Source organism: Coloeus monedula (assembly GCF_965178545.1).
Source record: "Coloeus monedula genome assembly, chromosome: 4".
In the NCBI taxonomy this organism is placed as follows: Eukaryota; Metazoa; Chordata; class Aves; order Passeriformes; family Corvidae; genus Coloeus; species Coloeus monedula.
The window spans coordinates 63,008,748-63,132,471 of NC_138784.1; the positions used below are offsets into that span (position 1 = coordinate 63,008,748).

A 123,724-nucleotide genomic window follows, 5' to 3' on the forward strand; every position below is an offset into this window, starting at 1 on the left:
TGTCCATCGTCTGTTCATAAATCTGTGTGGTACACCTCTCTTTAGACTTCCCATTTCATCTGATTAGTGCTGCTGTGGTGTTTCAAGCATTGCTTTGTATTGTGTGAAGCAATTTGCAACCCTTTTTTGAGAAACATGTTTTTGTTGGGATACAAGAGTATCTCACTTCAAATTTCTTTTTCAGTTCTCCATTTTTTCTGACTGTTTCTTTTTTAAGTGCTAGCTTCTTTGGCTAAGATAGAACCGAAAGCATAATTCAGATTTTTTTTCTTGTGTTATTTCAGAGGACATTTCTCTGCTATAAATGTCTATTTAATACAGTTTTCTAGCTCAAGTCATCTATTATGGTATTCACATAGTGTTTGAGACACCTTCTGAAATTACAAAGAGGTCAGAAATAGTACAGGGACTGCACTTTTTGCCAGAGAGGCTCTAGGGAGACTGGCTCATAGTGGCTTCTACATTTGGCTTGCTTGCTAACTGCTGAGTTGTTTTAATAGCCACCCTGTATACATCTTTTTGTAGAAACTTAGACACAGACTTTTTAAAAAGTATACAGTTTATTTACCGAATTCAGCTACTCTAATTATCACATAGCATAGTAGAATGTTACATTGTATTTAAAAAGTTTCAGAATCAGTTTGGATGGAGAAATGGAGAAAATACCATTTGGTGTATTTTGCACCGTCTCAAGACAAACTTTTCTGGTAACCTGAGGTGCTGCTGTAGTATTAAGTAGAAACTTCATTTATCCACTGTGGAAAGAGAGACTGCAGATAGATAATCTACAGGTTTAAAATTAGCAAGGGTGTAAAAATCCACTATAAAAATCGTTTGCACACAAATCAACATACAAGTTAGTTCTGCACTCCTCAGAATGCTGAAGGAGGATTGAAATTTCCGTACCCCTGTGACTGACAGCCAGCTACTTTGCTGGTGCTTTTCTTATGCAATCTCCATCACTGACTATCTGTAAGAAAATCTTGTGATTCATTTACTGCTCCATTCCCACCAAAGTAGATACCTGGGTTCATAAAACTGTCTGCTAAGTAGTAATTTCTGCTATATAAAACAAAACCACTACTGTGGTAAATCCATTGCAAAACAGGATCCTGGGAAGTACTAATGAATCTCCTGCCAAACTGCTTAAATCATGACTTTGTCACAAGCATCATATGTTTATAATCTTGTTATGATAGTGAAGCCTTATACAGCAGTTTCTCTATAATACTTTTGTAGCCAGTTTAAAGCCATCTGGTGAATATATTTCCAGGTATACATTATTATGTTGTTGTTGTGGCTACACATGCACCCTCAGCACTCTCATGGTATTTTCTCAGTGTACAACAGTATACTTGAAGTTAAATCATGTCATAATTTATTTGTACATGGTGACTACATATGATGCTCCTGATAGCCACATGTGAGAATTCCATTTTAGCTTGTTATGTCTTCACATTCAGATTCTGAGAATTATATAAAAATGGTGGATTGATCTCCAAATAAGCCAAAGATTGATATGCAGCTTTGGATCTCTGCTAATGTCATCATTTTTACTGTGCTTTTACAAAGCCCAAGTCTTTAACTATAATTCTAATAAGTAGGTATAGGAACACATGATTTTTATCTTCTGGTTACTTAGCAAAAAGCTTGCATTTGGAGATCATTTTATTAAAAGACCAATGATATATGTATTAAAAAGATTAGAGTTGAAGTTTTATCTGTGTTTTGCCATTTATTAATTAAAGGCCATAATTTGCTTATGGTTTACCTTTTTAATACCATGTTATGATTGGATCACTGTAGTATTTAGAAGCTGCAAACAAAATCAAGGTTGCATTACCTTGAATTCTGAAAAACCACATAGTAAAAGGAAGCTTCTGCGTGGCAATTGAAATAAAAAATCCTCAGGGACCAGGGAGGGAAAGAAGGACCTTTCCTGACTGACTTAATTATTTTTCTGTGGCAGAGTGACTTGTTCAAGGTCATAGAAGAATTACATTTCTGTGTTGGTGAGCAGGTGGGAAAAAAAACAGCGGATGTTTATTCTGCACTTTTATATGCAGGTTTTTTTACTTATTTCCTAAGGAAGTAAGTCTTCTGTGACCATGTTTGTGCCTTTCCCTCATTTTTTTTCCTCTCCACCCATAAGTTTTGTCCCAACTGATTAATAAAAACTAATTTGAAAGAGGAGTGAAAGTCTTAAATAGGATTGTCTTTCAATGAATTTTGTGGAAGCAGATGCCAGGAGGGAAGAAGAAATCATCTGAATGTTCTTGCTACAGTAAAGCTGCAGTTCAAGTTCACATTCACAAGACAGAACTACATATATTCCCAACAATGGGAAAACTTCTAGGATGTCAGATCAGTTCTCTTCCTACTTTGCTATAAGGATCTGGAGCACAATGCACAGCTGTCCATGTAACATACATTAGTTTATTTGGCACCAATCTGGAGTGAAATAACAGGTGTTCCTGGTGCAGAAGTGAGGATACTTTTCTACAGCTTCAGGACTTGCACCCTACAAGCCAATGGAGACAAACCAACGGCTGGTTTGCTCAGGGATAGGGTTATTTCTGGGTGCAGATCATAGAGGCAGCACAGACGTAATCAAAGCTGAACTCACACTCTTTAAACAAAAGATGCTGCTCACAGGAAAGTCAGGCATATGTGTAGATGTGTCACTTAGGGACATGATTTAGTGATGGAATTAGGGTTAATGGTTGGACTCAATCTTAAAGGTCTTTTCCAACCTAAATGATCCTGTGATTCTGATTGTGGAACCATTTGTTTAATGATAATGTTGTTCTTGAATACATATGGTAGGGAAGAGAAATTCCCTGGGGAGGGCTTTGGAAACCTTCCTCTTAAACTCTAAGTCACCGGATTGTTTCTTTTTAGGAAGGAACTGGTACATCTTGAATCTTTGATTTTATATTAATTTTTCTTCATATGGTCTGATTCTGTTAAGAACCTAGACAGTAGCTCTGCAGTGTGTCCTGGTAAACAGCATGTAGGTCGGTGCCATGTGTTAAAGCTGGAAAGTTTCTTCACCATTTTTTTGCTTGTTTAGAGGCAGCTTGTATTAAACACTTTCCCCCTCCCCTTTTTTCTCAGTTGTATGGTTAGGAATTGTTTTACTACTTGTATATCCTGTAGTAGTGTTTAATACTAGTTAGACCTTTGGCCATCCATACTTCCCTGAAATCTAATGTTGGTTTTCATTGCTGGGGATTTCCTGGGTGCTCACATGCCTTTCTTTCATATCTTGTCTCCAGATACACATCTTGGGCAATCACACCAGTGTTATGGTATAAGCTGTGCAGTTTAACTTCTCTAATTATGAGACTATTTGGCCACTGTCAAGACATTTGCTCAACTATCTTGCAGTGAATTTGAACACAAGTGCCAAACATGGTTAACTATTAACTTCATGTCATTATCGTTCCATCTAAGGAATTCCATCTTGCTATTCCTGACCAGAGTTTTTCAGTATAGTGGGCAGAGTTTTCAACCTCAACATAAGCAGTTTATGCCTATTCTTTATTTTTCTTCCTCGTTATGATGATGTCCTTATAATTAAAAACAACAAAACATATTCACTACCAGCTGAATTTTTTAAGACTAAGTAAAACTCTTCTCATATGATAGAATCTTAATTCTTCTATCTTTCTGGTAACCCTTTCCACACTTTCATTTTGCAGGAAGAATAATTTAAACTGGTGGATAGAACTGTACTTAATATTCCTGAATAGATCTTGCCAGGGCTTTGTATTACACCACAACTACACTTCCTGCTTCTGGAAATTCCACATGCAGTGTATCTAAGGTCGTGCATCTTACATCTGCTTCATGATGGTTGCTAACAACCCTGTTGTGGTTGCCTGGTTTTATTTGAGGGGTATTTTGGTGAGCTTTCTGCTTCTTTGATAATGTTACTGAAGTTTCTTGTAGCTAATGTTAACTTGACTGGAGGCACTCCGGCTAGGCCATACAGAATGAAAGCTATTAGGCTCACCTCTGGGTATTAAGGATGAGACCTGTATACTCCAGCTACTTTTTGGAAGAGGTGGAGCATGTTGACAGCACACATAAGGCAAAAAGTGTCCATCCTTTGCCCTACACCTTTATCCATTTTAGCACTGTAAAGAGCCTAGTCTCAATGAAGCTGTGGGAAATTTACTTAAAACCATTCTAGACTGCAGCATCATACACCTTTCAACAGGCAGCAGTGCTGCAGCAACTCCTGTCCTTCCCCTCTGTCCACAGCTCCAACTCCTGAGCAGGCCTGAAATGTTGGTTTTTGAGTCCATATTAATTCCATGCTCTACTTCAGTATTGCCTCACAATGGTTTGAACTCGCAAAAAGTGAATGAGTGTCTGGGAAAAGATGCAGGACAGGAATGGGACCATGCAAAACTGATATCACCACTCTGAGACGTGTCTGTTGAACCATAAACTTCAGTCATCACCACCCCTAACGAGACTGCAGAGCTGTATGAAAGATGCTACATGTGTGATCTGTGAAGCTGCTTACATGAAACCAAGTCCTTCACCAGGAGTGTTTATGTTTGGCTTAAGAGGTGTGAGCTGAAGCAACAGGCTTATGCTGAAACTCCTAACCTAGATCAGGTATACTGAGCATAAAAATTTTCACAGTTATTTTCTATTCTTACCTCAAAGGAGAAATAAGCAAAAATGACACTGTCCTAAACTAAAAGCTTGTACGTTCCCTAGGCTATGTAGAGCGAGATGAAAACCTCGGTATTGTTTAAGAGTAGCAGGACCTGCGAGTTCAGAGCTGCTGTATCGTAGCCTAGAACATCAAAACGAGAAAAATCCCATTTGCAAACAGACGAAGCCTACTACAGATTAGGCAGTATTTGGACAACAAAATGGCTGTGGTTGTGGCTATAGGTGATCCACAGGAGCGCGGCTGGAAGTCGGGGAGCGGGGGAGCCCCAACCCAGCACTCCGGGTCCGTTTCGCGGCCGCGCTGGGGCGCGGAGGGGCCGTGCCGCAGTTACCGAGAGCCCGTCCCAGGGACTTACTGCGGGGCGCTGCGAGACGCGGGGCGCGCAGCCCCGAGGCGCGCACGGCCGGCGGCTGCGCCTTCCCGGCGGGGCTCCTCAGCCGCCGGCCCCGCTCCGCCGGGCCGGGCCGGGCCGGTGCCGGAGGGGCAGCGCGGGATCCGCGCGGGTCCGGCGCCCCTCGGGGCGGGCGCGGGCCCGGTGCCGGCGGCGCGGGGCGCAGGCGCGGGGGGCGCGGGCATGCGCGTTGTGCGGCGGGGAGCCCGATCTGATAGGGAGCAGGGGCTGACACTACCCCCGTGTGGGCGGCGGAACGTCCCGAGGATGACGTGCGGCGTTCTCGAATCCCGTGTCTCGCTCGCTCGCTCGCCGCCGCCGCCGCCGAAGGAAACGGGAAAAGCAACAAGGAGGCAGGAGCAGGCGCGGCGCCATGGCGGCCCTGGAGCGGCCCGTGCCCAGTCCCGAGGCGTTCCTGGGCCAGCCCTGGGCCGCCTGGGTGCGGGAGGCCGCCCCCCCGCACACGCACGGCGCCGCCCCCCCGCACAGTAAGGGCAGGGACCGGCCGCGGTCCGGCTCCGCGCGCCGCTCCCCCCGGAGCGGGGCCGGGGTCCGGCCGGGCCGCCCCCCCTCCCCTCCCCTCCCTCCTCCCGCCGGGGCCGGGAGGTGCCGCCCCCCCGGGCGCTCAGCTGACGCTCGGCCGAGCCCCCGTGCCATGTGTGCGGGAGGCGCACGCCGCGCCGCGCCTGCCGTGCCGCTGCCCCGCGGCGCTGGGCCGGCGCCGCGGTGGGGGAAGGGGGCGAGGGGGAGGATGCGCGGAGGGGCCGGAGGATGCCGCGGGCGGGGAGGGGGGGGCGAGGGTGCTGCCGCGGGGGGCCCGGCGGTTCCGGTCCCTGGCAGATGCTCCGACCATTGTGCTTTTGCTGTTGCAAATAGAAACACTGCTCACCTCCTCACCTCTCCTCCTCCCCTCTCCAAACAATAAATGCACACCTCAGGGCCCTCGGCGCTTCCTGACTCTGCTTCTCTTCTGCAGGTGTAGATCTGGAAGAGACTGGAAAGGAGGGTGGAAAAAGCAGGGAGGTTATGAGGCTTAATAAAGAAGGTAAGTGGATAGTGCTGGCACACCTCTCTACCTGTCTGTCTCTTAGTGGTTGTGGATGACTGTGGTTTGGCCTTGACAGAGTGGTCTGAGAGCATATGGATCTCTTTGCTTTGAAGAACGTTTCAGGGCTGGATACACGCAAATGACTGCCACTGTGTCAACTTCTTTTGAAGTATGGGTATAGCAGGTGTATACATGCAACTGACAGACATGGTAGAAGATAAGACAGTTTTGAGTCAAAAGACAACTACACATCAGTGGCCATATTGGATTTTTTTGTGGACCCTGTCCCTTGGTGCAACGTTCCAGTTGCTCCAGTGTGAAGTAAGCATATCAACCTTAAACATTATATTATTATTAGCAACTTAGTGGAAACATTTTCACTTGCAGTGAGAAAGGGTTTGTTACAATCTTTGAGTTCATTCACTTTAGCTCAAATCGCATTTTATTCTTCGTTCTCACTGCTGAGTGTGACCTATAGTCAACTGAGCAGCTAGCGTCAAGTATTAGGTTACACTAACCCATGCATATTATGCAAAAACAAATAAAATGAGTCGTTTGGGTCATAAGTTCTTCTAGTACCATCAGTGTGAACAGGCAAATTCCAGGTTAGTGGCATTTGCTAATATGCCAGGCCTGACACAGTTTTGTCACCTGCAAGAGGAGAAACTTTAGTGGTGAGCGTAGGCAAATCAAATTTACACATTTTGTTTGTGATGTGTGTCATTAACATCATGCTGAGGTAACACCTAATGCAACTAGTGAAATGGTTCAGGACGTTTTTTCAAGTAGCTTTGTGTTTGTTTCTGTTTCGTTAGGAAAGCACTTTATGTACACAACCTCTCTGTCTTGAGAGATGCTTCTTGGGAAGTCAGTTCATGATGAACGATCCTATCGTAGTGAAACTTTGGTGTGACTTACTTGTGCTGAGAGAAATCCTGCTATTACCTGTAATGTCATAATGTATCTTCTGAAATGATGTTAAGTTTCTCATTATATTATAGTTGTCATTGCACGTGCGTTCGATTTTGAGCATCTTGGCAGCTCAAAGGAATCTTATGTTTTCTAAACAAGCTCTTGATGAAAGAATTAATTAATCAGTAATGTAGATTTGTATGATAAACTATAAAATTGCATGGAGTGCACATTAAAGTTATTTAAAATACCGTAAAACTTCCTTTTTGAAAGACCTTTACAGAGATGCCAAGCTCGATTGTGTTCCTATCTTGATTCTTATGTGCCTGAACCTCTCTATTTTGTCAGCCCAAAGATAAGTTAGCAGCAGAACTGGGATTTTCATGTAGTTTATTTATAGGTAAAAGGTTCAAGGCTCTGTACATCTGTCAGTAATGTTGATTCAAAAATAATTGAACAAAAATTTTGCTACTTCAGCTGTGCCTTCATAAAGAGCTTAATTTGTTGAGATAAAATGTTTTATGCACAGAAGTCCTTGAACACAAATTCTTATTATAAGCTTGAGACATAAAGATTGAAGTGTGTCTCTACTCCTTAGTCATACATAATATGCAAATTTTTTCCTAGAACGATTCAGTTTAAATTATCAGTTCTAGTCTCGTTTGGTTTTTTGGGGGGTCAGAGACTCCATCAAAGGAGCTCTATTTAAACTCACTATCCAGAAAAATTACTTCCAAACAAAGTGTAATGTCGTTGCTGACATTATGATCGTGACAGGTGTGAAGCACTTACTGGCTTTTATAGTACTTATGTCATAATACTGTGTAAAAAAAACCCAAAATTGACTGTTATATTTAGAAAATAAAAAGCCTTTAGGGATGTTATTGCTTCCAAGTAGTAACTTGTATTAGATCACTTAGAAAGAACTTCCATGAAGTTTGAATAAATTAGTATGTGTTGAAGTATTTCTACTATATTCACTTAGGCAGTCTGTTAAGACAGGTGTTTTCATCACACCCATCTGTGTGTCTAAACACCCACTGTAAATCTTCCTTGGATCTCACGATCTTTATTAATAAGGTGGGGAAAAATATGAAGAGTTAGATTGGTCTGCAGGAAACATTTTTCATGTATTTGCAGAAGTGCTTGTACTTTTACTCTGACCTTGCTCACATGTTGTGTGACATGTTGAATTTTTTTACCTGCTTTGTTCATAGGTAAGGGTTGTGGTTATGATAGGTCTGAATACAAAACACAACTCCTTTTTTTACAATCTTACCAACTTGAGCAGACCTTTTTTATGGCATCTGTGGTGCCAGGAGATTGCAAGTGGTGTCTTAGGAAAATCAAATGTTACTTGTAACTTATTTGTATCAAGTAACTGGGGGCAACAGACGGTCAGGATTTTAAGTATCAAAAATTACTTATCTGTTTGATAAAGATAGTGTAAAACCTGATCTCTCTGCACTTACTTCTTGACATATTTGTCTGCATTTCATCATCTTTAGTTGATATGACCAGGTTTATATGGCCATTCCTTTGTAAGCAGTTAAGCAAGAAGGCTTTTTAGAGGAGTGAAACTGTGTGCAGAGCATGGTGGGAGCTAAGAAATGTGAAGATGTTGGTCTCCAGACCATGACAAGGTGTTTCACTTTGGTTTTGTAGAAAAACAATGGTGTTAGGTGGCAAAAAGTGCATCAAGTTAGCTTGATCCCTGCTTTGCTGGCTCCTTTCTGGTTGTGTACCATGCGTGTTTAGAGCGGTGAGCTGCTCTTCCTCCTCACTTTGGCCTAGAAGGGGATGTGGGAGGCAGCATTTCCTGGAGATGAGGGGTAGGAACACTCCCTGCCTAATCCCTGCCTGCCCAAGGGGTTGATATTTGCATCCCTGGGCAGAGGGGTCACAGTCTGACTGCGCTGTTCATTTCTGTAACGCAAAAGATGCACCGAGGCCATGTGCCCCCTGTGCCCCATCTTAAGGGTAAAAATAAAGACACAGAAGTAGTGCTCACTGCTTTCCTTTATTCTGCAGTGTATATGTAGGCAGCATAGAGGGAGAGAAATTTCCTGAATGTTTGTTCAATTTTCTAGACAGAATTGCTTTTTGCATGCTGATACTTAGAGTAAGTTTTCCTATAGCAAGTGCAGTCTGTCCATGGTTGACTTTTACTGGTATGTGAGTTTGTAGAGAGGGCATTACAAGGTTCCAAGTGTTCACAGAAAATGAGAAATTTTATACATAAATGTTTGTGCCAGAAAAAAGAAACTTATCTGCTTATCTAATCAGGAAACAGAAACAGTATTGTGTAACTTATCTGACAAATCACTACCAAGCAACTGGCTTAGCTAAAAGAGGGGTTATCAGAATTAGAGCAGCATTTAGAATTTATGTTGAATTTTAAAAGGTTGAATGGCATATTTGAAGAATTGAAGATTTTCTTGCAGATAGCAGGCATAGTAAAAGAAGTCTTTGAGAAATTGTGTTCTGTAAAACATCACAGTAACTGTGTGCCTGAGGCAGGTACAGTGTTCAGTTATTATCAGCCATAACCTGTAAATGATTATAGATTAATTTTGGAGGCACGTGTTCTACTTTATACAATATTTGAGAAAATAATGGAAGAATGGGATTTTTTTGGTTTTGCATACAGAACTTGTATTAATAATTGTTTTAGTAATTTGCAAGCATTGAGTGCTGTGAGTGTTTGTAGGTAGACACAGTCTGTAAAGGACCAAAAGATATCCTGTGTATCTTCGTGAATTACAGCAGAGTTAAATATGACCTATGGGATTTAGGTCTGTGTCTGGGTACTTGGTGTCATAGTCAACTTCAGTTTCCCAGTTCAGTGGGTTTGTATTATTGAAGTTTCAATCTGATGATGTATGTGTTTTGTCATAGAGAATCTTTTCACTAACCATACTGATTCATTATTGTTTGATGTTAAGAATGTTATGTAAAAAATTCTAATTGTTTTTCTGATTTTGTGTTAAAAGCAGAGATTTTTTTATCTTTATTGTTCCGCCTCAAATTTGACCATTTCACTTTATGATTACACATGCAAACTGGAGTTTTAATTCTATTGGATAATTGTTTACAATGTATTTTTTTCCTATTTTGACTTCCCACACAAATATCTGATGGAAAGTTTTTTGATAAGTCCTTTGGCAACATAAGAACAAAATTAAAGGGAGACCAATTAGTTTGCTTTCAGTATATTTTTAATTCTTCAGAAAAATATCTTGATGATTTTATTATTCTTCTTGGAAAAATAAGAAGTTAAGGAGGTTAGGTGGTGGTAGGAAACACTTCTATGGGGGTAAAAAGGATGTGACATACAGCATTCTATTTTATGAAAAGCAAGAGGAAGAGAACTAAAATTATTTATGGGGAGATTGTGAAAGAAGAGAAGACAAAACCAGATGGTTAATGTAAGCATAGAGGTTGGAGTTGAGTTTTTTTCATTTTTTTTTGTTGTTGTTGTTTACTAGTGGTTTGCCCATGGTGCTATTTGTCTCCTTTAAAAACATACTAAACAAAAAAGAATAAAAACGTTCTTGTTTTTCTTGCCTCCTTCCTCTTCCACCTTTTTGTGGTAGTAGGGAATGTTAGAAAGGGCTGCGAGGGAAAGACAATTATAACAAGGTTTTAAACACATACTCCGAAAGAAAGAAGTGGGGTTATTGAATTTAGACCACCATAGTTGGGGATTTGGGGTTGGTTTTGGTCTTGGTTTTGCAGTGGGCAAAAGAGAGGGTTGAATGTTGTCTAATTTTCTGTCTCTTCTCTGTAAGCCAATACAGTCTTCCAGAGATACTGATTCTTAAAGAGATGTAATATTCTGTGGTGCTCGATGAGTGAAAGAACTGAGGATTGGCAGGGCAGAATGTGGCTGTTTTCAAGAGAACTTTTTCTTACCGTTCTTATCTTTATGCTGGGAATAAGAACAGTAAGCAGAGGTCCCCATGGGGTCTTTATTTAGGATAAGAAATGACAGTGGGATTGAATTCTGGTGTGCATTCTGGTGTGTAAGTGACTTCTCAGTTCTGTATATGATACCTGGCTCTGATTTTTTTTTTTCATATGGACAGCTTCTACAGGGGGGTGGCATGTCTCCTGGTTATGGCTGTCACTTCATTTAATGTGTTTCAAGGAATGATGACAAAGGAAGAATGAAACATTTTGTATGATAGCGCCCAGAAAACTTAGTCAGGATTGTAGTTTATCTTCATAGTTACATAGTTATTTTCTGAAACCTGTCCTTTAGTTCTTCATCCCACACACTGCATAAAAGGAGTGGAGTAAGGCGCTCTGATCAGACATTCTGTGTTTTAAGTCAAGATTTTGATGTTTTTGAACGTGTATCTAAAACTGTTCTGCTGTAAATGACTTCATTAAAAAATCTGGTTTTGTTAGGTGCCACATATCTTGATGAAGTTCAGTATTTGTGCAACAGTTGTTCTGAAGAGGTTAGATCTCCTGTAGTTTAAGGAACCTTTTTTGATTGTGTGTGGGGAAACCATGTGTGATTCCCTGTCAACTGCCAGCAGTGTCTCTAAGGATCTGTCTCTGACATTCCTTCTACTTGTTGTAATTTATAACCAGACTTGAGGAAGAGGGAAATTTATGTGTTTACTAGAGGGTACCCCAAGCCCTGCTGTAACTACAGAAAGTAAATGACTTTGTCTACCTAATTTTGATTGAGGTATAAAAACGTGTGTGTTTTCTTCTTGATCTGCCTCTGTATGTAGTTAATCGTTTATTGATGGAATATAGATTTCAGTGTATAAAAAAAAGACTACACAAGAGCTGAACCATTTCCACTGTGAAATGGAGTAATTTCTTTGAAATAGGCCTTTTTTTCTAGTTAATTAAAAATTAGGACATTATCAGGTTCTGCTTTACCTTTGGGGCAAAAAAATACTAGCCATTTAAGCAAGGCTGATGTGTATGAATGAGATTAAAGCACTGGAAAATCCTATAGAAAACGTTTCAAATTACATTTTATTTAAGCTGTGAATCACAGGAGTCCTGTAGGCAGAAAGCATAAGTTTCTGATAGTCAAAGTGAAAGTTTCTGGTAGTCACTGCATGCATTACTAAGATCACCTTCAGTAAAAATAGTATTGGTCCTATGAGTGTTTCTTAAAGAGTTAACTCCAATATAAGTTTACATGAATGCCATGATTATTTATTATTAAGAGTGATTTTGGAGTAACTAGCAAGAAAAATTTTTGTTTTATATGGGCATAGATTAAGTTACTGGATCCTTCTGTCTTCCAAGTTCAGCTCGATGCAGAAGTTCTTCAGCTTGTCTTTGAAAAAGCTGGTTAAGGAGTTAATGGTGCAGGATGCCAGGTGAAGCTGGTGTCTTTAGGTAATTAATATGCAAAAAAACCCCTTGGTAAGTGCTGTCAGTAACTGCAAACAGTAAGGGTGTTTGACAGAGGTCTATTAGCAAGTCTATAGCAAGAAATCTTTGATGGTTCTTTTGCTGGATGAGAAGGGTAGATGCTGTGAGAGTAAAAATGGCCCAGTTTTTTATCACAGTGCTATGCAGCTGACTAAGCTGACTCAAATTGAAGAACGAATGCAGCACAGTTACTTGCAACTGATACGGAACAGAGGAAAACCAACTATTGCATGCATAATTTCTCTTTTTCTTTTCTATGTCCCTTTCTATGGTTGATTTTAAAGGACTAGTTTTGTCATAACTTTTTGTATGGCTTATTAAAAGTTATGCCTGAAAGCCACTGATGTTGCTGGAGAAGTGAGCTTTCTGATTTCTCTTGGTCTTGTACTCATAGAAATGTCTTCCTTATTTCTGAAATGTTTTGCTTATTATTCAGCAATTTCCTTTCATATTTTACTAAGCTCTGCTAATAATACAATGCTTAATCCCAACACATATTCCTATCGGTCTGTTTTCTTGGCAGTAATTAGAATTTACAATTATTTGGTCTTCCAGCTTTTTGGTTTCTGCATTCATGTATTTACGAAGTGTGTGCTGTTTGGCAAAAGAGAAGGGGAGTTTTCCGAGATCAGAAAGAGCATCAGCCAGAAGTAGCAAGTAACTTGGCAACAGAAGTTCTAGGTTCTACACAATCCCGGTATCTGTCTAGTGCAGTTTCACTTAGTCCGTGGGCCCCTCCTGAATCATCTGTGAAACGGAAGCTGTTGTATTGTGACAGAGCTGTGCGTGGTACACAGGGGTAAGGCTGGCTTCCCTTTCCGTTCCCTGGGAGCAGGTGTTTAGCCGAAGAGACAGAAGGGTGACTGATGAAGTAGCATCAAGACATAAGAATGACTGGCAAAGGGCAAGAGTTCATGCGGTTTGATTCTGTGTGATCTTCTATCTTCTCTACGTTCTTTGTTTTGTTTATATTTTTTTCTCTTAATACAGTGTTTTATGTTTTCTGTCCAGTCATTCTTTCTCTTCCTTTTCTTCCTGCAGGGGGCTATACATACAGGGCAGGCAGAGTCTGGGAATTTGAAATTATATTTGGATTAAACACTGCTAATGTTATATAAATAGTAGTTGTTGAGAAGTTTGCTGGATCAAAATTCTCTTCTCTAGCAAGACAAAAGAGGATGGGACTGGACCTTTCCAGTGACAGAATAAGGTGTTGAGCTTGTCATCATTTTGAGCTGAAATGGTCAGAATGGAAGCTAAGATTTAAAGAAATGTAAATCATTATGTGTGTTCATTTTTTAATCTCTGATAGGTATCCTGTCCTCAGGTGGCCACTTGTGATTGTCTAGATGAGATAGATTATCAGGTGATAGCATATTCCGTTGTTTTTTAAGCTGCTCTTATTTATGTCATATTGAGACAGGATGATACGATGACTTAAACCTGAAAAATTTGTTGGACCCATGCCACCACAAGAAACACTGACAGAACCAAAACCTTGTTTGTTTGGGTCTGATAATGGAGATAGAGGATAATGATCTGGAAGAATATAAGTAATTGGTCTCTTACTGCAGTGACTAGGGAGGCAGTATTATTATTTGCATGATCCTAATGCCTAGCAGCCCCATCAGACACTAGATGCTACTGTGCAGGGTACCAGCACAGGGAGGAAGGGTGTGTGCTTGTGTGTGTTGTGAAATTGTGCTGCAGAGAACTAATTTTTTAGTGTATGACAAAGCAGGAGTTTTAATATTGACGAACAAAAGGACTTAATTGCTCAATGTGATAGATAGTTGACTTTAGGGTAAACTAAAGTGGCTTTCTTAGAACTGTAGCAAGGAAAGCTTTAAGGTGATATTTGGAGGGCAGTGAAGTTATTTTGCAAGAGCTTGGAAGGTGTCCTTACTCAGGTGTAGAAATTTGCCTGAGTGAAGATACAGACTGGTTGTTGAAAACTTCATAAATGGATACTGACATCATGAGCCAACTAGAAATGTGAGCAAATGGTGTGACAGCAAGTAGGATGTGGAGAGTATAGTGTACACATGACAGAGGAACCTGGAAAGCAAAGATGAGTTGTTCCCAATATTTAAATTTGGACTGGAGGATTGTGCATAGAAGGATGCAGAGAGTAAAGCAGTATTACAATACAGAATAAGGAACTTTTGGAACAGTGTGAACAAGCAGGATAATGTTTGTCAGCATGAAAAAGAGGAAAATATAACTAATGTGAGGTGAAGGCCCAGACAAATCCTTAGCTTTTGAAGATGTTTAGAGCAGACTTTGTCCTAGGGATGCAAGACAGGAAAAATCATTTAGATATAGATGTAACCTGAATGAATGGATCAAGAGAGAAGTTACTGGCAAAGATGACATAGTAGTTTATCATAGTATTTTATATCTGAATGATGGACAAGTTGATTATGCTGTCCAGGGTGATCAAGAGAGGAGGTGGAGAAGAGAGGGTAGGAGTGGTGAGATCTAAATTCTGTTCTATCTGTATCGAGCTGAAGCTAACAGCTACTCAGTGGCAAGAGGTGTCAGAAAGATAGAATGCAATTTTTGTTTAGACATAAATCCACTGTATTTGAGACCTATTCTCAGGAACAGAATGTAAAATTCTCAGACATGAGAGCAGGAGCAAAAGATACAGCTCAATGGAGACCTGCTAAAAGACAAAGGAGGAATAAGGAGCCTGCCAGTGCTCTGTGAAGGGATTGGTACAGGAAGGATGGGCAGTAGGAGAGGGTACAGCCATGGAAGTCAGAAACAGAGAGTGACTGTTTCAAAAGGAGAAAGACATTTAATTTTTATGAAGAATGCACAAGGGTTATGGGTGGTGGAAATAATTAATTTGTGATGTTGCAATAGTAAAAGGTTTTTAGACATTTTAGTGAGAATAGTTTCACTGTAGTGCAAGGGATAGATGAAGGAAACTCAGGCTGAAGTTAGAGACAAAAGTGTAATTTGTTATCAAGCAGAGCATAATAATGTTAAAGGTGAAAGAAAGAAAGAGTAGTGTAGTTAGAGAATGAAGAGGTCAGAAGTAGATTTCCAAACACAGAAAAGACTAGCTGTCCTGCTGTTCCGTCAGAGCAGAAGAAAGGAGATGGGAGATATGGGCTGATGTGAGTGAAGCAAGTGGAGAGTGGGACAGATGTGTTTTATATCTATTGTACAAGGAAGAAGGGAGAGCTATAAGGGAGAGAAAGAGAGTGGGAAGAGAGAATGTGAAATGGTTATTATGTTTTCCCTCTTTCTCTTGGAATAAATATTTGCATTCTATTGCAGAGAAAGAAATAGATACAAAAGAGAAGGTCTGAGGAGTGAGTCAAAAGTAGGAAGAAAAAAGGCTGAAATTGCAGGTGTGGGTTCAGCTTAACTGGAGGAATGGCACAGATTAGTAAGCAGCAGGAGAGAGAGAGAGAGAAAATGTATGATAACCTCATTTTCAGACCGGTTCTCTTTTCCAGTGCAAATTCTAGGACAGGCAGAATACAGTGAAGAAAATGGATGTTTAAAACAAGCATGACTTCAGGATTGGTGGAGTTGGACCTAGTACTGGCAAGCAGAAGCAAAAACCATCACAAAAAAAAAAGCCCTTCAAGGAGAGGGAAGAGTGTCTGGTCATATCTATAAGATCGCATGATTGACATGAAAGTAGTAGTTCTGTTCCTTGCAGTGCATCATAAGTAGATAATATGTCTACATGGTCTGTCACATACTGATACTGACTTGTACTTCCTGCTTCCAGAGCTGAGACAAGGCCATGGAATTGCATTGTCGTGGACTGGGCCCGGGTAATGTCGTATGCTCAGGGTGTATCGTGAGAGCTTGGGCGCGGTGCTGCAGTAACCATGGTTGTATGGCTTTTGCTTGTCTTGCAGGGCAAAGCAGCTTGTTCCTGTCTACACGCTACAGGCAGGCATGCTTTATGATACAGCATTTTTTTTTTTCTCTCTGAGAAAGCAGGACATAATAATTCAGAGGGGTTACATGGAATGGCTGTCATTCATGTCATTCAGTGTTTAAGAAGTTAATCTCACGTTTTCACATCTTTTTTAGTAGATCTAAACAACTGTTTAAAGAAGAGGAGAATATTGTGGGAGAGATTTGTTCCCTCATGCACAGAGCATTGAGCCGATCCTTTGACTTGGAAGGCTTTATTCATTACCTTGCCTGCCTTTCCCAAGCAACTTTCTGCATGTCCCTGTATGTTATCAATGTTCAGTCATCCCAGCAGCTTATACACGTCACCATGCAGAGGTGCTGAGAAAAAAGGGAAAGCAAAAAGTATTCAGATTTTCTCTTCAGGGTCTCTCAGGGGTTTTTTTGTGCACTATCATGAAGTTTTGTGGTTCTGATCTGTATTCATGCTTTTGCTGTATTTTTGGCTTTTTAGAAGACTTGGAGAACCTTGGGCAAATATACTAAGAAACTGAATGCATGGCAATGGAAAAACATGAGGAGAAATGGGAGGAAAAATGTTTCAGCTCTTGAAATTATGGTGAGCTGTGTGTATAGTGCTTTTAATAGAGTCTTCGAACATTCTGTGCTTGGTGTAAGTTTTCTTCAGTTTCTCTCATAACTCACAACACACTGGGTGTGAACATTACCAAGCCTTGTAGGTATTTAAATTTTGAAAGAGGTAATGCAGCTTTACATATTTTTGAGTTTCTTGCTCATCAGGAAAAATTATTCTTGACTGCATTGCTCAGGGAGAGAATGCTACGAGTTTTATTTTGTGGCATTTATTATTCTTTCCAGCTTTTCAAGGTACCTGTCACTATTCTGACTGTTTGTTTTTCAAGCTCCTTGGCAAATCAAAGGTATTGTAAACTTTTATCCCTTTCCTGGAAGGTAAGAGTTTATCCTCTGTGGGAGTTCTTGTAGGCTTTCCATTTGTTTTGAGTTTTTTTAACTTCCTTGTAATTAAGTATGTATTTGGAAAAGTTGTAAAGAGATGTGTCACATATGTGTTCAAATAATGTAATGTATGTAAGTGTTAGCTTTAAAACAGCAAGATATGGTCTATATTTCTGAGAGCTTCCAATACATTTCAGACAAAACCATAAGTAGTGTATGTTGTGAAGACAAAAATCAGTCTATGAATGTTGAAAAATTTCATGCAGTAAGCTATTTTAAGGAGGAATTTGAAGGAGGTAGAGAATAATTAGTTGATGTGGAGGAAGGAGGCATCAAAGCTGATAGTATAGCACACAGGAAAGTAGCATACAGAACAGATTTCTAGTGAAAGCAGTTAATTTGTAAAAATAAACTCTCCCTGTTCTGTTAATATTGTCTTACTGTCTTGGAGCTGGAAAGCAAAACCAATTGTAATTGCCAAACTGCAAAAATAACATAAATATTGAAAGATAAATCTTAGTATTTCTTAACTCCGTTCCCTAAACATGCCCTCTGTTCTCCAAATACTTAAACATTCCCTTTTTTATTAGGCATCATCTGTTCTCTTTAATAGTGCCCTAGTTTTGCTACTAGGTAAAAAGTGAAGACAAACTAACACATTGAGTATGCAACAACATTTGTCATTCTTTTACACTCTTTCTTCTGTATTAGTGCTTTTATTCCTATTTGTTTGTATATTACAGGATTGGAGGGTAAAGTGATATACAAAATTCTAAAGAGTTTTGACTCTTGTTCTAGAACATCAACCTTAGAATGAGCCTGTTGTGTCCAAATTCCTCTGAAGTTTAATTTTTTTTTTCAAGAGAACCCCTTGAATGTGGGCTTTCCATGGCAGATTTCAGACATGCCATGTGCAAGCATATTGTGCCATGAAAACAATACACAGAACAAGTGCTTTTAAAAGCCTGCTCATTTTAATACTCTGAGGTTGTGAGAGAGGCTTTCCCTGTGTTCAAAATCATGATATTGAAGCTGCCTTGAGTAATAATCAGGACAGTGTGTATATATCCAGAGGAAGGGTGTGACGTACAATTCAAGTCAGTGTGAGGAGAGGCAGAGGGAATGAGTGGATGGGGAGAAGTAGGAAGTTGACTACTGATGTTTTTAGATCACCTCTCTTCATAAAGAGGCCCAAGGTGTCCTACCAGCTGTAGTGTGTAGAAATTAATCCTTTGTCACTGAAAGAGGACAGGCAAACATGGCTGCTGCTGCTGAAAGACCAATCGTACCTGCACTGGAATTAACTGAAAGAACACCGAAAGCCTACTGTGTACTGATAGGGTGTAATCCAGTCCTCACTGAAGTATGTTACTGCATAACAATATTGCAAGGAAAGGAACAATGCCTTATTTCTAGATTACAAAGAGAATACAGTACATGGAATGTATATATTTACAGGGGGAAAGAGAAAAAGCAAAATACTAGAGCATATTACCTTTTCCTATGACAGGTTGTGGTAGGCTTTACTGACTAGCACTCTGTTTACTGTTTTTCAAAAGTTGATGCTGCCATTGACACCAAATTTTACTCATTAAAGTAAGGACTGACATATTTCAAAATACATTGCTGGGATTATCTTTCTTCCAAAGAACAGTTACCCAAACCACACTTATGACAATAGGTCAGTTCTTACTACGGCAAAAACCTGCAGTACTTCACTATATTTTAGCAAGTCACCACATATTCTAGTATGGTGCTTTTCGGTAATTTTTAAATTACTTAAAAGCAGAATTTGATGTTACTGGTCCAAAAGCTAGCTAGCTTGCTCCTTTTCTCTGCGAACATTACAGTCATCTTCTTTTGTGCACCTGCTCTAGCAGTGAGAACCGTGTACACTTTACCAGATATGATAGGATATGATTTTATAATCTCTAATTGGATTTTTTGGGCAGTTTTCTTTTTGTTGTGTTGTGAAAATGGTCATCCTAGATACTTCATGATTTTATTCAGGTTTCTTTTTCATCCAGAATAGGAAGGGGAACTAGCTGATGGTACAGTAATAATTGAAGATTGTAACTGGCAATTAATTTTCACTACATGGGTAGATTTATAACATTAGCAAATCCTCCATGACTAGCCTGCAGCTCTGCCTTTTGTCTGGAGGAACACTGGCTTTAGCCTGAAGCAATTTTTCGTTGTGCCCATCAGATTTTGCTGAGAATAAAACCTGCTGTGACCACCCAGCACCTCAAGAGGTGAATATGTAAGTAAGCATCAGAACACCATAGTGCAAAATAGGCTGGGAATGTTGCATTTATTGAATGAAATAGTGGTTTAAAGAGGGAGCTTTAAATTGGGTAACTCTTACATGATTGCAGTGTAATCTTTCTCTCTGCAGTTTTTCTCTTGTAAAATACAGACACCAAATTTATGTATTTCATCATACTTTGAGCTTATGCAATTGGGTTTAAAAATACATTATGTTTTTCTTTACAACAAACAGAAGTAAACTTGGTCATGGTCCATTCTGAATATTTTGTATTAGAAAGAACTTCTAGATACAATAAAAATAGAGATGAAGGAATTGCTTTTGAGGGTTGGTTAATTTAAGTGTTGCTCCTTTTGCAAAGCACTCTTGAAGGAGGCTGAAAGTGCATGACTGGGAGAGTAGGGGGAGGTGAATACTGCTGCATTTTATACAGCTTTACTGAAATGTTGTATCCCAGTTCTCATGTCCACATCTGGTGTTGGAAAAACTGGAAGGAGTTCAGAAAAAATCTACATTAATTTGAGGCCTGGATAATCAGCTTTGGAATGGAAGATTTAAGAAGCTCAATCTATTTAGTTTATCAACGGACAGTAGAGGCTACCTGATAAGTCTGTAAGTACTTAGACAGGGCAAAGGTATCTGACAGTTAGATGGTTCTTTCTCAGGTAGATTAAGGGGATTCTCATGGCTGAAAGCTGAAGCTAGATCAGTTCAGACTAGAAATAAGATGCAGTTTTCTAATGATACAATTAAATAGGAACAGCTTATCAAGGGATGTAGTAGACTTTCTGTTGCACAGAGTCCTTGCATAAGGCCCTGGTGCTTTCCCTGGAAGCACACAGTGCTTTAGCCATCCAGAAATCTTGGGTTCAAGGCTAAAATAACATGATGGAATTCTGTGGCCTCTTTTAGCATATAGAAAGTCAGTACAGATCACAAGGAAGATTTTTGTTCTAACTCCCTAAAATTTCATACATAGTTGCTGCTTCTTTTGTTAAAAAAATAAGCTCATGTGAAAGATGAGGTGACAAAAGCAAAAAGAAGCTTTGTAATGTGGTGAGTGAGAAGGGACCATCCTTTAGTAGAAGGTAAAAGAGAAAGTAGAACTTTCCAAACTCGCTTTGTATTTTTCTGGTAAGCACTGGTAAAACCACTAATATCCCTCCAGTCATTAATTCTAAGGATAACATAATCATTTACCAGCGTAACTGTTAGCCTTTTCAGAAGCATTCAGATCGTTTGTGCCTTCTCATTGTAAGGTCAGGTAATTGACAGCTGGACCCAAATGCCTTCTTCGACTTTGTTTGCAAAGCAAAGCAATCTTTGTCAGCATGTTTTCCCTGGTGCTGCCTTCTTGGCCATGGATTTATGAGGACATAGCAGGTCAATCTTTGTAAAGAGTAAAAGGCTCTGTAATTTCTAATGAATTGTGTGAGAACTGATTTTATCCTAGTTCTGCAAAAGAGACAGTAGGAGTTGTTTGAAGGATATTAGTACTTGCATCATTTAGTTTGCCTCTTTCTTGTAAAATCATCACCAGTATGACTGAAAGTGTCACATTTTTTCTTGGTTATGCCAACAGCAAGACCAATCAGTGCTGATTTAAGGTAGATTCAACTTAGATGGGAAATATTGTGTTTGTGGGGTTAGAAGAATCACGTAACCTGCTTTTAGAGGTTTTCTCAGCACCAATGGTCCTCTAACTCTTGTAAGCACTGTCTACAAAATAAGTGGAGAGCAAATGTGCTGCATCTCAAGTTAATAAATTCTTCACCCTCATCCCCTTACCAGTACTGCTGCCTCCAAAAACTTCTAAAAGAAGACAGCATGAATTGGTGTTATAAAAAAGAAAATAGTCAATATTGAACTTCTTTGTATTACATATTAGGGTTTGGGGCTTACAGATCCAACAAAAACTAAAGAATTTCAGTACTGCAGAATAGACTGTTGGTGGTGGTTTTGCTGCAGTTGGAAGGGCTAAAACAAACTGTGAATTGGACAATGAGGTTTGCTCCAAGTATGTGTTAGTGTGTGTTCTGTTGTAGAGCCATGTGAACTTTGAGCTTGGGCTTTTTCTGGTCGGGAGTATACAAGGTCACACGTATCCTGTGCTAGCTTGTAGTAGTACCATGAGGAGATTCTAAAGGCTCAGGAAATCTGAGTCTTCCTCAGTTCCTTGTTGTTGCCTGTGACAATGTTGCACAGCTTGGTAGGCATCTGATCCATCAGGTTTTGGCTGAGTAATTACAAAATATTTAGAAGTTTACATTTGGAGTCACCTTTAATGCTGCTTGTATAGTGAGCTGGACTGAATGTTTGGACTGTGTCCTTGTCATGGTCTCCTCAGTAGGTATATGCTGCTATCTAACAAATGTTGGATTAGGTCAGAATTTGCTGTAAGGCCTGTATTCTCTGCAGAATACTAACAGCCATGCTAAGATCAATCAGATGATTGGTCTACTTAGCCTTCCCAGCATCATTTAATCCATACCTGCATTCAGGTAAATTGTGTTTGAGACTGTGGGAAATATGACAACAAAAGATGGTATTTGCTTTGACATAAGGCGCTAAAAAGGGTTATTTCTAATATGACAGCAGGAGTTCAAGAAGGAGACAGAAACCCTGCAGGAGGGAAAGATTCATTAAAAATTGGAGGAAATAGTCAGATACTCTACTGGTGCAGCGTGCCTGGCCAAGGCAGTGGTTTGCTGGGGTGTGTATTAGGCAGATCTGTGTCACTATTGCTGTTGGACAAGGATCTCTAAAATGTATGGAAACTCTGTGGTACTGTAGAAAGCTCAAGGCTTCACCATCCTGTGAGGTACTGTTCCTCATGGCTGTCACTCAAGCTGGAGGTTAAGAGCACCAAAGTTCTTATATCTCATTTGCTTTCTACAGGAACAAAGTACATGTTGAAAAAATCATGTTCCACATTGTCATGCAACAGTCTCAAAGTTTAAATGGATTAGGATCATAATCTTACAAAAGTTGTGCTTGCTTCAGAAGAAATAAGATGCAGAGCTTCAGAATCTCATGTAGCACATGACTGCACAATTCAGGGTATTTTCTTGGCTTTTTGTCAGTGTCCTGCCTACCAAAAGGCAAGGCATCTTGAGCCATGTGTTTCCATCTTATGCCAATTGATTACAAAAAACCCGTTCCTCTCTTCCCCAATCCACTTGCCAAAATGTAACCGCGTGCTTCTGCAAGAGACAAATGACAGCAGTCATACCAGAAGAGTTCCTGTCCTGAAATGTGCAGAAGCCTGCTAACTTTCTAAACACTATATTCTTGATATGGCACATAGGTCAAATGCTGGCTCCAGAAGAGAAGTATGTCTATGTGTGTCTGATGGAGCTGAAACTGTGCTTTCTTACTGCCAGTCACCTACTGAGAGAGAGCCACACTGACCTGTCAGGAGGAAAAAATGTTATTTTTACCATAGTGATTCCTCAGGATGCAACAGACAGGATAGGTTCTGCAGTGTGGACCTGGAAGTGTGGGATTGAAGTACTTTGAGCTGATACAGGAGCTTAAGGACTCAGAGAGCTAGCACACAATCCTGACAGTTGCATCAGGCCATCTTTTAAATTGTGTGCTGGATACACTAGCAGCAAAGTGGAGCACAAATATACATTTGCAGTCTGAAACAGATATAAAGCACCTAACAAGGTTAGCTGGATTAAGATGAGGGATGGCACTGGAGCATTGCTATGTTTATATGCTGAAAATCTGCAGGCAGATTTCCTAAAAACATATGCATATATGTACACATATATTCATATATCTAGAAAATTGTCTGTAATCATGTTTGCTCTTGGGTTTCAAGATTTTTGTTAAGTATCTGTTGATTCAAAATGACCCTCTTTCAAGGTATCACTTATGTTCTTTCATCTAATGTTGCAGCCTTTATACAGTGTGCTGGGGCTCTTTTGCGTAAATGAAAACTGGTTTTAATCCATGATACATTTGAGATTGCTTGTCTTATTTGGCTATTCATATTTTAATAATTTAAAAAATTACAAGAAATCATACTGTTATTTGTTTCTCTTTTGAGTTTCTTATTTTGCTCCAGCTGCCCCTTTTAGCTGAGTTTAGCTATAAAAAACATGTATTATGTACTCTTAAGTGGAACTAATATTTGGGAGTTGGTCAATGTGTCTGTACCTTATATAGCTGGTATTTTAAGACAGTCCTTGTCCATTGTCAATATTTTAGGTGAACTGTTTTGCTTGCCAGAAATTGCTTCCTGAGAATTCTTTCAGTGATGTTGCAGTAAAAACAGCAACTGAAAAAGAGCAAAAGCCTATACCTTGAGTTTATATAGATACAAAACTTCCACAGGACATACTGGTTTGAAAGGCGTCTAGGGTTTAAATATGTTTACTATCAGTATTTAGTATATTGTCTTGCAGGTGTTTGGAACAGTTTGCCCTTGTCTTTATTAGCATCCAGACTGTTTCCTGCCCTGATCAGGTGACCTTTAGTTGACATCTGCTGTCAGTTAAACATTGTTGGTTCCTTAGTAGAGGAACTCACTGTGGCCTGGGGGCAGTGAGTCTGGCTGGGCACGTGTCACTTTGATTTGGCATTACTGGTTTGTTTCTCTCTGCTTATCACCTCCTTTGGGAGTGTAACAGTAAATGGATGGAAAGGGGGGGCAGAAGAAAATCAAATGTCCCGATCTCCGAATGTAATAAAATACCTAAAGTCTGAAGGCTTTTTTTCTACAAAGGCAAATACCGTAAACGTGATACTTCTGCATTTAAAAAGTGCAGCCACCTTTTAAGGATATTGTTGGTTTCATTTTGGTTTGGTTAATGATTTACCCTTTCGGAATCAACAAACAGTTTTAATGCTTTAGTAACACACTTCTCTAAAGCACTTGGCAGGCTGCTTAATAAATTAAGCCTCTCAAGCTTTCTGTGAAGCATCACAGATGGAGAAACAGAGAAACATGGAGAGGCCAAGTGACTAGCTCCAGACATAAAATAGATCTCTTGTTGTGTTGCTGGAGTGCTTTGGTTAAATGCACCTACCTTGGGAGATCGTGTGAGGCTGCGGTGAATAAAAATAAATAAATTGCTGCATATAATTGGAACACATGACATGTTTTAACGATATTCACCTTAGACATATATCTTGTTATCTACACAGCATAGCTTGTTGTATCTGCACAGAAGCTACATCCTCCTTACCACTGATATTTTTATGAAAGGTAATGGAGGACCAGGTATATGTGTGGGAACTGGGAGACTGACCAGCCACAGCTTTACAATGATGCTGTCAAGTTAAGTTTTAATTTTCCTTTATTTGAGGAGAGAAAAACTGCCTTTTGGTCTCTCCACAAAGTGCCTGTCTTAAGGGCTGTCTCATGGAAGAGATTTTGTCATCAGAATAAGTGTACTTTATTTCTTACTGTTCTTGTTTTCTTTAATTGTTTTCAAAATTTGCTGTACTTGCAATCAACCAGATGTAGGTACTTAGCAAAATCCAGGTCTGTGAGACAGCACTGACAAAGCTTGCCTTGGAGTATAGAATGTGTACAGGAATATCTGTGGACTGCACTTCAGTAACCTGTGTACTGAAACCTTGGACAACTTTGAAATGTGGGGTTCTTTTTCTTCAGAATTTGTGTTTAAATCAAAGGAGTTGGCAGAGTAGCAATTTGATGCTGCTGTGAATGTTCCGTAGCTTGAAGGAGGCTTTCCTTCTCTTTAGCAGGTATGAGTTAATTATTTTCAAGAGACCAAATTGGCTCAGAGTGTTCCAGTGGAGTTGGTTCATTCAGAGAGACGTGTTTCAGCAAGGAACTTATGTTGTATGTGTTAACTTCTTTTACATGGTTTTGAGTTGCTCCTGGCTTTTTTTTTTTTTTTTTGCCATAACTTTGTTTTTAATTAGAGAGGTTTGAGCAAGTAAAAGGATGGAGGGGGTTAGAGGTGAGAGGAAATTACCCTGGAGTAGGATAGGCAAGAGGAGCTGGGGAGAATTCATACCGTGGCAGGGACTGGGAATGTATCATCTGAAGTTTCAGGGGATGTGTCCTGCCTAGTAGTGTGACCTCTTGCCTAACTTGCTTTGTGCAAGTGCTTCAGATATGCCTAATGTGAAGACGATGGGAGCTTGCAAATCATCAGAATCTGTTTGAAGGAGTCAAGAAGTGTGGTAAATGATTAAGGTTTTGTTTGCTTAGAGTGTCCTGAGTTTTGATGTGTCTGGGCTACTGACTGCTTACAGTTCCTTTGGTATTGTGTGTTCAGCACTCTGCACAGGAAGATATAGGGCAAAGTTTTCATTAACAGCAGCACAACTCCCATTATGAATGATCTCACTCACCTTACATGTCCAAAATCTTTCTTAAAAGCTCAGAATATTGACTGTTTTGAAAATGAGAACATTTCTTCATGTAAGTCTGGAGGCTGTAAAATCTAGAAGTCTTCTGAATGTGACTGAGAGCCATGCAGTCAAATCCATGCATGTTGCCTAAGGAGATCTTTATATTCTCCTATGCAGATGTTGTGGTGGTATCAGTAATTCAGTCATTGAACTGTACTTTTGTTCTGTAACTTAATAAATGGAACGCAATTCCAGTGTGTGAAATAGCAGTTGACAATAGAACTGGAAAAAATAGTGCTGTATTATTTGGATAATTATTAGTTTGTGGGGTTTTTTTGCAAAGAAAAATACTCACCTGGGAGGAATGCTTCCGTTTTGGGGGGGTTTTTTGTATAGCACATCCTTTTAGTGGAATTTTAGTAGAGATGATTTTATTCACAATTTCATCAGCGGTTTTGCAACAAGTTTGACATTTTGTAATGCTCTGTTTCCACAGAGGAGTAAGTCCTTGTAAAGTTATTGAAACATGCAGTTGTAAAGCACTTGGAATGTAAACAGTGATTGTGAGATAGCTGTGAGTATGTTATTTTAATAAGATTTGGGGCATGTTTTGATAATTAACTGGGCATGAATGATTACTAGTGATTTTTATGGTAGTATAATTTCTTTTTCATTATTGCTCTCTTTTTATTTTTTTTCTCCCTTCTTTGACAAGGGGAGTTGTCATCTGTTAAATTTTGGTAGCTATCCTGTTGATACTAAACCAAAATAAATTAATTGTGAATGGCCAAGTGGTCAGCTTCTGAACTGTAAGTGGTAAATAGTTGCAGTATTCTCCTTGCTGTAAAATATAACTCTGAGATGAAACTCAATTTTCCCACTTGATGTATGTGGAGATACAGACAAAAATTTTGAATCCAGCATTAAATCTTAGTTATGCCTGTGTTTTCTCTTGAAAATGTTAGTGTATTGCTATTGAGTTTAATAGCCATTGACTTTGCTAGTGTTAGCTGTAAAATTCAGCTGGTGCATGAAACAGAAAATGCTTTCACTCAAATGATAAAAGAATAGCAAAGTAGTAATTACCAAGTTCTAATTTGTGTTTATGAAGAGTTTAGGATGATACAGTCAGGGAGAAAAAAACCCTCTCTTTTTCACTAACATGAAGCTATGTTGAAAAAATGTAATATTATAAGATTTTTAGTAGTTAAAATGCTGATCCAAGTATCCTTCAGGTATTGCAAATATAGGTAGAGTGATAAAGTTATAAAACAATTTTTCAGATAGTAAAGAAACTTATTAAATCGGTAAAGAAATTTATGGGTAAGGTGTCCAAACTGCCTTAACTGTATTGTATCATCATGTAACTATGCAGTAACTAAGTACCCTAGTAACTTGAGAGGGTGTGCTTCTCTGTAGGTAGTGCTTTCTTTTTCACAGTTCTTGCAGGCTTTTTGCATTGCAGAAACATGTTGTTAAAATCAAAATTTTTTAAAAGAGTCCAGTTTTGTGAACTGGACTCTTTACTCTTAAATGCTTGTGATTGAGAGACAAGTTTTAAACAGAGTCAAAGAACCACATTTTAGGTACTGAATAATGTACTGCACTTGAACATGGAGACTTAAAACAACAAATGTGGTATAAAACTAGTTTAGGAAGCTTTGAAGGTGCTTTGTACTTTAACACCTGGAAGAAAGTGTTTTTTGTACTTAAGAGTTTTCCTTAGGTGGAGGCTTTCTATGATGAATGCTTGAAAAAAAATGGACTGTTCAACCTTTCTGCTCTGTTGACTACAGAATATCCTTTCTGTTGGAAAGTTGTTGGAAAAAATAGTTGTTATCATCTTGGAAACAAGATGGTATTTAATTGCAGAGTAGTTGGACAGATCATTTACAGAAGCTTCATTAACAGGGAGTTTACATTAACAAGTTGTGTCTGCCACTCAGATGCACAGTTCAACAAAACTCGCATGTCTGTCAAAGAGGAGATTGGGAAGAAGTGCACATCACTAACTTTGGAGGTTTTGTGAATGATACTCCAAAAATGCACTTTACAGATGTGTATGGTCATTCTTTGTGCTGTGCTGAGTGGCGTGTTAGTGCTAGTTGGTGTTAGTATTATTTTTTTCTATACTCAGGTATTTAGACTCCTTAACAGAGTTTCACAGACTCTTTTGATTAGACTAACGATTCTGTCTGGTGTTATACTACCCTTCATTACCTTTCATTAAATCCATGCACCGCATTAATCTCTCACCAACCTGCTGGCAAGATTCCTGAGGCTGGTGCCTTCCGCAGCCCTGGTGCTGCAACAGCATACACAGTGCAGTGCTGCGCTGAGATGTGTTGCATCCCTCAAAATGTGCATGTACCTGTTCACACTGAAGCAGTTCCAGAATTTGCTTCTGATCTGTAAGTTGGAGAACATGCAAACAATTTTTAGTGGACAGATGTTCACTTGCATGGCTGCTGTACCATATTCAGGCTATTTTCTGTTGAGGTTTTTTTTCAGAAGCTGAATTTTGTTGAATTCAGTCTTTTGGAAAAGTAGTAATACCAGTGGGTTTTTTCCAGATGAAACGCTGTGATAGGAATTAGCTGTCACTTATGCCATTGCAATTATCACATAAAGTTGCAGATGAGTTGTTAGCATTTATTCAAATGTGCATAAGAATGGATATGCTTCTTTTCTTGTGTGATGCTTTTCGATAGTAAATTTGGAATTGTTTAGTTATAAGTTACAAATGTACTTAATGCCTCTTGATATACAGGGAAAGACACTAAGAATTCAAGAAATTTGTCTAAAAACTTTCCCCGTAGGGGATGAAGGAATGCAGGGTTTGACTACTTCTTTGTCCACTGTCCTGTCTGTTGGATTAAGCAGTAATTAGTAACAGCCCTCCAAGGATCTGTACTGTTAATGTAAATGGGGGTAAGGTTTGTTACTAGTGATAATGTGGAGGATATTTTTGTTAAATGGAATTGGTGAAAAAATCTCTTAAGTGGTCTCTGTCCATGAATCTTGATGAATTTTTGTTGCTTTATGGTGCTGGAGTGTACTGTAAATGCATGAGACAAGGCAGTGTATTTTTACTTCTCTATCTCGTTTTTCTTCTGTCAATTCAAGGCACTATCACTGCTGAAGCCAGATATGTGCCAGAGAGCTGTGTGTCTCTGAAAAGCTGTGTCGTGAACTTTATCTAGGAAACCTCTTGTTCCAATGAACCTACAATTAGATAAATCATGGAGTACTAGGGGGCACAGCAGACTTGAAGAAAAAAACGTGGACTCTAAACACATGAAGAATCAGTCTTTAAACAGAACTGATTTGTTGATTTTTTTTTTTTAGCTGTTGAAGAGCTAGCACAACACTCTTAATACTGGATGAAATAAATTAGCAACTGCTTCCCTACACCCCAATCCTCAGAAATAAATGAACAATTGCTTTGCACGCCCAAATCCTCAGAATAGTATAATGCTGGAAGGGAGATTGCTTCTAAGCAAAGTTGACAGGCATCAGACTGCAGCATAAGAAGTGTTAAGTGGTCTGTAGTCATGTACTTAAGATTAAAATTAGGAAAAACTGTTATCTTCCTATATTTTGAGTAGTTCATTTCACAAAAGCCGCCTTTTTCTCCTTTCCAGGAAGCAAAAAAACAGCTCCAGAGACATCTGAAGCTTTCCCAAGTCTCTGAGAACAAGAAAACAAAATCATTGCATTTTTTTTGTTTGTTAGGTAGTGAGTATTACATATGTGCAGGTGAGAATATGACTTGTGCAGTATTCAGTGTGGCAGAAATCGAAGCACAACAATAATGTGATTGAGCTGACAGACTGCTTCTTTCTTTTATTAAAAGCTTCCATTAATAGCATTTATTATGTTAGTGTGTATGCCTTTGAGTGACAGTATTAAACCAATGATTTGTCTCAGGAGTAGGTGCTGTGCAACATAACAAGTTGATGAGAGATACAAGTAATAAGTGTGTATTCCATTGCTTTTCATTTCTTTCTTTTGCTTCTTCCATACTACTAGATGGGCAGGTTACTTTAGGCTTGCCCTGTAAATTTTTTTAAAGTCTTCAGAACTGAAATATATTGATATTTCTGAGGGAAAATACTTAGAGTTTCTTCTGTTCATTCTTTAGTTGATAAAATCTCCTCAAGATTCTTAAGGCCTTTTTTTGCTTGACGTAGGAACAAAAAACTTTATTATTTTTACTCTCATTTAATGGCAGCAAATTTCATGAGCCTATCTTGCTAGTGGAGTTTGCTCCTTTATAAAGTGGTCACTTTAACTGCAAAGGTTTATTTTTTGATTGATCCTGTATGTTTGAGAAACTGTTAGTAGCACTTCTGGAGGAAGGAGGGAGGCGGAAGGAACGGAATACCTCTGAATGGAGTGTGTATATATTCTTTAATATGTTCATTTAGTTCACTTCAGTGGCATACAGACTTGTATTGACCTGAGCCCTTCATGACCATGTTCTTTAAGGGTTGTGTCTGTTAGAGGTAAGAACACTCCCTGAGGTGTGCAGCAGGCTCTCGTCATGGACTCGGTTAGTCTAGCAAAACTGTGCTCTTGCCTCCTGGAATAAGGAAGAGACTACTGTACCAGCACAGAGTGCTGCATTGCCTGACTTGTTTGTGTGTAGGCAACATGTTGAACCAGTAGGAGCATATTCCTATCCTGGGAAATGTTTGTGGTGTGAATGTAAGTGTACTATATAAATCTCAGTGTAAGAGCTGATGAGGTATATACGCTTTTTCAGACAGTAGAAGTATTTGACTGATTGCACTTGCAAAGATAATTATTCCCTTGAGAGCAGAATTCTTAAAATGAGAGCTTTTTTCTGGAGTTGTATGTTAGTGGAACTATAGGCTGCTCTTCAATTTGTAAAAATTTTAACTGTTTTGTCTAAGTGGCCTTGGGGTAGACATTTTGAATGTTGGACTTTGGTTAGAATTTCTCATTCATCTTTCTACATCTTGTTATCCATTAATATTTTTTCTCATCTATTTATTTTTGACATAAAGTCCTCTAACTGAAAAAACCTCACAGTTAAACACTTTGAGTAGTACCTTGATCTGTATGCCAACAAGAAAGAGAACTTAATCTATTTCATTTGGAACTGTGTGAAGGAAAAAGATGATGTTATTGAAAGTCTATCTGAAAGTAACTTTCCAGAGAGTTGAGTGACATGAGAGGCAATATTCCTGAAAAGAGGTGCTGTTACAGGTAGGAGGCAATACAGAAAAAGCTCAGAGAATTGGCATAGGAATTATTTGTGTCCTTTTAGACAGTACATTTAGACAATACATTTCCATTTAATATCCAGCTGTTGATTAAAAATGAGCAGACACTTTCCATCTTGGGTGAGAAGAGAGTTATATTAAAATACTTGGCCTTGGGTCTTGTTGTAGGGAGAAGGGAAGATCAAGGAAATACCTAGCATTTTGTAAAATTACATAGGTGAGATTAAAGATCTCATTTTTCTCAATGTGTATTTGCTTGTTTACTAATTGTTTTCCTTACTACAAAAATTAGTCATTGTCTGAGAAATATTATTTTGATAATGCTATTTTCATTGTTAATTTTTAATAATAATAATGATGTTATTAAAGAGCTGTGAACATTTCATTTTTATAAGACTTTCTTTAACCCTTAATAACTTCTGTTCTTAATCAAAAAACCCAGGATTTCTGTAAAGATTGTCACACACTGCTTCTAAAACATGCTGCAAGTTATCTTATTCGTTGCTTGTTCTATTGTCATAGTGAGGTTCCAGCCAAAATGAAGGGCCCCATTGTGGTCCCAGTGTATGGACAAATAGTAAGAGAATACTGAAAGGCTGCAATCTAAACAGGCAAGGCAGACAAAGAACATATTATCCTGATTTTAGAGATGGGATACTGAGGCACAGAAAAATCTAATCAGGGTCATGCAAGAATGTTGTTTGGGAGCCAGGAATTAAGCCAGCTCTCTCCTTCAGTCCAGTTGTACTGCCTTAAACCAGAGTCGCTCTTCTGCAGAAGATAATACAGCTTTGCAGGCGAATGTGTGAGTGCCAGTTGTGTCTTGCTGAGTGTTTATGAAGGAAACACCAGTTGGAGGATTAAAGTCTGTTTCATGGTGGTCTGCACAGAAGAAACAGGAATGAATGGGGTTTTTGCCCATGGGATTTTTCTCTGTAGGACCATTTTACTGCATAGATAACTTTTTCTTAGTGTGCATTGACAAGAAAATGAAAGAAGAGAACCTGCTATCCTTGTAGTATTTCATTACTAGCACTCCAAATGTTGGAATTACTAAAAGTATTGCAAACTAATTGTATTTAAAACACTTCTGTCTTTTTGCTGCAAATTCGGTAGTCCCTAATATGACTATTAGTAGTCCTTAATATGGCATATTCAACATTTCCTTAAAAAAAAAACCTAAAGGAAAATGTCAGTAAATATCAGAGAAGTTATTTTCCTTTCAGACTTTATTTTTCAGATCACTAATATTTGTTCACTCAGTATAAGATCATTGAAGCCATGAGGGAAATGGGGAAAAATAAAGAAAAACCACTTTAGTACTCACTCTGACTCGCTCTAAAGATGATGTGTAGTAGAGGTACTGTTGTGAAGTTTACAGATGGGTTATTAAATTATTTTGGTTCTTTTTCAACCAGCATTTGATATCTCCAAATCTTCATCATACTGCTTCTGCAGGACCAGTATGTTCATGATGTTTCCATACCTGTTTAGTTTATTTGGCTGTGTGTCAGAAAGCTTAATCATCTTCATGCAGAAAAATCAAAAGTTGAAGCATCATGTATTTCTAAGTTATTGTAGTTAACTTGCAGATGACATCTCTTCCTGTGTCAAGGTGTGTTTTCCCAGCATAGAAGCTGTCAGAGTCTACCTGCTGCAGAAAGTATGGATGTGGTGCAACCCTCTAACCGTTGCTAAAGGTCAAACGTCTGATTCTGGAGAGCTATACATCAATCTGAGCTGAAATTTAGTGCCATCATCCATGAAGGGTACTACTTGTGCTGACAAGTCTCATTTGCAGTGAGACTTCTCTTGATACATATTTGAGAAAAAAGGAATTGTTCTGTTGCTATATGGTGGTTTGTGGAGACTGCCTGGTCAAGGTGCATGACATTTGCTTTGAATAATGAGAGAAATGATTTCCAGCCATTCCTCTCATTATGTTCCTCTCCATGCCCATGGGATGTTAAGAAATCAGAATTCTAATGTAGAGACTGATGATTTTCCTGCACATTCCCTCTCCTTTGTATGCATACCTGTGTGCAGCCATGCTTACTCTCCCAGGTTTTTGATAGTGATATGCGGGGTATGCCCAGCCCCTGCCCTGGAGAGAGGCCTGCTGAGATAGGGCGATTGCATAACCTCCCAGCAAGATCCCCTTGGAAAAGGCAGCACTTCGTGGTGAGGGTGAGAGAAAACAAGAACCATGATCCTCTGGGAGACCCTATGTAGATTCTTTGTAACCCATTGGCTTCTACCCTCTCACACCCACCCTTGTATCCCTGTAAGATTTACCCTTCTGCCCGTTTGAGTTTGGAGAGCTTGTCCCTAGCCTCGCCTTCACCGGGTGCGGACTAATAAAGCTGCTTCACGCGGAATTGCTAAACGAGCCTCTCATCTCTCTCCTCCTGGTCCAGCCTGGGGTTTGCCTCACAGAACAAAAGCTGGAGTCACTAAAGAGCTGACAGCCTGCTGAGACAGGCACCTTTCTGCGAAGGCATCCCCAGCGGCCGAGGGATCGCCGCAGACCTCTGGAAGACTGTCCCTTGCAGGACACTCTCTCTGGATCAGTCACGGCTTCCTGGCTCTGAGCCACAGACCCCAACCCAGCTGCGATAGCGATATATGTGAGATCTAAGAGAAATCCACTGTATCTGCTGGGTTAGAAAGTCCCAATCAGGTCTTTGCCGTGCTTTCCATACTCAGGAGTCTGGGGTCAGTTATGCTGTATTTTCTACAGATGGAACATCACCTCTTCTTCAGAATATGGAGTACATAGTCTGGATCCTTATAAATAATGTGTCTTTTTTGCTTGCCCTCAGTTATTTAATTTTTGCTGTCATTTGATAATATTATTGCTGTCCTGAAGATTTCCAGATATAAGCAAGATGAAATTTGTAGCTGGAGGTGATATCTTTAATTAGACTGAGTATATCTGGTTGGGAAAATAGAGATATTTGGTGGCACACATCTTAAACCCAAAAGCCAGATCTAAATGCTAACCTGTTGGTCTGTTTGAAGATACTGTTTACATTTACGTGACTCTGGTAGCTTGCTTTTGAACACATTAAAAGCCTGTTTCTTCCTTGTATTTTGCTCACCTAGATTTTTGAGGCACGTTTGTGAAAAATTTTTTGTGATTTGTGGAAAATTTTTTTTTGTTTGAGGTTTTTTGTTTGGGTGTTGGGTTTGTTTTTTTTCATTTGTTTATGTCTTTGGATCTTAATATACTTAACTGGTATCTATTTTACAATGTAGCAGGATTTTCTTCTGGGTATTGACTTTGTACAGTTTTATAATACAAACTTCATAAGCAGTGGCTCTAGTTCCTGAAATATGTTGTTATATGTAAAATAGAAGGCAATTCAAAGTTCCTGAGGAAAGAGCTCCTTTAGATAATTTCCCTAAAGTGCAATCTAATAATTAAAGAAAAGTGTAAAAAGAGTTGACAATTTTGTAGATATTACTGGAGTTGTTACAGTTGTCTGTTTTTCATATGTTACAATTACACTTAACCTTACTGGAAACTAGATACTGTGTAATTGAGTGATGTCCATTTCAATTACAAACATGGGTTTTACTGACTTTCACCCTGCTAAATTGTATTTTGTCTTGCTTTGCAGCCTTGTTCCACTTTCCAAATTCTTCCACACAGACTTGCAAGGGAAGGGCCAGTGCAGAGCATTGCCAAGTTGGTGAATGGGCTGTCTTTACTCTAACTGACCCTTTCCAGTGCCATCCTCTGTCACTCTGGCCCTGGAACGCAGTGTCCAATGCAAATGTTCACTACTATTTATTAATATATTTTAGCAACTTTTAATGTTATATTTGCCCTTAGTTTAAACTCTGATGGTAAAAAAAGTAAAATGAAAGTGTTAACCAAATTTCTCATAGTCATCCAAACAGGCCTCAGTGGTTTATAACCTGCTCTCTTAAATGTACATTGGTCTCTGAATACCTGCACCCTTTGTGTCTGCAAAGGGGAGGTTCCTTAACTGAAGGGCAGGCAGGAAAGTCACTGTGTGCAGAAACTGATAAGGTGAAAGTTACCCTCTCCGATTACTTTGCACAAAATAACTGAAAAGTTAAATGGCAAAATGGGAATCTGGTTTTAAAGATTAGTTCAGTAGTAGGAAGTGTTAGAAACAGATGGAATTACGTGAAAGGAGACTATATGCTTGTGGTGGTTGGACCCTAGTTGGACGCAGGTACCCACCAAAGCCACTCTATCACTACCCTCCTCAGCTGGACAGGGGAGAGAAAATATAGCCAAAGGCTCATGGGCTGAGATAAGGGCACAGAGAGGTCACTCACCAATTACTGTCACAGTCCAAGCAGACTTGACTTAGGGAAATTAGTTGAATTTATTACCAGTCAAAATCAGAGCAAGATAGTGAGAAGTAAAACAAATCCTAAAAACACCTTCCCCTGACTCCTCCCTACTTCCCAGGCTTTATTCCCGATTCTCTACCTCCTGTCCACCCAGCAGCATAGGGAGACAAGGAGTGGGGGTTGTGATCAGTTCATTACATGTTGCTTCTGCCACTGCTGCTTCCTCAAGGAGAGGGGTCCTTCCCCTGCTCCAGTGTAGGGAGGGTCCCTCCCATTGGAGACAGTCCTCTACAACCTTCTCCAACTTGAGTCCTTCCATTCTTCATGAGCTGCTCCAATGTGGGTCCCTTTCCACGGGGTGCAGTTCTTCAAGAACAGGATGCTCCAGTGTGGGTCCCCCAGGGGGTCACAAGTCCAGCCAGCGAACCTGGTCTAGCGTAGGCTCCTCTTTCCGTAGGGCCACAGATCCTGCCAGGAGCCCGCTGCAGCACAGGCTTTCCATGGGGTCACAGCCTCCTTTTGGGCATCTACCTGCTCCAGTGTGGGGGTCCCCCATGAACCTCCGTGGTGAGACAGGCTGGTCTTCAACATGGGCTGCTGGGGAATCTCAACTCCAGTGCCTGGAGCACCTCCTCTCCCTCCTTCACTGACCCTGATGTCTGCAGGGCTATGTCTCTCACATATTCTCTACATCTCTATTCTCTGTCCACAATTATTTCTGCACAGAAACTTTTTTTCTTCTTGAATATGTTGTTACAGAGGTGTTAATATGCTGATGGTCTCAGCCTTGACCAGTGGCAGGTCTGTCTTGGAGCTGGCTGGCACTGGCTCTGTTGGGCATGGGGGAAGGTTTTGGCAGCTTCTCAGAGAAGTCACCTCTGTAGCTCCCCCCACTACCAAAACCTTGCCACACAAGCACAGTGAAATGTTTCTGAATCTGTTTATATGTTACAAATTAATAAATACATTTACTGCTGTTTTTAACCGATAGGCAAGTAGTTTTATAAAGCTTCTTTTGGAGCCAAGTGTCTTCCTTTAATATTGCACAGATAGCTGTGTGACGGATTTCAGAGTAATCTAGAGAGGCACCACTGCTCCACTGCAGTTTGAACTGATCTTGGTCCTGTTGGCCCTCCTGCTGTCCAGTTCTGGGCTCTGCATTTCATTCTCCTCATGCTGATGGTAGCATTCATGAGGTTCTGCAGCAAGGCAGCTTATGGAATGAAAATGTCAGAAAACCTTTTCCTGTTTTGTTCTGTCCTTCATATTGCTTTGCTGCTGATTCAGAGTTGGCTTGAATTTGACTCCTTGTGTAATCAGTTAATTGATGGTACAAGCACAAGGGAGGGGCAGGAATATGAAGCTTGGAGTCCAGAAGGACCATACCAGAGCCGGACTTTGATCAGTTTAAATTCTGAGTTGTACAGGGAGTGAAATAAAGGTTCCATAAGCAGACAAGCTATCTTCTGCCTACCCCAGGAGCTAAGGGGCCCTGTGCCTCCGTATAGGGAAGTTTTAAAAAGTATGTTTTTCAAGGAGGAAAAACTTACATTAGGTGCTGTCTTATTCTCTAGATGGCTTAAGACATGAAAAACTGAGATTTCTTGGTGTCATAGGTATGCTGTATAGGTTTTGACATGTGCGTTTTGGGTTTTCCAGTATTCTTGTGATGTGTTAATTAGGTAGTCCAGGCAATTCTGGTTCTATATTGCCAAATTACCTTAGACTGGAATGGCAAATAGCCTACGTAAATTACATAAAAGCCTTCAGAATTTTAGAACAACAACATTGTCACATTTTCCCATGCTTATTTCATTTTTCTCTTTATTGACATGTGGTGTCCCATGCAAAATAGTACTGTCAGTGTTGCATAGCTTACTTTATAATCCCTTCCAAACAAAGGTTGTTACAAAAGATATGCAGATATGGTTAATCCACAATATTTGTTTAGATCACTAGTTCCCAATTATGAACTTCTGTTTTTTCTTTTATTAAGGGTCTTTGGGAATGGAAAGCACAACTTCTATCTTCAGTACCAATGCCTAGATAAGGCAGCGGAGTACAAAGTCTTTCTGCGTCATTGGGGGTGGTATTTATTGTGTACACTATAATTAATGAACTATTCCCAGCATTCTTTAGGATTGCCACTGTCCTCGTGATTGCTCTAACCTGGGAGGCAGCATACCATCTGACCGTACTGGACTGGTTTAAAGGTGTCATGACCTTGACTCTACCACACTGACGCTTAAGTCTATTTGCTGCCTTTTCCCTGCATTTTCTTTTCTTCCTCACAGTCGTGTTTCATTTATTTTTGCTGTTGCTGAGAAGGCCAGTATTTTTGTTTTCTTCTCATTGATTTTCTTTCTCACTTGGCTTTTTAGCATGCAGAATCTTAAGTTTCTTGTATTAGCACCTGAAGGGCATCAGTCAGGACTTATGACAGTTGTGTTTGGTCCTATGTTAGTTCTGTCATGAATATTTTAATTTTATTTTTTCCTCAACTTTATGATTACTTTAACCATGACCTGCATTTTTCCATCAGAAAAGAAATTATCTTGAGGATTACTTCGTGGTGCTGACCCTGAAGTTAGCCACGATTTCAGCAGGATCTTGGAGTAAATGACATCCAGCAATCTCTTTCAGCTTAAATCATTCTGTGATTAATTTGCAACTGTGACTGACATTTTCAGCGGTAAAATGCAATTTATACTGGAGAACTAATTACTGAAGTGACTTACTGGTTTTTGTGTAAGAAAGGAAAACTGCACTCAGGGGAGAATAGACTCATGTTAAATGGAAAGGTGTGACATTTATTTCTGTGATAAGACCAGCCTGTCTATGCAAGCGTATTTAACTGCTTTCTGAATAATGCCCTGAAGATTGTCTTTTTATTGTTTCAGTTTCAAGTTTCAATTCACCATTCAAATGACTTACTTTTTTAAGTAATCTTAAATGTAGAAGTAATCTACTGCACTGAAAGATTTTGTATGTTACTCCAGTTCTTGAATGATGTACAGATTTGTCACTTCTGTGGAACAAGAGGGAAATATTGGGCACATTTCTAGACACAGAGTTTAAAAACGTGTAACTCCAGGAGCCAGAAGAACCACATGTATTTGGTTTTGTCCATTGCCATTTTTGCCATTGCTTTTTTTTTTAGCTTTTCTTTGTTAATTTTAAACCAGTGTGCAGTGTGTCTTGAATAGTCTTTCTCTTCCTCTCCTCCCACCCCTTCTCTCTCAGCACATAAACATCACTAATGTTTTTCAAAGCAGGCTTTGTGGGTATATTTAGTGGAGCAACAGATATATAAGTGAATGCTTAAAGTGTATATAATTTATAGCAAAAGATCATCATTAAAAACTTGATTTCCCACGCAATACTGTGAGGTCTTACTGTTTGACAGCCTTAATTCTGCAGTGAAAGAATGTTTTAGATTATTTCTAGCTTGTGTTTTATTATACAGTGGGATGTAAATGATTATGAATTATATAATAATAGAGAAGGAACTTCATATAAGTCATCTGTCTTTGGTTGTTACTAAAAATAATTCCTTTCTGTGTGTTACTGGAGAAGATAAAAAGTGGTATCTGACACCTGCATTTTTATGTTTGTGCCACAATTTGCAGAAGCAACATTTTCTGTTGTTTCTATGGTATTTGTGTTTTTAATGCACATTTCACCAAATTTTCTTACAAAACTAAGTCATATGGCTACAGCTCTTTTTATTTGCAAATGTTAGTAATATAGAACCTACAGGCAGAAGTTGTATTCACTTTTCAAGTACCATAGCAAAGTATAGACAAAGTAATATTTTGTTTAAGATTTTAATCTATGAAAGTAATTTCAAACAGTCAGCATTCGCTGTCTCAGATTTCCACCTATACAGAATATCTTTCCCATGATATGGGCCACTTTTGCATCCTGTAAGTTCAGTAGCTCATTTTCAAGAAGGCTTTTGTCATTGATAGTATCAACGGGCACGGCTGTGTCAGCTGTGTTTCATTTTGAGTGGATGACGATTCAGAAGTGTAAGGAGTATGTGTGGATGGACCTTCTGGAAAGTGTGTGGGTACTGAAAAATAAGTTACCACTTCTTTTTACCATCGACAGTCTACTTTGAATCTGCTGGAAGTATCTTCCAGTAAAATGAGGGGACTGTGATAGGGGCTGTGGAGTGCTTGTACCTTGCAGAAGGGCTGGGCAGCCCTTTGTGTCTCACATTTGTGTCTGTACTGACACACAGGGAACAAGCAGGTCACCATGCCAGTGTGCAGGGAGACATGCACACCGTGGTCACTTTGTTTCACTTTCAGGGGCTTGGCAGTTTTTGGTAGAAAATAAATACTCTTTGCAGTTGCTTTTCTGTCCCTCCTTGTTCTTTTTGTGCCTTAATAATTATTTCAGTACCATTTGATAGTCACTCACCTTATTCAATAATTGTTACCTGTCTTTTTCAGTGGTCTTTCCTCTTTCCATGAAGAAGTCTTTCCTGCACTAGCTTTAGAGACATATTTTCTTCCCCAAAAGTAATCTTTTCTGAAAAGCTTATCACCATTGCTTCTGACTAAGCAGGCAGGGAGATGGGATTATTGCCCTTAGAAGAGTTTTTTGTTTGGAGAAGCTACTGTCTTTTTTTGTTGCACACAGAAGGTCCAAACTGTCAAATGGCAACAATCTGATCTAAGAATGGTACCAGTGTCCAAAATAACCTTTCAGTCTTGGTTGCTTTGAGTAGGACATGGCAGCATTGAACTGTTCTTATTAAAAACAGAAAAACCTGTATGAAAATATATATAGCTGTTTATATTTTCTACTTTCTTTTAAATTTCAAATGTTCCTTCCTTTATTCATTGTAAATTCTCTGATCTGGATTGCATTTTGTAATATTATTACATCTAATAAAGTGTATCCCTAGTTGGAATTTGTAGCGAGCCAATATTAATATCTTGTGCAATTTCTGTTGAAAAGTAATTTATATATAATGTGTGTATGCTTACAAATCATGAGTTTAATCATGAAAAAAGATTTGTGCCAATTTTATTAACATGAATACACTAAGAGAGGTAGTTGAACCTGCTTGGACTTGATGAATTTTCCTCTTTTAAAAACTCTTGCATAGTGAGAGTTTTAAGGAATCTTAAAAGTCTGAAAGATAGTTTTTAATTTAAGTTTTTTATCTATTCTGATTCAATAATAACAGTATAGTTCTGTGCTGCGATTCTTATTTTCAACCTTCGGTCTTGTATCCTTGAGATTCTTGGATTATTTTAAGTGGACTTTTGAGACGGGGCTAATAACTTCAGTTCATACAGAAAACTCACCTTTACAATGGACATTGGCCCCTCCACTGGGCTGTTTCTAGGCATCTGCAAAATGAAAAAACTTCCAAAGTGCTGCTTCAGAATGTTCTCCTACGTGTCTGTGCAGTTTCTTTGTGTATCAACCCATATGGAGTATGAAAAAAACCCTCAGATGGTGGTATTTACCTGTTTGGTGCAGTGGTGTTTGCCGGGGTAGTGGAGCAAGCTCGCGGGTACCAGGACTTTGCCTTCACTGCTCTCTCTCCTTGACAGTGCCTGGTGAAAAGGTAGATGGTTTTGTGAACCTGTGAACTAACCTGATTCCTTTTCCCACCTATGTCCTTGAATGGTTTTCACCAGTATTAATACCTTATGTTTTTTATAATTTACTTCCTGTAGCCAGAAATCATAAAAATTCAGACTCAAACCCAGCCAAGCTTTAGATGCCTCAGAGCTGGATATGTTTTAAAGGTCAGGATACAGTCCTGTGAAGGTTAAATCAACTTAAAGAATTTCAACTGGAAAACAGTTGTAACTTTTGTGTTTGTGAAGGGCAAAGTCTATATGTTTTCATAAGAAGATTGTCACCGTACCTTCCAAACAACAGAAAAAGATATTTTGAGATGTTTTAACCATTTTAAAAATATTTAATAACTGTACTTAAATGCATGTTTTTGAGCTGAGACTGTGTCAAATCATACCTAGAAGAAATACTCCTTTCTGTGGAACTCACAGTGCTGCTATTGGAAATCCGTAGGTTGTGATCAAAACTATCCAGCTGAGAATTGCCAATGTAAAATAAATTTTAAGATTGCTGACTTACCATATTAAAACAATAAATAAAATAAAAAGACCTGTTTTAGTGGCTGCTTAGGGTTTTGTTTATTTGTTTTACCAGTAAGGAAGATTTGATTTAACCAAACTTTGCACTTTTGGCGTTGCCACTACTAACACTAATTACACCAAGGGAGTTTATACCTCACCACTGGAGTTCTTTTAAATTTAGGCTGAATGTGTTGGTTGCATTCATCTGACTGTACTGCATTTAAAGGCTTGGTTAGTGCAAGACCAGCACTGCAAAGGTGTCATGTCTGGTTAACCTTTCAACTGGATTTCATAGCCTTGTACAAGCAGTAAGAGAAAGGCGTTTGGTTTACAGTGGGTAAAGGAACAATTCACATCATATACTATGAAATACCTGCAGGTTGATGAGGCTGGTTTGTGCCCAAGAATTCTTGAGTGAGCCTCTTTGGATCTATTTGTGGTACTGCCTGTATTACCATGAGTGTGATGTCCCGTTCCTCTGGGCTTTTTGGGAACTGAAGACATTATACACTTCATTGTGCCAAGTATTGGCATCATAAGCAGTGATGTTACCTACAGTGCCAGAGACCAGGGCAGAATTACTTGTGAAAGTAGTACTAGGGCCAAAATAATTGCTTTGGTTAAGAACTAGTGAAATAAGGTACCTGCTTGAGTCAGTTTTTGAAAGAAATCGCTATTTTTTAGAAACGCGTGACTTACTGCAGAAGTAGGATTTAGTTTTTGATGTTTATCAATCACAGCTGCTGTTGTACATGTTTGTCCTCTCAGTTTTCCTCCTGTTTAAAAGGCACCAGGTTAATATTTCAGTCTGCATTTGCAAGTTCTGTAATAGATTTCAGATGTTCCTGAATACCACTGAAATTTACGACATCTTTATTTTTATAATCTGAGAGGTAGTGTGATCTGTGGGGCCAGTACTTGGCATGGGGTTACTAATGCAGCAGCACATTCATTAACAACACTGAGTATGGTGACATGATCCCACTGAAATGCATAAAAGTGACTGGAGTTTTGTCCTCTTAAGCTGAGCTGTGGTGGATGAGTATGTGTGCTTGTTCTTAAGTTATAGCAATGAAGAGTAGAACAGGTTACCTCACTTGTAATGTTGGAGTTCTGAGGGCTTCAGTTAGTAATTTAAGCCCATTTTACTCTGTTTGTAATGGCTTAAGAACGCATGTATTGCATTATGTGTTTCAGCTGAGAGGGACAAGTGCCTGTCATCATCTGACTGTACCTGTCTGTGGATTTCATTAAATTCCTCGTACCATCCCCAAGAAATACCTCATTAACCAACTTTGTCTTTTCCCACAGTATTTGTTGGGGACAAACAGCAGGGTGTTGGAACTAGGGAAGGGCATTTGCACAGAATCAGGAGTTTCATATGGCATGGCATCCTGGCTGTATTTTAAGCTGTAGGGTCTTCTTTGACCTTGGTTACTATAACTAGCTTTTAAGCAGGAGCCTTTCTCAAGCAACTTATAGTCAAGCTTGGAATGTTATAACTTGGAGCATAACCTATGCAACGTGTTTTCTGTAAGGATCTTTAGGCAGAGATTTTTAAAACAATATTCCTTTGTACAGTATTCTGTACAGACCAGTACAGAAATCCTTATTCCACTTCTTGACAGTGAGTGTTAAGAAAAGGTGTTGCAGTCTGTGTTCTGACTCAGACTGAGGGATAAGACTGCAGCATTAGTACAGGACCTTGAAATCCAAAAGAGGGAAAAAACATCTCTTTAACATAGTAAGAAGCTCTTATGGAGCAGGGCATACATTTGCTTTGTATAAATTAATATAACAGTAATGGCCCTACAGTATTTTCAATTTTTTTTCTTAATATATATTTAAAGCATAATTTCTAATTCTTGTATATATTTTTAACTTTCCCACAGATATGCACTTATTTGGCCATTATCCAGCTCATGATGATTTCTATCTTGTAGTGTGCAATATCTGCAATCAGGTAGTCAAGCCACAGGTTTTCCAGTCACACTGCGGTAAGTGAATGTTTTCTTTCCTGAATTACAGTGCCAAACTGGCGTATGGCTCTCTTAAGAATCATTGCATACAATCATAACAGAGGCGTTGCAAATAGACTTTTCTGGTTATCTTGTGTTCTTTCCACAGAAAATACCAGCAGTGCCTTCAAATAAGCGTATTTCCTGTAGAGGAAGTTAAAGTAGTTGTAGCTCAGTAGAAGCTGAGCTTTTCAAGTTGAACTTGTCATCATAAATTAACCTGTTACAATAAATAAATCCTGTTAGTTAGGGACTAGCTAGGCTAAAACTATTATGATCTAACACTGGATTGTCTTTTCTCAAAGCTGCAAAGTGAGGTCTATGATACTGATCTACATTAACTAGAAGTGGATGTTATGGTTTGTTTTCTGGTGGGATTCATGCATAACTATATATAGGGTATATTTTTATATTTATCATAATGTTTAATTTTTTACAAAATTGGCATTTTGAGACACATTTCTTAAATTAACATTTTTCAAGAGAATCTTGAGAAGCAGCAGATATATGCAGATATTAATTTCTCAATTTAGTATGACAACAACGAGATGACGATTTTAATGTTGACTCTTTGAAAGCAGAGTTACTCCAGTTAGAAATTTTTGGTATTGATTAACAAACTACTTTCAATTATTTCTGAAAAACTTAATCCCAAGGTCTGGTTTATTTATTACTTGTCTAGTTGTTTATTTGTTATTTGTTCAGTGATTTGTTTCTGTGGTGATTTTTTTTTGTTCTTTTATTTGTGTTTTTTTTAAGGTGTACAAAGAGTGACTGGCATAGCTAGCTTTGTTGGAGGTTTAATAAAATTTAGTTAAATCAAAATAATTTGAAGGCGATTGCATAATAATGAAAGGCGGCTACTACTGAGGATGGAATCAATTAAATACATTAAGAAAAAGAATAGCCCAGATTTTACTTGTCTAAATACAAGTAAACTTCACAAATCCTGTACCTCTTTTAGTCTTTTTGACAACAGAGCAACTCAGTAATGGAAAAATGTAAGTGGGATGGACAGAAAAGTAGTTTATTTTCTTGAAAGATATTATTACCAGATTACTGGCTTGTGTTTGTATGGACGGGCTGCTAACAACCAACCAGGAGCAACTGCATTCATGTTGGGAGGCAGTTTTAAGACTTGCCCCAGCTTTGACCTAGATTGAAATAATTGTGAAAAAATGGTAATAGTGAAATACAGCTTTTCTATCCAGTGAATAAGAAAAGATCTGAAAGTATTTTCTAGGGTGAAAAGGGCTTATTAATTTAATGGTGGGGGCAGGTGTTGATTTTAGTGTGTTAACAAACCATCCTGCTATTTCTTTTCAAAATTTGTTTCTTGCCCTTAGTCTTATATGATTCATTTCTGCCGAGCTTCAGGTATCTTAGGATTCTTTCAGTGAGTAACAGAAAAGCTTCTCTGCATATGGTTGTAGGTACAGTGGGTACATAAACATTGAACCCGTGCATCAATAGAATGTGCTTCAGGACAGAAGAACCTGTGGGAGGCCTTGCTGTAGCCTTCCATAGCTGTGCTCTTTCCTGGGCATGAACCTGCTTTGGTGAGCAGTGTGAATGTTGGTCCTGTTTTCATGTAGTAGGCATATAGAATGATGTTACTTCTAGGTGAGAGTAAATTACTCTGTGTTAGAAAGGATTTTTGAGCTCTTTGTAAGTAGTATGTTGCCATCAGTGTTAGTGTAGTGCATGTAAACTACAAAGATCCTGTCTGTTACTGTCTGGTTTTCTCTTTTCTCCATTACTCCATTATTTTTGCTATTCCATTTACTTCATCTTCATTATACCAATCCTTTTACACTGGTTGATTGAATGTTAAGTTCTGAATTGCTTGATTTAAGAGCCTAAGGCCAATGAAGACTTGGAAAAAAACTAGGTTGTGTTAAAAAACCCCCAGAGAATAGTTGACCAAAGGTCTTGAAGATTGTACTTAATCTAGTCAGACTTGTTTCAGGAAAGGTATACTGCAATATTGCTGAAAGGGGTGTGAAAGAGCTTTAAATATATAAATTATTTTGTTTTAAAGAAGAAACAGTAAAGGTATTATACTAAAACCATACAAAAGAAATTTTAGAAGATAGAAGGTTTCTTCAAGGTCTCAAGAATTGTTGTAAAATAACTAATAATTTTCAAAAAATTAATCTGTTAAAAGTACACCATCTTGAGTATATGAAATGAATCTACTAATTTATAGTTGTTTTCAGAAGAAATGAATAAGATTTAAAGAAGAGCTACACAGAGATGTTATTAATTGTTCTGAAGTTGCATTGTCTGGTTAGAAAATGATAAAAATCTCCCATTAGAAAACACATCAACTATTAATTGCTTGTGATTGAATAATTTTTTGCTGGATGTGTTATGGTTCCAGTAGTCCATTGAGAAGGTCTGGACAAGGCCTCATTTGCGACATAGATTCTGGCTGCACGGAACTTTTCTGTAAAGCAGGAATATTTGATTTTCTATTCTGTTTAGAGTTTTGTCACCTTCAGACACATTCATTTTGGTGGATCAGTGTTTCTTTAATTAGAGGATGCAGCAGAATGCTTGTAAATTCAGTGATGCTGGGCATGTCTGTCAGTATACTTTGAGGTATTTTAGACTATCATATTTACCACAAAATGCATTATTATACATGTCTTGAATTGCAGCTTCAAAGTTGTAACATGGACAATGGAATGAGAAAGCATTAGAAGGCACTACTGGTTTTTTGGCTCTTGTAGGTTGTATCATGGGGAGTCTTTATTGCTACTGACAAGGACTTGTAGAAATCTATTCCAGAATCTCCCACAAAGTGTGGTTTGTTGCTAATATCCCTGGTAAGATCCAATCCATATCCTCTCAGTAAGAAATTAGGTCCATGCCAGGCACATGCTTTATGTTTCTAGGTTCCCTGCATTGTAACTTGAAGGTCTTGGCTTCGGAGCAGCAATGGAATGTTTTAGTTTAGCAAAGGTTTTTGTAACACTTCTCCTGAGCCCTTGCTGGCATCTGCCTTTCTCCAGAGCATAAGAAGACCCACTGTTTCATTTGCCTCTTTTTTCAGACATGTGGCAGCTATCCTTGTTGATGGCTCTGGAAAGTTGTGAAAATTATAGAGGCAGATGTTGTTTAACTTTTAAGGGTTTGATTCCAGGAATATCAAGCAGAAAAAAAGAAAAATCTGGTTATGGTTCAAGCTATTTTTAATGGCAGGCAGTGCATCATAGAACCTTAGGCAGTAGAAATCAGGAAGGTAAAAGAAGAGATCTGGCTAATTAGAGGACTGACTTGCTGGGCTTGAGAGCATATATAGTGAACACAACATGAAGTTTGCTGTTTCAAGGTAACATATCTGTTCTAGCCCCTAAGTCAGAGAAATACTGAGCTGTTTTTAAGAGCAGTTTCACATCCTTGCATCTGCAGGATAAACATATCCATTTGTAAGGATTAAACCATTCATTTATATATGATTTAAGCCCACCTGAAAGAGACTTGCTGTTATAGGCTGCTGGATAAACCATGTAAATCAAATAATTTCTTGAGGTTGTTCAGTATTATTGTGCTCTTAAAAAATAGTATGTCGTCATGTCATCAACAATAGGGTTGAAATAGTGGTGTTTACTTCTGAAGTCATTTTTTTTGAGTAACATAGTGGTAGAGTATCTTTGATTTACTTTTTTTTTTTAATGTGCAAACATGTAGTTGTATTTATCCCTCCACAAAATAGTTTGAAATGAGAAGTCAGTCTCAATATGCAGCTTGTAGCATTCCTAAGTGTACTTGGCATGTGAGGAACTGTAGTTTTGATTTTCAGAAAATTTTAATTCTTTCTCAAATGCCAACCTCAATGAAAATCACTTATTGGAACATCAAAATATTGTACCATAGTACAATACTGAAGTAGGATAATGTTCTTGCTGTTTGTTTAGGAGACTTCTAGGCTGGCAATCTGTGCTTAACTCTGTCCCTGTGACTTCTGTTAACTCCAGTTCTGTGTCTTTGTGAAATACTGGTGAAGATGGCACCCTGTGCCATTTCCCAGGAGACATTTTCATTTTTCTTAGTCCCCAGAAAGATTAAAGCTTCATATGCTTATACTGCATTGTCCTTTACTAGACTGAAGAGCATCAGATACAGTTCTGGTTATTTTTTTTAATGTTTTGTACAGAAATAGTCTCATTAACTTTGGTCTTTCCCATTTAAAAGGAAAATCTCTCATAAATGGTAGCTGTGGCACAGTGAGGATCAAGCAGTGTACACTTTTAGAGACCTTGTCAAGACATCTTGACTTTTGTTGGAGGAAACAAATTAATGATGGGAAAGTGTTAAAAAAAAAAAAAGTTGGGAGGAGGGAGGGAAGAGGTGAATTAGCCAAGCTAAATAGTGCTGTTTGGTAAAACAATAGGAGCAATATAACCATCAAAGAACGCTTCCACACATGCTCTGGAACAGTTTCCAAAGCTGTGGCTGGTATCTTAATGAATTGAATAGTTAAGATCCCCATTTGATGAAGTTGTATCATACAACTCAGAGGAAACCAATTTTGCTTCATCAAGGAGAAATGACCACAAAGACCTCTATTTTGTGCTGATTTCTTTACTGGAGGCTCATTGATCCTGCCTGTCTATAACGTTCTTCTAACAGGCTTCAAATTAAGAAGTAGAAATTCTTATTCCTTAAAAAAGTAAAAAAAACTATACTTGGTTTTCATTACTTGTGAGTTAGAAATTCTTGGCTTAGTATCTTCATGTCGTCCTGTAAGTTGCAAAGGGATATTTCTGTTTTATCCTTTCATTTGGCTGTGTAAGTGTCATTTAAAAGAAAAACAAACTAGAAAGTAATGGAACACTGAAGAATATAAATAAATTATTTTCCCTTCTGTATCATAATTATTTTCCTGAGAGAGGTTATATATTTTGAATTACTCAGACTAGCTATTTTACATTGTGCTAGTTGTGTGTTACAATTTAATGAACCATGGTTAAAGACAAGAAGGGTGAACTTACAGTATGAATAAGAATTATTTGCTTTCTTAACACTAGCTTGAGCATTACTAGTTAGCACCTTTCTTGCATAGGGATTTTGGTAGAGGTGTCAGTGTCACATTTGACAGATTATTCTGGTTTTATATTCTCAATTATTCAAGACTTGTTTTTTTATTAAATACAAATGTTTGGGGGTTTGTAATTGTTAATATTTTATTCACGGCACTTGACCTTTTGTCAGAGGCACTTTTGTGCCCTTAAAGGGCAATGACATTTTGAGTGATTCTCCTTCTGTTACTGCAATTTTCTTTTTTCATAGCCTTGTCAAAACTTGTTCTATGATACCATTATTGATTAAATAACTTTATACTTGTCACATGTTTAGGTTTCACTGTGTAAAAGAATTAAAATAATAAAAATTTGTCTTGTCCCTACAGCTTTTTTTTCCAAAATGGAAACAGTAGCAGCTAAACAGACAAGATTCCAAGTTTTTCTTTTGGTAGGGGTGGGGACAGAGGGAAGATGGAATTGAATGTTTTATGTATCTTATATGTACATTTTTATTTATGTGATGGCCTAGGATACTCTGATTTTGTCTGACACACTAATTTCCATTGCTCTAAATTGGAAATCCCTTGTTTCTGAAAAAAGTTTCAGTAGCTTTACAGTCTTTCTATCAGAAATCTTGTTCTCAAGACAAAAGCCAGCAGCATAAACCTGTGTCTTCTGCCAGTGATGAAAATCTAAGCTGTAGTTCCTGCAATGGTGCCTGTGCGTCTGTCATGTTCACATCCTTGTAAGATTTCCAAGTCCAGCATAATGGCAGACACTGTGAAACTGGGGTCACCAGCTATCTTTTGCACCATTCTTGGAGTAGTCCAATAGTACATTCCTGTATGGACCATCCAGGCTGAGTGACTATTACCCTTTAAGAAGCAAAACTAAACCAGCACTCCTTTGAATTAATCTTTTTCCCTACATATTCTTGTAGTGACATATTTTTAGATGGTCAGCAATTCTTGAGACTCTGAATAGGTACAAAAACGCAAATTCTGCCTTTGTTTATTCTGTTACAAAATCTTGCTTTCTTTATATGCTAACTGCTAATAGAGTCTGGCCAGATGCAGAAAAGCACTTAGCTGCACAAAAGGCAATCAGCTGACATTTCAATACTTGATTCAAATGATACAATGAAGAAAAATCCCTCATAGTTGCTTGTATGTGTGAGAGTGTTGGTCACCTCTGTATTGGCTACTGTGCTCATTCAGGACTGGAAACGGTCCTGGGCTTTTTTATATTTTCACTGAAAGATAGATTGACAAGATGATGTTCATTCAAGAAAAATAATGACAACAAAATCCTGTCTTCTCTGTACTTACTTGTCCAGGAAGCAAGAGATTTTTATTTAGTAACCTTACTACCTAGGAGCTATTCTCTCACCTTCCACCTCCTAGGAGAGGAAAACAGGCCCTCCATAACCCAGGCTAAAGCAAGACAGCATATGCTTTTTTGCAGCAGAGACGTATCAGACAAAGCGAACCTGAATGTAGAAAGTAACACCAAGATCAAAGGGACGGACTGTGATGGGACTGAAAAATGTGCATCTGAAGTTCAGAACAACAGCAACGTAATATGTCTTCACCTTGCAGGTTGCTGAGACCTGCTCAAGGCTCGAAGGAGTTTGTTGTGCTTTCTTTACTTAGTCTAGCATGTGAATTAAAAGTGGAGCTGTGTTCAGACCTGCTGACCTGCTTAGAAGCAAGTAGCACAATATTGAATAGGGTTGGCTTTTTTTGGTATTTTCTGCTTTTTGGTATCATCCTGCTGCTTCAATTGCTTGCTTTCTTGTTACTAATTCATCATCAGTGACAGAACCCAGAACAGGGAGTTCAGATATGATACATGAAGAGTTACAAGGTCAAGAAGTGGTGTAAGTAGGAAGCTGACAACTTCCCACAGTTAACTTGGCCTTTGGTTGATGTGTCAATAATTGAAAATTTCTTAATTCAAAAGATTCTTTGAATGACAAAGCAGGAACTCTTCAGCACTTTGAATTTCAAAGGGTTTTGCATTGGAGAGCAGTAAGTATTTAACGAGAGAATACATTCAGCAGTTAACAGAATGCCACTCGTATGCAGTTGCTATTCCGCATAATAAGCTGCACACCCTCCCCCTGTTTCTGGTCCTGTGCATGAAATTGAAGTCTGGAAGTGAAACATCAATTAATTGTCTTTTCCCTTGATGTTTTCTATTAAGTTCTTTACAGTGCCTTGACTGTGCTGTAATTTTACAATGCTGATCTTAAATAAATCCACATAGGAAGGAGATTGAAAGAGTAATAATGACACTGGGCTTTTCAGTGCACTGGAAGTCTTATTATTCTAGTTTACACGTAATCTCTATCATTATAAATTAACTTATCTCTTTCACATCGTGTATTCATTGATAGTATTTGATTAGTGAACCTTTTTGTACTTTTTTACTTCAGATAAATTGTGGTAAAGGATGCAGTACAAACTTGAACTGGGTGTTGTCATGGCAGTGATGGGTGATAAGTATCACATGTAATTTCTTTCAGTCAAGATTTTAATAGAGTTGTAGTTTTAAATAGTAACCAATAAGGATTTCTTTTAAGGAGTGTCCATTAATAGAACTCAGCTGTTGAAGGTTGACTGTAGCATTAGGCTTAAGTTTAATCTCCTACATACTATAATTTACAGGGCTGTGTTTAGTGCATCAGTCTTTCCGCTGGTTCATTGGTGGAGGGATGGGGGTTGTGATAGTGGGAGAGAGGAGAGAAGTGTAGTGAAAATTTTCTGTCATAATCTGTAAAAATCTGACAAAATTAAAATTTGGAGTATTCAGCTTGAAGTCTTCCATAATGTGTCTTACTGAGTAAGGTGGATACTTTCTATCTTAGAGAAGGAGTGTTTTTAAAAATAATTTTTAAAAGACTTTATGGTCCTATTCCCAGACAAAGTCCAAAACAGAATTAAGAGCTTTTTGAAGTCACTGTTGGGAAGTGTTTTGGTGAGTAAAGGATAAGCAAGATGAAAATCCTTCTTATATCAAATTGTGGTGTACTCTAAAGAGAGAAAATTTGAAATGGAACCTAAATTTGCAAAAGACCCAAATAAGAAGTCACTGCTTCTTCACTGCATTCAAAAGTATAGGAGTGTTAAGAGCCCATCTTGTCTCTCTGTTATCTCTTTGTACTTCCTGCACGTGATTAGACAAAGAAGATGTGGTAGAGTTTTTTTGTGTGGGATGTAGGATTTTTTGGTAATAGTGTTTGACTTTGCATGTGCTACAGAAGGTAATTAACTTTGAATTAGCCACTACCAAATATTGTAAGTTCCATTTCAAGTCTGTAGAAGTCATATCTGCATATAGCCCTCCCCACTTACCATGACTTTTAGTAGTTGTCTAAGTATTTTGGGTTTAGTTAATTTTCTGAACGTAGCAATTTCTACTGTGTAATCATTTAGCATTTTCTTTTAAAGCATATCACACGTCTAGGAGTTTCTTACTGTCCTTGTATTAAAATTTTTCTGTAAGCTGGCTCATAAAGTTGATTCCTATCTATTAACTATTGGGCTTTTCCTTGCATAAGGAGTAGCACTTTTTTGGGGTAGTGTCTCCTCTGGCAGCTGAACATCTCCTGTGCCATGAGTTGTGGTTGCTGAGCCTGCAAGTGAGGTGGCAGGTGGGGCTGGAGTTGCAACTCCTCTTGGGCATACTTCAGAGCTGGAGAACTGGGCCTGGGAGGAGGTTGGATGACCCCAGAACACAGCTGTGGCACTCACAGCTGTCTTGTTATGCACACTGCTGAGTGGAAAGAAAACTGGAATGGCAGTTTATTAGGTTCTGGAAGTACTGCTTCTGAGAGGCTGAAGTGCTTCTTTCCAGCAATGTTTGTGTTGCCTTTCCTAACATCTATGGGCCACTTGGGGTGTAGTGGGTAATACAAAAGTCCATTGGCACGCAGGCAGATGGCAGGGTAGTCTTATGTCCTTGTTAATAGATGTGCAATGGACAGCAACTAAATTAAATATTGGGATGTATTTCAAGAACTTTTTTTTTTTTTTTTCAGGCTGGAATTAGTTACATTAAATACCTTTCATGAAGAAATTATTTTTTTATTCGGTGTTTAAAAAAATCTCTTATTTTTAGTACAGGGAAATCTCACCTGTGAGGAACTCACTAGTACAAGGTTTGCAAATTACTTTTCCCACAGTTTTCAGTAGTAATATTTATCCTAGACTTTGTATACCTGTTTAATTTTTAAAAATATTTATTCTTGCTTATTTTAATGGTTTTTTTTTTCATCTAGTATGCAAACCATGTTTGTCACAGCCCCATGTTTAAAATCTCTTGAGTTCTGTTTATTTCATTGTAATAATAGTACACAGCCTCTTGGTACCTGACTAGTGCCAGATCTATTCAAAACATTTTATTTGTGGGCATACAATACTGTACTTAAAGTTCTCATCATTTCAAATATATCTGAAGCTCCTTGTGTTTTCCATTTCATACTGCTGTAGTGATTCATATAATTATTTTAATGGCTTATTGCTATTATGTTTAACTGGTGATATTAATGTAATAATTGTCACATTAAAATGTAAAATACTGAATTAGGCCTTATTCTAAAATGTGTTTTATTATTACAGGTAGGTTAGACACACTGTAGGCTTCCGTTTTCAAAATAATTTTTTTCACATTCATTTAGATAGATTTAAAAATCATATTATTCATGATTCAGTGAGAGAACTGTTTAAAGTGTTATGCAAATAATGATGGACTACTGGTTCACCTTATTGAGTGTGTATTTTCATTATGATTAATTTTCAAATACTTGATTTAGCTTCCTGCACCAAAACCTACCTATTGTTAAGATGTCTGAATAAAATTTAGAAGAGTTGCCTCGCCAACGATTTGTGTTTGTGAGGTTAGTGATGCTGTTAACTAGGAACATTTTCTTTGACTAGTGTTCTGGGAAATAACATACTTTTCCACCCACTTTTTTTTTGGGCAGACTTCTTGTTTCTGTGAAATACTCTTTTATCATGCCTAGCATCTGCTCTGCAACCAGGGAAGTATAACGAATAGCATACTTACATAAAATATCAAGCATTACATGTGAGAAATGTGTTTAAGGCAAGCAATAATGTATCATTATTTCATATACTTGCTTTCAGTTCATTCCATCTGTCTTATAAGGTATTCTTTTCATGAGTATGTAATCAATGTTGTGCTTTATTAATTGGGTAACTAGAGAATTTTGATTTTTTTAAAATTTTTTAAAAATTAAATGTAGTTTCAGGTTTTAAGTTTGAGATTGGTGATTGAAAATCTATTTCACTTTTTAATTCAGTTGGTTAGGATTGACAGGGAAGAGTCTCTTTTCAGTGCCACTTCTACCTTAAAATATTGAAGCAGGAATACATCTGTGCAAGCTAAAATTTGGACCAGTAATTGGCTGACAATACTATAAAGGTCTACACTGATTATAGGTGACTCAGATGTATTTACTTTGTGTGTCATGTTGACAGGACTGCAGGAACTGTGGAGACCAGTGCATCCTTGTGTGTTCTTTAAGCTTTCTCAATCTTGTGGAAGTACTGTGCATGTCCTAATGAGTCTGAAGACAAGTGTTTCTCATTCTGTGATTCTACATAGATGAAAACTGTAAGATATGAGTGGAAGTAATACTTTTAAATCTGGCTAGGACAACAAAGGATTAGTTTGCAGTTTAAATAAATCTTTGTGTCACTGTCTAATACCGGATGTATGTAGCAAGAATGCTGAATGAGCAGTAAAAGTTTCAGCATTTCTGCATGGGCAGGAAAGGCATAGTCAGGACCAGACAGATAAAGCTGTGAAGAAGAGCACAGTGCAGAACTGCACATTTAGTTAGATGAGTATAAAAATGGTGCAGCAAAAAAGGAAACCTTGAAAAGAAAAATCTGGTATTTGTCACTGTGCTGCTAAACAATTCTGTTGACACAGTGTGGGCTTTTTGAACCTAATGGAAACTTGAGAGCTATGGAGTCCCTTGGAAAGGATTCTTAAAACTTTAAAACTTAGCTGTACACTGTGTGAAGAAATACCTCATTTTTTGGTTTGTTTTTGAACCAGCAACAATCAATCATTTCCTGTCCATGTTCATAATAAATGTACACCATAACCCTCCTCTGTCATCACTCATCCAGTTTGACAAGTCTAAATTGGTCTAATTGTCACTTGTGGAAACTCCCGATGTCTTTCCTATGTGTTTTTATATCTTGCCTAACTCATCTAAACCATTTTGAAGGGAGGGAAGCAGTGGCATGATGTGCTGTATTCCTTGCCTAACGTTTGGTTTGCCTTTGTGACCACCACAGATCATTAAGATGATAATGTCATAGAACTGTAACAAGACCAGTGTTTCATTACTGTGTAATAATAATTGAAAGACCATAATTTTATATATAAAGTGAAGATCATTTTTTTCTTCCGTGTCTGTCGCTTTACATTTCTCTACATTGATTTCATTTACTATTTTATTACACTGGTCAGTATTGGGTCTTTTTGCAATCTGTTGATTTTAATCTTTAGTACTCTGAATAATTATATACCAAAAATCTTGTTCTCTCACTAACCACCACCTTTTTTCAATCATTTCTGGATATGTTGAATAGTTCAGGCACTAATACAGGCTCTTGCTGCATGCCATTGCTAAATTCTTTCTTTGAGGACCATTTTTGCCTTCTTTTCCTTGGCCTGTCAGTAGTTCTATAGCCTTTGGGTGAGGGTTGCAACCTTCTGTTCTGTCTCAACATCAGGTATCTTTACTTTAAGAGATGTGTATACACGGCCTCGTTTCACTTGGATGTTTAAGTAGACTGTGTCAGTTGGATTTCCCTTGTCCAAGCCACTAGTTCAGTTGGAAATGGGTTTTCCAAGTCCTTTGGGGCATCTGGACCATAAAGATAATTTTTGTCATGACTATAAACAAAGCAAAGTTTTATTTGTGCACAAGTTTCTATGTTTGTGTATGCATTTCTGTAGGTATTCACATATATTGCCTGACCTGTCCATTGCACCCCAAATGCAGTTGTAGCCTTAATTCTGAAATAACTACTAGGGAGTGGTTTATTGCCACTTCCTGGGTAGATGCAATTGGTAAAAGAACAGGATTTTTTTTCCTATAGCTTGCTGAAGAAGAAAACACAGAGGTTTTTCACATTAAAAAATGGCTTGAGCATAACTGATTTTTCTCTCATTTTCTTACCAAAATAATTTCCATGCCCATAGAGGTGAACTGTTGCACTTGGCCTGAGGTAAAATCTCTTTTAAGAGAATGGAAAAAAAACCCCAGAGGAAATGAAATTCTAAGTCTGCAAAATTATTTCTGTTCCTTTAGCCACTAGTGTGGTGATTAGAACAGTAAATGTGCAGTGTGGGACATTCTCTTTACACTTTTCTTCCCAAATCTGAGGGGAGTTGAATCAGGGCACCTTAAGCAGGCTACCTGGTGTTGATAGGTGTTTTTTCTCCTTTCCGTAAAGAAATGCTAATGAAAATTGGGGTATCTCATCTGCCAGGGAGTGGTGGAACAATTCTGCTTTCGAGGCTTTGCCTGCTTCTCCAGTTGCATGTTTTATATGGAAAAGGAATGCAAAGGATTGAGAGGAACAGAATCACCTGCAGACTGAGGGCTTCTGCTACTGGAAAACACAAGTTCCGGTCCACACTGATTGCTTCTTTCCTTTTGGTGATTTATTTTGCATAAAATTACAGCTGTTGAACAGAATAAGAGGGCAAATTCGTCCCTAACTTTGACGAGTAAGATACTTGGCATCCCATGGCAGGGTAAGGTTAGAAATAAAGGCAGTTACAGAATTGTCAGAGAATCGTATATTGATATTTGACGGGGAAAAGCCGTATTATATCAGCTGCTTTGTTTGCTGGTCCAGTGATAACTACTGATGTGTTGTGCATATGAAGTAATTTTGAGGACAGTCCGAATGCTCAGGTAGCAGTTACCAACAGTGAGTTGGTTGGCAAAGCCTGAGCATTCCCTTATAATTCCATTACATCATTCATGTCTAGGTGGTCCAGTAGAGAGCTATGGGCCATACATACACTGAGTTAAATATTCCCTAACATATGGCATCATAACAGTACAGGGTAAAAAAGCATAGTAGTACAGGGTAAAAAAACAAACCACAATGAAAAATGAAGTACCCTTTATATTGTCTCCCAAAAGCAGCAGAAGGAGGTGCATACAGCTGTTACACATAATCCTAGTACCAGAGTTCACATGTTCTGGCTTGGAATCCTGGGAGTCATGAAAACTTCAACTAGTGTTTGTAAGACAGACTGGGAAGTACTGGAGTATTTTGGCCTTTCTTCTCTTCCATGTCTCAGATCCCTACAGCTCCATAAGCATTATCTGGCAGACTGGAAATAAATTAGCTCAAAATTAGCCTGTCTTTGCGTTTGAAAAGGGACAAGAATGAAAGGTCAATGGCAATCCTGCAGCAAGGAACGAACTTAGCAGGGTTTGGGCGTTTTTTGTGGGAGCTAGGAAGAGAGGCAGATCAGGATATTTGCATATCCAGTCCCATGTTACATTCACAGCTTTCACTCTAGTGTATTTTCATAAATTAGAGAAACAAAACCACATAGACTGGACTACCATGTCTCACAGACAATAGTAGTTTTCTATTCAGCCATCCTCCAATTTAGGATTTCTTAGAAACAGACAGTTGAAAAGATTTTATCTTATGGTTAGCATGGGTCAAGGGAAGATACTTGCCTATGCATGCTCTTAGGTTGTTCCTCTTCAACACTTCCTGCCAGTATTTATCCACATGCTTTCCTGCCTTCCCGTGGTGATTCTGTTAGCACTCAGAGCGAATAGCTGGAGGGAGGTGTAAGGGAACAAAGCTGAATTGTTGCTTCTGTCCTAATTTGAGGATCCCCAGTCATCTTGAACTTGTGAGTGGCCTGTTCTCGCTCTGTGTGATGAAAAGTCAAAGTACAAAGGCAGATTTTGGGAATGCAGGCAGGAAGGAGTGAATTGTCTTTCTTCTTTGCATGTTCAGATCTGTGTCAGTGAAACCTGGCAAAGCTGACTTCAGCCTCTTGTGCTTTGCTTTCATCTGCAGAGGGATCCAAGTTACTCAGTATCCCCTGTGCTAGCACAGTTTTATTTCCAGGTGCTTATCATGTGATGCAGTTATATGAAGGAATTACAAAGTTGTTGTCAGCATTTGTACCAGAAGCACTCCCTAAGAAGATAACTCATGTTTAATTTTGTATTTTAACTCACGGGTTTAAAAGTGACAATTCTATCAAGATAGTATCACTGAGATGAAACAAAGTTCAAATAAAGGATACATAGAGCTTCAAGTACCACATTTTAAAAAGAGAGCTATAGAAACAAATTCATTCCACTGAGCACTTAAATCCAGCTACTTTAATGGAAGACTTTAACTATTATTCATTGACATTTTGCTCCATAGTTGCATTTTATAAAACAGAAATATTTTCAGTTTTTAAACTTAGTTTAATGTCATTTTAGTAGAATTGCCTAATGTCTTGCTTTTGTTGTTTTAAACTTTGATGTTTAATGTAGGGTTAGACTGACCATTTTTTTCTTCCCAAAAACATACATATAACACAAAAAAGAAAATACAATGTTATTATTTTCTTTAACACTTAGAGAATTATCTCTCTGAAAATTCTGATTAATGGGAAGAGAATGTATGAATGCCAGCTGACTCTTGGCAGTCAGAGTTATATAATATCAACTGTTAAACAGGTAAAGCAGGTGGTGTTTTTACGTGTGTATGATCTAACAGAACTGCCTCCTCTGTTGAGGCAGCACATCGTACCTTCCCTTTGCAGCCTTTCCTTCTTTAGCTCTGGCAAATTGCAAACTATGCTCCACTCGGATCTATCCAGACAGGATTTTGAGGGGTCCACTCCTACTTTCATTTTTTGAAAAACTATTACAACCTTCATAGCTTCAATTAACATAATCATCTGAAACTTGTGTGTGTCTGTGTAAGAGTCAGCTAGCTGCAGATCTAACCTGGATATTTTACATCTATGAAGGAAATTAATGCATAAAGTGTAGCTTAACTCAGCATTATAAGGCGTACTTTGGAGTTGTATGAGATCCTAAGGTACCATTTGCTCCATGATCTTTTGTTTTTCTTGTAAATTTTATGGCAGTCATTTTGTTTTCTTAGGTTATTACAGGATCTGCGTAAAAAACTGAAGTTAATGTTTATATATGAATCTAAGTTATGAGCTATTTCATCACAAGTAATGTTATGGAGCAGTTCAAGCAACAAACATATGAAGATGTTCATTCAAATACATCTTTGTCTCTTCTAGAACTGGATGTCATACAATATGGTGTCTTTTTTGATACATATGTGTCTGTAAAGCTGATAGAATTGATGTTTGTTTTACTGCCAGTAGAAAACATATTAAGTAAGTGCGGGGAGTTGTGACACAGGAAGGGGTCAGACCCTTGCTTCATTCAAAGAAGAAGCTGCTTGCTCCTCAGTATTTGTGTTGCAAATTGTTCCAGGCTTTTAAAGGCTGTATTTCACCCTGCCTGACCCTTCTTTTTTTTTTTTTTTCCTTTCTTTCCCTTTCAAGTAGGATTCTTTTTTTAGTGCAATTCGCGTAAGACATTTGCACTGGATGAAACAGCATCATTGTTGACCTAAGCTGGTTTTACTTGTTATGCTTTGCCTTTCCCATTTTCTGATATGTTTCACTTTAAAGCTCAGCTTCAGCTGACCTACACAGATCCATCCCAATTGGTTTTTTAAATATTCCATATAACAGTTAGTTTTAGGAATGTCAGTTTGTTCTTAAATAATTGAACCCTCTAAGTGGAAGCAGAACCATGGTTATAGCACAAGCATGTTACGTTGTGCAGGTAGTAGCTGACTTCTTTGAGATCACCTTGGTTAGCAGGATTTATACTGATCTTATGTGGGAAAAATGGCTTGGGGATTCTAAGTCTGCCAAGTTTCTGCCAAGAACCTCCATGTAACTTTTCTAAAATTTGAGAGGATAAAGTGTGGTCAATGTAACATTAGCTAATTCTACTTTTTATGCAATTAGAAACTGCAGTTGGATATCTTAACTGTCTCATTCAGATCACCTGAAGATATTCCTGGGAATTTTGAAACATTGTCTGTTTTTATTGTTATTAAAAGAAAAAAGTATACATATTTAAAAGAATTTAAATTCTGCTTTTTAAACTAAGAACAAGAAGTTTCTTTAGATCATCTAGAAATATGCATGAGAACTCTTGCTGGGTAAAGCTGTAATAATTAATAACTTGTTTAAATTGAAGAATGACAGCCACAGTAACTATAGGAAGCTGTACTGTGGCTTAAAATGTTTGATTTTCATGTAAAAAGGAAGAACGATGAAAGTTTGAGAATCAGTATTATTACAAAATTTAAGATTTTATCTTGTGGGCTTTGCACATATTGTCATGTGGAATGGACATGGAGACCTGGGCTTAATATTCTTTAGATGAATACAGCATAGACATCTATGTGTAAGAAACTCATTCAGTATTAGCTTTACAAAAGGAAAGTAAAGGGAATTTTCATAAGATTACACTGACATTTAGCAGTTTATTTTAATTATATTAAAAAAATACTACAGGAGGAAAAGCTGAGCAACGTTATTTGTTTTACTGCCCTATTTCTTTCCCTGCAATACAAGAGTATCTGTTTCACGTTCCCTGCAAGTGTTCCCTGGTATGCAGTGCCTCCCCCACACTGTGGGACTGAGCTGGCCGAGCAGCGCCTCTCCCCATTAGTCATCACTGCCTTCCCTGGTGCTCTGTGCGGGAAAGTAATTCTTTAAAGCAGTTGCTCCTCGTTCATTTTTTTAAAGATTATTTCCTAATGCATCATTGCTGAAGTACCTTCTTGTATGGACCAAATCTCTGTCACTAAGCACAGGCATTTTTATATGGAATGAAAAGATACACTGCAAATAAATCACTACTTATTTCCTTTAATCTAGTTTCCAAATTGTTTGACTTTTGCCATTCAAACACAGCTTCCATTCATGTGTTTGGGAAGCTTTTGAAAGCATATGAATGGTAATTTTCCCAGTTTTTCTGGAACTTTATGTAGTTCCAGCAATGTCTGCAGCTGGCTGCCTAATAAAAATGACTTGCATTCCTAGAAACATTGGGTTGTGCTGATGGATAAAATGACTAAACAGTTTTAAAATGTAACCCATTGCTGTTACATTAAAATATATTTGGGGTTAGTTGATATAAATCTAAAGTAAATTGTTACCTGCAGTGATGTGTAATAGTTGTTTTATTAATGTGGATTAGCCATTTACAGAAAAGGTCTCATCTTGTAGCAGTTTGCTTTTTTAACATTGATTGTAATCCATCTATTCTTACATTATTGAAAGGCTTCCATATGTCTCTTGCTTTAGTGATTTTTCTTTTCCTGATGTGTGGAATATTCATATAGTGTTGTACAAAATGCAGTAATCACTTTGCTTGTGCTGCAAATGAACATTACTAACAGTTTCACACTGTCTTTCACACTTTTTTTTCTTCTGATGGGCAACCTATGTTTTATTTATTCCATGTTGACTATTTTGGTATAGTGAAACTTTGGTTTAATGTAGAACTTCATTTTAATGTAGTGAGATTATTTTTCTTAATTCCTTTATTTTTATAATTATTTTAATGAAAAAATGAGGTTTGAGTAACTAAGTTGGTTTAAAACAGGTTTGGAAAAAAAATGGAAGTTTAAAACTAAGTTTTACTAAGTAAATACTGCAACTGTTGTATTTCTAGTTCATATTTTATTTGAAAACTTTGGGGCAAATTAAATGTGCAAAATGCTTTTATTTTTAAGTTTAGGATATAGAGAATTTTCATTGTCAGGATTAGAATTTTTTTTAATGAACTGTATTAGTCTCTCAAGGAAGGTACTAATATTATAACTGTGTCAAGTCCCAAGTCATGGAGAACCATTATGACAAATTCCTCATACTCTGTATTACTTCTCTAATAGTCTTTTCTTAGATATGCAGAAGTAAGTGATGAAGTAAGTCTGCAGTGTCCAGTAGGCTCAGCAACTCTAAGTGTTTTTAGTGTTTTGTTCTTGAAAATGAAGTGTGCTTTTCCTTGGTGATGCACAAAGATAGTGAATGAAGTTTTCTCTCATTTTTTTATCTAGTTCTTTACAAACTCCTAATCACATTTCTCAAAATATTAGAGTTAGTTACTTATTCTTACTATATTTGTCACATCTTCTCTGCTGCCATAGCTGAAGGCAGATAGGTTAACTAAGACCAGTCAGTGTGGTACAAGTATCAGGTGATTGGTGCCAGATTATCACACTTGCCATTGTTTTCCAGAGTAACTCTGTTTGAAGTAGCACAGTGGTCAGTGATGTTTTGTGAGAATAAACTTTTGAGCCTTGATTGGTAAAGATTGGAAGAGGACAATATGGGTTGGAGAGTCAGCTGTGAGAGCAGCCACAGGTCATGAGGTACAGCGGTGCTGTTTTACAGCAAGGACTGATAACCAAGTGACAATCGTGGTCCTTGGAAAATAAGCAAGAACCTGTTTCAACAGCAGCAAAACCTTCAGTAGCTTTAACACATTATCATCTCTCTGGGATGTTGGTGACATCTCACTCTATTGGTGATATCAGGGCCCTTTCTACAGCTCTGTTGACTATCACTGTGGCAGGGTGTCCCAAACTGTGGCAGGGTGTCCCAAATGGATCTGAAGGCATGCTGCTGCAGAGGGCAGAGCATGCTCTTCACACCTCACCCTTTCTACCCAGTCCAGGGATCCTCTTCCCCGCTGCTATTCAGTTTATTATCAAATAATAGAGGAAAGCTATTCACTGTTTGTGATTTAGCAACTTTTCACCCTTTCTTTGGTTAGTTAGTTTCCTGCTGGTTTAGCAAGCTAAGCTCATCCGTCAGGGCAGCAGAGACAGTGCAAGGCAAAAGCAGGGAGAATACATGGTTCAGAGTAGCACTTGCACAGGGAACAGCAGCCACAATTAATTATTAATTCAGCTCTGCCTGTCTTCTCTAAACTACGCTCTTAAAAGCATCTTTTGAAAAGAACACCTGACCTTGAAGATGAAAGATTTACCATTTGAATTTATCTTAAAGTGGTCTTTTTCTGGGCTGTGCCTGTTCAGATTTGAGTTGTTTTTTTTTTTAAAGTTGGTACCTACAGACTGTTGACATCACTATATTGATATATTGGCAACCATATCCTCAGCTGCATCAATAGGAGTGTGGGCAGCAGGTTGAGGAAGGTGATTCTCCCCATCTACTCTGCTCTCAGAAGAACCCACCGAGAGTACTGTGTCTAGATCTGAGGCCCTCAATATAATGTGGACATAGACCTGTTGGGGCAAATCCAGAGGAGGGCCACAAAGAATGATCAGAAGGCTGAGGCACCTCTGCTGTGTAGACAGACTGAGAAAGCTGGTTTTGTTCAGCCTGGAGAAGAAAAGGTTCTGGCAACACCTTGGAGCATCTTCCAGTACAGAGGGGCTACAGGAAAGCTTTAGAGAGACTTTTTACAAGATCATGTAGTGACAGAACCGGGGGCAATGGCTTCAAACTGAAAGAGGGCAGGTTAAGATTAGCTATTAGAAGAAATTCTTTAATGTAAGACACTGGCACAGCTTGCCCAGAGAAGCTGTGGCTGCCCCATTCCTGGAAATGTTCAAGGCCAGGTTGGATGGGGCTTTGAGCAACCTTATCTAGTGAAAGGTGTCACTGCCCATGGCAAGGGGGCTGGAACTGGATGACTTTAAGGGCGTCTCCATGCCAACCCAAACCATTCTGTGATTCTATGATCTAAGAATTGGTGGCAACATGATATTTTTTTTTGCCCAAAAGGGCTCTTCTCTAACAGAAATTCACAGCCCTAAAGAGGGATGTGGTGAAGAGTAGGTTTTAATGTGTGAAGTAAGCCTGTTAAAATTACCAGAAGACATAGAAAGTCTAGAAGACAACTCTAAAACTTCACACATTCTGACTGATTAGGATTAAAGTAAAAATTGTAAATTACAGAAAATGAGATTTAAGTGGGGAAAAAGTGGTGAGAACTGCTGGACTGCATGTCCGGAATATTGCCTTCTGCAGCGCTGAATTCAGGAGAGGAGGAACAGATTGAATACAAGTTTCTGCAAAAACTTTGTGAACTTTACAGATTGCTTACGGATTGCTTTTCTTGTATGTTATCTGAGCAAATGTATTTAATGAGACTGCACAGATGTTACAGTTTTTCAAAGGCTGGGGATCAGAACAAAATAAGTAAGGAAATCTTTAATGTTTAAAACTTTTTACAAATATTTTTTAATTTTAGAAGTATTATTTTATAATATCCATTATACAGAGAAAAGAATTCTCTAAGTCTGAGGTGATACATGTGGTCATAGAGTAAATGATGGGCAAAAGCTGCAGTGTTTGATTCAGGAATTAAAAATGTAGCAATAAAACCTGTGTTTCTTCAATGCATGGAGATGACTAAAATGTGTTTTCTGCATGTACTTTTGTATGTTCAGATAAATCCACTCTGGACTATTTTTGAGGTACATGTCAGCAAGCAATTAAATACTGGTTTGACGGTTTCAATCAACTTCTGTGCAACTTGCAGCACATTCTTGCAGTACTGTCAAAACATGCATACCCACAGGACATGAAAATTATGTGAATTTAATTTAAATCTAAATCAGTGATTCTAATGTGAGACTAATTGAAATAAACCCTTTATTATCAGTTTAATTAAGTCAGTAAGATATACCAACTAGTACCTGTCATTGTGGAATTTCACAGCTAAGAAATATGATGTTGGGGTGCTTGTGAAGGTGTATGCAGCATTGCACACATCAAGCAACAGATTTGCTCTTGTTTGCTGTAAGTAGTTAAAAGATACATCTGAGGCCCTGTAACACCTTAAGGAAGCAGCATGTATATGAAGACAAAAGCAATAAACTTCAGAAACCACTTCAATGTACAGCAGCATTGCTCCTGTAAGAAATGCTATTTTTGCATCATTTACTTGTGAATTCATTAACTCCTTGTGTATCATTTAGCATTATTAAATTACTAAATATCACACTGAATTATATTAGTAAATATTATTTTTAAATACTCAAAAACTTCTAGAGCCATAGAGCAGTGGAAAACGTTGTATGACAGAAGTACTAAAAGATCTGTTGTCTCGATGAGCTCACTTGAAGAATTGCAGGTTTTAAGTGTTGGAGGATGTTGCTGGGTTAGTTTCATTGGTTATCTTGGAAGTGCCTAAGCACGATGTGTACCTAAGTGAAGTACCTGAGCCACCTGCAGTGGTACTGCTGAACTCATGGTACTGGTGAGGTGCCCAAGTGTTTGAAATCATCATTTATAAGCAATTGAGAACAAAGACTGGGTTTTACATGGTTGTACAATATTAACTCTAGCCATTTTGGAAGGACTGTGGGATCACTTCTTGGTACTTCAACTTGCCTAGATAGTTTAGGTTAGAAGGTTTGCAGCAGGAAAGCTGTGTCCAACTCAAAATGGAAACAGAACTTTTTTCTTAATTTTGTTGTTATGATAGTCCAACTTTAATAAGACAAACTGGTCTTACCCCTAGGGAGCCTGACCAAGAAACAAGAAATCCTGTGCTAGACATTAAATAAACACTTTCTGAAAAGATGATGTTTTCCTAAGAAAGCAGAGGGTAGGTTGTCTTTTCTTACGCTGCTAGAAGCTGGTTTTAAAATGTGATTCGCTTACATTTTGACACCTAAATGGACAACACCTTCTTGGCCTGGATAGAGAATGCAAAGGGAGAGAACCCTGTTTGTGATAAATCTCTGTATGAGTAGGATGGAGCAAACTTCATGCAAGGACTGACTGAAATCAAGTGAAACAGATTGGAATAGCTGTTCATTGCCTCACATATGGACAAATTCTGATACATGGAGAGGATAGGCAGGGAAAAAAGGGACTATCTCAGGGTATGGCTATACCTCAGTTCTTCTAGGATTTCCCAAAAATAATAGTCTAATTTATGGATTTAAGAGTGGATTGTGCAGTACTAAGGCACTCCTCAAGTAAACCAGCATTCCTAATTTTTCCAAGAGATTAAATATGAATCCAGAATCCCATGGGGTTTCTGGAGGAGCTGCTGTGAAAAGTTGGGATTGCTGAGGCATTAGTCTCATCTGTAGAGTAATGTAAGCATAACTGAGTGTCAGTCAAGCACCACTTGTTAGTCAGAGCTTCCTCAGTACAACAGTTTGATTTGTTTATGAAGGTCTGTAATGCTTCAGGAGTAAAAAGATTGTCTTATAGGCCACAAACACAGCTTTGTAGAGTGTGTTTTGATCAGATGCTTGATCTGTTGGAGGAGTTGAGTCAGGATATTCGGAATTCATAGAAATCTGGGTCCCCTCTCTTCTTTTCTGCTGAAGGTAAGATGTCTGCAGAAATGATCAGTTAGAGCTTCAGAGATTCTTCTGAAATAATCTCTACAGGCAAAATCAGTACAATTTTGGCTGTCCCAAGCACTCTGACTTGCATTTCTCTAACACCCCTCTTCTGTCCTTTGCTGCTGAAATATCCATGGTACTGAAACAAAAGAAACCTGATTTGGGGTTCAGAGTGAGATCAATGTACAGATACAGAAAAAGCCAAAACACTTCATACAGCTGCCACTCAAATATACATGCTGGTATTTTACTGGGTTAAAGTTTTTTGCCTGAAGTCTCTTCTGGTTTTGCTGGTGCTGAATTGCCGAAGCTGTAGCCTTGTTTCTAGGTGGGGAAAAAACCCTGCATGTTGACCTACCTAGCAGTACAAGGAAACAAAATTAATTTTAGCACTATTTTAGGCCCGCACAGCTTTAGCAAGAAACATGTATACTCCCAACAGATTGGACTCTCGTTTCTGCATTTTAAAGTTTTAGTCCCAAAACACATTCCAGACTAGGTGGTTTCTGCGTGCCGGGTACTAAGAAATGTTGCTGGCTCAGGTAGCTTAAATGTGCAAGCTGCCTGATAATGCCAGTGTCCATCACGAAAGCACTTAATATTTAAATTTGGGGCCTCCTGTTGAAAATTCTATGGAAGTATTCTGATGCACAGCATAAGAGTCTCCATAAAGTGCTGCTTGCATATCACTTTTTTTTCTTCAATAGAGACAAACCCAATTTTGTCAGTCCAAAACTTACTTACAGAGATCAGATGTTTTCTTTTCAAGATAGGCTTAAAAACACCCTGATATCCTAACTTCTTGATGACATCAGGCAAGTTAATGTCTGTATCTAGGCTTTGCTAAGTAGGCAGTCTCATTAATGTTTTTTTATGTATTATTACTATAACTAGAAACACATTGATAGCCTGAAAACATCAGGTTACAAAAGAATCATTCTTAGCTACTCCTTATTTCATAGCCACTTAATTAAAGTTTGCAAGATGAGCAAAGAAAATGATCCTTTACCAAAAAAAATCCTTTCCCCCATATCACCTGCAATGAATAGTTCTTTTAACTATTGACTAGTTTTGTTCTTAGCCTTTTTGCAGATTGTAGGTTCTGTGCAAAAATTTCTGTATTAAGATTCTAGAGTTAGAAAATAATTATTTACTGTGCAGTTTTCTCAATATGATTGAATGTAGAACTTGTCTGTGAATTAGCACAAACTGGTAGTATCACACTGTATAAAGAAAACTGTTTACAGAAGTTAGTCTATAAAGTAACTGTGGTCTTCAGCTCAACTGTAGAAGGCCTTTCCTATTTAAATAAATGTCTTGATATTGTTGATAATTTCCCTTTTTAGATTGAAAACTGAAGTACTGGTTATCACTTCCTGAAATATTTGGTTTAGGTGATTTATTGATGGATCACTTGAGATGCCCAATATTAAGGTACAGAAAACTGTCAACGTCCTGATTGTGCCTTAAACAAAAGCTAACATCATCCTTGGTTTTCAGATGAATTTTTATTTTCAGATAGTGAAAGCATCACTTTCAATTTACTTCTGCTAGATTGTTTGCATGGTTACTATGCATATTTCCCACCCCCCCCCAAATACTGATGTGTTGTTTTGTTTCTTTGTAGAAGTTAACCTTTCATTAACGTAACCGTGGTATATTCTAAATATTCATGACCACTCAATGCTTTATGGCCATTCAAGACCTGTGATATGACCTTTATCACATGCTGACGTGAGGCAGCAATCAGCATTCACTTTGCAGCAGCCTTGCAGCCTTGTGGATCCCCAGGATTATGTGTTACAACATGCTTTGACAGCTGCTCCACAGGCATGAATCTGAGATGTACAAATAGGTATTAGTAGTGTGTAATGTCCTCGCCATAAAGTGATGGAGTTATACAACACAACCAGTAGTTTCTTTCAGCCTTCTGTTTCTCAGCTTAGCTGGAGCTTTTTACATACGTACATTTTTGCTGGGGTTTTTTTTCCAGTCAGTTTTAAACTTTTTACCTATTTGTCTTATTTATTTGCATGTTGATATTACTTGCCTATTATTTTTATACCTACTATTGTTTCTCTTCTGCTTATTTATACTTCCGTATTTTATTGTGTCTCATTATTCCTTGGCTTCAGTGGTTGCCTCTTCTGTGAGGCATTTATACCTGCAGTGAATGATTTCCTACACAGGAATCCCAGAAGCATTCAGGCTATTTTATTTAGGTAGACTTACGTCTCAAGCATACAGTGTTTTATTTTTTACTTCACCTCCCATGTTCAAGTTAAATTTAAAACAAAGCAAACAAACAAACAAAGCCACAAACCAACTGGTTATGCACCTTAAAAGATCTGTTGACTAAATTTTTGGGCTCCATTTTTGAGTCCAGTGGGTCAGGATGTCTTGATTCGAGTTCTCTCTTCTGTCCAATTGAAATCACTGCCAGAAGGACCCATACTGCCCTCTGAAGAGCTTACTTACTGTAACTAATCTTTGAGAATTTGGTTCTGTTTTCACATTCCCTGTTTTCTTCCAAGGCCTCAGGCAGAAGATTCTGTGATTAAGATAGAAACTTTAATAAATTGGGGCCATCCCTACTGCTGCCCCACTGGGATCCCTGCATAGTCAGGAGGGTGTGCAGCCAGGGAATGCAGCACTCCAGAGGACATCTTCCAGCTTAATTTCCTGAGGAACACCACTCCATGTATGTGTTCAAATATATGGAATTTAATCCTAAAACATTGTAAAGTATCTTGCAGTGTGAGCTTGCATTTGTTGGTGTGTTTTGTGTTGGACACAGCTGTGAGAATAAATTTGCATTTAAACTGAGGTCCCATGCTGGTCTGCTGCAAATTGCTGGGTTTGGCTGGGTTCAGTGGACAATCCAACAACTACTTGGCTGCAAGAGGAGTTGCATGTATGTGACAAGAGCTGAGTGGCTGCCCTTTTAAATATAATTGAAACAAATTACTTGTAATGGTATCAGGTAAACATTAAACATACTGTCATTGCAAATCTTGAGAGTTATGCCAATGGAAGTATTTTTGGTAACGTGGAACCCACCATTTCCAGCAGCAGTCAGCTGGCTGAGGGTTTAGCACGGAGATGCTTTAACACGTAGAGCTGTGCCACAGCAAAGCTCAGCTTGTTGATTGAACTTCTTATTTTGGGTGGTGACACCATAGCTGTGATATCTGCATACTTGTGAGTATGAAGTACTTGTAAGAAGAAAAATAGGTGATAAAGACCTTGTGTTTATCCAGCAGCTGACTGTAACAGGATCTTAATCCTGGGTCCGCTTGTACTCCACTGTGTAAAAATCAAAGATAATCAGATCCTCAGAAGCTTAATTTTTTGTTACCAGTTACCATACATTACTGTGTGGAGTTCGGAACCTGAGTTTGGAGTTCACGTGGACAGCGTGTGTATCCTTGCCGGCAGCGGCTGAAGCTGTGGCAGTATTGGTCGAAGGACTGGCTCTCCCTAAGCCTTCCAAAAGTAAATTAGAAGTTTGACAAGTTTTCAGGAGGAAAACCGTGAGTTAAGTGAAACGAGTTTTTGCATTTAACTCTGCTGATCCTGAGCTTTTCACTGTTGGGGCTTTTCCTGCTCGGCGCGTGAATAGGGACGGTACGGAGCAGAAAGACGGATGTCGGGAGCTGGCGGCGGTGGCGGGTCCGGGAGGGGGAGCTCCGGGCCCGCTGCTCTCCCCCTCCCGGCCTTCTGCTCGCTTCCTCCCGGCCCGCCGCTCCCGGCAGCCTCCCGGCCGCTGACGGCGCCTGCGGCCCGGCGGCCCCCGCCGAAGGACGGCCCGGAGCCCCGCAGGCGAAGCTGTCAGCGCGCCAGGGGAAGGTGCTGCTGGTGGGTTTTGCAGCGGGGGGCTGAATGTGAGTCAGGATGGCTACAGAGCCTGCCTTGCTTTGTTGCTACTGTGATCGAGCGGCGTGAGAAACCTGGTGCAGGAGCCGCAGGAGGTTGTAGGACACAGCTGTTGCTGGAGAAAAACATCCCCAGCCTCACATACCTGCGCGGTGCGGAGGGAGGTGACACGTGTTTAAGGGCTGTCGGCAACACCTACGGTGTCCGAAGTAGCTAAGGCGTTCCAGGGTGCAAGGATGCCGTCCAACTCCCGCCCCGCTCCGGGAGGGTGCTCCTGGGCTGCGCCTTGTGCAGGAAGCCTGAGCACAGCCCTGGCCTGCGTGACTGATTGTGGCAATGCCTCTTGTGGACCGAAGACCTTTTAAAACTGGCCTAATGGTTCACAGTAATGTAAGTGAGCAAATCAGGTACAGATCTGTGAAGGTGGGGAGAGAGTAGCAGCTCATTACTTTAGCAAAGAAGGACAAAATAGATTTAATTATGAGTATTTTAGACTCAGAACAGGAAGTGCCAATACTGAAACTTCATGCATAACCAGAACTTTGACCCTTGGTTATCTGTACTGTGATTATTTTTACTTTTTTTTCCCAACTATATCAGCATGCTGTTGTGCAGATATGATAGTTCGTGTTGCTTACAGTCTTGGCATCTAATACAGTCTGTGATTTTTATTTTTATCTGCACAAATCTACACCAATTATTGCAAAGATTTTTAGCTTGAGAGCAGACACTAAGCTCTGTTTGCAGCAGTCTCAGACAGGTTAAAGAAAAATGGATGCAGGTAACTAGAAACTTAGCAAGACCCATATTTTCAAGAAGTCACCTTGATTTCTCCCTTAAGTATGTAATGTGTTTTTATGTTCTGGGTTTTGTTTTGCCTTTTTTTTGGTATATTTCACATGTGACAATGTGCTTTAAAAAATAATGCAAACTGTGTCTGATTACATCGGTAATAGGTAGTGTTTTAGAAATATGTAATTCACGGGGTTTTTTTAAAAATTTGAGTAGTAACATGACAGTGGTACCAAAGTAGTTTAAACAAAACGTGCTACTATAGTGGGAAACTGCTGACTCTTGAATTGGCAGCTGTCAACTTTTTTATGCTCTCTTTTATATGTATTCCATAGAGCTTTTAAAATCATGAACAAGGCAGTTGCTGAGTGTTTGCTTTTGGAAGCCTCAGTATGGCTCTAGATGTCTAGGCTTAATTTAAAAGAAAGCGACTACTTTCATGATACTGAATTATTCTTTAAATATATCTGATTTCTCTCAGTGTGGAGTTCTTGGAAAGAGAGGGATTACCTGCAAGCTTTAAGGGCTAAATAGTATCAGGTTTAATGTCGGCATTACCGCTTTACCTCTGCTGTGCTGTAGTATGAATTACAGCTGGATTACTTGCTGTGTGCATGGATTACAGCCTCCCTCTATTTGTTCTAATTAACTTAAAAGGAGAAAAATGTAAAGTTCTGTATCTCTGTTACATTTTTCTAAATGGTTGTAAATCTAAGTGGCACTAGAAAACTTCCTTAGAGTTTTCAGAGGGAAAAAAAACCCCCTACTTGTTTACTTGAAACCAGTGTTATCTGATAGAGGTGTCTAAGTCTGTGAAATACTTGGCTGTTAAAGAGCTCTGATTTCTGTAAAGCGAGAAATGTCCCGAGGTATCTAACCAGTGTTGCTTTATATTTAATTAAAATACAAAACCGGCATAGAATGATTTGTTTAAAATTCACTGTGTACAGATTTTGACAGGTAATTGCAAAGAGGAAGACAGAAGCCATACAAAATAATACAAAAGTAGTCCATGTAACTCTGGTGTTTAATAATTTTACAGTTAGCCAGGAAGGGGTGGGGGAGCATGTAATAAATAATTGTAACTCATAAATTGGCATAAAATTGCTAACAAGAGAGAGGTCCCTGATACAGGATGAATCAAGATTCCTTGTGAAAGAGGGCTCAGCAGGCCTATTTCAGTATACTGAACCTATGAGGCTACATCTGGAGACAACAATACCCACTGTACTTGGCAAGGTGAGAGCAGCCTATTCGAGGAAGCAATTGCTGAAAGACTCAAGGTTATGTTATACAATGTACCCGGTCTCCATCCATACGCTGTAATTCAGCCATGGGTTAATACCAGGTTGAAGCCAAAGGTGTGCCAGGAATGTTTTTAAAGGGAAGAAGAGCAGAAAAAGGAATTGCATCTCTTTTTGATTCATGGTACGACTGCAGCTATAATATGCAATGCCCTGTGCCAGCTGCCACACTTTGTTCTGGGGCCTTCAGGCCATAAAAGTTCACTGTCCTTTTTTAAGTGCCACCTCTGATATTCTCTGAAAGTGTTTCATAGTCTGTTGCTAATCAAGTTCTTGGCTAGAATTGATATCTTGACGTGGGAGGAGCAGTAAGGGAGCAGAAAGTTTATGTAAGTGTGGTTCGCATGTATGTGCTTGACAGATGTGCAGCCAATTAGCTGGAAGTTACAGGCTGAAATTTACTGCAGCAGTAGCCCCTGATACTTAGGTATCTTTCCAATACTTTGAGCAGGGCATGGAGTTTTTTCAGTGAGTGAGTGAGTTAGTGCAGTGGTTTTATTTTTATGATCTTCCCTGTTTTGATGGGGCTAAGAGACAGAGGGGAGTGTTGACCTAATCTTGTTACAGTAAACAAGTGGTAAAGACTTTTAAACCTGTTGATGTGATTGTTGAATGTTTAACAGTCTTTTGTTCCCAGTTGTTTACAGTAATTGGGTCTTTCCCCTTCTAGTGCTTGTGCTGCTGTCCTCATTAGTGTGTATTCTAAGATAAATAAGAGATAACATGAAACTTGCAAATATTGTACAGCAGACCTGTTCTCTGGTTTTGTTTGCTGAATGTTACACCTTCCAAAATATGTTAGTCCCTAATACTGAGACTAGACTTCATGTCCTTAAGTAAAACAGCAAAGACTGACAGCAGACCTTTTGTAACTGCCACTACTATCACCTTTTAGGCAGCAGGCATTTAGGAATCTGAAATGTAAGGAGAAATAGAGCAACTAAAACTTCCAGAGTTCTCTACTAAGTAATATCTACCATAGTGAATTTGCTTTTGAAGCGTTTTTTTTTCCTTGAATTACTTTTTTTTCAGACCTTAAGCGACTTGGAAAGTCAAGGCATTTTAGGACTAGGGAGCAGGAAAGGAGGGGAGTAATAAGGTCATTGATTTAGGACCTGCAGATTTCCTCAAGTGTTACAATGATCTTCTGGCCTCTTCCTCTATCTCATACTGCACTCCGTGACCCTCCGTTTCTAGCTATCATTTGAAACTACTTGAGCTGTTCAGTGTAAATAAACCTTTTTCTCTCAGTATTTGGATACAGTAGACAAATCCCAGGGATGATAGCTCAGGCATGGTTAGTTTTGGTTCACTTGTTAGCCATTGCTGGTTAAATCTGCTGTACGGTCTAGCTAACAATTGGCAGACTCAGCAAAAAGCTTTAGAAAAGACTTGTTCTGTGATCCGTTTGCCAAATACAGAGTTTAGTTCCTCCTCTGTAATCAGGCTGGAGTCAGTTGATTATAGCTGAGATTCATCATGCCAGTATCCTGCTTGTTGTCCTTTCCCTGCCTCTTTGGTCAAGTGACTGCCATTGCTGGAAAAAAAATAAATTAAATCTCAAATTCCTCCAATTTAGAAGTATCTCTTGTTATCTCTAAACAGTAGGATTTCTTTCAACTATAGAACATTAATTTGGTGAGAAGGGACAACTTCCAGAAGATCATAGTCTCTTCTGGAGTTTGCTGTCTCCTGACAGATGGAGAAAGGTTTCAGTCCTTGGAGCAAGAACACAGATAGTCTGATTCAGAGGAAGCAATTGGTAGGTAAGAAATGTAATGTTGGATTTTTTCCATTTCCTTCCTTTTTTTTTATCTACCTTTGTATTTCACTGTCAATTACACTTTTGGCATTGTGGCCAGGAAAACAAGCTGGGTTAATATTGCTGTGGCCGTGTTTTTCTTGAAGTTAGAAAAGTACTTGTTTTAATTTTTCTCTTATTTAGAATACCTGGTTTAAATGACTTAACTTTAAATTGTAATCTCAAGTGATCTCACGGCTCAGTCCCTCTGCATGGAGGCCACCCCAGCTGTATTTGAGGTGCCTGCTGTTTGCCATGCTGGCTGGTGCCTGGCTCCTGCCTTGTCACAAGTATCTGGTGCTTGTCTGCACCCAGCTCCCTGGCGGAGGCTGCAGCCCTGACACAGAATGCAGGAATGCACACAGCCAGCTCAGGCTTGACGCTGTGCCTGAGTTAATAAAATTTCTTGGGACCCAGAGCGTGGGGGTAACACTGCCAAGTGGTGGCTTCGTCTGAAGTCTTTGCCATTTTCCCCAGTGCTCTTGCCTTTGGAAATGCTATACAGAAACAACCAAAGTGACTCATTTAGATTGAAAAAAGGGCTTCAGCCTTATGCTGAAAAAAAAGATGCTGCATAATTTTTGAACCCACAATGTCCCTGGAAGTGTAGGAACATTTGCACCGAGCTGCACCTCTGCTAATGAGCCCAGCTGGAGCTGATTTGTTTCTGCATCTCTGGTACAGATAATCTGACCATGGATAACTGAGTGTTGACTCTATAAATAACCCACTTTGAAATCCTTGTCTTAAAATTGTTCTCTTCTTCCTGTTAGCTTCCAAGCTTACTCTTTGTAGTCATTTTTGGCTGACCAAGGGTTGACAAACATATGTCCTATTCATTCTTCCCACCTGAAGTTAAATGTTACACCAAGCATGGATGAAACCAGGTTCTAGCACTATGAAAAGCCAGCTAAATCCTGGTAGGAAATAATCATCCTAATGTTTTACCTATGCTCCAATTGACTCTTGTGGTTTAAACTAAAAATTACTGACAACACATGAAACATTTGATACCTTGGAAAGATACTTATTGCATGCTTCTTCTCAGAGACATCCTGTTGCATTTATAATAGTTAAATGTCTTCAGGTAAAACTGGTTCATTTGTATGGACTTGCTTTAAGTTGGACTTCTAATCATCTTGGTTTGTTTGCTTACTGTCCATGTTAAAACTCACAAGAATTGTCCTGAGCTATGCCTTATTTTAATGAGATTTTTTTCCCCAATGAGCTTGTAGAAGTAATTACAGAGAGTAATTAGAATGCCTCATAAGAAAAATATCCTGTATCTTCAGCTGGTCAGCACCTACACTTTTTTTTTTTTTTAACCAAAAGTTTTTCTAAAATACGGTATGTGTATGCTTCTGAGAAGATGCATGGAAAGTTGGAACCACCTGCACTGGATGACAGATTGTTCAAGGCACTGGAAGTGGGAGAAGGGAAAACACAATTGCACAGCTGTGCTGTCACAGCAGTTCATGCACTTTGGTAGGTAGTTGGACTGGAAATCACCTGTGTCTTTCACCTGTGCCATTCCTGCCAGATTAATCTATAACAGAGACAGCATCAGTGGGTGAATGAACTTGGAATGCTTTAATGTAAGATCTGCATTCTAATGGCTGTGTGGCCTTGGAAAATACCTTTCTTCACACAGCATCTGAAACACTGACCATGCTTCAACAAACTTGGGAAGTCTGAACTTGAAAAAACTGCACAAGTGCCTATCTGAAAAAAAATTATTTATATTTATATTGGTATAGCAGACATTTAATATTGTAGACATAAAAAATTCTCATTCCAAGCAATGATGGGAAATTTGTTAAATTATGAATGGAGAAATAGTTTACCCAAAAGAAATAATTTGTAGTATGGGAAGTTCATTGCAGTGATGAATGGTCAAGAGGTGCATGCAGAGACAGAATATGAAGCAGTTGTCCCTTGTACTCTCAGAGGTTGATTTTTATTTATTTCATTCATGTGCAGTTATTTCTGAGTGTCTTTAGTTTGCACAGTTAGAAGTCATAAATGATGCAAGTTAAAGTGAAAACTAACTTTAGAACTGAAAAGCTGTATGCAAATATAGAACTAAAGAGGTTTTTAAAGGGAGAGGAACAGATTAAAAATGCCCTACAAACCCACTTTTGTATTTGGGTATGGTTTTCAGTGTTGCCTCTTGAGTTTTTTTCTGTAGAAGGCTAGGAGTTTAGTTTCTTGTTTGTAGGAGCTATTATATGTAATGAGGGAAACACGAACAAGTGACGTCTTCAGGATTTATTTTGCACATTCACTTTAGCGGCTGCATTTTAAGGGGTTATCACTTGTGGTTATTCATCCAGCATTCTAAATAATAGATTTTCTTACCTTTGGCAAATAACATGCCTGAAAGATGAGTGAACTGATTTATCTAGAATGTCTGGAATGAGGAAATACTCTGAACTGACAGTTATGCTGCTTTTGTAAAGCCAATTGAAACTTAAATGTAAGCTTATTCAATTTCCAAAACAAAATAGTGTCCTTAGTTGGGCAGATCTGTATGGTTACCTGGATTTTGAAAAGTTGTCAGAATGTTCCAAGGGAATAAATTTGATGCCTGGGAACACCCATGAGGAGTGGCAAACAGAGAAAAGCAAGTAAAAAAAAAATCATAAATAGATTTTAGCTTGGATTTCCTAAAATATTATAATTATTGTAATAATGTAATAAAAATAATAATCTCAATAAATCTTATGTGATTATTATCTATTTTGTCTGAGAATTTTTAGCTCTTTGCTAATTTGTTTCAAAAATCTGAAGTTTCAGCAGTCTTGTGAAAATCAGCAACTGTGAGGAGACACTTTAATAATGTGGCCCAGAGAAGAGTATTCCATGTGGCAGTAGCACATTTGCAGCTACTACTGACAGCTGGCACATGTCTACCTGCAGACCAAACAGAGCTTATCCTGTCTCTTTGGGGAGAGGAACAAAGAACTGTGGATACAGGATGAAACAATGAGGGTGCTGGGAGACAAAGAAGCTCGGGATAACAGAAATGGAGCAATTTAGCATTCAAACCTGCATATTTTTAGAAAAAAAAAATTCCATTATTTCTGTGCTTAGAAAACAGCTTGTTAAGAAATACATTGATTCACCGGGTGCTGGTTTTGGATCCCAAGTAACAGAAAAAGCCAGAAGGTTTAAACAACAGATTATATGCAAGTCCTGCAAATCTATTATTCTGGGCTATACTGTTTCTCTTTAAGTTTTTTGTAAGGAATGATAAAATGAAATAGTGATATGTGATCTTGATATTGAATAAAATCTGATGTCCTGTTTTGCACAAAGCCGGATTAAGAACGTGATCTAAAAAGGATAGCCTGTTTTCTTGAAGTCATAGTACAGCATTGTTTTTTTCCGAACCAGCTCAGTAGTCCCATCTCACACTTCGATGGCTTATCTTTTCTTATCTGTAAAAAGAAATGCCATTATATATTTTTGCGTTAAGTAAAGCATTAAAGAAGTATCACTTTTCTGGTTTATGATAGATGAGGGGAAACAATTAGTTCTTAAAACAATAATGTACATAAATTACCTCTTTTTTTGTTATTGTTATGTAAATATAATTAAAGATGGAAATAGAGATACAGTGAAATATTTTACTTGGTAAGTATAAGTAAATAAATAAAAATATGTGTCATTAGATGACCTTGAATGTGAAAAATCTGCTTGAGGAAGCTTGTCTGTTACATGGTACAAAGCAGGAGAGGATGACAATATTAAGTTTTCCTCTTTTTTGCAACAATCTCGAGTGTTATTATTTAAGTCGTGTTTGAATAAATGAATAGGTGAGTTGTTTGTAAATTTGTACATTTAGCCAAATAAAAGATTTCTCTTCACATATGAAATCACCCACAAAATTCTGATTTGTTGGCAGTATTTACCTTTGAGAGTACCGTGGCTTGATTGCTGGAAATATTTTAGAATTTCACCTGATGTGTCTGACCTTAATTTAGGGCTGATAATACATTTCCATCCTCTGAGTACAAAAATGATGGGAATGCTGGTCAGGGGCAGTAAGATGCTGGTCCAAAAGGATGGTGAGGGCTGTCCTTGTGTAAGCACTGGACATAAGGTTTGAGGTGCTATTTAGCTCAAACTCTCGTTTCATGTTGGGCTTACCTGTGCATTGCCTCCAGCAGATCATGAAATTTCTGTGCATAAGCTTTCCTTGCTTTTCTTTGGTAGGCTGTCACTCAAAAAAGTGTGTAGCCAGGATTCACTTGCTCTGTTATTTCTTTTTTGCCTGGGGATTTTTGGCCTTGCTGAGCTGAAAAATATGTATGACTTAGAAAACTGTAATTTTTTCTGCAGTAGCAGTGTGTCAGGTGGCAAGGGCTGGTTACACGTGTGGAATTGTGTCATTACAGGAGTGATGAATTCCTACTTAAGTCTTCAGTTCCTTTTTTTATCAAGTATAATACCCTAAATCATTAATATCCCCTTTTATAGCTGCAGAAACAGGCCTTGGCACTACAGTTAAACCCAGGTCTTCCTGCTCAATTACTTGAAGACTGACATTGTCACCAGGGCAGGGTATTCACACTTCTATTGTTTTCCTGTCTCTCTGATACTTCAGTGATACCTTGGAGCTTCATACTTATATCTCAAAATCCTTGTGAAAGAAGCAGGCAAGTACCCAGAAGCTTCAGTTTACATTTAGGATAATTAATGGCACTATTTGAAGCATTTTTTGACACGGTGGAGTTCCATTTGACCCTTCTTTCTTTTCATGCTTTTTACTCAAGAGGAATGAAAGTGTTCTGGGAAATGCTTGTGTGTGGCTCTTTATGGAATTTTGCCATTTTTAAGATACTTGGCCACATTAGTGTATAACAGTGATATTCTAGGGATTATTTCTCATGTCTTTTATAATTACCCTGACAAATGCCCGGTTATCCCCCAAAATACAAAAACTTCCAGGAAAACATCAGGTTCATCCTACTGTGTTATAAAAAAACACTCTTCTTCTTTCCTGGATCAAGGAAGTAAAAATTCAGTGTCTTCCTCTAAATATACACTTATGGGTTTTGCTGCTTTTAATTTTGCACTTTGGTTCATTTCTGCAGTTACTTGAGTTGTATCAACAATTATAAAAAAAAAAAAGAGAGAAAAAAAATCCCCTGCAGCCGTTTTCAGCTCGTGTTGTTCTTGGCACAGGTTCAGTTCTGGTGTCCAACTGGTAGGACCGAAACTTGGTGCTTAACAAGTGCCTGTAGTCAAAACAGTTGGTGTGTGCGAGCACTGATCTGGTATTTGCTGCGGCAGGTCATCTGCCGGATTTTTCCCCGTGTGCAGAATACCTAATCACGTTGCTGTGTTTCTCTGACGGCATCTGTGGCAATGTGAATCGCTTCACGTTCCAAAAGTACATGTTTACAGTCGTCGTAGAATCAGATTAAGTTGGCAGCCTGCTCCTCTCTGTAAGTGGCTCAGTTTACATTTCTTCTTCTAGCAGGATGTTTTGCATAATTTTGCTGATCCTACTCACTTGTAGACTTTGTGAAATGGAGAATCGTTTTAGTGGGTTTCTGTCAGAAAGCGAAGCTTGTGTTTATTGTAAATAAACACCAGCAGAACGGTGGTTATTTTAGCACTTGATAATTTCCCAATTATGTCATTTGACCTGGAATGAAGCTTGTGATTGTTGAGCAGTGTTTTGTGCAGCGGATCAGTCAGGGGGTTGGAGCTGGCAGTTTATTTCCTTTGTCAGTTTACAAGAAGTATCAAAATGAAACCGACTGTGCTGTTTCCTTTCCAGTGCGCAGTGCAAGAAGGGTGGAACAGTTTGCGGATATTATTTCCAAACTTTTTCAGCTGGACTTGGAATAGTGTTTTGTCAAAAAAGCTGGTAATGTTATCCTTCAATCTAGCAACATTATGCTGTAGTTTGCTAACTTCAAATCCAATTTTATTTTTGTTTAACCTCACGTACCGGGTTTTGCTAGTGTTTTTTCAGACCGTGGCTGCAAAATGAAAGTGCTTACAAGGTGTTTATGAATTCTTGTTATGAACCAGCTGCCAGTTCCTGCAAGATGACACATTTCTGCAAGAGTCTAGGTTGTTCATTTTCTGGTTGCTGGCTGTTGCTTTTCGGGCATGTGTGGGGTTTTTTTCTGTTTTTGGTTTTATTAGGATTAATGCCAAGTACATTTGCAAACTTTGAACTGGGATCAGTACAAGGTGGTAGGTTTCATTTACTGTTTATTGAAATTGTAAGTATATATTGCTCAACTTTACACAGTGAAGGGCTGTGCAACAAAGCACCTCAGGATATAATGTAAATAGAAAAACTGTAATTTATGCATAGATGGTGTATGAGTTACCATGAGTAACATATTCATCAACAAGACTATGAGATACTAAATTTCATTACCATCTGCTTAAATATTGTAAATGGGGAGTAACAGTATTCATATTGTGTTAAGGGCAGTTGGATCAGTTACTTTATGCTATTTTAAGTAAAAGGGCTGTGAACTCAAGTGTTGTGATGAATGCAAGCTTAAAAAGGAGTTTTATTATTCTATAAATGTTTACTAGCAGCAAATAACTTTCTTACCTTTCTGAGTTTTAGCAATTATATTTTGTTTCTTTTTACCAAGTATAATACCAAACTATAATCCATAACACAGGGTCTCTGAGTTATTCATGGGTCAACCTAAAATTGGCTTTTGCTTTAGGCCTCTTGTACGCAGGAAGTCAGATCATGCTAAACAAGAGTAATGTTTCAAAATGACTCGTGCTGACAAAGTTTTAGTATCTGTCTTCAGACAACATTAAGGGGTTTTTTCTTGTTTTGTTTCAACTATCTGAAAAAAAAAAACCCACTGAAAGACGAAAAGAATCTCTTTCTCTATGCTCAAACTATATCATTACTTTTTTCCTCCACGATTGTCTGTCATATTGATGGAGAAGACACTAACTGGGCAAAAACCATTTACTTGATCAATTTTGAGTAGCACATGTTGGGTGAGAATGTGGATGTGGGTGGGATATACTAAGAAATGGGTATTTGTTTCTAGTCCGAATTAGAGATATCTGCAGTTTCAGGATCACATAAAGATCTTTTTTGGTAGGAAACTACTATGTTTGACATATTTTACTGGCAACATACTTGCTATAGTGTCATTGTAAGGTTTGCTGTGAGCTGAGTGTTTGATCTTGTGTGAAAGAGTCGAGGCAAAAATCTGAAAAGAGACTTTCTACTCAGAATATGGTTTTGCCTCATTTTCCCACACACTGTGCTTGTGGCTCTGGAACTCATGTTGCCCCTCTCTTGCTTTGATTTTTTTGCTTATGATTAGAAGGAGATGTGGCGTTTCCTGCAAAACAGCTGCTAGTACTCCCTGGTGACCCATCAGAGAGGATCCAGTGGAATTACAGATTTAAAGGCAGACCTGGAGGACTTTGGCAGCTGCAGCAGAGATTTGGGGAAAGGTAGGGGGTTGTATTGTGCAGGATGCAGGAAGGAGGATTAAAAATGGAGTACCAGGGCATAGGAGAGAAGCTCTGGAGATTCAGGGACTGTTAGGTCTCTAACAACATAAGGACTTCACATCTACAAACAATGCAGATTTGGCTGAGAAAGTTGGACTATATCCATGTTTCCATAGGACATGGAGAATCTCCTGGAATAGTTAAGGATCATTTGCAATGCCGCTGATGCAGAGTTTGCAATGCACATTAGAATGTAGCGCTGGGCTTTTAGACTCTTGCCACTAAATAGAAAAAATAACAGATATTGATCTGAAATTGATTCTATAGAAAGTGAAGTAATTCAGTGAGAGTGTTAAACTTTCCTCCGAGATTAATGCCATTAATACGTTAACTGTTTGACAGCGTAAGTCAGATGTTGCTTGTCACTTGCCTACAGTGGCTGTGCTGAGACAGCTGAGAGGTTGCAGAAGGATTAATGTGGTAAAGAGGATTGTAACTTTGATTGTGCTCTTGTGCTCTTGGATTTGACAGCACCTGGTATTTAGAAACAAAACAGAATATGTGCTGTTATTTATGGGGAATGTAAGCATCCATTTAGAAGTATTTAAATGAATTCGAAAAGTTGTATTTGAAGCTGGAACACACATTCATAGCATTGCTGAAAAGTGTGCAGAATTTAGGTTAGTATCTTATCAGTGATGGTTACTGGTTCTTTAGTTGCCTTGCAGTGTTTTAACATTTCTAGGGGCAAAACCTTTCATTCTTCTTTAGTTTCATCCATGTCCACTGCCTGTGTCACTGGTGTATGTGAACAGGGACAGCCATGTCCACAGCAGCGTGAATACGAGTTTACCTCCTCAACTAGCTCTAGTCTGTCTACATATGAACTGCAAATGAGCATAGAAACTGTTACACAGATAACTGATTATCTCCTGGATATGCTAGCATGTGAATATTTATTATTTAATATTTGATTAATCAAATATTTAATATTTGATTATTCACACATTAATTTATTGCATAGGCTGTATAATAGCAGATTTGTACATTGTGTGTCATTCCTTGTATATATGTAAAATAGGAGCAGACAAATTAGTAAGAAATTTTAAAAACAGATGTGACCACAAAAGTCAGTTTGATAGAGGATCCACCACCACCCTGGTATAAGCAGTTGATTCTGACAGCTGATGGTGTTCTTCTTTTGTCATATATTCCCATTACTTCTCTGAAATGTATCACCAGCATCTAAGGGTGATTCGCTACCAAATACATTGTAAGGAAAGAAGAAGTGAGTGGTAACTTGATAGTTCTTGAGAAGGAATATACTAATATTTAGTTAAAATTTATGCCCTCACCATCAAGATTTGTCTGAGAATTCATACCTTTGTCCAATACAGCCTCTTGAAACCATGCTTGCCCAGCTCAAACATGTTTTGGGGAAGAGGAGAAGTAGAAGGAAATGCTAATTATAGCAGTTGGTTCTGATCTCAGGAATGACCACCAATCTGACACACTCTGCTAAAATAAGTAATTTTTTCCTTCCCCATCTTTTAAGTAAACATCTGCTTAAAGTAGTGGGATGCACTTTATTGTAGTGTCATATTACAACAGTGCCTCTTCCACCATATTCTATATTAGAGTAAAAAATCCAAGGTTAATGTACTGGTTTGCTCTTGGGAGCTAATAAATTGAGAAAGTTGCCTAGGGAAAAGGACCAAACATTTAGCTTGACTAAAAATCCGGTACAAAAAGACTGTTAGAAAATAGCTTGCTATGGCATGTGATACTTAGATGACTTTAAAATATAAATTTAGATAATCAGTATCTTGAATGTTCATCTTTCCAGAAGATGAATTTTAATAACAGAGTAATATATTTCATTTCCAAACATATCCATAGGGCTGTTATCGATGACACAGTTTACTAGAAGGCAGTCAGGCTTGAGAAAACCAGTAACTGTGGTGAAAACTGGAGTAATTAATCCTAAGTTTATATAATATGTGTGTGGAAATCATGTTTTCTCCCAAGTTTAACTTTATATATGGCTTGATTTTGCTGGTTGCATAGCAGTTCCTTTTCATCAGTCCTCAAGTAATTAATGGGAAAGTTGCAAATTAATCACTTAAAATTGATTGAATAGTTGCTGAGAAGATTGGTAAATCTTGAAACAGTAACTATTATTTAATAAAATAAATAGTCTGTGAATGGAACTGTGCATTTTAGAATCAGATGTGTAGCTTACACAGATGTTACCACAAATGTGAGGTGAAATGAATGCGTCCTGCGAAGGACTTTTAAAGGCAGGGACTGCACAATGAAGTGTGTGGTGGGGTGGAAACTGACAAATGATAAGGGGACATTTTGGGAGTGAGGAGAGATACTTTTGTATTTGAAAAAAATTGACACTGTTTTGTTCATCAGTTGCAGGAGAATCTGGAGGGAATTTCAGCATTGGTAATTAAAGCTGTGAATGTGAAGATATGGAAGTGCTTGATCTTAAATAGAAAAAGTCTCTGTTTAGTCATTGGAGATCTAACAGAAACAGTTGGGAATATTCTTTTTTTTAAGCATTTCTCTTTGTTCTTGAGGTATTTGCCTATTGCAAGTTAATCATGGATGAATCCTTCTGCTACTGGCAAGTTTTTACTTGTGAGGATACCAGACAAATTGTCGTGTTTTCATTCTCTGTGGGAAAATTTTTCTTAGTTGTCCTTGAAATATCAAACTTGCAAGTGCAGGGTTGGTGATGCAAATACAAAACCTTCCCATGTATTAGCAGGTCACTGGTGCTTCCTTAACCTGCTCTTGGCTGACTGGGTGGTACTGTTCAAGCTCAAAGAGTAGCACACCCACTTGGATTCTTCAAGTGCTGAAGGCTTTAGACGAGGAAAAATGGCTGCACGTTGAACGAGAGACTCCAGCTTGTCTGAAGTTCTTGGTCTATGATTTCATTCCGCTTGCTGCATTTGGTTACCGTGTTGGTTGTGGGGGTACCTGGCTGATGCCTGCTATGGAGGCTCTTGGTGTTTGGGCACCAGCAAGCTGGAGTCAGTGCCAAAGAGCCAGGCCCTGCTGACTGGAAAATTCCTCTTCCCCCAGCCCGTCTACGCTGCCCGCTGCTGCCTTTGGCTAGGGAGCACCAGGGCTGGCTTGCTGCAGGGTCAGCGGGCTGGGGAAAGGGTGCCTCACAAATAGGGCTGACAGGACTGTTCAAGACCTATAGAACCCCTCAAAAATCTCATAGCAAAAGTCAGCTCCTGTTTCTTGTAGTATTTTGTAGTTGTGCTGAAGTTCTCAGCACAAGCCTGTTGCTTGCTGCACACTGATGCAGCCGGTTGGCCAAGCATTGGCACTTCTACTCTGGAGAAAGATATGATTTGTAAAGAATGGCCAAAACAGTCTTTCTACTTAACAAAATGAGGGATAGGACATTTATATTTTAAAAAATAGTAATACCAACCAAACCAATTTCGCTGAGGCCTGTCTGTCTTGTGTGGGGTCACCCAGGCCTTGCTTTTTTGCAGTGCTTGAGAGGTCTCTGGTGCAAGCGAGAGCAGTGCTGACCTCCGGATGCCGCGTTTGTTACAGAGACATAAACTTCCTGGGGTTTTTTTCACACGTGCCATTTGCTCCGTGTGGGAAAAAAAACTTTTTACCTTGAATGGTGCTTGGAGATAACCAAGTGAACGAGGCAGAGCCCACCTCTCTGGAAGGGCCGGGAGCAGTAGACCTCTTGCTACTTTTCAGTCTTCCTGTTGTTTTCCTTATAGTTTCTCATTGAAGTTGGAACAAGATAGTCATAAAGAAAACTGCCCAATAACCAGGTCACATGAATTCATCTTAAACCATTATAGGAGCAATCTCATGTCGGTCACAGAGCATTTTACTGAGTTGTCTTAGCTGTTACATACTCTTCTTTCTTCTTGGCATGAAGGAGCTGGGACACCAAGTGCACCTCACACAGATTTTCTGGTAGATTATTGCCATTTATTTTACTATTTTTTACACTTTTTTCAGAGCACTTCATGGAACTGATTTTCTCTAATTATCATTTGGCTTGATTACATTCACAACAGTAATGAACTGGTGTTCTTTGGAGTGATGAAAATCATTGTAACTAGCATAGAGAAGAACAATTTCCTCTTTCCTGACTTATATTTTTAATTTTAGCCTATGACATGTTGTGAAATTGATTCATTTTCTGTTACAGAACGAAGACACGGTTCAATGTGTAAACCTTCCCCTTCTCCAGCTTCTCCAGCCTGTAATTCCAGGACATCCCTAGTACAGATGAAACCGAAATCCTGTATCAGCGGCCATAACCCTGTCAGCAGCAACTCAAAGCCATTCAAAACGCCCAAAGACAATCTACTTACCTCCAGTAGCAAACAGCACACAGTCTTTCCTTCAAAAGTGTCACGGGATAAACCATGGTAAGTACCAAAATAATAGTTGCCAAAGATGTTAGTGTTCAAAGTATCTCTATGTATATATCAGAATCATCAAAAAAATCCATATTCTCATTTTACCTGAGTTTACATTTTAAGCCTCTGTATTTCTAAGGGAGGATACTGGGATATTTTTAAATGAAGAAAAAAATTATATCTAGGAAGAGCAAGAAGGACTGGATTACTTTTTCAATGTTCCATCAAATGCGTTTTTGTAAGATGCATATATCAAGTGAGGTGTTGACCCAGTTTGCTGTCTTTAAGGTCCATCTTCCATTACACTATCAGCCCTTAGAACTGATGCTTTTAAACAGTTTAACAGGATAATTTTTGCTGAGTTCTTAATGTTGGCTTAATTGATGTTCATGAAAACTTACTGGTTATAGTCAATTATCTTCAATAGCAGCTGCTGTTGGAGTTCATTCTGTATTTTGATAATGTTTGGTGCCTTATAAGATGACAAGAAAATTCTGGCTGCAAAAATCACTATTTTGGGGTGTCTTACATCATGTACTGTGATATATATACACATACAGGCTCCGAGACTGCCGTGCCCATCCTCCCGTGACTGTGATGATAGCAGCAGAGTTGCAAAAATATAAATGACAGCAGAACTGGGTCACTATTTTATCCCTTAAGAAACCGTTTTGTCTTTATTATCTACAGGAAAGATGCTTTGAGAGTAGGCCATTAGGTTGGTAACTTGAGATCTGGGTTGAGTTCCTGGTTCTGTTGTGCCTTGGTCTCTTCAGCTTCAGTTCTCTGTCTGTAAATTTGAGATAGTGAGACTTCCTTTTTCTTAAGATTTATCTACTTACTTTATACAGATCCTTCCCTTTTATATGTCTTATCTAGCATAAGAAGGTCATGATTTAAGGTAGCGTTTCTGGACACAACTGCCTTAAAACAGTAAACCATTTAATGCAAACCATTCACTCATGAGACAAAGAATAAACTCAAATTATGTTAAAGGAATGGCTCATGCTTTCTGCCTGATATGTACACAAGTTGGCATGATTTCAAAGACAACAGCCTCTGCCTAGCTGTAGAATTTACCTTGCACTGGAACAAACTTGATCAAAATATATTCTTCCTATAAATCTGAACCCACCATCTTTTTAAGCATGATGAGCATTGTGGGAAATTATGGTATAAAATTCTGAAAATAGAAAATCTGATTGTTTAGACTATGCACTCACACATTAACTAGAATAGCAGAATAGCCTCTGTCTCATCTGTAAGTGCCTCATTTACTACTTGAAACCAAATATTATTGACTGAATAGTGACTTTTTTTCTGAATGTTGGAGGGGAATTTTATACAATTTAATAAATTTTATAAAAGAGGATTCTTTTATAAGTCTAATTAGAAGAAAATCAGAAAGAACTTCAGAGTATTAACAGTATTGACTATAAACCTATTTCTCCTCCTGTTACAGACAGCAACTTACATATCCACATTTCAGCAGACTAACTGAATCTATAAACAATATCTTCCGTTCTGGCAACAGATGGCATTCTGGCAGTCAGTAAAAGCTGGAAGGGAACAAAATAACTGAGCATTTCCACCAGTCCCTTTTCCCTCTATTGGGAACATCCTAAATATTTACTGATGATTAACAAGGTAGATTTAACCATTTAAAAGTGTTGTATTGCTCTGTTGATTGTTTGGCAATGAATATGACAGTAGTTGTACCCAAGAATTGCCTAATTCTTGCAGCCCTGCTGGGAGATAGTACTGCAGTTTTGTTTTGTTTTTGGGGAAAAATGAGGCATGTAGTAGTTAAAGATACTGTAATTACCACATAGCAAATCACAAACAATCTGAAGTGAAGATCAATGAAATTGTCTTGCAAAATATAGTGTGAAGTGCCTTAGATTACATGGCTTGTTAAAGAATAAAATCTGTCTGATAATTATCACAGGTTATAGAGACCTGACAGCTGTTACAGAAGAAAGTGTTTGTTCCAATTCCAGAGGATTATAATATTTATTTAGAATCTTAGCAAATATTCAGCGGATCTGATTTAAGGTGAAATTATTCATGAAATTTATTATTTTTTAAGATTCTGTCTTCCATTCAGCTGCCTGTACAAGCCATAGAATTTCCTGTCTTATCTTTTAGAAAGAAATTCTCAATTGACACAGAAACATTTGTCTCAAAAATGCAAATAGTATTCATGGTGTATCCAAGTGTGTTGTGGTTTATCATCCTCAGAAGCTTCCAGTTCTTCAATGCTTTTGTCTGTTACATTGTAATCTCATACCAAGCATTTATTTGACATAGGTTCTTCCAGATAATTGTCAAATTAGCTTATTTCAGGAATTATATCACTTTATTGATTGCTTTTCAGACCTGGAACAACCTTTGTTAGGTTTGCCTGATTCTTTCGTACAGCATCTCCTTTAAATTTTAGTTGTTGCAATTAGAATTTTCGGAATGGCCTCTGCAACAGCAAAGCCCAGTAGATCTATCTGTTGCTGTGCCTGCCTTCATATAGATCCAGCTTCTGTTGTTAAATTTGTTATAGTTTTGGTTGAGGCACCATCTTAGCCATTGACCAAGTAGCTCTTTCTCTTGTTCATGTCCTGTGTTGTTCTAAGATGTGCTACAAAGGTTCAGGTTGCTCCATGGCTAATGCTTTAAAAATCGTGATTGGGATGATCAGATAAAAGAGATCTGGAACTGTTTCATTTTTTAGCTGCTGTTTTAATACTTCCCTTATTGTAGTTGGAATATAAAGTATTACTGTGAATACATCATCCAGAAATATCTGTCAGTTCTGATTTTTTTCCCCTGTATCTCTACCATCGTTGCTATTAATACAGCAGTGCTTAAAGATGGAGCAGAGCTGGAGCACCACTGCACTGTGCACAAGACAAATGTAAACCATCATTTTTTGTAGTTTGCAGTCAGGGTGGTAAGGGGTATAGCAGAAGGGTAGAAAATGGGGAGAAAAAGAATTAGTAGTAGTAACAATAATAATGAACAAATGATCATAATTAGTAAACATAGCTCAGATGCTTACCCTTTATAAAAAGCACTCCTGCAGCCAGGAGCTCTCTTCCTCATTGCTGACCTGCCTGAAGGATGCTGCTTCGCTTGTTGTGCCCTAGCACGCTTCTGGGTGCTGCCGTGGAGGATTTAGGTGCTGTGATGCTACAGGATGTTCATTTCCACCTATCCGTAATCCTAAGGCAATATAAAATTAGAGTAAAGTGTTGAAGCAAGCTAGCCCTGAGATACCAGATGAAGCAAGTCTCCTTGGCCACCCTCCACAAAGTTTAGCCTGCCAGAAGTTCTGAAAATGAAAAAATTGAGATGGAAATGATGTGGTTTTCATCAACGCAGAAAAAACTGACTCTTTCTGTAAACAGAAAAAGGATCCCAAAGGTATACCTGTGGGCAATCCTTTTAAATTTATATTGTCACTTTTCAAAGTATTTCTTAATTATCTCTTGGTCTTTATTTCTTTGTGTTAAAAAATACCATTTTTCATACTGAGGCTGAGAAAGAGAAGATAGTCATGATTTAAGGATATTCCTACTGCAGCATGGAAGCAAAACTCAGCAGAGTTAACTTGGACCATTTAATCTGACATTAAATCACAAACACTTTGTACATTGTAGAAGCAATTGCAGCAATGCAGAATAGAGCAATGTTTTATGTTTTTCAATGTTTGTGAATTTCTTTTCTCACAAATTTGAAGAGTTGAACTAGAGGCTGAGCTTTTAGAATTAAAACAAATGATCAAAACATAAACCCTGAAAAATTGCATAACAGGAAGGAGAAATAATTTTTAAAGGCCAGGAGAAAGGAAGTAAAAGGAGCTGCAGGTATGAGAAGTGTTGTGACATACTACAATTATTTTTCTTGCTTGCTGAAAGGGACCTTCAATGATCATTTAGTCCAACTGCCTGACAAAGCATGAGAAAACAGAGGGAAATGTTACCTTATTTGAAAAAGAGAATGAGCTTCTAAAGCCTGTCATGATCATGCACTTTGTGTAGCCCTCATTTTTGAGCCTTTTTCTGGTTCCCTTCTAATTCATCAACATTGGTATTGTACCACTGGTCAGCAACACTGGAAGCCATATTCCAATATCAGTATAAACAGGGATGTGGGGAAACTATTTCTTACCTCCCATATCCCTTTTTTGTTTTAAGTACAACAATACAATAAAACCTCATATTGCTTATTCACTGTGACCACTAAGTATTTTTGTCACTATTTTCCAGTGTGTTGTTTCCCTGTATTTCGCTGCAGACTGAACAGCTTGTTATTTCATGTGTAACTTTACATTCCGTTGTATTAAAATGTCTCTTTGAGTTAATGAACTTTACCAAATACTCCATACTGCTTTTTATAACTGTCTCTTCATTATTTAATTCCCCTCAATCCTGATTCCATCAGCAAATGTTATCACCAGTAATCTTATCTTTATTTCTCAAGCCTGCTGGAGTTTTCATTCATGTCAAACTTGGTAATGATGGCTAAAAATGCCGCTAGTAATGAATCATAAATCTCAGAAAAACTAGGTTTGAAATTGTTCTTCTTAAATTGTTCTTATTTGTGTTTTATAATGCCTTTCAAAAATTGGAACATTTTCATAGTTATGTTTGTCAGCTAAATTGGTAATCTCATCAAAAAGTGAAACCATATTTCTTTGCCAGGATGTGATTCTCAGCAAAACCATGTCAACTTATTGTTTATCAGTTTATTTTTGTTAGCTTTTCCATTATTTCTTCCGAGACACTTCAGTGTGGGTTTTCAGCATGGATGCAAGAGCAGCACTCAGCTACCTTCTCCAAGATTCCAAGATTCAATAAGAAATTAATATGCTGAGACCCAATATCTCTCCAATTCTTTTGGAACCCATGGCCACATTATGCAGATTCCCTTATGTAAAAAGAAAAAAAGCAATCATTATTTTTCAGCTGGCACTTTGCACTTACTGAAAGAATCAAAAAGCATTTTTATCTGACTGGAGGGAGGTATCCTATTTCCTTCTTAGTACAGAAGAAATAAGGAATGTTTCTGATATGTTTGCTTTGGTGGTAGCTGTTTCATTGTCTTTTAGGTAGATACTGCTATTCTTATTAGAGTTTCTTTTGTCAAAAAAAGTAAACTTGTCTGTAGTGAATACAGATTTTTTTCCTCACTTTTTATGTTTGTTGCATGTTGTTTTTCTAATTTTCCCTTTCAACAGCTGTCTTTAAAAAACATCTAAACAAGCTTTTTGTTCAAAAATACCTTTTTAAATGTAGTAAATAAGACTAAAAACCTGATTTTTATTTTTCTAACAAACTTTTAAAATGAATCCTCAATTTTTACTCAAAAAAACTTTGCTTGGGAAAAGAATTCTTTCTAACCATCAGATATAGATATAAACATTGGTGATTTGTTTACTTTTTTAGACCTTAGTAGTTGACTATAGTCACTGGTCCTGTGCACCTTCCAATTTGCCATTTGGTTATAAATTCATCTTTATGTTCTATGCTAAGATTAAACTAGAAACCGTCACTGCTGAATGCAGCAAAAGAGAGATAGAAATTATCATCTGTAGCTTCTGAAATCATAAATAATTTACTATAGAGCGCCAGGAATCCTATAGAATGTGTGTGTCCACAAATACTGGAGTGTTTTTCTATTTTCTTCTACACTACAATGAAATGTATAATGAAGGTTGACTTGTTGATCTGTAACAAAATGAAGCAAAAAGGTTCACTCCCCTGGGCATTTTTCATTATCACAGTAATCCATCCATACATGCCCTAGAATTTGAGATTCTGAACACTGCAAAACAGAGAAACCCTGTTGGTTTTTATTAACCCTATTTCACTACTAGACCAGATAATACACTTGATTTTTTCATTGTGTATCAGCATTTTGAATTAAGATTGATCTTAGAAACTGGGCATGAGCGTTTGTTCATATGTTTTTGTATAGTTTATGTATAGTAGAACTACTTAATTTAGAGTAAAATTCTCCTATTTTCAGAAAATGTAATTGCCATCTGTTTAAAGACAAAAACATAATAATTCCTATGCTGAGATGTGACAATTTTTGCCTGCCATTTAACTTAATAAATTCAAAGCAGTTTAAAAAAGGAGAGGATCAAATCCTCCCTTTCATAGCAACATGTTTGCATTCATTGAAATACTTAACGCAGTTCTGATTTTGTGAGCAAGGTACATTTTTTGCTTAGTTACTGGCCACTGCTCTGCACTTTACTGCATCTATATTCTGAGTAATTGACTGCTGTGTTTATGGTATCACAGGTGATAGAAGTTTTATATAATTTAATTCCACCTCCAGAAAATGTCTTGGTGTCTGAATCTTCTTTGTAGTTGTGTATACTTACTGTTTCTATCAAAGTTTGTACATTTTCCTATGCTAAAATACCCTTAGAATAAGGTTTATCATCTTCAGCAGCTACAGAGAAACAGAGGTTTGTAGGAGCCCAGGAAAGTCAAGACTTGAGTTATTTTGGACCCTGCTCGATGTTTCCAAAGTGTGTCCTATGGAGAATGCCATCTCAAAGTCATCTTTTTCTGATTGTGAAAACTCCACACCTGTTAAACATTCCTTCTGTAGAAAGGCGCAGCAAAGGTGCCATTTTTCAGACACAAAAGACTGAAATTATGTGTGAGTTGTGAATGGGGAGAAGTCCCTAACCATACATGTATTATGTAATATTTTTTATTTGGGTTTGTTTCAGTAGAGAGGGGTATATAATTTATATATTCACTGGTACTCACAAGACATCCAGTTTTGGAGCTGTTGAGTAGATAAAAAGCTATCATTGGATATTTCTTCATGCAGATAGAACCCAGAAATGTTAAAATGCCGTTGCGACTTGTTGAAAATCACTTGTCTCAATCTTTTTTGCTGCCAAATTGAGACAGTAGCATTTGTTAGTGTCACAAATATGCAGTGGTGGTAGTTAAGTTAGAGGAAGTTAGTTACTGCAAACTTTACTCTGAAAAGAGCCAACTAATTTATAATAATTACAACTTAATAATTATATTGAGAATTTTTATTTTTAAGTCTCTAAGATTTTATTAAAATACACTGTAGTAATGCTCAAGTCATCAAAGATTTTAATACTTTTAAAGGGTCAGCTGTGAAGATTTCTGTGCTTAGAATCTCTTTTGTCCTTGTTTCCAGTACTTATATGTCATTCAGACACATCTGAGCAAATTAACTATTTTTGTGTTTGTTTAAAAATATTATTAGCAAACTGCTTCATTATCATGGTGAGTTTAGTACACCATACACATATCTGGTATGTGCTTGTGTTAAAGGCATGAGACCATATTTGTAAGGGCTATGTTTTGCTTAGTACCAAATACTGATTTTGCTTATGAATAGTAGGGGATTGGATCTTAAAAAAAATACAAAGGTTCATTTTCATGATTCTCTACATTGCCAGGATTTACAGATGCCTGACTTTGTAAACACCTGATTGAACAAAAATAGTCAATACTGGTACCAAGTATTTAATTTTAGCCTGGTCTTAACACACTATGTCACTTGCATCGAAATTTTTGTGTCTGTGGAAGGGGATTAAGTAACCGTAAATATTTGGTACAGAAAATACCACTTGAATATTTTTCTTTGATCTTGCAGCGTTCCTGTTCCAGTAGTCAGTCTAGAGAAAATTCCTAACCTAGTGAAGGCAGATGGTGCCAACGTTAAAATGAATTCTGCAACCACTACCACCATCACCTCCTCCTCAGCTTCTTCATCCAGCATAACTGCTCCAACTTTGGTTAAATCTGGTTTGACATCCAAGTCAGTGCCACCATCGCCAGAAAAGATTCTGAACGGCAAAGGAATTGTAGCTCCATCAATAGACAAGAAACATCAAAATGGCACAAAAAGCAGTAACAAGCCTTATAAAAGACTTTCAGGTGAGTGATGTTGTAGTTCACCTTTTGTGGTAGTCTGTCTTTCTTTGTTAATGCTTCTATAGCTCAAAATGCAGCTAATAAAATTCTGGGTTTGGTTGGGTTTTTTTGCTGTAAGATGCCGGTTTGCATGTATGAAAATGAAACCTTTCACACTCTTAGCATGTGTAAAGTATTTTCAAAGTACGCATTCTGTTTAGCTTGAAATTACTGGTAAACAGGCCCAATACAAATTTTTAAGGAAGTAAATTCATTAAAACACAAGGGCAGTAGACTTCTTCAAGCCATTGTGGGATTTGATTCTGTTTACAACAAAAGAAAATGTGCCTTGGTTGGGGGATTTTGGTTTGGTCATGATCAAGTTGAACAGTTGAACAGGTATAAGACATTGGTTTATCCTCCAAGACATGATTTTTTAAATAATCTTTTTTTTTTTTTTTTTTTGGTTTTAGATACAAGAAAATTCTTAAGGAGATACAGGAAATGCTGGGGAAGTGTTAAAAGTCATAATTTCCCTTCACCCCTCTCCCCCTGCAACTCACATATGAGTGGCAATGTTTCTAGCATGAAGATCTTGATCTTTCTCAGGAAGACAGGACAGTGGAGTTGAGGAAATGGCATTAAATGGGAAATTCCCTGGATGGCCTTAGGCAGGGTAGTTTTGAGGATGCAGGTCCCTGTCTCAACCTGCCACCAAAGCACAGAATGCCACACTGTTGGAGGGCAGAGGCTCCATTAGAAAGGTTGCCATCCACTGGGAGGAAGAATTATTTTCGGTGGAGTTCCCCAGAGGTGACCCATGCCAGCTGCTTGGCAGTGAGGAGAGAATTTGCCCCCGAAAGCTGCAAACAGATTTTTGCTCTGAAAGGAATGAAAGGAAACAAAGTGTTTTGAGGGATTTTATTTTATGTTTTTTTAAAAGCAAAAATAACTGACTCGAGTTTACGGCTGCAGAAGCTGTGCAGGGTCTATTCATCAGCTGGCAGTACTCTGTGACTCGGGCAGGAACTTCTTGTGTGTACTGAAAGGCTAATTTTGTTAATGGCAGCATGATCCACATTAGATCGTCACTTTGGCACAAAGTTAGTTCACATGATTTCTAAATGTGCACTAGTTATGAACCAGTATAAGTTGCACAAGATAAATGCTTTCATTTCCAGTTAATGAGTGTGTCCTATTTTTTGCCCGAATATCAGGTTTATTTTTTTCATTTTCTCGAATTTGGCAGTTAGCCTATGGTACTGCTACCCTGGCTGGTTTTCAGACCAGTGTGAGGTGTTTGCTAGGGCTGTGTGGGGCATGGAACAATGCCATTGCCTGAAAGGATTCAGTACACTGATTGCTTTCTTAACTAGTTAAGGTGGCATATAGGAAAACAGTACTGTTGTTCATTTATAGCTTTTCACAAAATTAAAATTGTTACAAGAAAGTAGCTTAAGATTAGACTTTAACCCTTGCATTTCACTTTTTAAGATCCAGTATATTATTCTATATTATTATTAATAAAAACTCTCTTTATTTTACAGTTAATTTAGAGTATTGCTTCCTTTTAACCTCTTATGTCCTGTAATGGTTTAGAAGCTTAATTTAGCTAATCAATTCAGAATTCCTCCTTGAGAAATTGAAACTGTTAGTGGTTTTCCTCATGTCACCACTTACCACTGCAGGGCTGCAGGTGATACTTGTACATTTTTGCACAAGTGCTTGCAGAAATGCATTCATACAGGAGAATCAGTTCTGTAGGGCATTCCTTCAGCTTGCTGGCTTTTTCTGGGGAGTTGACTCTAAGCTCTGAATTGCAGTGTCTTCCAGGCTAGGGAACTGAGACCTTTTTTTTACTGCTCCTCTGTCATGATCAGATTTGTGATCTGTTCAGTCTTGCTACCATTGCCTTGAGTATTGATGCAGCAACACAGTAATTTAGGGATGATGCAAATCATAGAAGTCCTGAGAGCACTGGAGATGAATTGCCTGTAGATTGTTTGTCACTATGATGGATTCCTCTCCATTATTATACAGGACTGTGCAAAGGCTGAGAAAAAGATCTTGGAAGGTCAGTGGGATGATTATTAGAGAGATCACATAATTTCATTCATTTCACATGAAAAGGATGAAACTGCAGCTAAGGGGTTTAGGTTTCCCTCAATCCACTGCCCTGGAGTTGTACAGATGTTAATTTTTGAAGCTCCATAATAAATTTGGCCCGTTTGTATCTGTTTCCTTCCCTTTTTAGCAACCTCTACTCTCTTTCACACCATTTCCCTGACTGTGACTGAGGTTTGTTTTTTTCTTTGCTGAGAGCTTGTGGTTGTTTGGGTGATGAATGAACCTGCCCTCTTTTCAGGAGCACTGTCCTTGTTGAGAGAGAGGAAACAGCTTGCGGAACCACAAAAGACAGTCTGTAGCTGCCCAGCATAAGTGGATCAGTGTTTCCTAGTAGCAAACTGCAAAAAAATTATTTTTTTTCCTAAATCTCCCTTAGTTCTTGTTCTCTTTGGGATGACATTAAAGAATGCAGATGCCCAGCTTACACCAAGGAAAACTGTTATGTTGAAAACAGGGGTTTGTCACAGCTCAGTTTTGGCCCTTGATCTTCTCTAGGTAGGTTATAACAAATGCTCTTCACTTTGTCCACTGAACATGAAGAAGTGGAATCCATTCCAGAGAAACAGCTTTCTCAAGCTGTGCCTGTGCATAGGGATCTGGGGGTTCCCACACTCCACATTTCCTAACACAGTAGCCAGAAGCTGCATTTTGGTGTTGATAAGAAGGTGTTAAGTTTTATGTAGTGTGGTGCCCAAACCAGGCATGTCTGTAGCTGGCAATTAGATGTTCATGAATTCTCTGGAACAGCCACACACACTTCAGCCAGGAGAAGTGGTTCCCTGTTTGCTCAGTATTTTCTGTTTCTCAGGGAAAGCATGTTATTTTGTTGTTCAGTCAATGGCAGAGGCTTCCACTCTTTCCTCTTATAATTCCTTATGTTGATTTTATCTGTATATGTTTTCTTAATAACTGGCTTTGCTATAATCAGTCCTCTGGTTGGGCCTCTTACTGACAAGTACCAATCTGGAGCACTTGTGATTTTTGATGTTTCCCTGTTGGTCCAAAGCAGTCCTTGCTTGGTGACTTTCAGAACGTGTTCCATAGCCTTATAATTGCCCTCAGGACTTTTCATTTGAAGGCATATTAGTCCATATTGTCTCTTTAGTGTGGTTTTTTTAATTTGCATTGAAGATTTTCAGTGGGTGATTCAGGAAACTGTAATAGGAACATCTTACACTCAAATCCCAGGAGTAACTAACTCCTTTAGTTTATGAACATGTGTTTTCATCTATTAAGTCGAAAAAAATAGTTATTCTATTAAGTCATACACAGCTACTTTTGTGTTTCTGTTGTGTTGTAAATGCCAAACCAACTACAACTGCCTATAACATATTTTAGTCCCTTTGTAGGTTTCACCAAAAAAGCTGTGCCAGCTGGTTTTCCCAAGCTCATTTTTTTGTATGGCTCTGCTAATAGGTTAATAACGTAACCATTTAATGTTTGCATAACATTTTAGGTCTATATAGCAGAATACATAAAACTGCTAGTAACTGTGAACTCTGGAGGACAGTTGCTGTCTAACATAAGCTACTTGTCCTTACTTTTCTTCTTCCAGCTGTTCTGCTTGCTGTGATGCTGTCAAAACATTGTAACACAGCTGTGAATCACTGTCTCCCTCTTAGCTCCCATTTGTTTGTTTATAAAGATTTTTTAAATCCTCTGATTAAATGTTGTATTTGAGTACAGGATGTTTATTATATCTGAATGTACCACCACTGTATGGTTAAAATAGGATTTGGCAAATAGTTTATATTTCCTTATCAAACAAAAGCAAACCAGTCTGCCAATTACACCATAGTTTGTCAAGGTGTATGAAGGTAATGGTAGAGAGTTTTGATGGCGTAAAATGAAAAGTGTATATCCATTGTTTTGTTACAGCTCTTAGTGCAAACCCTAAAATTATATTAACATAACCTAAAGAAGGTGATGCTATCTGTGGTATAGAAATAGTAAAATATTAATGAAATTAAATATGCAAACATAACATATTAAATATTAATGCACTTTTAATGTTAATCATGAGTAGAACTCATGTAAATGCCTTTTTTCATAATCTCTGCAAACTTTAAATTCCATCCCTCCCTTCACTTAGGGAAATAAAAACTAACATACATGTTATTTTTATAAAGATTTAGGGGACAGATTTAGATAAATTTTATTTTAAAATGCCACCAGTAATCAACCATGGGTTGTTTTCTAGAGTTTGTAAGTATGTCAAAGAAATGTTGTTTGAAGCACTTGTGATACCATTTGTGTGTTAGCCCAGCTCAGGAGCCAGATCTGCAAATGCTGTATTTCATGGCCTCGGAGGCAGCCAGAGTTAGAGAGGAAACTGAAGTCACAGGGATTTGGCTTGGTCCTTTGTTTGGGCCACTCCACTGTAATCAGACTTACTTTTATGAAGTCTTTGGCTGAAATCCTGCTCTAAATGGCTTTAATCATGCAAGGACAAAAAAATGCACAACTATATGAGTGATGCACATAGCACTGTTATGGGATGCTGGGGTTGGGATCAGTGGTTCAGGTTGAGCCTGATTAAATTAAGTTCTAACAGGCAAAAATTGTAAGCTACTCTGATTAAAACTTCTGTAATGATCTATTTTTTTTCTCGTTTCTCATTCTCCCATCAAACAGAAAGAGAATTTGACCCAAATAAACACTGTGGAGTACTGGATCCTGAAACAAAGAAACCTTGCACAAGATCGCTCACCTGCAAGGTATTTTTCTTAGAAGATAACATATCAGATGCTTTGTTATAGTTTAAATCCTACCACAGTAGTTTGAGAGGTCATACCTGCTCCTGTCTTACAGACAATGGGTATGGTATTCAGGCGCTGTCTTCAGGTAATTCTTTTGTGTAATTCTGTTTATTTGAATCAGAGCATCTGCATTATTCCACTGATATTTCTAAAAAGATTTTTTTCTTGTCATTTTATGATGCAAAAAGCATTAATGTTTCATTTAGAAGCCCAAGTATTGTTTTAAATGCTCCTTCTTTGGTTCATCTGTGCAACAATGCTGAAGTATAGTCAGTTTTTAGTAAAAAAAAAAATTACCATATTTTTGTATAATAAATTACTTGGAGGCTGCCCTTGTGATAGTAATAACTCCCGTGTCAAAAAGTAGCTACAATGTGAGACATTTCTAATGAACATTTGTATGTGTATGTGCTGCCTGTCAGTAGAGATGATCAGCTAAATTTGCTTTAAAATGTATTCATGTTTTTCAATCCAATGAAATAAGTTTTTCATTGTAAGTTAAAAGCTACAATTATTTTCTTAATATCTTAAAATTACTGGAATTCTATTTTCCATCTTGGAAAAGGTAAGTCAATAGTCTCTATTATATAAAAATTGTTGCAAAAAGTAATTTTAGCCTTGACGTTGGCATTTCTTAAGAATGACTATAAATTATCAAACATAATGTGGAATAGCAGCTTTATTTCCATAACTGTGGCTAAAGTTGTTTGAAGTAGATTTTATCTTTTAGAGTATTGGTGTATCAGAAGTGTAGAGGACTCATAAACAATGTCATGCACACACAAATGCTTTTTAACCACCCTATTTTTAGACTCATTCACTTAATCATCGACGAGCAGTTCCAGGCCGTAAAAAACAGTTTGACATCCTTCTAGCTGAACACAAAGCTCGATCCAGGGAAAAAGAAGTCGCAAAAGACAAAGAGCATCCACCATCTGCAAGGGAAAGCTATCAGAGCCAGCCCACACCAGCACAAGACTCTCTGTCAGGATCCTCAGTGAACTCTGGGCAAGAATCTAAAGTAACATCTCCTGCAAAATCTAGACCACCAAATTCTATACTTCCAAGGTAAGCGGTTCTCCAGTGTGAAATGTTGCATTCTGAAGGTGCTGTAAGACATTTCTTAGTCTTTCTTACAACTCATTTTATAAGCATTTGATACTTCTTTAGCCTATTGCACAATAAAACATACTAATATAAGAATTTCTGCTAGCTTATGTTAACCTAACTCTGTCCATGGTAGCCTGTGATCTGATTGGGAATGAGGAAAGGAATAGTGTGCACCTTTGGCTCAGAATCTCAGACTAACTGCATTTTTTGGCTAAAATTGTCGGTAATAATTAGGAAAGTTTATATTCAAGTCATTCGGTCACAGTTGAGAAGAAAAGTCTATTTACATGAATCAGTATAGGTATTAGTAGTAAAATTCCGCACATTAATGTAGAATTTTTCTCCAGAAATACTTTGCTAATTGCATCAATGGAATTGTTGTAAAAAAAGGTGTAATTTCGTGTTGATTTAAAACTATTGATATGAAACCGTCCATAGCATGTCTTCCCTGTTTTGAAGATTTTTCTTAGAAAGGACAAAAACAGTCTTCAGAAGGACAATGAGAACTTCTGAAGGCATCCTTTTGCAAAAAACAGTATGAGGTGTTTGAGCTACTGAATTCTGATTATCCTCTGGAAAACTTCCCATATGTTTTCTTTATTTGTGAGATTTTTTGGTACTAATTTTGGCTGGAGTGCATAGAGCTAAACTAGTTGGCTTTGTTCATATTTACATTTTTTCATCATTCATTTCTTGCAGAAACGTTGGTCAGGATTGGGTGCTCATTTTGGGACTTTCCTACCACAGTAGTCCCTATTTCAAAGAGATATTTCTTGTATTTGCTGTCTCAGATCTTACAGAGACAGCTGTTTCCAATGTTTTCTGTGTGGCCACCAAGCCCTAATGAAGTTTTATTCCTTCAGTGACAGAGGTGGGCCTTGCAGGGTTTGAGTGAAAAGACAATGAAAGAATAGCCACAGATGAATTGTGCTTCTCTGCCTAGTTCTTGTAAAAGAGGTGACCTTACACAGCCGTTCATAGAGAGGAGCACAGACAGAAAGGTACAGATTGGGTTTAGTAGGTGTTACAGTCAAAGTAGCAAAACTGGAATGCAATTCCATGAGAGTCAGCAGCAGAAATTACAGAGGTAGTAGTACTCGAGGAGGAGGATTTTAGCAGTCGTATGTTGTGTTTGTACAGCCTGCATTTCTGTTTCTGCTGCAGTGCCTCTGTTGGGTTGTCCTGCCCGGTTTCAGAGCAGCCGTGGCAGCCTTGCTGCCTCTCTGTGGGGGCCAGCGGCTCTGCTGCTGGGGGGGGACTGCTCTGTCCTGAGAGCAGGAACTCATGGGATGGAAGAAGATCATCTGTAGATACAAAAACGCTGCTAGCAAGGATTTTCTTGCTATTTTCTAAGTCTGTGAGAGACTTTTCTCTCTCACAGAAGAGGTAGCAGAGTATGTAAACAACCAAGCCACCTGCAACCTTGAAAAGTCTTGTTTATGGTACAGTAGAAAAATATTTTGACAACGGATGTTTTAGGATTTTAGCCAATCACCCCAAGGGGTGGCTGATCCTTTGTCCAATTAGACTATGAAGAAAAAAGTCTATAAAAAAGTTTGTAAAATAATTAAATAAATCAATCTTGCTGCACAATTCCTGCCTGCTGGATCTTCTCTCCTCCTCCTCCCTATGGTTGCGGGACACGGTGATACACCCTAGGGCCCAGGCCTGTGGTAATAATCATTTGCAGAATTTGCCCAGTGTGGACATCTCCTCCAGCTTCAGAGCTCTCCATACAACCAGAGTCTTGGTTGTACAGACTGTAATTGAGAACCTTTTCCACCCCCACTTCTAATCTAATCTAATCTAATCTAATCTAATCTAATCTAATCTAATCTAACCTGTTTTCAAACTACTTTTGAAAGGCAAGGCACCATCACACCCTGTGGAGCAAAAACATTCCTAATTTGTTCTATTGCATTTTAGACAAAGGTAAAGAAAACCTACACACTGTGAGGAGTTCTCCCAGTTCCTTCACTCACTAATCTACCTGTAGAGAGTGTCGGCTAAACACTCTTATATTTAGTACATTAATTTTAGTAGGATTTTGGTATGAAATATAATTTCATAAGTGGACCCTTGGGATTAATCAAGTAGCTGAGTAACGGTTCCGTGTAAGAAGATTTTATACACCTGGTTTTTATTTGTGTTTTAAATATACTTTGCCTCTTTCAAGATCTGAAATCCAACTTCATGACAAATTTAAAATTTCAGGCAATAGAAGGGTGCTTCTGCTAACATTAACTTGATGACAACCGCACAATATATTTCTGACAAGACCTAATGTCAGCTATTCAATGTCTTTTACTGTCCTTCTTTACATTGGTAATTTCTGGCATCATTTGCTTTGATGCTTGATGCCAGCACGTAGGTTTATAGAGCCTTTGACTGCTGATGATTTAAATGTATATTCTCCTTCTAGACCTTCATCTGCAAATAGCATAAACAGCAACAGTTCTTCAAACCACAGTGGGTATGTACCAGAACTGCCACTGCCTTCCATTGGAGGAGATATCACGAGCAGATTGTCCAGTGATGAAGGAGAAGTGGATGGAGCTGAAGAATCCGATAAATTAGACTGTCATTTTTCTGGACACCATCCCAGACCTCTTGGGGTATGTGTCAGTCTCTGGCATGCCTTGTCATTGTTCTTGCATAATTAGAGAGGGGAGAACAAATAAGTAAATTTAGTAAGAATGACTAATAAGGAATGAAGACCTTACGTTCTGAAAACTGTTCTAAAGAGAAAAAATACATTTAACACAAAATGGTAAGGATGGGATAAGGTAGAAGGAGACCACTGGTCAGTACACACGATACATTGATGTAGGACAAGATGGGCAGCAGAAAATCAGAAGTTCTATTTTTAGATGGTCTTCTCAGTAGACCTCAAATTGGGTGTAGTTGTGCTAAATTGAGGAAAGTTGCATTGCTTTAAATGTGACATGAGCAGATATTCTCTTGGTTGTTGTCCTTCTTACGAAACTGTACCTTGCAGTTGGTGGCAAAAGGCAGTGCTCCGTTCATTTTTGTAGTCTGGTTTAAAGCAGTAATTAAATGTCATTTATGTGAGTGTGTGTGGACTTAGAAACTATTGCTTCATTCATGTCAAAATGGAAAGGCTCTGGTGGTGGCTTAAGTATGTGTTTAAGCAGCTGGTTTTGTCTTTCTTCTGTGTTAGTGAGAAATTTCACTGTAAATAGCAAAAGCCGCTTTGTGATATTATCTCTGCAGTGTGAATTTATTTATGCTGTTCAAACCAAGAAGCAATGGAAGAACTCTTGAACTTCTTAGGAGTTGGTTCTCGTAAAAATTGAGCCAAGGAATACACTTACATGTTTTCCATATGATATGCAGAATAAAACAAACATTGTGATAGCTGGTAGCATTGTTTGTATTCCCTAGAGCAAAGGAGAACTTGTTACTGTCAGACACCAGGAAGAAGTATGGCCTGAACGTAAAACGACTGTCAGATGAAATCCTGTATTTGGTTCTTACAGAGAAAATGAGAATTACTGTAGTCCACACGATACTGTCATATGCAGGAACCTCCTGTTTCATTGGTACTCTTGTATGCTACTTTGGTTTTGCTGACTGCTTCTCTATGAATTAAAAACTAAAGGTTCACTGCATGGGTGCCCACACAACTTAAAAAATAATCTAAGTGCAGCCAGTTCTTGCACATGCCTCAGCAGTGAGGCGTGGCTGTCAATAGCCATTTTGGTTTAGGATCCTTGTTCTGTTTCAAGGCAAACCCACTGACTCATCTGTTCTTTGAAGTCTTAGTGTCACTCAACTGAAACAGTTACTGGTAGTGAAACTTCTTAGTCCATATCAGCATGAAGACAGAAAAGATGGTGTAAATCACCTCCAGCTCAGTTCATGCTGAATTTCATATTCAACTAAACTGTTTTCCTTACGAAGTCCCTCTCCCGGCCAGGTAGTAATAATTATCAGGGGGAAAGTCAGTAGCTACTTTAATTACCTCTTGGTGGTACCTGATGTTAGTGTTAGCTCACTGGGAGATGAGGCGAGTTTGTCAACTTAGGTGGTGGTTTTAATTAACCTGTTTAACCTGGTCATGAAACAGATGTAGAATGAACAGTTGCAGTCACCATGCAGTCCCTCTTACGATGGAGAGTTGTATTGTTTTTTGAGGATGTTTTGTAACAGGTTTCTCTCCTACAAACAGGCATTGTAGCAGTTCTCTGCATCATGTAGATCAGTAAGACTGAGCTGAAGCAAGAACATATTCCTGATTGTAACATCTCAGTGTTGTAGGACTTTTCAGGAAGCTCTCCAGAGGAAGTAGTGCAAGGACTCCTGAGCTCTCCAGAATTCTCAAAATATTTACTACTCCTCCAGTTGATTTTCATGCGCTGTGAAGAGTGTATCCCATGTTGTGTTGTAGCACAGATGCCATGGATGATAATATACTTTTTTACTGAAATGTCAGTGGTTTGTTTATTAAGTAGATACTAAAGATGTTCCTGTTGCACTTTTTTCCCTCTTCAGTTATATTTTTATTGCTGTCATGCAGTTATGAGATTTAAGATGCACAGAACAGTGTAACTTGTCTTTCTGAGGCAGTAGGAATTTTTTCTTTATAAGTACCTCAGCAGTTACATTCTTTCTCTGGCACTGATTCGTTAATGAAGTATGAAATATACTTTACACTAAGTTGAGATATTATGCACATATTTCATAATTCGTAAAAAAACTGTTTATGCTGCAGATAGTGAAAACCACATTTAAAAATAAGTTTTATGTGCATGATACAAATTACAACGGTTTTCCTTGATCTATCAATAAATCTTTCATAATGTAGAAATACATTTTTATAAGCAACATTGAAATACCTTTTCTTTCAGTTCTGTTCATATGGCAGTCGTTTAATGGGAAGAGGGTACTATGTCTTTGACAGAAGATGGGACCATTTTCGATTCGCACTGAACTCCATGGTAGAAAAACACTTGAACTCACAGATGTGGAAGTAAGTGGGATTTTTACACTTGGTGGATCATTTAACATTTTTAATTCTGTAAAATTAAACACTCAATGGCCAGCGTTTGTAAAATTACCTCTGTACTAAGGTATAGCAGTAGCGTGTACAAATTTTCTCTATTAACGTATATACAACCCACCAGAACAATCTCCTAGTCTGATGTAAATTTCTGCCAGATTTAGGACTCTTTATAGCCATAAGAATCCAGATTTTTGCTTAAACTTTTATCATGCCCCTGCATCACCCATTCAGGCTTCACTGTGTAAGGCTCATGAGTTGTAAGATAAGGAACTTGGTCCACATTCGTCTGTGCATAAGATGGAATATGATAGATTTTTAGTCCATAGTGCCCTTACTGCCTTTGGGATCTTAAAATTCTGATTATTAGTCACTCTTGAAGCACCTCTGTATCACATATGCGGGTTCCAAGCACCATAGGCTTTGACTACACAGCTCCATTAAAATGGACTACACTTCTAAAATAAATATTAATTCTTCTAAAAAAAAGTAACTGAAAGTTCATTACATCTGCAGATAGGATTGATTTTTTTGGGGGTATTCTGCTACAGAATATGCATTCTTCTTCCAGTGTAATGACACTAAAGTGCAGTGTTTCATGTCACTGTTTATTATCAGGACTGTGTTATATTCATTGGATGCCAGCCATTAGATAAACAAGGTTTGATTTTTATTTAAATATATTTTTAAAGCACTAAAGCTTGGCTTGTCTGACTAACCTGGTATCTTAATGATGACAGTGCCATTGTGCTAGGAGATACAGTTTGGAAATGGTTGGTTCTGCCATAAAAGGGCCAGTTTCATGTCGTTTAGAGACTGATCATGCTCGATCTGCTTTGTAAATTTATAAACTAGTGTCTGTCACCTTCCACAAATAAAAATATTTTAGTTTCCTTAAGTAGGAAGATTAAAATTTGTTACCTATTGGCTTTGTTTGTCAGGAGAAAAGATGCTTGGGCATCTGACAAAGCGTGTGCCACTACTAGTGCAAACTAGTACAGAAAACCAAAATAATCTCTACAGTAGTTATTTGATACCAGAAGTAAACAGGCCTTGTCCTGCTCCCACTAAATCTGATTTCAAACGTTAACCCAAATTCTAGCTGTTTATGTAATCTCTAATATTTTAATGAACTCCAGCCGTACTCACTTGTCTGTATAACACAGGGAGCTGACAGTGCCTAACCTCTGTTTTATTCCTCTGTTGTCCTCAACCCTCCTCTGGACTGACCTTTTCCTGTGCTCCCCAAGCAGGGCTGGGTGTGAGGCTGCTGTTCTATAGCTCTGCAGCTGTGGCCAGAGGTACAGGGGTGCAGGGCCGTGTTTTCAGAACTGTGACATTAACAAAGAACTTTTATCCCTAGTTCTCAAAGTACTTTGCAAAGGTGGGTGTGAATTGTTGGTCCTTCTTTAAATTAACCTGAGGAGCTGCTCTGATGGGCAGCTTTGTTTGCATTGCAAGTAGCAGGCAGTAGGACTTCTTCATTCCTGGCACCATGGACTGTATGTAATCCCTTATGTAACTGTGACATAAACAGTGTTCTGGCCAACAGTCTCCATAGGAGGAATACCTGGAGAGAACTCGTAATTAGGATTTGATATATGATAACACAGCACACCCAGGGCTGCTCTTTTACCATGCTATGTGAGGGCAAGAGTAAGCCTTTAAAAAGGGGAAAGGTGTCAGTAGGAAGGATAACAAGGACAGAGTTATGGGGCTGTACAGCTTCTTAGCAAAGAGAAATAGGATTAAACTGTGAATTAAATGTAAGTCTAAATAATGGGAAAAGCTCACATAATAGTTTTCCAAGAGACATTATGAAGGTCTGGTTCTTTGATAACACCACACTACATAAAATAATAGATGATGGCTGAATGGAAAGGAATTTGAATACATCCTACTAATTTCACAGGTAATATTATTAGATTTTCTTCTCAGAAGAGTATTCAGCTGTTTATAAAGCTTATTAAGCTCTGTTTAATATTTTGTCAATTTTTCAATATCAGTGAAAATTAATCAATCATTTCCCTGTTTAATCTCATCTAACCAGCTCTCAAATGAGCTGTTGGGAATAGCACTGCATTTGGAAAGGGATGATCTTTCCTCTTTAAACTCAATGATTAATTGCTTCACAACCCCCCAGACTGGCTCATTTACTACCTTATTGAAATCTAACCTATGAGTTTAGGTTGATATTGAAACTGTTCCGCAGCATGCACTTTGACACAAAACATATGCAATTAACGAAACATAGTGACTAGGATACATATAGATGCCACTGTCAGGCATTTTAGTTGCATTTTTTAATTGTTTGGTAAAATAAGAGAGGGGGAAAGGAAATGAAATTGTAATAATGTGTTTTAATTGTAATCCTGTGCACTTAATTGCTGTATGTGATTGGTAGAATAGAATAGGAATCAAAATTATAATGAACTAGGTTTGCCTTTTTGGCCTTCATGGAAATTATTTCGTATCTGCATTGTTTGGATGGAATATTTTATGTATCTAAATCTCTTCTTCTTTTTTTTTCCCCTTTCCTTTTCTATTTAGGAAAATTCCTCCTGCGGCAGACAGTCCCATGCCTTCTCCAGCAGCACATGTCTCCACTCCTTTTCCAGCATCAGTCTTACAGCCCTTCAGCAACCCCAGTGCGGTGTATATTCCTTCAACACCTATCAGTTCAAGAATCACTTCTTCTTACATAATGACATCAGCCATGTTATCAAATGCAGCCTTTGTGACAACGGCAGAGACGAATTCCATTATGTCACACACCACAGCTTTTCCTCACGTGGCTGCAAGCCTAAGTATCATGGACTCAACTTTTAAGGCGCCATCAGCTGTATCACCAGTGCCAGCAGTCATCCCTTCCCCATCCCACAAGCCATCCAAAACAAAAACCAGCAAATCCTCAAAAGTGAAAGACCTGTCATCACGGAGTGATGAGTCTTCAAGTAACAAAAAGAAAAAGCCGCAGTCGTCGTCTTCATCGTCATCATCGTCCTCATTATCTTTGCAGACATCTCCCTCGTCTTCATTTTCAGGGTCCCACAAAAAGAACTGTGTCCTGAACCCCAGTTCAACGTTGAACTCCTATCAGGCGACATCCTCCTATAACAGTGTGTCTGTGCACAATACCAATAATGGAACAAGCCCACTCAGTGCCAAATCGGAGCCCTCAGGACGGACTTCATTGTCAAGTAGTTCAACAGACTCAGTGAAACACATGAGCATGGTAGTGAGCAGTATTGACTCTTCTAATCTGTCTGTATCTTCTCTCGTGCACCACTCAGGGGACCACTCCCTGGGAGCACATAATGCAGTGTCTTCTCTTCCCCTTTCTTTTGACAAATCAGAAGGAAAAAAACGTAAAAACTCTAGTTCTAGTAGCAAAGCCTGTAAAATCACTAAAATGCCTGGTATGAATAGTGTTCATAGAAAGAGCACTGCCAACCTTATTTCTGCGGTGCCAGATCCTACAAGCAGCTCCATCTCTCGGCAGGTAAGGGACTCTTCCAGTTATTTTTTTGCAGATCATGTCTGACTTCCTTGAAATGTTTCATGCATTATGAAAAGAAAATACCGCATTTGCTTCAGATTGGTTTTCATCACACAACTTACTTTCTAGATTAATACAGAAACGTATTTGTATTTGTTTTGTACCAGTCATAGAAAGATGTTTTGAGAGTTTAAAAAGCTATACATATATATATACACACTTTCTCAAAATATTTTTATGAGATTTTTATTCAATTATTAAAGTAGCTATTTGTATATCTGAAAGTAAAATTGAATGTCCAGAATGGATAAATAATTTTTAGAAGAAATATTTTTTCTTAATTCTCATCTCTCTGAAATAAATTGTGTTATTGAAACAGGAAGATGAGAGTCAGAATTTCTGTTTATTTCTTTTCCCAAACTTGTTGCTGGTTCATTTCCTAATGTTATGCAAGTCTCTTCATGTCTCTTCTGTAAGATACATCTACCTTTCTCCTGGGGAGAGTCTGAGGTGCCTGAACTCAGATGTTGTTTCCTGTTTGAAACTAGAAAAATTAAGAAATTAAGATCTTAACCAGATGACCTTTAGTGGACATTTGGTTATCTCTTTCAGTGTACATGTGTTCACAGAATACTGAAGTCAGTGCAGCAGATAAGGTTACACACGCTTGCTTCATTGACAGCAACAGAGCTTTGGCTTCTCTTTCAGTGGTGCCATATAAGGACAAAAGTATGTGTGAAGTAAGATCTGGTGGGAAAACTGCCAATATGATCTTTATAATGATCTACTGTTTCATTCTGCTACTGTGTCCAGTGCTGTGCAGTGCACACAAAACAATGCTTGGCCCTGGTGTCTGGAAGACAAAGCCATAGAAAATAGGATACCTCAGAGAATCTAGAGAAGGTAGCTTAGGAATTCGTGGGGTTTTTTGGTTTGTTTTTTTTTTCCTTGTGAAACTCTCATTTCCTAAGGATATTGCACATACAAACAAGTGGAATTTGGAAAAGAAGATGGTAAGGGCAAAGCAATCCATAAGTAATCTAGCAGAAATAGGAGAGGAAAAAAGGAATAAATGAACCCTAAAGCTGGTATAGGAGACAGAATGAAGGTCTCAAAGAATGGCCTAGCAGGTATATTTTCACTTTCCTACTTCTAGCAGAGGTGCAACAGAGATGACTCGTTTGGCTTTTTAAAATGGGTAGTGGCATTGTCTTTCTATTGTAAGCCTCTTAAATGTGTCTTGCAATCAGAACTGATCTTCAAGTAACTGCAGTCAGCAGAGGATGCTGTAAATTCTTCCTTCTGTCACACAATCAGATTTTTGAAACATGTGTGCCCAGAAAGATTAAATTGCCCTGAGGTTTATGGTGTCAAATGGAAAGAAAAAGTAAGTACAAATTGGTGCTTTGGTACCGACATGGGTAATAAGAAATGGATTGTGTCATCTTTTCACAGGACATAGACTGTATCTGTAGCTAATGCAGTGTGAGGAATCTTATGGCTGCATGCAGGAGGTTCTGAGTTCAAATTCTGAGTCCCCTTGGGATAAAATCTGTTCCTGTGTGTCATTCCTGTTTCAGTTTATGTATTTCATCCTGTTGCACAGTAATAGAAGTAAATAAACCACAAGGAATCAATCAGAGGTCTTTGCTGAATATTTGTAAAAATGTTAAAAATTCATAACTAGTATTTTTTTCTTAAGTAAGAGGTTAAATGTTTGTAATGAATGTTACCATATAAAGATACTTAAACGTATTTTATATATATATATATCTGTCCAGGTGCATACATATATATATATATATATATATATATATATATATATATATATATACATGCATATATGTGTATGTATATATGTAAACTTTCATCTTATACTGCTGGTTTTTGGAGCTACAGCAGTAGTCAAAATTAGGAGGTAAAATGGAGTTACTTGTATTTCAGAAGTCTGTCTGGCAGCTAATTGTCTTTGTGACAAGGATACTGTATGCAATACAAAATAAATGGAATTTGTACCCATTTAAGCATATGGGTCAACTAATATGACATACTCTACATGGGTTTATTAAAGCTCTGGAGAGTACAATACTTAAATTCCCTTTTAAGCTGTGCTGTTTGACTCGCTGTGTTCTAGAAATGCAGTTACAGTAAAAATCCCACCCCCAAAAATGTCATGGCTTAAAATCTTGCTGCTGTTCCTTCATGTAATATGGCAAATTGAAGAGACTAAGAACTCAGCAACAGGTGATAGGCTCAGGTATAGTTTTCTTACTTAATTCAGCTCTGGACTGGATAGATAGTAACTGGAAGTGTTAACCATTGGGTTTTGAAGTACAGTTTATTTTTAAAAGAGACTGGGGAAAAAAAGAGGATTTGAGTTTTGGCCTCACACTAATACTTTTGAAATGGTGTTTCCCGTCATTAAAGACCCAAGACATCTTGGAACCTTTCTTTCATTTCAGGGTGCTGTACCTGTTCAGCCTGTGTGACTATTTCTCCATTTAAAAGGAGGACATGTATTTATTATGAAGGGGTTTATGAATGCTGTAATAGTGTTTGTAGAGAAGAAAGGTTTGCAGGTGTATCCCAATATTCTGAATGGCTAGGAAAGATACAAGGTTGTGTAGATAAGATTTGTATGTTGAAGAATGTTATCTTCTAGAGAGCAGCTGTGGAAGGCAAAACAACAAGCTGAAGGGAGCAGCACCCATCCTTTTAATCTTTGTGCACCATGGGAGCACCTTCAAAACTGGCTGTAAATAAAAACTTTAAACATTTATTCCGGATAGAATGTGAAGAGAGAACACTGTTTCAAAAAATCTCTGTGTGAGAAAGGGCAAATGTGGAGAGGAAGAGAGAAGCTACCTTTTACTCTATGTGAAATGGCAAAATAACAAACAACACGGAAGGGAAGGAGAAAGTTGCTCTTGTGAAGGCCCTGCCAGCCAATGCCACAGCCCCACCAAGTCAGTAAGAAACTGGCTGCTGCATTTCTCACTGTTTAGAAGACAGGTCCTTGCTACCTCTCTGTCAAAGGATTAAAGTGATGTTACTTGAAGTCAGTGACTTTGTAAACAAGTATTCATGCTGCAGTCATCTGCTGTTTGTAGACAGGTATCCATGGTTAATTTCTTGTAAAGTCTTGTAACCCCTGAGGAACTACTCCTCTGACTCAACAGCCATGTCCCCAACAGAATTATTTACTCCATGTTTACGGGTCGTTGTAGAAAAACTTACAACAGGCTGCTCTTGCAGAGTGCTGTAAACTCACTAACACTGAAACAAGCTGATTGAATATAGCAATATTATAACTAAGTACTTTTAGAATGTATCTATGTGTGCTACAATTTACACTCATTCCCAAAGAAATTCTCTGAAGCAGTAAATGAATACAAATGCAAATTTTAACCTCTGGAGTTTGGTTCTTGTGATTAATATTTGCTTTATTGAGCAGTGATATGTGGAAGAAAATGGAATAACTTAGGGCATGCTCTGGTGCTTGGCCACGTGGTTTAAGCTCCCCAGGAGTGGGGAAGGTCTCCTGGGAAGGATCCCATGACCTCAAACACCCTGTGCTCTCTGAATAGCTGCTCTAAGTGACTCCAGTAACTAGAGAAACCATTCTTTCACTCTAGAGAGGTGGAGGGTTACAGTTTATATTCCCTCAGCAACTGTTTTGTATGTTATTTTCTGACCTGTAACAGTATTTATGTACCTTTTAAGACTATTTAAAGTATACAGGCTCTGAGAGATAATGATGATTCTATCTGAAGCATATCTTTTGCAATAGCAAAATACTTGTGTTTCAAATGCAGCGTGATTAGTACCACGCTACATAGGAAAGGGAAGGCCATCACCAGCATCTGAATTCAACTGACAAATATGCCTCTCAATACTGCTCAATTAATGTTTTTCAGATTGGAAAAAATAGCAGTGTAGCTTTGTCACAATCCAGTCCTTCGAGTACATCAAACCCAGTACACAACAGACAAGTAAGTTGCTTTAAAAAAAAAGTGTACTTAAGTAGTCTGTAAGCAGTTTTGAAACATTTTGTACTATAAAACCTTAAAATACAATTTCTTTATAAATACAGTTCTTTATAGAAGCTGCCTTTCAGTGAACTAATACTAGATTTCTCCTTCCATGTAATTTTCTTCCAGCTATTTTCCCCTCCAGGAATTATGAATTACAAATTTTTTGCTTGTTTTTCACCCACCTGTATTATGGCTCAGGCTGGCTCATGTGCTGCTCACTGGCTGTTGCTTTGGTGATAGAGGCTCAGCAGCAGCAGCAGATCTCTGTTGGTCTTTTTATCCAACTTCTCCTGCTGAGCAAGATGGCACAGCAGAGTCCGCAGACTGGCAGAGGAGGGACAGCATTTAAAAATAGGCCAGAAGTGAAGCAGCAAAGGGAGAACAGAAACAGGATAGAGAAGATGAGGCACTTGACTGTTCAGAGAAACTAATCTAAAAGGATAACTAACCCATGAGTAATGCGAGTTCTTCTTAGTCTGCAAGTTGGATAATGATAAATGCTGTAACTCAGCTTTTTTGATCCAGCCCTCATCTGTCTGGAGGACTGATACAGTAGTTTGTTTTAATATGGTGCCTACTATTTGACTCTCCAAGTTGAGTACTTTATCAAGAATTTAATATCAAGTTATTCCAAATGGTTGTGCCTGCTTAGTTCCTGCTGTGTAGACATGGGAAAAGAATGGTAATGATAACCCACTACTGTATGCCCATTCAAAATACTCTGAATCACTCATATCTTGAGATGAACTGCCAAACAGTAAATTTCTTTTTTTTCTCTCACTGCTGAATGCAAAGCAATATATGCATGGAAGAACTACTCTGAAGGGAAAAAAGTGGAAAGTTTCTTCATATTTCTAGGGAGTGGCATTTTCCTGTGTGAGACACTGTCATCCAACTGCCAGTGACAAACTGTTCTGAAGTGCAAAACTGTTTTTGTTGTAACATCTTGCTCCTGTGTTAGTATAACATACACACTACTCGAGGAGCAGAACTTGTTGGGATCTGTTGCCTAGATCCCACTGGAAAAACCTAAGGGTACAAAACATTAATTTTGTGTCAGGTCTATGTAAACTGAGAGTATTGCAGAGCTTTTCAGCTGCCTGTTTTCATAACTTTATCAAAAATAGAAGTGTTTGCTTGTTTTAAGCCCCACAAACTCTTTATTTTTTAAAAAAAAATGTTTCTTTCAGTTTGGTAGTTGAACGTGGAGTTCAAAGTACAAATACAAAAAAAATCAAGTTGATACTAAGTTTTATTAAACTTTTTTTTTTTTTAACTTTTGGAGGATTTTAGTATTTGGAACCATGAATAATGATTCCCTATTTAATAAATGCTTGTCACTGTCAAATCTGAGCTGCTTTGTTGGCAGCTTTCATCTCCAATCTAGCAATTGAGTAGTCTCTAAATAAAATTTCTGTCTTAAACTGTGCTGTAATATTTCATTATAAAGCTGTTAATATTAGGTAACAATAAGTGGATCTACAAGTACATGCTATGTCAGTGAAGATATTACTGTGGAAGCTGAGCTCTCTTGTTTTGAATGTTAGTGCTGCTATAACCACGATAATCAGGGAGTCCAAGTGAAGCAAGATCTGTAGGCAGAGACAATCTCTGCTATACACCAGGGTTTATAGTTGGAAAAATCTGGCAAGTTTTCATGAGTACATCACAACTACAGACTTCTAACAATGCAGTTGGAAGCAGAGTTGCAGCTGCCAAGCTAAATGTGCATATGGAGCAGTTCCTCTGGACTGCCTCCGCTGTGTTCCCTGGCCAGGCAACCTGGTGAGGCTGTCTGCTGGTGCAGAGGGGGAGCCAAAGGGAGGAGAAGATTGTTCTCAAGAGAAGGGAGAGAGGTCCGTAACTCATCACAAGGTTGAGTGGCTGGATGAGAAAGTGGCATTTGGAAAATTGTGTAACGCTGTAAACCCGGTCTTGTTTGCACCTGTGACCGCTCGGGCGCAGTCTGACTGGGAGAGCTTCCCGCCGGCCTTCCCAAAGCAGCCGGTCAGAGTGAGAGGACACGCAGCAGTGCTGTGGAAGTCACCTGCCACCCATAACTGAGTGTTTCTCACTCAGTGATGAGTTGTGAGCTGAAGGTGGCCTGTAGTTGTTTTGATGTCACAGGAGTAGTTCCTTTTGGTCATTTGCTCCATGTGTTGAAGTTCACTCAGGTACTTCTGTGGGACTGGTGGATCATGAGAATTGTTGTGGGCCTGTGAGTTCTCTCCCATTGCATTAAACTCCCATCAGGTTAAACTCCAACGGATTCTTCTCAATGAATGTTTAATATGAATATTGCTGCCTCTCTTTGAGGCCTGAACTAGGGATTGTATTCATAAAAATGTGCCTGTTTTTCCAACTATTTTTGCTTGAGTAAAAGAAATACTACTTTTCCCTATAAAACCTACTTGGTCTTTAACAAAAATTAATGGAACGGTAGTTTTATAGTGAAATTATTTGTGTCTATATGTATTAAAATTTGTTTTCTCCAAATTTTATACTTGTTCTAGGTTTTTTACTAATCAAGTGTTTTTGTCTTCATAGTGCTTTTAGGTGCCTGAAAGTGTTAACACTTCAAGACCTCAGTATGCGGTGGTTTTTAAATACTGAGTAACTAGATCATTTTATTAAGGAAAGGTGACAACGTGTATGCTGTGTGAGGATTCCTTGTGCATGAAAACATGCTGTGTAGAGGAAAAGATTCTTCAGAGTTGTCGTCTAATTGCTGCTCTTTATTTGTAATGATAACCAAGTTAATGAACATGAGATTCACCAAAGCTTACTAAACTCAGACCGTCCCAAAAGGAAATATGCTGTTTATTCAAAGCAGTTCCTTTTCTTAAAGGTCTAATGTCAGTAAACAGGGAGGCAATTTAGTTCAGGAACTTGAAATAAATTCCTGCTTTGAGTACTGTCAACCACAGACTTTATTGAAGTGTTTTATACCAAAAAACATTGTGTGATTTTGAACCTGGCTCTGGTTTCTCTTTTAGAAGACATCAAACCGGACTGGTAGAATAAGGACTCTTCCATAACAAGGAAAAGGAACCAGCCTATAATCTCTAGCTCTCAGCAGCCCTACTCCACAGGGTTTTTCTTTTCTATGTCCTGCAGATGGATTTAATCTTTTATGAATTTGTGGTTTTAAAGAAAATTAAATTTACAGAAAACTGTAATAGTGATTTGTTTAGTTTTTCCACTTGTATTTGCCACTGATCTGTGCGTTCTGCTTGGTTATGTTTCATGCCTTTTAAAGCTGTTAGCATTGCAATGCTCCCTTTGTTTCCTTACCAGAACACAACGGACATTCCAAAAAAAAAAAGAAAAAAATCCAGATCATGATATGAATTTATTTAAAGGATCTCCAAATTTTTTCATTAAATAAAAATTACAGTAATTCTGTATTTAAGCTTGTCCTATGGATAAAAATTGAGTGCATTTCTTAGTAATTTACAAACAGCTGGGGCACTGTAACTTTAGGAACTAATCCTGATTGGTGCTCTGTACCTACAGCATTTAATAATTTCAGTGGGAATTCTGAGTGTTCAGCCTCTTCCAGGATCATACTCTTAAGGAATCTATACTTCAATCAATGCATAGCAGATTTTTGCACCAAACTGTAATTACTGTTATCAGGGGCCCAATGTGTAAAATCCCCATATCTTGGGGGATTTCCAGACCCTTAAGAACACAGCACTTGATAATTTCAGTGAGCAGTTTGGCTTTGAGAGGACAGGAGTTGAGCAGATTGGCTTGCATTAATAGAATTGCACTGACAGTGTTTCTTATAGGATTACTGAATAATTTTTTAATAAAATATAGATTTTATAATCAGGAAGCCAATACTAGGTACTGAAACAATAGTACAGAGGAGTTAATTTTTATTTCTACAGTGTTAAAAGTGCACTTATATGCTGGTTTATTTACATCTTGGGGAAAGGCGAGAGACTGCAAATAGGGAGATTATTACTACTTTCTTTTTTAAAAAAAGAAGGCTTAAGGCAAATTTTAAGACTAAAAATGTTTAAGCAATTATAATCAAGGCTAGACCCTTTGAAAAAAGTTTAGAAATATTCTTAAAATAAATTTTTATAGTGTTAATTTTGTAATAATTTATGTTTTGCTATACTTCAGAGCTAACTGACCGGTATAGTTTCAGAAACAGTATGAAACTTAGGAAAGTTTAAGCAATGTTTATATTTTTAAAATGTTCTTTGAATTATGTTTTTATTGTACATTTCTTCAGACTGAAAAATGTGTACATATCTTTGTTATTTTTGCACAATTTTTGTCTTGTTGAGTTTTAGAAGCAGTACTATGTTGATTTTTTTTAATTTATTTTGAGTTATAAAACTGCAGGATTTTAAAAATCTCAGTAACAAAGTCATCCTCTGTAATCAATGAACTGCTATTTCTAGTTGTTGAGGGAAAACAGTGGTTGTGAGATTCAGTGGTTGCTTCTGAGAAATAATGCTAATCAGTGACTGAAGGAGCAATTTTGTAGTTTTAGGAAGCTTTAGCTGTTTCCATGCATCTTTTAATTGGAAAGCTGAATTATGGAACCTGTCCTTTGAATGCTGCTTAAATTTTGTTTTCAACTGGCTTACACCTGACAGCATTTCAGGAAAGTTAAGCACGAAGTAAAATCCCGTGGTGTTCTTTCATCATCAAAGAATCATTATTTGATTAAATGTATCGGAAATTTTAGCCTGCAAAATGAAATGGAAGTAAACATTTGGAAAAAAATGGATACAAACTGGACCAGCCTATAATGCATTCTTAGTGTAGCATTCACTCGTAGTTCTTTTTCTTCCCCATTTGCCTGAAAACCTTGTGATTTGTTTCCAGCAATAGAGGCTCAGAAGCTTTGGTTGTTACACATACGCAATGCATAGGCCCGTCAGCCATAAAAAGCAACTTGGATAACTTGTATGCCTTCTTTTGTATTGATGTAACAATTGTAAATAGTGCTGATCGACCTTTGTAGAGAATAGTTTATACAGCATATTCTATTATTGCTGATTCTCAGTGAACTATTGTTTTAAAAAAAAAGAAGAAAAAAAGAAATTTTTCTATTTACACCTTATATTTTGTTATGCTGTTGACCCATGGCACTTTAACAAAACTCTGTGGGTTTTGCATAGCTGGTCAGTCATGGGATATATTAAATAACTGTTGTTGCACAGAAATGAATTTGCACCTGCTATATTGTGCTTTCCTACTACAGATTTTAGAACCTTTTCCAGAAGACTTTTGAAGAAAGCATGTCCAATCATTCTAAGAAAAAAAAAATGCCATACTTGTACAGCCAATTTCTTTTCTACAATCCATATTTTGTAACACTAAGTATTTTCATTCTTTGTCCTGCACCTTTATGTATTAGCAGTATCAAATAGAATTCATTCCATGCTTGTGATAATTGTAAGCAGAATAAATGTCTAAAGTAGGTGTAAATAGTAAATTCTATGGCTTACAGTTTAAAAAAGGAAAACCAGAACAAACATGTATCTGATTGATACTGCCATGGTTCAACACCGGGCCTGGAGATATTCTCTAGTGAGCGATTGTATTTTTTGTTTTTTGCTTTATTATTATTTTTTTTTTTTGTAACATGGCTTTGTAAATAAAATAATTTATATGTTTGTAAGAAATAGATGGGGTTTGTCATTATTTCTCTTTGCAAAGCAAAAATGGTGTGTATTGCAAGACTGCCCTTTCTCTTCCCAGAGACTGAAATACACTGTGTGGATACCCTGCACTGCCATTTCCACGGTAGTTCAAAAGATGTGCCCAGCTTTCTGCACAGGGCTGAATTGCTCCGGGATTATTTTTGGCATTCATGTTTAAAATATTTCTGTATTTACATGTCAAGACACGTGCAGTGATCAGCTACTGAGGTTTTTTGCACTGATAAACCATTTATAAACTCCTTTGCTTAGCTGAGTGCATTTTCTCATTCCTTATCAGTGTAAGAATTAACTTTGTTACAGCTGCTAGATTTCAGAATTCTCACTTCAGTGGGCAGTACAGATTTATAACCAGTCTTTTTATCATCGTTAATGCTAAAAACGCAGCTCTTATCTAGGCATTAGGATTCTTGTTCTGTGTAAAGCCTGTTCCAATTACAGATCAAATGAGACTTAAATTGTTCATTGGCTCGACAGCTCTGCAGAGAGGATTGCAATTTTTTTCTCTCACAGCCACCCTCTTCTGCAAATATGGGGAAGATGTACATTTTTATGCTCCTTTTATGAAGTATCTGGAAACTGCCTTGGAGATACTGTAGGGAAGATGCTCACAATTACAGTATCTGTTTAAAAGGAAGCAATTTGGACTGCAGACTACATTTCTGTGTGCACACAGAACTGGCAGAGGAGGTAGGAAGCTGGGCTGCCTTGCAGGAAAAGGGAATTGAAGGAGGGATATTTTACATTCTAGGTAAACAACTTGTGTGATGTCTTGCACCTTCTGATGTCACAAAAGCTAATCCTGAATTTCGTCTTTACTGTCCAATTAATGCCTTGATCTGAGATACTCTGAGATACTTGTATTTTGAAAGCTTTTTTTTTAATCTTTAGTTTATCTTTTCCAGTATAGAAAAAATGAACATCATGAAGTAGCAGTAGATGCTGAAGTTTCATCTGATACAAGTGGTCCCCATGTATGGCTAAAGAGTGACACTGTGTTTGTAAGATGCTTTGCTATTTCTAGCAGCCATTGGAAATTAAAACTACAGCCAAGAAAACTGAATATTGCTGATGTATTAGTTGCTTGTCATCATTGCCTGTGGCCAGCAAAGGTTGAAGATCACTGACTTTACTTCCCAAATATGAATGAGTCATGTTTTAGCTCCTGTGGGTTTGGTTGGAATGATCTAAAAGCTGTTCTCATATTTGGAGTTGGGTTTTCCCTCATTTTCTTGGTTATGCACAAGTATTTTGCTCGTAGCACTCCTCTCCTGCTCATATTCTCTAACATGCTCTAAATACCATCAATTTTAGAGGGAAGCAGATCACACTGTAACTTCTTTATTCATTGCACTCTCGTTTTTATGCTTCTGTTTTTACCAGGGAACTATTTATTTTAGAAGAAAGTCATTGCTGTGTGTAACCAGGATCTGTTTTATTTTTCCAAATTTGTCAGGATTCACAATTGGAAAAAATGCCAAATACTGATTCCAGATATATTTGGAAGAGAGTCATACAACAGATTCAGACTTCAGAACACAAGAATGTTTATTTCATGCAAATTTTTCTATGCTGTTTTGCTCCTTGAATATTTCCTGAAAGCAACTACTCAAAACAAATGCAGATCTCTTTTAAAAGATACTTTCCTAAGTAGAAGAAAGCTAAAGCTGATAATTCAGTAGCAGGTCCCAGCCTGCCCTTTGACTGGAGCATCCATGGCAGATGGTACTGAGCTCTTGTTCTCATTTTCTAATGCACCAGAAATGACACAGGCTGGATTCTTTTGTGAGGGGGTTTTGTTGTCTGTGGCTGACCCAGAAATATTTAGCTTTAGTCTGTGATCTCTTCTCCCTACAGAAAGGAGAAGAGAAGCTTTAGGGGAAGTTTGCCAGCAATAATAATCAGGATCCAGGAGAACTTGATTTGAGGGTAAGGACACCAGCAGGGATTTGAGATGGGGCACTATCTTCAGCTGTGCCCTTTGCAGATTTCCCAAACCTGACAGATGTACTTCTGAAATTCAGTCTGGGTTTGAGTAACTTGGAGCAGTTGCTAACATGGTTGATGTGACACCACAAGGGTAGTTTTTCAGAAAAGCTGTCTATCATGGACAAAATGCATTTACAGAATCCACAGGTGTGAAGGCCTTTTGGTGTAAGTACAAAGAACGGCCCGATGAACACAAGTGCAGCCCTGGGAGTCCCGTGTCTGTGTCAGCTCATTTCCAGCCTGGCCCTACTGAGGCAGCAGATGAAATGGTGATGGAGAAGACATCACTGCAGAAGAGAAACCATCATCCCTTCCCGGTGGGAAACGTCCTCAGTGCTGATTTGGAGAGCTGTGGCACAGGTGAGCGAGATAGGTCACTACTGGCAAATGACTACACAGGCTCAACCTCTTTGCCTTTCCCACCAAGGGTGCAGAATGTATATACATATGTATGTGTGTGTGTATATATATATATATATATATATATATTTATATATATCTCACCTTAGTTCTAAGACGTTCTCAACAGTCTACACAAGGAACTTTCTTCTCTGGTCAGCTTTGCTCTTAAATTGCAATTATTTGCCTTCCTTAGTTTTCTCTTATTTTGACCCATAATCAGTTGAGGGGTTTTGTGGTGTGGTTGCTTGGGCATTTGGGGTTTTTGTTGTTTGTATAATCTTGCCTTGAGCTACTCCTTCTGTGTTGCTTTTCTTTAGGATTTGTGTTACACTAATACATAATCTGAGCAGTAACACCAACAAGGGCTCTTACTGGTAACTCTGCTTTTACAAAGTACTGTCCTTGTGACTCCTGTTTGAGTGGATGTGTGGATTTGCATTCAAGTACAGGAGAAGACTGGGGTTACTCTTTAGAAACACAAACCTTTGGAGATGCATAATCCATACTTACCTCTGCTTCCTACTGCATGCCCACTTTTTTGTTGCTCAAAATGTCTGTTTGGACTGTGTGGTGTCAGAGACACTGCGGCGATGGAGATGGATCTCTGATCTCCCCCACCCTGTGTAGTGTGAACTCATTCTACAGATACTGCTAGAATAAAAGCATCTGTGCTTTGAAGAGCGGTGGGCTCAGAGCCACACTTAAACAGACAAATATACTGTATATTTCAAAAAATGCAGGCTCCTGCTCAAGTAACTTCTTTTTTCCCCTTTGCCTTCAGCAGGAGTCCAACCATAGTCCCAGGAAATCAGTTTTGTGGCTTTTCAGCCAACTGAGAAGTGGACAGTTCTGTAAGACAGCAAAGTCTCCTGATATCAAACTAGCCTTTTTGTGACCTATTCTTACTTCTCCTTGACTCAGAAATGTAATTCCTGATTTATTTTTTTCCCAGTACATGATTTCTGATGGTAGGTTTAGCCTTCATTTCACAGCTGACTGGTTGCAAGAAAAAGCCAACATTCACAGCTTAGACTGATGACTACAGGCTCTCGTTCTTGTGGAGAGGACCAGGATGGCACAAGTGCTGATCCAGCTACTTCTGTAGTACATCAAGGACAATTTTTTGACAGAAGGGCTCAACAAGCCGAGTGGGGCTATGCTAGACATGCTGCTCACACATAAGGAATGGCTGCTGGGAGCACTGACACTGGTGGCAGCCTTGGCAGCAGCAGCTACAGGATAGCAAAGCTTAAGTTTCTGAGGGAAGTGAGGAAGATAAATAGTTGAATTACAACCCTGGAATTCAGGAGAGCAAACTTTGTCTCCTGCAGACATTTTGCTGGCAGAACCCCACAGAAGACTGCCCTGATGGGCCCAGGAGAGCTAGCTGAAGCACAGGAACAGTCCATTCTGATCTGCTGGAAGCTGAGCAAACATGGGAGAAGGCCAGCATGGCTGAATGGAAAGCTCCTGACTAAGTCAGAGGCAAAAGGCAAGTACACAGACTGTGGAAGGAGGGGTGGGCTACCCTAGAGGAATAAAGACTGCCTAGGCATGCTGAAACAGAAGCAGGAAAGCCAAAGCTTAGCTGGAGTTGGAATTAGTGAGGGATGTGAAAGACACTTTCAGTACATTAACATGGAAGGAAAAGTAAGTAAAATGTGGGCCCCACTGCATGGGGTAGGTGACCTGGTGACAGAGGACAGGGAAGTGGTGGAGGTATACTCATTGCTGCCTTTGCTTCAGGTTTTAACTGGAGAGGTCTGTGCTCAGAGCTTTGGACACAGTCTGGACAGTGAGGTACTATCCCCAGGCTGTCTGAGGGAAGGACTGCTTATCCTGCATTTATAGAAGCCTGTGGGAAAAGATGGGCTTGATTCAAGGATGCAGGCTGATACCGTTACCATGTAGCTGAGCACTGGAACACAGACCAAATGATGTTGTGGAATCTCCATTCTGGAGACAACAAAAACTTGACAAGGCTGTGAACAACCTGAGCTGATCTTTGAAATTAGCCCAGTTTGAGGAGGAAAGGGAGTTGACCACATGATCTCCAGAGGACCATTCCAACTTAATTATTCTGATGATCTATACAGTAAAAACAACAAAAAAAAAGTGGTTCTGGCTGTTGACTTAATTAATACTCAGAAGCTCAGTATTTCTGTAGTTAAGCACTTTCCTCTGTAAATGTATAGTGTAAAATCCCCTGATGAGGAACTCACCTGTATCTTGGAAGTCCTTGGGGACACAGAGAGGGAAGGTGCAGTGGAACTTTTCCAAAGCAGGTATAGCAATGGCAGGACCTATCCCTACAGCTCACTGTTTCCCAGCGTCCATGGTGAGGAGCAGCAGAGGCAGGTAAAGCCTTAAGGGAGCTGCTCTCAGCAGCTGTGTGCACAGGAAGCCTATGACACACCATGGGATCTTTCCCAGATCATATTGCTCCTGTCTTTCCCACAGCCCAAGACTTCAGTCTTCTGACATTCACATTTGAAAGAATATGTCTATCTGCCTGTTTTCCCCTGCAAGACAAATGGTTGTTCTGGAACCAGCTGCATATCTGACCTGCAGTCCCTGTTTCTCTTCATGACAACTCTTAACAACTCACTGTAGTCTATTTAGTCCTATTAAATTAGATAAAAGGCTTAAATTACTAATGATATCCTGTAGAAGGCTCAGCTTCTGTCACAACAGGTATTAAGCCTTTTGAACAAATCCAATTTATATAACCAGGACACTTTAAACAGATGAAAATAATTTGGTCCTTCAGCTCTTTATTAAAACTCATTTAGTAGCATCTCTATAATGGAACCAGAATACTTTCAGATGTTTGTCAAATCCTGTTTTTCTCAGCCACCAGAAGTTCAATTTCTCCTATAGTAGCCCATTAGAGCTCCTTACAAATTATCCTGGACTATCATACTTTTAGGATTCATACATATAGCTGGTACTATCATTATATGAACTGAGGATAATAATTTATTACATAAATAATAAATACATTATTCATTATCAGAATATTTTTTCAAGTAAATAAATTGTGCTTCCTTAATAGTGAAATAGAATTTTAAAAAATACATTTCTAGTTATAAATCAATTGGGGTTTGCTCTGTTTAGTGTTTTTTTTAAACCATTCCTCAGGGAAACACATTTAAATCTGTAATTCCTGTGCTTATTCTTAAAATTTTAGCCTTAACGTGTATTTCATACTGGTTATCTTTGCTGACCACTAAAGGAGAAACATCCTTTGCCAAATGCTGGTTTCCTTGACCCAAACACTGACCTACCTATCAGTATTTCACTTGCTCCTTCTTTTCCTGTCAATCTTCCTATCCTTAGGTTCTCAT

General features: G+C 38.2%; 1 protein-coding gene across 5 annotated transcripts; it reads left to right on the plus strand.

Moving 5' to 3' along the window:
- Positions 1-5,353: 5,353 nt before the first annotated feature.
- Positions 5,354-117,908, plus strand: ATXN7L1 (ataxin 7 like 1). Of its 5 annotated transcripts, none has more exons than XM_082280481.1 (12): positions 5,354-5,575; positions 6,064-6,132; positions 43,535-43,639; positions 85,615-85,837; positions 93,485-93,768; positions 98,506-98,588; positions 99,442-99,698; positions 102,163-102,355; positions 104,612-104,733; positions 107,314-108,265; positions 112,180-112,254; positions 114,844-117,908. In XM_082280481.1, the coding sequence occupies exons 1-12, from the start codon at positions 5,461-5,463 to the stop codon at positions 114,850-114,852; spliced, it is 2,487 nt and encodes an 828-aa protein (XP_082136607.1). In that variant the 5' UTR covers positions 5,354-5,460; the 3' UTR covers positions 114,853-117,908. The 5 variants fall into 5 exon arrangements, with proteins under 5 accessions (XP_082136607.1, XP_082136606.1, XP_082136608.1 ...); XM_082280480.1 differs by having other exon boundaries at positions 115,293-117,908; XM_082280482.1 differs by lacking the exon at positions 43,535-43,639 and having other exon boundaries at positions 115,293-117,908.
- The last annotated feature ends 5,816 nt before the right edge of the window (positions 117,909-123,724 follow it).

Excerpts from the sequence above, each read along its gene's own strand:
- ATXN7L1 (XM_082280480.1), top strand. The coding sequence starts at position 5,461 with ATGGCGGCCCTGGAGCGGCCCGTGCCCAGTCCCGAGGCGTTCCTGGGC. Across the intron at positions 99,699-102,162 it reads CCAAATTCTATACTTCCAAG|ACCTTCATCTGCAAATAGCA; the intron begins GTAAGCGGTTCT and ends TTCTCCTTCTAG. Across the intron at positions 108,266-112,179 it reads GCAGCTCCATCTCTCGGCAG|ATTGGAAAAAATAGCAGTGT; the intron begins GTAAGGGACTCT and ends AATGTTTTTCAG.